General features: G+C 38.3%; 3 protein-coding genes and 1 long non-coding RNA gene across 9 annotated transcripts in view; 1 reads left to right on the top strand and 3 right to left on the bottom strand.

Moving 5' to 3' along the window:
• The window catches only part of LOC107780328 (DExH-box ATP-dependent RNA helicase DExH14), a 58,566-nt gene extending 11,077 nt beyond the window's left edge, over positions 1 to 47,489 (top strand). For 3 of the 6 annotated variants that reach the window (XM_075219034.1, XM_075219033.1, XM_075219037.1), the window contains exons 16-49: positions 3,739 to 3,813; positions 3,907 to 4,038; positions 4,127 to 4,192; positions 5,507 to 5,572; positions 5,678 to 5,800; positions 6,431 to 6,580; positions 7,453 to 7,665; positions 8,945 to 9,100; positions 9,184 to 9,408; positions 9,490 to 9,591; positions 9,668 to 9,748; positions 15,138 to 15,218; positions 16,905 to 17,108; positions 17,219 to 17,335; positions 17,426 to 17,548; positions 23,160 to 23,249; positions 23,332 to 23,457; positions 23,598 to 23,660; positions 25,199 to 25,287; positions 25,461 to 25,551; positions 25,671 to 25,820; positions 25,918 to 26,109; positions 26,204 to 26,269; positions 27,349 to 27,504; positions 27,637 to 27,780; positions 30,671 to 30,738; positions 30,818 to 30,983; positions 31,097 to 31,159; positions 31,464 to 31,559; positions 31,714 to 31,881; positions 44,370 to 44,540; positions 46,362 to 46,511; positions 46,579 to 46,710; positions 47,104 to 47,489. In XM_075219034.1, coding sequence (XP_075075135.1) covers positions 3,739 to 3,813; positions 3,907 to 4,038; positions 4,127 to 4,192; positions 5,507 to 5,572; positions 5,678 to 5,800; positions 6,431 to 6,580; positions 7,453 to 7,665; positions 8,945 to 9,100; positions 9,184 to 9,408; positions 9,490 to 9,591; positions 9,668 to 9,748; positions 15,138 to 15,218; positions 16,905 to 17,108; positions 17,219 to 17,335; positions 17,426 to 17,548; positions 23,160 to 23,249; positions 23,332 to 23,457; positions 23,598 to 23,660; positions 25,199 to 25,287; positions 25,461 to 25,551; positions 25,671 to 25,820; positions 25,918 to 26,109; positions 26,204 to 26,269; positions 27,349 to 27,504; positions 27,637 to 27,780; positions 30,671 to 30,738; positions 30,818 to 30,983; positions 31,097 to 31,159; positions 31,464 to 31,559; positions 31,714 to 31,881; positions 44,370 to 44,540; positions 46,362 to 46,511; positions 46,579 to 46,710; positions 47,104 to 47,178 — 4,170 coding nt within the window. In that variant the 3' untranslated portion in view covers positions 47,179 to 47,489. The remainder of the gene's footprint in view (positions 1 to 3,738; positions 3,814 to 3,906; positions 4,039 to 4,126; positions 4,193 to 5,506; positions 5,573 to 5,677; positions 5,801 to 6,430; positions 6,581 to 7,452; positions 7,666 to 8,944; positions 9,101 to 9,183; positions 9,409 to 9,489; positions 9,592 to 9,667; positions 9,749 to 15,137; positions 15,219 to 16,904; positions 17,109 to 17,218; positions 17,336 to 17,425; positions 17,549 to 23,159; positions 23,250 to 23,331; positions 23,458 to 23,597; positions 23,661 to 25,198; positions 25,288 to 25,460; positions 25,552 to 25,670; positions 25,821 to 25,917; positions 26,110 to 26,203; positions 26,270 to 27,348; positions 27,505 to 27,636; positions 27,781 to 30,670; positions 30,739 to 30,817; positions 30,984 to 31,096; positions 31,160 to 31,463; positions 31,560 to 31,713; positions 31,882 to 44,369; positions 44,541 to 46,361; positions 46,512 to 46,578; positions 46,711 to 47,103) is intronic. The other 3 variants (XM_075219036.1, XM_075219035.1, XR_012693888.1) reach the window with 2 other exon arrangements.
• Positions 47,490 to 51,866: 4,377 nt separating this feature from the next.
• LOC142163543 (uncharacterized) lies at positions 51,867 to 77,226 on the bottom strand. Its single transcript, XR_012694492.1, has 3 exons — positions 77,109 to 77,226; positions 52,666 to 52,724; positions 51,867 to 51,995 (listed from the first exon to the last, which is right to left on the bottom strand). It is a non-coding gene; the product is annotated as an uncharacterized LOC142163543 (long non-coding RNA).
• Positions 77,227 to 106,017: 28,791 nt separating this feature from the next.
• On the bottom strand, positions 106,018 to 110,928 carry LOC107767951 (protein CANDIDATE G-PROTEIN COUPLED RECEPTOR 2-like). The gene is made up of 6 exons (XM_075219032.1): positions 110,442 to 110,928; positions 108,226 to 108,417; positions 106,717 to 106,876; positions 106,525 to 106,627; positions 106,352 to 106,433; positions 106,018 to 106,263 (listed from the first exon to the last, which is right to left on the bottom strand). Exons 1-6 carry the CDS (start codon positions 110,724 to 110,726, stop codon positions 106,186 to 106,188), a joined length of 900 nt encoding a protein of 299 aa, XP_075075133.1. The 5' UTR covers positions 110,727 to 110,928; the 3' UTR covers positions 106,018 to 106,185.
• A 738-nt stretch (positions 110,929 to 111,666) lies between these two features.
• On the bottom strand, positions 111,667 to 116,565 carry LOC107767950 (chaperone protein ClpB1). Its single transcript, XM_016587056.2, has 7 exons — positions 116,209 to 116,565; positions 114,502 to 115,675; positions 113,718 to 113,899; positions 112,993 to 113,615; positions 112,624 to 112,903; positions 112,307 to 112,504; positions 111,667 to 112,222 (listed from the first exon to the last, which is right to left on the bottom strand). Exons 2-7 carry the CDS (start codon positions 115,652 to 115,654, stop codon positions 111,929 to 111,931), a joined length of 2,730 nt encoding a protein of 909 aa, XP_016442542.2. The 5' UTR covers positions 115,655 to 115,675; positions 116,209 to 116,565; the 3' UTR covers positions 111,667 to 111,928.
• Positions 116,566 to 144,179: the final 27,614 nt, after the last annotated feature.

Raw genomic sequence — 144,179 nt, 5'->3', positions numbered from 1 at the left:
AAGAATAGTCTTTTTTTGATCGCTTTTTGGTGTACTTATATAGCCCCTACTTGTATAGAAGATTGGACGTCATTTGTAGACGTCATGTTCTGATGTAAATTTTCTACTTTTTGGTATACTTCTTGTGAGTTTCTCCCTTTTGATTAATACAATTTACCTTAATAAAAAAAGATTAATTCAGTTAATAACTTCTGTAAGATATGCTCAATATATCCTTTATGATAGTGAAGGTTATGTTGGATGATTCCACAAGGAACATGGAGATTCAGCATTCAAGTGCTACTATGACTTTCTGTATTGTGAACTGTAACTTGCATAACTATAACTTCATGAAGGACACCTCTTTCACTCACTCACTCTTTCTACCTCTCTCATAAATTAGATTCGTCCCATATCACCAGTCAAATAAAGACAATAAAATTGCAACGAGTTGTAAGGGTCTATTTAAATGGGTTATCCTCAGCGAGGGGACCACTAGTCTCTCAGACTTGATAGAAGTTGGAAAAGTCTTTTTTTTTCTTTTGATAAGGTAAGATTTTATTAAAAACAGTTAGCTTGATACTGGGGAATCACAAAAAAGTTGGAAAAATCTCTTTATGGATGCTAGCAGCATCTTTGCCTAGTTCAAAGCAATATTATTCTTGTCAAAGTAATGATCTTTGCACTACAACATACAACTGCCACAAGGCCTTTTTAGATTCTTGTCGAGCCAACCTAGATTTTGAGTTAATCGATTCCATGTCTTAAAATTTCTTGGATGTTCTGAGAAATCCTTTTTGTGGTTCTGTGCTTGAGATAGGTGATGAATGTGGGGCTAAGCTCGGACTTGTAACTGCTTGCCTGTTGAAGGATGAGTATGCCATACATGGGTGGGTCCATTAAGGAGACCCTGGGAATGGCTTAAATATTTTTAAAGTTCTATGGATGACTAACCAGGCAGGATGCGCCGTTGAGAGACTTTAGTAACTATAGCATGTTGGCAACTGGGAGTGGTGGGCTCGGTAGTTAGAAACTATAAAGAATGATAAAAGAAGAGATGTTGTGAATGGATTGCTTGATTATTCCTTTAAGCATGTTGGGGTTTACATAGTGTTAAGTGTTTACAAGTAATCATGAAAAGGAAAAGAAAAAAAAGTATAGGAATGGATGAGGTACTTTGTTGTTGGACTGTGCTAAAGCCTTTGATTTGGTGATTGCCAACTCGTGTTTTCCGAAAAAGGAGGAGCACTTGGTTACATTCCGGAGTTCGTTGGCCAAGACTCAAAGGTAAGTTCTACAAGGTTGTAGTTAGACCGACTATGTTGTATAGAGCAGAATGTTGGCCGGTCAAGAACTTTCATATCTAGAAGCTAAAAGTAGCGGAGATGAGGATGTTGAGGTGGATGTGTGGGCATACCCGATTGGATAAGATTAGGAATGAAGTTATTCGGAAAAAGGTGGGAGTGACCCCTGTGGAGGATAAGATGCGGGAGGCGAGATTGAGATGGTTCGGACATGTTAAGAGGAGAAGTATAGAAGCCCCAGTTAGAAGGTACGAGCGGTTAGCCTCGGTGGGAAGTAGGAGGGATAGAGGTAGGCCTAAGAAGTCTTGGGCAGAGGTTATTAGGCAGGACATGACGCAGCTAGAGCTGACTGAGGACATGACCCTAGACAGGAGGGTGTGGAGGTCAAAGATTAGGGTAGAAAGTTCGTAGGTAGTCGAGCTATTCGCTTTGTCTTACTTAGTTCGCTAGCATTAGTGTTAGTATGATATCTTTAAATCATAGATGGCTATTACTACCTAGAGTTTGACTGCATTCTTGGATTCAATCTTATTTATCTTGCTGTTATTCCTACTTGTTGCAATTACCTTTTCTTTTTCAGTCGTTCTCTAGCCGAGGGTCTATTGGAAACAACCTCTCTGCCTTTCCAGGGGTAGGGGTAAGGCTGCGTACATCTTACCTCCCCAGGCCCACTTGTGGAAAACTATTGGGTTTGTTGTTAGTGAAAACCGTGTTCTTTATATCCATAGGTAGATGTTGTGCAGATTGATCCTTGCGGGTGGGGGAGGGATGGGTGTCCGACATGAATTCTTTGTGCCTTAGGTAGCTGAGGCGCCTCCCAATCTCATTATCAGAGGATTGGTTGGGAGATGGAAGGGCTTGGGAAACTGCAAGGTAGGTAGTTTGTCTTGAGCGCATGTAGCCTAAAGAAAACCACCCAGGTCAATAACTCCTTCCAACATGGGTCACTTGGCCTAGAAAAAAGGTCAAGTACAATCCCCTGTTCCATCAAAGGAAGCTGATCGCAACCTAGTATATTCCCGCAGGTGGGGCCTGGGGAGGGTAGTGTGTACGCAAGCCTTACCTCTACCTAGTGAAGTTAGAGAGGCTATTTCATTGCACTGGTCTTAATCTTTTCTTAAAAACCTGTCCATCTTTTATTTTGTTTGTAATCCTTGCAATTTGAGGCTCTTTTGTCATTGCATTGAGTAAAGCAAAATTGCTCGAACACGGGTGCAGGTGTCGGACACGGGTGCGGATCTAGACGTCGGATCCTTCGAGATGTAAATTCTAAGATTCGGGGATACAGATCCTAGTACGGATACGAATGCAGGATCCGGCTAAAAATAATTAAAAAAAATAAAAATATAAAAATATCTCATAATTGTGAAATACTTACGTATAGCTTGTAAAGTATAGATTTCTTTTTGTTTTCACAAGTTATAGATAAGTAAATGATTGATTTTCTAGATAAAGTGTGCTATTTCTTCAAATTTACCCTGGCTATGGCTCTAATTTCGGGAATCAAATCGTATCTCGTCTCCAATTTTTCCGTCCATCGTGGTCAAAGTACCCAAAATTATTTGATCAAATCCGGTACGGATTCCATACCTACACCCATACTAGTGTCGTGCCGACATGAGTGTGACGCCTAAACTGCCATGTTGGAGCAACTTAGGAGTAGAGGGTTGTAGCTCAAGCTTTATGTATCTCTCTCTATATTTTTGTATCAAGTAATAAAAATTTATTAACGTTTGAGCAAAAACTCCCGCACGCAAGAAGTAAAACCAAAAAGTAGAAAACCTACAAAAAAAATGATTTTCTACAAAATGATACCCAATCTTCTATACATAAACTCATAAAGGGATCTCATGGGTGCACCAGAAAAGAAATAAGGGATAAGAGGCTGCTCTTTAGTTGGACAAAATTCATCTCTATCCCTTCCATAGCTCTCCTAATTCTTTCTCCCCAAACAACCCACATAAGTGCTAGTGGAACCATAGTCTAAGCCTTGCTCCTATTTCGTCCACCACAATTCCGACGGAACATTATCTCTTTCATAGGGCTTGGCATCACCCAGAGGGTCCCGAACCATCCTCGAGTTTCCCACCATAACCTCGGAGCTACCCGGATATTGTAGGAGGAGATCGTCTACATGTTTCACCCGAGTCCTTACTCACGAAGCACCAACTGACATATTGAGCTTGCTCTTCCAAAGATTCTCGCTCGTCAAGATTATCCCTCTTGTTTCGAGCCTATGGATCCAAATTGATCTAGGTGGGAAGGCAACCTTCTTCATTATCAGCAACTTCTCATAATATGATTTAACAGAAACCTTCTCTCTCTATGTATGTGTATATTTATATATATCAAGCTGACTTGGAAATGCAGGTAGAAGTATATACTGTATTATAAAGTTAATACATTCCCTTAATATTGCCTCCATTTTACAAACATTTAATGCTCACATGAACAGGTTGAGTTGGCTGGTAAAAGTGCAGAGTCTGAGCTGTTCACAAATGATGAGCATCCTCAATATGAGATTTTAAAGGCAAGCAACCTCTATTTGTCTTTTAATTTAATTTTCTCTTGACATCCTTATTTATGGCATCTTTTTATTTGGTTATTAATTTATTCATTTCAGAGGGAAGTTTTCAAGTCCAGAAATAAGGAGGTTGTCCAACTGTTTGAACATGGGATTGGTATTCATCATGCTGGAATGTTACGTGCTGACAGAAACCTAACAGAAAGACTTTTCTCTCAGGGACTTTTGAAGGTATATTGTTCGCTTTTCCACTTATTCCCTTACATTTTTCAATCTTTTTGGGTTTCTTTTAATCTTTAAAAACCCTGGTCATTGTTAGGTCCTTGTTTGCACAGCAACTTTGGCATGGGGAGTCAATTTGCCTGCTCACACAGTTGTGATTAAGGTTTGTGAAATGCTTGTTCCTGACATATCTGTATCCTTTAAGAGGTTTTGGGTGTAATTTGATGAAGCATATTAAGAATAAACTTAGAGGATGCTTGCATTCCAGTTTTAATGCATGCTCTGCATTACTGTTTTATTTTGACTTGACTGCTATCTATCCAGCCTTAGATGACTATTTTGAGCTTGAGTTTGGTACCTGATTTGGGTTTAATTTAGATTGAGTTCAACTGGATCATTCTGCATTAAAGTTTGCTGTAGAATTAGTTAGCTCAAGTATGAAAAATCGTTTGTATCTTTATTTGCTATTCCAGCAATATAGGATGACTGTTTAAGCTGAGCTTCTAATATCTAGCACTATTGAAGAAGCGGAATTTTAACCATAAATACTAAAATAAATGTGCAGTTAAATAGGAGAATGAAAATCAACTTGCTTGACTTTGTTGTGATAATTTGAAACTTAGAATTCTATGTCCATTAAGATCTTTTGGTCCCTTATCTGGTTTTCAGTTTTGTTTTCATTTTCTCTTTGTGTATGTTTTTGTGCGTTTTATCACGGTTGAGCTTAGGCTTGAGAACTTGTTCAGTTTTTTTTGTTCAAACATCAAGGCCTTACCAGTTTAATTTGAAACTAGGAGATATATGCTTGACTTGATTGGATTGCATCGCTAACCTCCCATGTGGTTGTCCTTACTTCATTGCATGGTTCACTAAAATTAGTTGGATCTTGTATGTTGAAAAGACCACCTTCATCTGATTTCCTATCTTAACCATCAAATGAATTCCTATTCTTTTGATGGCGTATATTTTTTAAACAGTTTTTCAACTGATCAATTGAAAGTTATGGTTGTGTTCATATGTTGATGATTACAATATGATATTGGTATTATGCTAACTGAGCTCAACCATAATGTTAATATTTCCATTTGAATCATTTGTTATAATGTCTTGGACTTTGCATCTGATTAGAACTCAGCTCATGGAAGAAGCACAATGTAATATCCTGGATTAACTATGCACTCCATTGAGAGTGTTCTCCATTAGACCAAATGTTCCATTATGTTTTGGTCGCTAATTGTCTTAAATTTCACATAATATCTCTTGCTAACACAATTCATGGTGCTTGGTCCCTAGTTTCATCTGAAACATGTACAATATATGTAAATCATGTAGTAAACTTTGTTGAGTCAATTGTATTAATTGAAGCTTTTCACATTGTTTGTAAGTTAGTTTTGCAGCTTTTTTCAGTTGACATATTCTTTTGCGTGATAAACCCTGTGACGTTGTGAGTAAATACTTTAGCAATTCATCTCTCCAGGGAACTCAAATATATGATCCAAAGGCTGGTGGATGGCGAGATCTGGGTATGCTAGATGTTATGCAAGTAAGACTTAATTCTCCTTCTTCTTTGTGTTGCTATATCTTATTCGTTAGTAATGTTGATCGGCTCTCATTTATTGTGTTATTGTTTAATGTTCATCCCTGGTAGATCTTCGGACGTGCTGGAAGACCTCAATTTGATAAAAGTGGTGAAGGCATTATAATCACTTCACATGACAAGTTGGCCTATTATTTACGTCTATTGACAAGTCAACTTCCTATAGAAAGTCAGGTAAAGTTTTTATTCTATACCAATTCTAGACCTTTGTTGTCTATTTGTTTCCTATGTGCAGGCTGCAGATATTTGAATAATTCTCTGAATAATTCCCTCCTCTAACTGTTATAGACAATAACATGGTTATGTAAAAACTTGAAGCTTTTGTATCATCCTCAAGATTTCCTTAAAGCTCTCATATACCATAGTAGATGTTGCTTTTTTTACTTTTCCAGCAAAATAGTGAAAATAATTATCATGTTATCCATTTCCGTCTTTTGTAGATAGCTGTTTTGTTATTCATTTCCGTCTTTTGTAGATAGCTGTCATGTTAATCATTTCTGTCTTTTGTAAATATCTGTCAGTTTGAATGATAGGTCTAAAATATCGAAGTCCTTTCGGACAATATTTTAAGAGATTAGCTTCACTTGAAAAAAGTGGGTACTGGAGATTCCCAACTCTTTGCAATTTCTTATCTTCGTCAACACCAAAAACCATGCCTCAGTCCCAAACAAGTTGGTGTCAGCTATATGAATCCTTACTAACCATGTTTCTCCCATTAAAATTCATCTCAGGCAAGCATTGTTTATTTGACATTCTTTAAAGATTCGGTTCATTGACTCTTTTTCTGAACTTCTTATCTTGCAGTTTATCAATTCCTTGAAAGATAATCTAAATGCTGAGGTGGTACTGGGTACTGTAACAAATGTTAAGGAAGCTTGTGCTTGGCTTGGTTACACTTATCTTTTCATTAGGATGAAGATGAATCCTTTGGCCTATGGCATAGGATGGGATGAGGTATTTTTTTCATTTATTTTGGTTTGTAAATCATTGTAGACACATACTTTAGATTTATTTACATATTATCAGGGCATTTTAAACCCATGTATTCATCTATTCCAAAGTTGAAAAAGTACAAAAGCCCACAAGAATATGATAAGCTACCATGTCTTCAAAGTTGTCATGTACTTTTGGAAATCCTTTTGGAGTCTAGTACAATAGTTGTACACATAGTCATGCATTGTCCAGGTGCAGGGCGTTTAACTACATTCATCTTATTTTTGTGAACATAGAATAGTGTGAAATTTCTCTTTTTTTTTTATACTTCCTTTTCTTTTAGAAATGGAGGGTGATTGAAGTGTTGAATGCTTGAGAAATTAAATGTCCGTGTAGGTGAATTTAATGTACCGTATAAATATAAAGGAATTGATGGGTTATTAGACATGTGCATTAGTAATTGTGATTAAATGGGAGCATACTAATTTGATCTTTTAAATTGAAGAAATACTTCAGATGAACAAGTCTTGCTTGGCCCCCTAGGCTCTTCAGTAGAAAGCTTTTCCCAACTGCCCCCTGTGACTCATTTAGTAGTCAGAAGCTGGTTCAATAATACACGTCCAGCAGCACTGAACTGTATTGACTCTGAAGCCATATATTTGGTGATGCATAGTTGGATGTCAAGACTACTCCAGAGGTTTTTTCACGTTGGCTTTTCTTGAATACAGCTTCAATTGTCACTAAATGACATTTATAAGTGTGTAAATGAAATGTTGTTTGTATTTGAAGATAAAACCAATTTGAGCTACTTGTTTTTGCAAGAGGTTTGGGGAAGCAGTTAAATGATGTTGCTATCACTATTTTTAGCTGAAGCTATCTTTTCTCTTTGGCAGGTCATGGCAGATCCATCATTAAGCTTAAAGCAAAGAGATTTTATAAGTGATGCTGCTCGTGCTCTTGACAAAGCAAAAATGATGCGTTTTGATGAGAAAAGTGGGAACTTTTATTGCACTGAGCTTGGTCGTATTGCAAGCCACTTTTATATCCAGTATACTAGTGTTGAAACTTACAATGAAATGTTGACACGCCATATGAATGAAAGTGAGGTACTTTGTTTCATTTGCCATCTCATTCAGTTGATGGATCATGAAATTTGCTTCTTTCAGTTATGGTCCTTTGCTGGTGAGAATGGAGTTGTCAGCAGGGAAAACTACTATCTACAGCTTGTTCTTAAGGCCACTGCTTACTATTTGTTTGGGCAACGCGTTCTTATTACTTGAGAAGGGTTACATCTACATATAGTTGATTCCTTGTATCTACTGTAGTAAATGTGCTCCAAAATTGGAATAATGGTCTTTAAGATAGAAAAGGAGTCGAATACAAAACCTGAACATAATAATTGTCATTGAAACTGTCTTTTTTAATTGATATTTTCCTAGGGATATCAGAGTAATTTGATGTGCATGCAGTGCTATTTTGGGAGTGATAATGAAAATCATTCCCAAACAGATATGATAAAGGTCATTCCCAAACAGATATGATAAAGGAATCTACATATAGTTGATTCCTTGTATCTACTGTAGTAAATGTGCTCCAAAATTGGAATAATGGTCTTTAAGATAGAAAAGGAGTCGAATACAAAACCTGAACATAATAATTGTCATTGAAACTGTCTTTTTTAATTGATATTTTCCTAGGGATATCAGAGTAATTTGATGTGCAGGCAGATGCTATTTTGGGAGTGATAATGAAAATCATTCCCAAACAGATATGATAAAGGTCATTCCCAAACAGATATGATAAAGGTCGGCATATTTTAGGAAATTATTGTTCAAAAGATACAGAATTTGCTGCTTGTCAGATAGAAATGATCCTCTGTTTCGTTCTGTGTGACACGCTTTTCCTTTTTTGTTGGTTTCACATTATTTGGCACATTCGTTTTACTTGTGTAACCCATTTATCAGCACAATGTCCAGCTTAAATTCTTATGCAGTATCACATCTGATGATGTTATTTATGGAAGAAAATTCATAGTGAACTTGAACAAGTAGAAGAATTTTTGTTCTAGCAGCAATTGACCTTAAAAGTAAGTGAAGTTTCTTCTTAGTATAAACTAAACACTAACCCATGTCCTGTAAAATAGGAAGGAAGTGAGCGTTCATTTTTCTCTAGCTAAAGTATTACTTCAATTGTATGTGTATAACATTTATCTAGGTAAGTTGCTATCTGTTCAAGTTTTATATGGCCCTCTTTGTTATGTTTCTTAATTGTGTGCTTCACAAAATAATTTCATTTAACAGTGACGAATTCTATGTGCTAGGTTTTGCCTATCCGTTGTTTTTTATTGTGTTTCCTCTGACATCTATGTTCTCACTGGCTTGTTAGTTGATAAGTATGGTAGCTCATTCTTCGGAATTTGAAAATATTGTGGTCCGAGATGAGGAACAAAATGAGCTTGAGATGTTGGCTCGCACATATTGTCAATTGGAAGTCAAGGGTGGTCCATCTAACAAATATGGAAAAGTTTCAATTCTTATTCAGGTCTTGGTTTGCTCTTTGTCCATTAAAAACTGTGTCGCCTCTCAGCATATAGTTTTTTAATTATGTCGATCGTATTTTTGCAGCTGTACATCTCTCGAGGATCAATTGACACGTTTTCACTAATCTCTGATGCGGCTTATATAAGTGCAAGCTTGGCTCGTATCATGCGGGCTCTTTTTGAGATTTGCCTCCGTAGAGGATGGTGTGAGATGTCTGCTCTCATGTTAGACTACTGCAAGGCTGTGGATCGCCAAATATGGCCCCATCTACATCCTCTTAGACAGTTTGACAGAGATATTTCATCAGAAGTTTGTTATCTCTAAATAATTTTCTGCTAAATAAAATTTCGATTAGTTTCAATATGTTTTAATTAAGAACTGGTGTGTCAGATATTGAGGAAGCTTGAAGAAAGGGGAGCTGATTTGGATCGTTTACAAGAGATGCAAGAGAAAGATATTGGAGCTTTGATTCGTTATGCACCTGGAGGAAAGGTAAATCATCTTTTACAGGTTTTGGTTTGAGGCATACCCTATGACCTTCAGTTAAAAGAGTGTTTCACAATTCCAGGTTGTTAAGCAATTTCTGGGATATTTCCCATTAGTCCAGTTGTCTGCTACAGTCAGTCCAATCACTAGAACAGTTCTGAAGGTGAATACATTTCTGCACTTGCTTTTGTTCTCTTGTTCTTGCTGAATTTTACTCCCTTTTTCCCAATACTGTCCAATTTCCTTCCTGGATAATCGAAAAAAATGTGTCCACTTTACTAAAACAATCTTTTTCCTACCACATTTTAGTACTTATCAATAGCATATGAGCAATAGGGTAACATGGTATCATCCTATATACCTAAAAAGCAAATTAATCATTAGTTAATTACTGTCTCTACCTGTGGGGCCACTTCTTCTTATGCAACTATACAATTAACGCCCGACCACTGGCTGGTCAAAGAAGAAAAACTCAGAATGAGGAGAATGAGACGGAGGAAGCGTTTATCTATTTCTTCTATTTTTATCAAATGCAAAGAGAAAGATTGTCATGAAGCTCCTTTATTAGGTTGTTAGCGGAAACGTAAAAGAAAGAACACAAGATTTAACGTGGTTCGGATCAAAATAATCCTACGTCCACCAGAGAACAATTGTCCTTTTAATATTAACAAAGGAAGGGGAGATTTCCCAATTACACTTAAGAGAATTTCTCTCTTAACTCTCTACTTACTACAATGTATTGTATTATTTTGGGATGATTTCTACAAGTGAAGGAGTGCATCTATTTATAGAGGTAAAGACCTCCTCTTGATGTCATTGCTGACATCAAAGTACCTCCTCTTGATGTCATGGGTGACATCAAAGGGAGGAAGCTTCCTCCTAGCATCCACACCAACTCTTTCCACCAACTCTTCCAATTGGCATGCCATTGTTGACTAAACATAAACCAACATTTTCAGCATGCCATTGTTAACTAAACATAAACCAACATTTTCAATCTCCACCTTGGTTTGCGTTTCGAGCGTGTGAACAACTCTGGCCAAAACTTCTAAGCTTATTGGGCAACCCCGTTGTAAGAAACAAGAAGAATCAAACCATTGTTGAACATGCCACCTCCACCTAGCAACTGTTCTCTTCGGAGTTGCATCAGTTGATGCACACCCCCGCCAAGTCCTTGCAGTGTGCAAACTTAGCGAGCGGGACTATCTTGGTCAACATGTCTGCAGCATTATCATCTGTGATAACCTTCACGACCTTGATAGTTCCCTCATCAATAACATCTCGAATAAAATGAAATCTGACATCAATGTGTTTAGTGCGCTCATGAAATCTCTGATTTTTCATTAGATGAATAGCACTCTGACTATCACATCTAAGAGTTGATTCCAGCTGAACCAAACTTAATTCTGCTACTAAACTTTTCAACCAGATAGCTTCCTTTACCGCCTCCGCTGCTGCCATGTATTCTGCTTCTGTCGTAGACAAAGCGACAATCGACTGCAAAGTCGACTTCCAACTGACGGCACTGCCAACGAGGGTAAAGATGTATCCAGTTGTGGACCTTCTTCTGTCAAGATCTCCTGCATAGTCAGAATCCACATAACCGAGAATTGAAATACCTGTACCACTTTTTCGAAAGGTAAGACCAACACCAGAAGCTCCTTTGAAATATCTCAATATCCACTTGACAGCTTCCCAATGCCTCTTTCCTGGGTTGGACATGTATCTACTTACCACACTTACAGATTGAGCAATATCTGGACGTGTGCATACCATAGCATACATAATACTACCAACTGCACTGGCATAAGGAATCTTTGACATATGCTCCACCTCATCCTCGGACTGAGGCATTTGTGACTCTGAAAGTTTAAAATGAGGAGCTAATGGTGTACTTACAGGCTTGCACGTTTGCATATTGAATCTCTCGAGAACCCTTTCAATATACCTCTTCTGAGAAAGATGTACAACATCGTCTTCTCTTGAAATCTCCATACCAAGGATTTTCTTTGCAGCTCCTAAATCCTTCATGTCAAATTCCTTACTCAATAGTTTCTTCAAAGCATTTATCTCTGTAATGTTGTTAGCAGCAATAAGCATATCATCAACATACAACAGTAAATAAATCATTGAGTTACCAGACATCTTCTTGTGATACACACAACTATCAAATGCACTCCTTGAGAATTCATGTGTAGTCATGAATGCATCAAACCTCTTGTACCACTGTCTAGGGGATTGCTTCAAACCATACAAAGACTTCTTTAGTTGGCATACGTGATCTTCTTTTCCCTCAGCTAGGAAACCTTCAGGTTGATCCATATAGATTGTCTCTTCTAGATCACCGTGTAAGAAAGCAGTTTTGACATCAAGCTGTTGAAGCTCCAAGTCAAATTGTGCAACCAATGCTAGTAGCACGCGAATTGAGCTATGCTTCACGACCGGAGAGAAAATCTCATTGTAGTCAATTCCCTCCTTTTGGCTGAAACCTTTTGCAACCAATCTCGCCTTGAACCTAACATCTTCCACTTCAGAAATTCCCTCTTTCTTTCGGTAGACCCACTTGCATCCAACTGTCCTCTTCCCCTTTTGTCTTTTCACTAAGACCCATGTCTGATTCTTGTGAAGAGACTCCATCTCTTCAGTCATGGCTAACCGCCATTGTGCGGCATCCTTGCAAGAAGTTGCTTCAATATACGAGGAGGGCTCCAGATCTTTAATCTCTTCTTGTGCAGCTACGAACGCATATGCAATCAAGTTTGCTTGATTTATAAGGCGTTCCGGTTCTCGTGTTTGCCTCTTCTCCCTCCCCTTCGCAATTGTGTATGGTTCATTGACAGCAAGTTCTTCAACGCCTACATCTTCTGACTCATCTTTAACCTGAGTCTCTTGATCCTTTTCCTTGGCAAGCTCCACCGGAAGCTCCACCTGCTCGTTGTTCTTGTTTCCTGAAAACTCCACGGAAACTTTACGGGGATCAAGTATAGAGGATTCATCGAAGGTGACATCTCTACTAACTATAAATTTGAGTAAAGACAAACACCAAAGTTTGTACCCTTTTACTCCATCCACATACCCTACGAATATGGCCTTCTTAGCCCTTGGTTCAAGCTTTCCTTCATTAACGTGATAATAAGCTGGACACCCAAATACTCGTAAGTATGAATAGTTAGAGGGTTCACCTGACCATACCTCATTCGGAGTCTTAAAGTCAATTGCCGATGCTGGAGATCGATTGACAATATGAGCAGCAGTGTGAACTGCTTCAGCCCAAAATACTTTGGACATTTTGGCTTGTAGGAGCATACAACGAGCCTTTTCAAGAAGAGTTCTGTTCATTCTCTCGGCAACTCCATTCTGCTGTGGGGTATGCCTGACAGTCCTATGTCTTGAGATCCCATGAACCTTGCAGAATTCATTATACTCTTCATTGCAAAACTCCAAGCCATTGTCTGTGCGAAGATACTTGATTTTCCGCTCCATTTGATTTTCAATCAAAATCTTCCACTCTTTAAATGCTTCAAAAGCATCACTTTTTGCCTTCAAAAAATACACTCAAACCTTTCGTGAGAAATCATCAATAAAAATGAGAAGATACCTCCTTCCGCCCTTCGATGGAAGTTTAGAAGGACCCCATAAATCTGAATGGATGTAGTCTAGCACTCCTCTTGTCTTGTGTTTGCCAGTGCTGAAGCTGACCTTCTTCTGCTTCCCTAGAACGCAGTGCTCACAGAAGTCAAGCGTGCTGATCTTCTCACCTTCCAAAAGTTTACGATTGCTCAACATCTCCAGTCCACGTGCGCTCATATGACCCAGTCTCATGTGCCATAGTCTTGCCTTGTCATCATTAGATAACTGCACTGTAGATGCATTTGCAGAGTCAACAATGGTGCTTCCGGCCAATGTGTAAAGGCCATTCTCCAGCTTGCCTTTCAGCATGACTAAAGAACCTTTAGTCACCTTCATAGTTCCTGCTTCGCTCATGTACCTGTAGCCTTGTTCATCCAGAGTACCCAAGGAGATCAAATTCTTCTTCAGATCAGGAACATGACGGACTTGTGTAATAGTCCTCACGATTCCATCATGGCAGCGAACCCGAACTGAGCCAATGCCAACTATTGCACAAGTTGCATTATTGCCCATTACTACGGTTCCTCCACTTTTCTCGTAGCTGCTAAACCAGTCTTTTCGGAACGTCATATGCAGAGTACAAGCAGAGTCTAACACCCATTTGTTTTCATAACTACTATTATTATTACACGATGTTGTTAGTACATAATCATTATCAAAATTATGTACCTGTTCAACTGTAGATGCACTCGCCTTTTCCTTGGACTTTGACATTGGGCAATCCCGTTCAAAGTGCCCCTTCTTGCCACAACCCCAACACTCTGTATTCTTCTTGTTCACACGAGACTTTGATCTGTGCTTTGATTTGGTCTTTCCCTGTTGGCTAGTCCGGCCTCTTACAAAGAGGCCACTTGCCTGGTCATCTCTATCTCCTTCAATGTGCCTCCGCACATCACTAGAGTTAAGTGCCTGCCGCACTTGCTCAAGCTTGATAGGCTCCTTGCTATACATCATTGAATTCTCAATATCACGATATCCTGAAGTCAATGAAAATAGCAAAGCACATGCAAGCGTCTCCTCCTCCCTTTTAATTCCTGCAATCTGTAAGTCCATGACAAGTTTATTAAACGCATCTAAATGATCTTGTAACGAAGTACCTGGCCCCATCTTAAATGTGTGAAGACGCCGTTGTAACAACATTCTTGTTGTCACTGATCGGTCTTGGTATAGCCCTTCTAGCTTTTCCCACAACTGTTTGGCCGTCTCTTCGGTACCCGTACTCACTTCACAAAGCACGTTAGGTGCAAGGGATAGTTGGATTGCACTCAATGCATCCCCTTCAATCTTCTCCTTGTCGGGAGCTGATATATCCGTAGGATACTTTCTGTCAATAGCATGGATTGAACCTTCCCTCCGCAGTAACGCCATCATCTGGATCTTCCAGATATTGAAGTTGTTGCGTCCATTGAATCTATCAATTTCAAACTTCATGGAACTCATATTTGCTTGTTCTTCCTCCTTGGATCGTTAAAGGATCCTGTCGCTCTGATACCAATTGTTAGCGGAAACGTAAAAGAAAGAACACAAGATTTAACGTGGTTCGGATCAAAATAATCCTACGTCCACCAGAGAACAATTGTCCTTTTAATATTAACAAAGGAAGGGGAGATTTCCCAATTACACTTAAGAGAATTTCTCTCTTAACTCTCTACTTACTACAATGTATTGTATTATTTTGGGATGATTTCTACAAGTGAAGGAGTGCATCTATTTATAGAGGTAAAGACCTCCTCTTGATGTCATTGCTGACATCAAAGTACCTCCTCTTGATGTCATGGGTGACATCAAAGGAGGAAGCTTCCTCCTAGCATCCACACCAACTCTTTCCACCAACTCTTCCAATTGGCATGCCATTGTTGACTAAACATAAACCAACATTTTCAGCATGCCATTGTTAACTAAACATAAACCAACATTTTCAGGTGGATTTGGTTGTAGCTCCACAGTTTGTTTGGAAGGATCGATTTCATGGCACTGCACTGCGCTGGTGGATTTTGGTTGAGGTACCCACTTGTTGATTTATCTTTGTTTTGATGGATATAGGTCTTTATCAATTGATTTCTGAATTTTTTAAAGAATTTTGCCTTAGAATTTACGTGGTAATCAAAACCTAACATTGTAGATTTTTATTCTGTAGCTTCGAACATGCTTGTTTCTTGCATTATAAAAAAATCAAGCATCATATTGTGTATGTGGAATTGGGCCTATCCTGATTCACGAGGTGTCTTTTCTTGTTTACCTTTTTAGTTCTTTTGGTTTGACTTGTCTAGTATGTTGATCTTTCTTCTTAGTTCTATTGTTTCTCCGTACCGGTTTAACAGTAACGCATATAGCCGCAAGCAAAGCATAAAGGTGCTTTTGTTTGGGTAGTCCAGAAGGGAGATGATAGGTGATTATGCTGTGGCGAGATGATCTTGTATTTGCATTTGAGTTACCTATGTTTCTCTTTGGCAGTAAGGTGTTGAAAGTAGGTTGGATAAGAAGAAAGTCAGAAGCTTGGCGGAGGTAGGGTAATAGGATGCCAATAGCCATGCTGAGGCAAGGCCCAGTGTCTTAATAGTTTATCGTTTCAGCGGTGAAGTAAATATAAACTTTCTGGTGGTAAATGGATGCCATGGCATGAGCCATGAGGAGATTATTGTGGTCGAAGTTATTTGCAAAGTAACTTATGTGTAAGGAAGAGAAGACTACGGTAGAAACAGAGGAATTACGCTTCGTTCCACTGCCTAGTTGTTGCTTATTAAGGTGCTTAATTTTTTACATTACAATATGTGATTGGGTGAAACATTTAATTTGTCAGGAACTTGGGAAGATTGTTCTATGAATAGTAGTTCTGTGTTCATTGTGATGATGGATATTCGCTTCAGGACCAAAACCTCTAACAAAATGGACATAAACTTACAGAATATCTTCTTCTCGGGAAAAATTGTAACACATGAAAGAGATTAGTGAATGGGTTGATAAGGGGCTATAATGGAAATGATGTTATTTTAACTTTTAAGACTATTCTGGTGCTAGACAGAGTGCAGAGATAAAAAGTAAGACATGGAAGAATCCTTATAAAAAAAGGGTAAGAAATGGAGGAAGAATAGGAATGTGGAAGAAACATAAGAGTGAAGAATCATATAAAATTTATTATGCATAATAGTTGTCTGTTTAAACACAGGAGGATACATGGTTTCTAAAGTCGCAGAAGGATACTTATGATCTATTGATCAACAGGGGGAAAAACAAAGGATACATATGATATAGGGGAAATTTTAAATGATGCCATGTTGGAAACAGTATCTCACTGACAATTTTAGGGGTGTATTCAAGATATCGTGGGTGACTTTCAAGATTGCTTGCTGTCCATTCAACTATCTTTTACTGCCCATCTTGTGATTCATCTAAAAAATAAACTAAACAACTTCAAGGGATGACAGTGGCTGCCTTTGAAATTTGCCCTCCACTTGTAATATTTTTTCAAACCTTCATGATTACTGTTTGCATCACATCTAGTTGGCCCGTGTAAGTCTTGTTTTTTTCTTGAATATACGTCAAATGTTCCAATTGGAACTTAAGATTCATTTTGCATGGAGGAAGGAATTCTCAATTTGAGCCATTTTCATCTTATGACTTAGCTAGGAATTTATTGTTGATATTTTGCTAGTTTATCTTATTAACATATTTGTCTATAACTGCCTTAGGATTCTGAGAATGACCACATTTACCATTCCGAGCTCTTCACCCTCACAAAGAAGATGGCCAGAGCGGAACCACATAAACTATCTTTTACTGTGCCAATCTTTGAGCCACATCCTCCGCAGTACTACATTCGTGCTGTTTCTGACTCATGGCTACATGCAGACGCTTTGTACATCATAAATCTCCACAAACTTGCTCTTCCGGAGGTTGTTTTATCAACTTAAACTCATCTTTATATTGTTGAATATCTGCAATACTTCCCAAAGTTTGAATGTTGGGCGTTGGTTTTCTCTGACTTGAATTTATGTTTCTTCAGGTCCAAACATCCCACACTGAACTTCTAGATTTGAAACCCCTTCCTGTGACTGCACTTGGCAATGGAACTTTTGAGGCCTTGTATAAATTTTCTCACTTCAATCCTATACAAACACAGGTGGATATCTAGTTTTTTCATTTCCTTAAATTGCAATAAATGTCTGGTTCATTAGTCAATATCAGCAGTAGCTTAATACAATCCTGGCAGGCTTTTCATGTGCTGTATCACACCGACAAAAATATCCTCTTAGGAGCTCCGACTGGAAGTGGGAAGACTATATCAGCTGAGCTTGCTATGCTCCATTTATTCAATACACAGCCTGATATGAAGGTATTTTTTTGCAACTTGTTTTGCTAGATACTTCCATGTGAGTAGTCGGTGGTTTTATCAGTTTCTTTTTGTTAATATACATTTTTCTGTGTGAGATTCTCCTCTGCGATATAGATTTCACTTTCCAACCGACCTTGAATAGTCCTTTGACATTTTCTGTGAGAAGGCACGGGAGAAAATATGATATATTGATATTGTGTGTTCAATACAATACAAGAGGTCCTTATTTATAGATATACTATACAAGGACATACTACTCCTATTCCAATGTGGGACAAGACTACATTATGTACATATCTAACACTCCCCCTCAAGCCGGTGCATATATCATATGGACCGAGCTTGTTACACATGTAACTAATACGAGAACCAGTAAGAGACTTAGTGAAAATATCTGCTAGTTGATCATTCGACTTTATAAACTTTGTAACAATATCTCCTGAAAGTATTTTTTCTCTGACAAAGTGACAGTCGATCTCAATATGTTTAGTCCTCTCATGGAACACCATAGTCCTCTCATGGAACACCGGATTTGACGCAATATGAAGAGCAGCTTGGTTATCACACACTAGTTCCATCCTGCTGATTTCTCCGAACTTTAACTCCTTGAGCAACTGCTTGACCCAAACTAACTCACACGTTGCCATAGCCATGGCCCGATATTCTGCTTCGACGCTAGATCGAGCAACTACATTCTGTTTCTTGCTCTTCCACGAGACCAAACTACCTCCTACTAGAACACAATATCCAGATGTAGATCGTCTATCAAAAGGTGATCCTACCCAATCAGCATCTGTGTACCCAACAATCTGCTCGTGGCCTCGATCTTCGAATAGTAATCCTTTGCCTGGAGCTGACTTTATATACCGAAGAATACGAACAACTGCATCCCAATGACTATCACAGGGAAAATCCATAAACTGACTTACAACACTCACCGGAAAAGAAATGTCAGGTCTAGTCACTGTGAGGTAATTCAATTTTCCAACCAACCTCCTATATCTCGTAGGGTCTCTAAGAGGCTCCCCTGTCCAGGCAGAAGCTTAGCATTCGGATCCATAGAAGAGTCAATAGCTCTGCAACCCATCATTCCAGTCTCCTCAAGAATGTCTAAGGCATACTTCCGCTATGAAATAACAATACCTGAGCTAGACTGAGCAACCTCAATACCTAGAAAATACTTCAGACTGCCCAGATCCTTAGTTTGGAAGTGCTCAAAGAGATGTTTCTTCAGATTAGTAATACCATCCTGATCGTTGCCAGTAATAACAATATCATCAACATAAACCACCAGATAAATACATAGATTCGGAGCAGAATGCCGATAAAACACAGAGTGATCAGCCTCACTACGAGTCATGCCGAACTCCTGAATAATTGTGCTGAACTTACCAAACCAGGCTCGAGGGGACTGTTTCAAACCATATAATGACCTGCGCAATCTGCATACACAACCACTAAACTCCCCCTGAGCAACAAAACCAGGTGGTTGCTCCATATAAACTTCCTCGTCAAGATCACCGTGGAGAAAAGCATTCTTAATGTCTAACTGATAAAGAGGCCAATGACGTACAACAGCCATGGACAGAAAAGGATGAACAAATGCTACTTTAGCCACGGGAGAGAAAGTATCACTATAATTATGCCCAAAAATCTGAGTATATCCTTTTGCAACAAGACGAGCCTTAAACCGATCAACCTGGCCATCCGGATCGACTTTGACTGCATAAACCCAATGACAACGAACAGTAGACTTACCTGCAGGAAGAGGAACAAGCTCCCAAGTGCCACTCGCATGTAAAGCAGACATCTCGTCAATCATAGCATGTCGCCATCCAGGATAAGATAGTGCCTCACCTGTAGACTTAGGAATAGAAACAGTGAACAAAGAAGATATAAAAGCATAATGAGGTGACGACAAACGATGATAGCTTAGACCAACATAGTGAGGATTAGGATTAAGTGTGGACCGTACACCTTTGCAGAGTGCAATTGGTTGACTAAGAGGAGACAAGTCCGTAGTAGGTGCAGAATCTGATGCAGGACGTGAATCACCCGGGCCTGATGCTGGATGTGGACGACAATGATAAGTCAAGAGTGGCGGAGCTACAGAAGGTTGAACTGGATTATGTGGAGGAACTGGAACTATAGGTGATGGAACTGGAGCTATAGATGGTGGAACGGGAGCTATAGATGGTGGAGCTGGAGATGTAGAGGAAGATGGATGGGAGATAGTGACTGAATCTCCAAAAGAAGAGACCGGTAGTACCTCAGAAATATTTAAGCGATTACCTGGACCTGTGAAGTATGATTGGGTTTCAAAAAAGGTAACATCAACGGACATAAGGTACCGCTGGAGGTCAGGAGAATAACATCAATACCCATTTTGCGTTCTCGAGAAACCAAGAAATACGCACTTAAGAGCACGGGGAGCTAACTTATCTGTTCCTGGAGTAAGGTTATGGACAAAACAAGTGCTTCCAAGGACACAGGGTGGAAGAGAGAACAAAGGTAAGTGGGGAAACATGACAGAGAATGGAACTTGGTTCTGGATAGCTGAAGATGGCATACGATTAATAAGATAGCAAGATGTAAGAACTGCATCCCCCAAAAACGCAACTGAGCATGAGATTGTATGAGTAGGGTACGAGCAGTTTCAATAAGATGTCTATTCTTTCTTTCAGCTGCCCCATTTTGTTGAGATGTGTACGGACAAGATGTTTGATGAATAATCCCATGAGATTTCATTTACTGCTGAAATGGGGAAGACAAATACTCTGGGACATTATCACTACGAAATGTGCGAATAGAAACCTCAAATTGATTTTGAATTTCAGTGTGAAAGGTCTGGAAAATAGAAAACAACTCAGATCGATTTTTTATCAAAAATATCCAAGGTGCACCTAGAATAGTCGTCAATGAAACTGACAAAGTAGTGGAATCGTAATGTAGAACTGACCCGACTAGGACCCCAAACATCTGAATGGACTAAAGTAAAAGGTACCATTTTCTGAAGCTTTGACAAACTGGGATGTCCCAACCGTTTATGTAATAAAGCTGGTGAATCAGTAACAGGACAAGTTGGTGATGGAAGACAAGATGTGAGTCCATGTGATTTAGCAAAGATAAGGTAATAAAGTCCATTTGATTCACACCCGGTACCAATGATCCTTCCAGTACTGCGTTCCTGTATAAAAACATGATCATCAAGAAATAAAACGGCACATTTAAGTGATTTGGCTAGGCGACTAACAACTATGAGATTAAAAGGACTATTAGGGACATAAAGAACTAAATCTAAAGGTAAGGAAGGAATTGGGCTTGCTTGACCTATTGCAGTTGCCATGGTTTGAGACCCATTGGCCATTGTGACTCTTGGAAGAGATTGAGAATACGAAATAGTAGTAAAAAGAGATTTGTTACCAGAAATATGATCCGATGCACCTGAATCAATGACCCAAGACTCAGAGGATGAAGATTAAGAGACACAAGTCACGCTATCACCTGTTTGAACAACGGAAGCTATCTCAGAAGATGTCTGCTTACCTGCTTTGTACTGAAGAAACTCAAAATAATCCACTAAAGAAACCATCCGACTATTCGAAGTATCAGTTCCCATGTCGCTACAATTAATAGTAGTAGGGTTAACTTGAAATAGTGGAAATTAGTAACTCCTTTGGGAAAACTGAAGAGATCGCTAAGAAAACACTGTTTCTGCGCCGGAAACTTAACAATGTTCTGCGTGGAAAATACTGTTCACGCCAGAAATACTGTAGCAGCCAGAAAAATTCAAAGTGGTCGGAATGAAATAAAACTAGTAGGGGTAGGATCGGAATTACCAGACGACCCAACTATTCTGAAGAAACTTTTTCATAAAATGGCCAGCAGTCCACTTCTGAAATCACTGTTCACGTCGGAAAAATATAAAAGTGGTCGGAATTTGGTGTAACCTAGATGGGTAGGCTCGGAATTGCAAGGGGAACAATCTTTCCTGAAGAGTCATCGCCAAAAAATGGCCGCAAGGTGGCCCATGCGATGTCGGAACTTCGCCGGAAAAGTTTCTTCCAACAGCTACAGTACCGTCGGAGATTTTCACTGGGGTTTGGTTGCCGGACAGTGACTACTCTTGTGGTAGTGTTGGATTTTGCACAACACTGACCGATACAAAGCAGATGCAAAACAACTTTGAAAAATCGCCGGAAAAAAGGGTTTCGGTGACTGATTTCACTTCCCGGAATCGCTGGAATTTATGCACAACGATAAATCTCTCACGATAGCTCTGATACCATGTGAGAAGGCACGGGAGAAAATATAATATATTGATATTGTGTGTTCAATACAATACAAGAGGTCCTTATTTATAGCTATACTGTACAAGGACATACTACTCCTATTCCAATGTGGGACAAGACTACATTATGTACATATCTAACATTTTCAATTAGAAAGTGTAAGAAGCAATGGCACTTATCAAATTGTGTGACGATGTTTTAGTCCCTCCAGCTCAGTTTAAAGCTGAATTTATTGGTGGGAGGGATTTAATACTTACTATCAGACCTTCAAAATGATCACCCACGTGCTTGGCGTATGCTCGAGAATTTAATTTGACGTGGATGAGAGCTGGATTCCTGAACATGTCATCGGAGCTGGATTTTAGGTGTACTTTGTCTGTGCAAATTTGATGTCAGTATCTTATCTCGTTTCAGTATGCTTTTACTGTGATCTGCTTTGCAGATCGGCTCTTGGCATGTTTTAATGCCATGTGTTAAATCACATCAGCTCTTAGATGAGTTTTTCTTGTTAATTAAGCAATCAGAGTTGAGATAGTTCTGGGAAAACCCGTTCAGGGGTCTAAGAATAAGAAAAATCTTACATTTATTAATCGTAAGAACTTGAGTTGCGAGCCTATACTGCCCCATACTGTAGTGGTTAAGTGAGCTGTAAATACAGAAAAGAGAAGGATATTTCTCCACCTATCTCTAATTGTTATTTTAGTGGATGCTATGGTCTTTTACAAATTTTTGTCGTTGATAGTGGTTGATGATAATTAAGTGACCTGTTCAGCTAGAGCTCGTTTAACTGCTTGAATTTCTTAAGTAATTCCAGAGAGATTTCTCTCTCTTGCATCAGTAACTGCAACATAAAGTGTGGGACAACCTTATGCTCCTTGGTTAGGATGTACAGATACCAAATTGATCCCATAGGGGAGACTAGGTACTTATTAGCCCCTTGGGAGCAGTTGGGATTAAGTCTCCTGATTCTGACCAGTTAATGGCTGTATCTTTTTTTTGATAAGTAATTAAAGATATTATAAATTTATGCACTAAGCCAGTGCATGAGGCACCAAAAAGCTAACAAAAAAAATACATCTCTGTTTAAGGCTGTGAATGTTGCTCGATGTGCCTTCAAAAATTCTATTGTTTCTGTTGATGGCTATATCTTTCTGTTGAATCTTAAAAAATAAAAAGAAGACACTACTACATGCTGATTCAGATTGTTGGAAAATTACATATTTAATTTTGTCTATTTAAGATTTCCCATCATTATACGTGTATCTCAACTCTTCAACTTCATCATTGCCTATAATCTTTAAGTGATTTTCTACCTGCAGGTTATCTATATAGCACCTTTAAAGGCTATTGTTCGTGAGAGAATGACGGACTGGAGAAAGCGTCTTGTTTCCCAACTTGGAAAGAAGATGGTGCGTGAAGTTTCTTTTGTTTGGGCATTATTTTTATGACTCAGAGATGTACTATCACTGCTAACTCAAATATTTTAAGCAGGTTGAAATGACTGGTGACTACACCCCGGATCTAATGGCTCTCTTGTCAGCAGACATCATTATCTCCACTCCTGAAAAGTGGGACGGTATCAGTCGTAATTGGCACAGTCGAAGCTATGTCACTAAGGTGCAATATCTCATTCGTTTTTATACCTTTGTTTGTTTGTTTGTTAAGCTATTTATACGTAATATCAAAATCATAACATCAACATTCTCTTCATGAATGCTCTCTTGAACATAATCAAATGTTCAAACCTACATCAATAGGTTGGGCTTATGATTTTGGATGAGATTCATTTACTTGGAGCTGATCGAGGACCCATACTTGAGGTACGCAGCTGATTATCACTGAATGTCTCTCATACTTGTATTGCAATTGCTTTGACTTGTCATTCTTTTTTTTTTTTCTTTTTCTTTTTTCTTCTTCTTCGTCTTCATCTTCTTTTTTTTTTTTTTTTGTGATTGGCCAGTTAAAGTTATTCATATTCAAGCACTAAGTGAGTGCTGTGTTCAAAATATAGAAAAGGATAGTTCCCTTTTTAGATAGGTAGGGAGCTAACAAACTCCATCAAGTCATCTATATGATGCACAAAATTTAAATCTAACTATATTAGGTCTTATACTTCCTTCAGAGCATAAATTCCCTCCCTCTATGTAGCCCAAAGGACACAGAGAGAGAGAGCATTCCAGACTTTCCATCTACATAAAGTTTGTTTCAAATTCTTAGGCATCACCCATAACCCAAAAAAGATTAAAAAACGTGCACGACATCTCTTGTTTTTGCAAGAACAAATGATTAGCATTTACCAATTCACTCCCATGCATCAATTTGTTCGAATTGTATTGAATAAGGAGGCTCCCTTGACCTCGTTGAAGTTTACTTTTAACCTTTGCTATCAATATCCATGATACCATGTTTTGCCCTGAATGAGTTAATTTCTTGATATGACGGGAAACCCCTGCATACAAGCTTGTATACCAAAATCTGGAGAATTTTTTCAGGAAAGTACATAATGTTTGGTAGGATGTTAAGGAAACTGTTTTATTTCGAAATGGATGCTATTAAGAAACTCCATTGAGGTGTGAATTGGCTGGAAGGATGTAATGTTTGTTTTGTTCCACATTGGTGGAGAGATGGTTGTTATCTCCTTATATGGTGTCGGGAAATTCTTGCCTCATGAGCTAACTTTTGGGGTGGAGTTAGGCCCAAGGTCCATTTCTTATCATGGTATCAGTGACACTTCGCATGTAGCTTTGGGCGATGGTCGGCCAAACCTACTGTTCAACTGAATTTAAATCCTACATCTTTGTGATGATGGTGGGGCCAAACCTCAGCAAGGATGTTGAGTTCCTAAGGGCGAGTGTACCTAACACAATGGGCAAATACTACATCAGCATGCTAGGTATATAAAAGAAGCAAGCCTTAGACACTAATGACGCATTTTAAAGCCGTGGTGGGCCCAGGCCCAACACGAACAATATTACTAATTGGATGGTCTATTACATATGGTATATGTGCCAGGCCCATTCCTATTCTTAGTTTACCTAATGTTGGACTCATGTTATATTGTCCACGTTCCAGTTAACTAGGCCTTGGCGTGGGGGGTGTTAGATTATCGCACATTGGTGGAGGAAATGGTTGTATCCTTATATGGTTTTGGGAAATTTTCACCCCATGAGCAAGCTTTTGGGTTGAGTTAGGCTCAAAGTCCATTTGTTATCAGCAAGGAAAATAGCCTTTTTGGAAATCAGTGGATATTTTTCTCAGGATCTTGGTTGTGTCAGATCTGTTGCCCTCACGTGGTTTTGATTCATTGACTATATTGTAATCTCTTGATCATGTCTAATGCTGGATTTTCTGGGTCTAGGTTATTGTCTCAAGGATGAGATACATATCTTCTCAAACAGAGCGCTCAGTTCGGTTTGTTGGCCTGTCAACAGCATTAGCGAATGCACAGTATGTGTTTTATTGCTATATTTTTTACTCTTCTTTTTATGTACAAACGCGCTAATGGGTTTCATGGAGTTTTTGCTTTGTTGATTGTTCCGTTTTAGCAATAGATTGCTAGGTTACTACTTTTTATCTTGTTAACTCTTAAATGACATTCTTTCATGCTTTTTCAAACCCAGTAATTTGGCTGATTGGTTGGGTGTTGATGAAAATGGTCTCTTCAATTTCAAGCCAAGTGTGAGGCCCGTTCCTCTTGAAGTTCATATTCAGGCAAGTGGAGCTGTTGATTATAAGCTGCCCAAGGACCATCATCATCAAAGTAGACTTAAGTATATTTACCTACTATTATCATGCTTTAATAGTGATTTGTGAATCCTTTCCTTTAACAGGGATATCCTGGGAAGTTCTACTGCCCGAGGATGAATAGTATGAACAAGCCCGCATATGCTGCTATATGTACCCATTCACCAACAAAACCAGTTCTAATCTTTGTCTCATCTCGTCGCCAAACAAGGCTTACGGCACTGGACCTTATTCAGGTGAGATAACAAATCACGTTTGAACTGTATCTATCTAAATTTTTCTATCTCGTAGTAATGGTAACTAATCTGTTATGTTTTCTTTCTGAATTCAAAGTTTGCAGCTTCAGATGAGCACCCGAGGCAGTTCATAAACATGCCAGAAGATGCACTTCAGATGGTTCTTTCTCAAGTCACAGACCAGAACTTGAAGCACACCTTACAATTTGGAATTGGATTGCACCATGCTGGACTGAATGATAAAGACAGATCATTGGTCGAGGAATTATTTGCAAACAACAAGATTCAGGCAACTATATCATCTGAAAATTTTAGATCTGTAGGAGCAATAATATGCTGAAATTGAAGCTTATATTTGAGTCATTTTGGCTGCAAATTTCTAGGTGTTGGTCTGTACAAGTACGTTAGCATGGGGTGTAAACCTTCCTGCACATTTGGTTATTATTAAGGTACGTGTCTGTACGTAGTCTTAATCGCTTTCCAGAATTTGGTCAAAGTCAGGAATGCTATAATATCGTCTCCCTTTGCAATGCACGCTACCATGGGCTTATTGTCATTTTTTTCAGCTTTATTTGTTACATCGCATTCTTACAGATATGCTGTATACTGGATCACATTTCACTTTACTGGTTTTAAACTTACTTTAATCCATTTCTTACTAATAAATGGAGTTCCTTTCATGTAACTAAAATTTTGAAGGTTATTTGAAGTCCCTAAATTCTTTTTCTCCTTTATTTCTGTGGAATATTTTGGGTCTTTTTTTGTAAAGTTCAACTTTGATATACGTAATAGGACATCTCCTTTTTATCTGCTTGTTGCAATAGCCAAATTTTGAAGTCTTTTTCAATTCAATTTTTTTTTTTAAAGTCTTTCTTCTTTCTCTCTCTTAAAAAAATGCATCCTCCGTTTCAATTTAGATGAGGTACTTTCCGTATTAGTCCGTTCCAAAAAGAATGACACATTTATATATTTGGAAACAATTTAACTTTAAACTTTTCATTTTATCCATTTTGCCCTTAATGAGAAGTTTTTATAGCCACACAAATATCATGGCCCCACAAAGCTTTTACCGCTTAAGCTTTTAGGACCACAAGTTTCAAAAGTCTTCTTTTTCTTTCTTAAACTCCGTGCCGAGTCAAACTACTTAATCTAAATTAAAAGAAAGGGAGTAGATACATATATTTCTTCTCCTTGCATTCCTTCGATGAGTATAATCTGCTCGTCCTAACAGATAACTGTGTTTTTATGTTTTTTAATGACAGTCAAAGTTAGTTCTTCTCAAATGAAGTGTTTAGTTCTTTTCTATTTTTGGTGTAAAGGAAAGTATTTAGAAGATCATGAATCTTTGTTTGATGTTTTAGAATCCTTGTGCGAAGGAAAAGGATTTAGGAGTGTCTTCCTGCATTTCACATTGTAATTGTTAATATACAAATATATTACCTCTAAAAAAAAAGACAATCAAAGTTTTTCATGTGTCCTCAAGATGCACACCATCTTTGGTGTCTAAAATATATCGATCCTTCTGCAGGGAACAGAGTACTATGATGGGAAGGCAAAAAGATATGTTGATTTCCCAATCACTGATATATTACAAATGATGGGTCGAGCGGGTCGTCCACAATATGATCAACATGGAAAAGCTGTTATTCTTGTTCATGAACCCAAGAAGAGCTTCTATAAAAAGGTTATCCATATTTCTTTTCTTTGAATAATTTATCTTGACTATAATGTTGCTTTTTCTTTCTTTCAATTATTTAAGTGCCTAGTATATTGTGCATTTTCTTCCCAACACGTAGATAATGTGCTCTCTTTGCAGTTTCTGTATGAACCATTCCCAGTTGAAAGTAGCCTGAGAGAGCAATTGCATGACCACATCAATGCTGAGATCGTTACGGGAACAATCTGTCATAAAGAGGATGCAGTGCATTATCTCACTTGGACCTACTTATTCCGTAGATTGGTATGGTTTGATGGTCTTAGGGCAGGCAATTTAGCTTTTGTTGCTCCAAATTTTCCATCTTGCATCAATCTACTTGATGCATGTTTTTCTTTCTGCTAGTAATCATAAGTATGTTGTTTGATTGCAAATCTGATATGGGTTACTCATTAATGTAACATATTAATATGAATTTTCTAAATATGTAATGAACTAAGTTGTGTCTCCAGCAGTTAAGTGCCATATAAATGGAAGTCCAGTAAATGAAATGAGTCTTTTCAAATGAGGTAGACTTAATAGTAATACAAGAGCTTTAAGAGTGTGACCCTGTTGCCATTATCTGTTGTTTATGTTGTCTATTTCGGAAGGTAAGTGTTATTTGCTAACTTACCATTGCAAACATCTAACAATTGGAATTGGAAAAAATATGTGGTGGGTGAAGGATTTATTTCAATTGTATCAAGCGTATTGTTATTTGAACTAGTATGAGGATTTGTTTCGGACTGTGACCTTTAAGATCTATATTGTTGTAATCAACAAGCAGACAAAAAGGAACACACGTATTCAAGCAGCAGTTATAGTTGCACAAGAAAAGCACGTGCCTGTTTGATGTGCTTTACCGCTTACTGCTGATAGACTTGTGCCATCGAAGAGTTAAAAATAAGGAGCATCTGAGTTCTACTCCAGGTAGCCAAGTCTTGTCAAAGCTCAAGTTGAAACAGCTCGTGTCAAAAATTTATCAGTTCCTAAGGGACAGTAATAGCTAATCCGCAAATCTGTTTATTTTTTTTGATAAAGTAAGAGATTGTATTAAAGGCATCCAGAAGATGCAAATTACAATAGATGACAAAAGTGTACAGTGTCTAAGGAGACACTGAATTAGCTCCTGTACAATGTTTAAGCTAAGATGGAGCTAACAAAATCCAAAAAAATTATCCACACGATTAACAGGAGTATGGAAGTTCCAACTAAACAGGCTAACTAAACAGATACTCCCTCTGTTCCAGTTTATGTGAACCTATTTCCTTTTTGGTCCGTTCCAAAAAGAATGAACCCTTTCTAAATTTGGTAACAATTTAGCTTAAAGTTACAACTCTACCTTTAATGAGAAGCTTTTATAACCACACAAATACTCTGGGCCCCATTTGGACTTGTTTAGGACCACAAATTCCAAAAGTCTTCATTTTTTTCTTAAACTCCGTGCCCAGTCAAACAGGTTCACATAAATTGGAACGGAGGGAGTAGCTTTTAAAGAGTGTAATGGAGTTGAGATTCCATCAAAACATCTGCGGTTCCTTTCATTCCATAAGCACCAAAAAATTGTAGCTGGGATCATTCTCCAGATCCTCTTGGTGGCTTTATCAACTCTCCAAAAAATCCAACTTACATATGCATCTTTGATGTGGAAAGGCATCACCCATGCAAAGCCAAAAATAGAGTAGAAATTCCAGATGTCACCTGCTATTGGGCAATGAAGAAACAAATGGTTGACACTCTCTGAGTTTTGCTGGCATTGATAGCATCTGTTAGCTAGTACAATAAATTGTAGCTGGGATCATTCTCCAGATCCTCTTGGTGGCTTTATCAACTCTCCAAAAAATCCAACTTACATATGCATCTTTGATGTGGAAAGGCATCACCCATGCAAAGCCAAAAATAGAGTAGAAATTCCAGATGTCACCTGCTATTGGGCAATGAAGAAACAAATGGTTGACACTCTCTGAGTTTTGCTGGCATTGATAGCATCTGTTAGCTAGTACAATACCTCTTCTTCTTAGGTTATCTTGTGTTAAGCAAGCTTCTCTGAGAGCTAACCAGGTGAAGCAAGATACTTTGAGTGGTTGTCTAGTCCTCCAGACTTGTTTCCAAGGCCAGCCCTCAAGCATCCCATTCTGTGAACATAGAGGTTATAGCCTGACTGTGTACTTTCCTCCTATTGAGTTGCCCCAGATGAGTCTGTCAGGTTGATGCTCTTCAATTTTGCATTCTTCCAATGTGGATAATAGTAGAAGCAGATCATTAATTTCCCAGTCTTGGAGGTTTCTTCTGAATAGAGGATTCCAAGTGTTCCCCTCCCTGTTGTGAGCAACCAATGAATTCTGATGACTAGCTATCTGATACAACCCAGGATATGATTCTCTCAGTGTTGTGTTACCAATCCATCTGTCCTCCCAGAATTTTACATGAGAGCCATTGCCTACTCTGTATGTTATTTCCTGGAGAAAATCAGTATGAAGAGACCTGTTTATTAATTATTTAACTAGATAGACCTTGTGTTTTGGGCTGCGGCAAGTTTTATTAGTTTTTTACAAATGATAAGGTTATTTTAGAATCAAAACTAGAGTACTACTCATTGCATCCTTCCGCCTCTCCAGTTGGATGTTGCATGTGTAGTATGTTCCATCTCATGCAAAAGGACAAGAGAATAGTTACATTTCTGTATACTGCCTGTTTAGATGCCCTTTGCAGTGAACAGAAATTTACTTGATTTGTGGGGAGTCGCTGTGGGGCATAATCGGAATTTGGTTCAAAGTCTTACCCTAGTGAAGGCCCCCTCTATCTCCCACCATTAGATTTGTGGTTCGAGACACCAAGAGGGAACAGTAGGAGGGCACGATGGTCCCTGGGAAGGGAATGGGGGTAAAAAAAAAAGGATGTTACCAGAAAACAAAATAAAATAAAATAAAAGATAAAGGAGAGATGACATGACACTTAAATAAAATGAATGACAGGAAATTACATTTTCGCTTCAATCTACTAATGCATCACTATTGATAAATGATGTTTTTTTTTTTTGAGTAAGATGATGTTTTTAAGACTATCTTCTATGTTTGAAGAACTATAAAAAAAAATGATGTACTACTCTTTCCCTGCAAGTTATTATGTTTGCCAATCACAGAGTTTTTTATGGCAGATGGTTAACCCAGCTTATTATGGCTTAGAGGTTGCAGAACCTGGGATTCTAAATTCTTATTTGTCTAGGTAAAATGAAAGCACTACATACTCTTGAAATAGAATTTCTAGGATATTTCTGTTTGTACTCACCTTATTTTTTAAGCAGCTTGGTGCAAAGCACATTTGAGGATCTAGAAGATAGTGGATGCATCAAGATTACTGACGATAGTGTCGAACCACTGATGTTGGGCTCAATAGCATCTCAATATTATCTCAAGTACACCACTGTATCAATGTTTGGCTCAAAAATAGGACCTGATACATCTCTCGAGGTTCGTAGAACACCTAACGTGGATGTTCAAAGCTTATTTCTTTGTCTTAAATGATTTTACGCATACATAGATTAAATATATTTCTTGGTATTCCTGTTTATCTTTTACTTTAGGTTTTCCTACAAATACTATCTGGTGCTTCAGAATACGATGAGCTCCCCGTGAGGCATAATGAGGTAATTTTCTGAACATATATATTTGACGGAAGTTGTTTCTGAACAATTTGTTGCTTTTCAACTCATTCAATTGCTTTTATTGTTGCCTTACTTGTATATAACTTGCTTGTTTTGACAAGTAGGCTAAGAACATTGCTTGTCCTGTTTGTTGCTGACATTTGTAAATTATTTGATCTACAAACCAAAAGTAGTATGTACATTCTGTTAAGAAATGGCCCGTGGATTTGAAATTTCAAAACTATGCATCAACTGCTTCTTTACTGGTCTATTGTACTCATTGTCTGCTTATTTTTCCCTATACCAGGAAAACTACAATGAAAAATTATCAGAGAAAGTTCCATATGCTGTCGACCACAGTCGCCTAGATGACCCTCATGTGAAAGCAAATTTGCTCTTTCAGGTAGGGGTTCTGGCTTTTGGCTGCTAGTTTCTATTTAACATCAACAGGATGTTTTCTGTTCATTTCTCTCTCGTCACTGGGGTGGGGGTGTTATTTCCATGTGATAATAATAATTTTTTTGTTCTTTTTCCTTAAACATGTCACTGTTTTGCAGGCTCATTTTTCCCAATCAGAGCTACCAATCAGCGATTATGTCACAGACTTGAAGTCTGTGCTGGATCAAAGTATACGTGTTATTCAGGCCATGATAGATATTTGTGCTAATAGTGGATGGCTGTCAAGTACCATTACCTGTATGCATCTGTTGCAAATGGTCATGCAGGTCTTTCTACTGCTTGCAAAGCTTTCTTTATCTATTAACTGTAACATGGACTACTATTTATATACTCCATTTTAATTTAAATGAACTTATTTGACTGGGCAAGGAGTTTAAGAAAAAAGAAAAGACTTTGGAACTTGTGGTGTAAAATGAGGCACAAATACTTTGTGTGGCTATAAATCATTGCAAAGGTAAATTTTTTCCAAATAAGTAAATGGGTCATTATTTTTGGCACAGACTAAAAAGCAAATAGGTTCACATAAATTGAAACAAAAGGACATATATATATATATATATATATATATATATATATATAAGAGCCTCCCTGCTATTTTTCCTTTTTTATCTAATGAGTTCCCTTTTTGGGCATCTTCTCTCTAAACTCATCATAGATAGATAGAGAGAAATATACAAACTAAATTAATTATATTTAGTTTAATTAATTATAAAAACTAAAAACATACATTTTGTAAGAACATCATGAAATGCATGTTTGATAAAATAAATTAATATTTATAAATATAATGCCATAACATTATTCACATGTTTGACAAAACTGATCTATCAATTCTAACTAAAAAATGAACAACATGCAATGTGAAATAACAAGTCAACACTACTAAAACAAGTAAAATGGAACTGTGAGAAGGCACGGGAGAAAATATGATATATTGATATTGTGTGTTCAATACAATACAAGAGGTCCTTATTTATAGCTATACTATACAAGGACATACTACTCCTATTCCAATGTGGGACAAGACTACATTATGTACATATCTAACACTCCCCTCAAGCCGGTGCATACACATCATATGTACCGAGCTTGTTACACATGTAACTAATACGAGAACCAGTAAGAGACTTAGTGAAAATATCTGCTAGTTGATCATTCGATTTTACAAACTTTGTAACAATATCTCCTGAAAGTATTTTTTCTCTGACAAAGTGACAGTCGATCTCAATGTGTTTAGTCCTCTCATGGAACACTGGATTTGAGGCAATATGAAGAGTAGCTTGGTTATCACACACTAGTTCCATCCTGCTGATTTCTCCGAACTTTAACTCCTTGAGCAACTGCTTGACCCAAACTAACTCACACGTTGCCATAGCCATGGCCCGATATTCGGCTTCGGCGCTAGATCGAGCAACTACATTCTGTTTCTTGCTCTTCCACGAGACTAAATTTCCTCCTACTAGAACACAATATCCAGATGTAGATCGTCTATCAAAAGGTGATCCTGCCCAATCAGCATCTGTGTACCCAACAATCTGCTCGTGGCCTCGATCTTCGAATAGTAATCCTTTGCCTGGAGCTAACTTTATATACCAAAGAATACGAATAACTGCATCCCAGTGACTATCACAGGGAAAATCCATAAACTGACTTACAACACTCACCGAAAAAGAAATGTCAGGTCTAGTCATTGTGAGGTAATTCAATTTTCCAACCAACCTCCTATATCTCGTATGGTCTCTAAGAGGCTCCCCTTGTCCAGGCAGAAGCTTAGCATTCAGATCCATAAGAGAGTCAGTAGGTCTACAACCCATCATTCCAGTCTCCTCAAGAATGTCTAAGGCATACTTCCGCTGTGAAATAACAATACTTGAGCTAGACTGAGCAACCTCAATACCTAGAAAATACTTCAGACTGCCCAAATCCTTAGTTTGGAAGTGCTCAAAGAGATGTTTCTTCAGATTAGTAATACCATCCTGATCGTTGTCAGTAATAACAATATCATCAACATAAACCACCAGATAAATACACAGATTCAGAGCAGAATGCCGATAAAACACAGAGTGATCAGCATCATTACGAGTCATGCCGAACTCCTGAATAATTGTGTTGAACTTACCAAATCAGGCTCGAGGGGACTGTTTCAAACCATATAATGACCTGCGTAATTTGCATACACAACCACTAAAGTCCCCCTGAGCAACAAAACCAGGTAGTTGCTCCATATAAACTTCATCGTCAAGATCACCGTGGAGAAAAGTATTCTTAATGTCTAACTGATAAAGAGGCCAATGACGTACAACAACCATGGAAAAAAAAAAGACGAACATATGCTACTTTAGCCATGGGAGAGAAAGTATCACTATAATCAAGCCCAAAAATCTGAGTATATCCTTTTACAACAAGACGAGCCTTAAGCCGATCAACCTGGCCATCCAGACGGACTTTGACTGCATAAACCCAACGACAACCAACAATAGACTTACCTGCAGGAAGAGGAACAAGCTCCCAAGTGCCACTCGCATGTAAAACAGACATCTCGTCAATCATAGCCTGTCGCCATCCAGGATGAGATAGTGCCTCACCTGTAGACTTAGGAATAGAAACAATGGACAAAGAAGATATAAAAGCATAATGAGGTGACGACAAACGATGATAACTTAGACCAACATAGTGAGGATTAGGATTAAGTGTGGACCGTACACCTTTGCAGAGTGCAATTGGTTGCCTAAGAGGAGACAAGTCCGTAGTAGGTGCAGAATCTGATGCAGGACGTGAATCACCCGGGCCTGATGCTGGATGTGGACGACGATGATAAGTCAAGAGTGACGGAGCTGCAAAAGGTTGAACTGGATTATGTGGAGGAACGAGACCTATAGATAATGGAACTGGAGCTATAAATGGTGGAGCTGGAGATGTACAGGAAGGTGGATGGGAGATAGTGACTGAATCTCCAAAAAAAGAGACTGGTAGTACCTCAAAAATATCTAAGTGATTACCTGGACCTGTGAAGTATGATTGAGTTTTAAAAAAGGTAACATCAGCGGACATAAGGTACCGCTGGAGGTCAGGAGAATAGCATCGATACCCCTTTTGCGTTCTCGAGAAACCAAGAAATACGCACTTAAGAGCACGGGGAGCTAACTTATCTGTTCCTAGAGTAAGGTTATGGACAAAACAAGTGCTTCCAAAGACACGAGGTGGAAGAGAGACCAAAGGTAAGTGGGGAAACATGACAGAGAATGGAACTTGGTTCTGGATAGCTGAAGATGACATACGATTAATAAGATAGCAAGATGTAAGAACTGCATCCCCCCAAAAATGCAACGGAGCATGAGATTGTATAAGTAGGGTACGAGCAGTTTCAATAAGATGTCTATTCTTTCTTTCAGCTACCCCATTTTGTTGAGATGTGTACGGACAAGATGTTTGATGACTAATCCCATGAGATTTCATAAACTGCTGAAATGGGGAAGACAAATACTCTCGGGCATTATCACTACGAAATGTGCGAATAGAAACCCCAAATTGATTTTGAATTTTAGCGTGAAAGGTCTGGAAAATAGAAAACAACTTAGATCGATTTTTTATCAAAAATATCCAGGTGCACCTAGAATAGTCATCAATGAAACTGTTAGCGGAAACGTAAAAGAAAGAACACAAGATTTAACGTGGTTCGGATCAAAATAATCCTACGTCCACCAGAGAACAGTTGCCTTTTTAATATTAACAAAGGAAGGGGAGAGTTCCCAATTACACTTAAGAGAATTTCTCTCTTAACTCTCTACTCACTACAATGTGTTGTATTATTTTTGGGATGGTTTCTACAAATGAAGGAGTGCATCTATTTATAGAGGTAAAGACCTCCTCTTGATGTCATTGGTGACATCAAACTACCTCCTCTTGATGTCATGGGTGACATCAAAGGAGGAAGCTTCCTCCTAGCATCCACACCAACTCTTTCCACCAACTCTTCCAATTGGCATGCCATTGTTGACTAAACATAAACCAACACCTTCAATCTCCACCTTGGCTTGCGTTTCGAGCGTGCGTGTGAACAACTCTGGCCAAAACTTCTAAGCTTACTGGGCAACCCCGTTGTAAGAAACAAGAAGAATCAAACCATTGTTGAACATACCACCTCCACCTAACAACTGTTCTCTTCGGAGTTGCATCAGTTGATGCACACCCCCGCCAAGTCCTTGCAGTGTGCAAACTTAGCGAGTGGGACTATCTTGGTCAACATATCTACAGCATTATCGTTTGTGATAACCTTCGCGACCTTGATAGTTCCCTTTTCAACAACATCTCGAATAAAATGAAATCTGACATCAATGTGTTTAGTGCGCTCATGAAATCTCTGATTTTTCATTAGATGAATAGCACTCTGACTATCACATCTAAGAGTTGATTCCAGCTGAACCAAACTCAATTCCGCTACTAAACCTTTCAACCAGATAGCTTCCTTCACCGCCTCCGCTGCTGCCATGTATTCTGCTTCTGTCGTAGACAAAACGGCAATCGACTGCAGAGTCGACTTCCAACTAACGGCACTGCCAACGAGGGTAAAGATGTATCCAGTTGTGGACCTTCTTCTGTCAAGATCTCCTGCATAGTCAGAATCTACATAACCGAGAATTGAAATACCTCCACCACTTTTTCGAAAGGTCAGACCAACACCAGAAACTCCTTTGAGATATCTCAATATCCACTTGACAGCTTCCCAATGCCTCTTTCCTGGGCTGGACATGTATCTACTTACCACACTTACAGATTGAGCAATATCTGGACGTGTGCATACCATAACATACATAATGCTACCAACTGCATAAGGAATCTTTGACATATTCTCCACCTCATCCTCGAACTGAGGCATTTGTAACTCTGAAAGTTTAAAATGAGGAGCTAATGGTGTACTGACAGGCTTGCACATATGCATATTGAATCTCTTGAGAACCCTTTCAATATACCTCTTCTGAGAAAGATGTACAACACCGTCTTCTCTTGAAATCTCCATACCAAGGATTTTCTTTGCAGCTCCTAAATCCTTCATGTCAAATTCCTTACTCAACAGTTTCTTCAAAGCATTTATCTCTGTAATGTTGTTAGCAGCAATAAGCATATCATCAACATACAACAGTAAATAAATCATTGAGTTACCAGATGGCATACGTGATCTTCTTTCCCCTCAGCTAGGAAACCTTCAGGCTGATCCATATAGATTGTCTCTTCTAGATCACCGTGTAAGAAAGCAGTTTTGACATCAAGCTGTTGAAGCTCCAAGTCAAATTGAGCAACCAATGCTAGTAGCACGCGAATTGAGCTATGCTTCACGACTGGAGAGAAAATTTCATTGTAGTCAATTCCCTCCTTCTGACTGAATCCTTTTGCAACCAATCTCGCCTTGAACCTAACATCTTCCACTTCAGGAATTCCCTCTTTCTTTCGGTAGACCCACTTGCATCCAACTGTCCTCTTCCCCTTTTGTCTTTTCACTAAGACCCATGTCTGATTCTTGTGAAGAGACTCCATCTCTTCAGTCATGGCTAACCGCCATTGTACAGCATCCTTGCAAGAAGTTGCTTCAATATACGAGGAGGGCTCCAGATCCTTAATCTCTTCTTGTGCAGCTACGAACGCATATGCAATCAAGTTTGCTTGATCTATAAGGCGTTCCGGTTCTCGTGTCTGCCTCTTCTCCCTCCTCTTCGCAATTGTGTATGGTTCATTGACAGCAAGTTCTTCAAGGTCTACATCTTCTGACTCATCTTTAACCCGAGTCTCTTGATCCTTTTCCTTGGCAAGCTCCACCGGAAGCTCCACCTGCTCGTCGTTCTTGTTTCCTGAAAACTCCACGGAAACTTTACGGGGATTAAGTATAGAGGATTCATCAAAGGTGACATCTCTACTAACTATAAATTTGAGTAAATACAAACACCAAAGTTTGTACCCTTTTACTCCATCCACATACCCTACGAATATGGCCTTCTTAGCCCTTGGTTCAAGCTTTCCTTCATTAACGTGATAATAAGCTGGACACCCAAATACTCGTAAGTATGAATAGTTAGAGGGTTCACCTGACCATACCTCATTCGGAGTCTTAAAGTCAATTGTCGATGCTGGAGATCGATTGACAATATGAGCAGCAGTGTGAACTGCTTCAGCCCAAAATACTTTGGACATTTTGGCTTGTAGGAGCATACAACGAGCCTTTTCAAGAAGAGTTTTGTTCATTCTCTCGGCAACTCCATTCTGCTGTGGGGTATGCCTGACAGTCCTATGTCTTGAGATCCCATGAACCTTGCAGAATTCATTAAACTTTTCATTGCAAAACTCCAAGCCATTGTCTGTGCGAAGATACTTGATTTTCCGCTCCATTTGATTTTCAACCAAAATCTTCCACTCTTTAAATGCTTCAAAAGCATCACTTTTTGCCTTCAAAAAATGCACCCAAACCTTTCGTGAGAAATCATCAATAAAAGTGAGAAGATACCTCTTTTTGCCCTTCGATGGAAGTTAGAGGGACCCCATAAATCTGAATGGATGTAGTCTAGCACTCCTCTTGTCTTGTGTTTGCCAGTGCTGAAGCTGACCTTCTTTTGCTTCCCTAGAACGCAGTGCTCACAGAAGTCAAGTGTGCTGATCTTCTCACCTTCCAAAAGGTTACGATTGCTCAACATCTCCAGTCCACGTGCGCTCATATGACCCAGTCTCATGTGCCATAGTCTTGCCTTGTCATCATTAGATAACTGCACTGTAGATGCATTTGCAGAGCCAACAATGGTGCTTCCGGCCAATGTGTAAAGGTCGTTCTCCAGCTTGCCTTTCAGCATGACTAAAGAACCTTTAGTCACCTTTATAGTTCCTGCTTCGCTCATGTACCTGTAGCCTTGTTCATCCAGAGTACTCAGGGAGATCAAATTCTTCTTCAGATCAGGAACATGACGGACTTGTGTAATAGTCCTCACGACTCCATCATGGCAGCGAACCCGAACTGAGCCAATGCCAACTATTGCACAAGTTGCATTATTGCCCATTACTACGGTTCCTCCACTTTTCTCATAGCTGCTAAACCAGTCTTTTCGGAACGTCATATGCAGAGTGCAAGCAGAGTCTAACACCCATTTGTTTCCATAACTACTATTATTATTACACGATGTTGTTAGTACATAATCATTATCAAAATCATGTACCTGTTCAACTGTGGATGCACTCGCCTTTTTCTTGGACTTTGACATTGGGCAGTCTCGTTCAAAGTGCCCCTTCTTGCCACAACCCCAACACTCTGTATTCTTCTTGTTCACACGAGACTTTGATCTGTGCTTTGATTTGCTTTCCCTGTTGGCTAGTCCGGCCTCTCACAAAGAGCCACTTGCCTGGTCATCTCTATCTCCTTCAATGTGCCTCCGCACATCACTAGAGTTAAGTGCCTGCCGCACTTGCTCAAGCTTGATAGGCTCCTTGCTATACATCATTGAATTCTCAATATCACGATATCCTGAAGTCAATGAAAATAGCAAAGCACATGCAAGCGTCTCCTCCTCCTTTTTAATTCCTGCAATCTGTAAGTCCATGACAAGTTTATTGAACGCATCTAAATGATCTTGTAACGAAGTACCTGACCCCATCTTAAATGTGTGAAAACGCCGTTGTAACAACATCCTTGTTGTCACTGATCGGTCTTGGTATAGCCCTTCTAGCTTTTCCCATAACTGTTTGGCCGTCTCTTCGGTACCCGTACTCACTTCACAAAGCACGTTAGGTGCAAGGGATAGTTGGATTGCACTCAATGCATCCTCAATCTTCTCCTTGTCGGGAGCTGATATATCCTTAGGATACTTTCCGTCAATAGCATGGATTAAACCTTCCCTCCGCAGTAACGCCATCATCTGGATCTTCCAGATATTGAAGTTGTTGCGTCCACTAAATCTATCAATTTTAAACTTCATGGAACTCATCTTTGCTTGTTCTTCCTCTTTGGATCGTTAAAGAATCCTGTTGCTCTGATACCAATTGTTAGCGGAAACGTAAAAGAGAGAACACAAGATTTAACGTGGTTCGGATCAAAATAATCCTACGTCCACCAGAGAACAGTTGTCTTTTTAATATTAACAAAGGAAGGGGAGAGTTCCCAATTACACTTAAGAGAATTTCTCTCTTAACTCTCTACTCACTACAATGTGTTGTATTATTTTTGGGATGGTTTCTACAAATGAAGGAGTGCATCTATTTATAGAGGTAAAGACCTCCTCTTGATGTCATTGGTGACATCAAAGGAGGAAGCTTCCTCCTAGCATCCACACCAACTCTTTCCACCAACTCTTCCAATTGGCATGCCATTGTTGACTAAACATAAACCAACACCTTCAGAAACTGACAAAGTAGCGGAATCCTAATGTAGAACTGACCCGACCAGGACCCCAAACATCTGAATGGACTAAAGTAAAAGGTGACTCTGCTCGATTATCAATACGTCGAGGGAAATGAGAGCGAGTATGCTTACCGAGCTGACATGACTCACACTCTAGAGCTGACAAGTGAGATAAACCAGGTACTATTTTCTGAAGTTTTGACAAACTGGGATGTCCCAACCGTTTATGTAATAAAGCTGGTGAATCAGTAACAGGACAAGTTGGTGATGGAAGACAAGATGTGAGTCCATGTGATTTAAAAAGGATAAGGTAATAAAGTCCATTTGATTCACGCCCGGTACCAATGATCTTCCCTGTACTGCATTCCTGTATAAAAACATGATCATCAAGAAATAAAACGACACATCTAAGCGATTTGGCTAGGCGACTAACAGCTATGAGATTAAAAGGACTATTAGGGACATAAAGAACTGAATCTAAAGGTAAGGAAGGAATTGGGCTTGCTTGACCTATTGCAGTTGCCATGGTTTGAGACTCATTTGCCATTGTGACTCTTGGAAGAGATTGAGAATACGAAATAGTAGTGAATAAAACCATGATCATCAAGAAATAAAACGACACATTTAAGCGATTTGGCTAGGCGACTAACAACTATGAGATTAAAAGGACTATTAGGGACATAAAGAACTGAATCTAAAGGTAAGGAAGGAATTGGGCTTGCTTGACCTATTGCAGTTGCCATGGTTTGAGACCCATTGGCCATTGTGACTCTTGGAAGAGATTGAGAATACGAAATAGTAGTGAAAAGAGATGTGTTACCAAAAATATGATCCGATGCACCTGAATCAATGACCCAAGACTCAGAGGATGAAGATTAAGAGACACAAGTCACGCTATCACCTGTTTGAACAACGGAAGCTATCTCAGAAGATGTCTGCTTACCTGCTTTGTACTGAAGAAACTCAAAATAATCCGCTAAAGAAACCATCCGACTATTCGAAGTATCGGTTCCCATGTCGCTACAATTAATAGTAGTAGGGTTTAACTTGAAATAGTGGAAATTAGTAACTCCTTTGGAAAAACTGAAGAAATCGCTAAGAAAACACTGTTTCTGCGTGAAAAACACTGTTCATGCCAGAAATACTGTAGCAACCGGAAAAAATTCATAGTGGTCAGAATGAAATAAAAACAGTAAGGGTAGGATCGGAATTACCAGACGACCCAACTGTTCTGAAGAAACTTTTTCAAAAAATGGCCGGCAATCCACTTCTGAAATCACTGTTCACATCGGAAAAATATAAAAGTAGTCGGAATTTGGTGTAACCTGGATGGGTAGGCTCAGAATTGCAAGGGGAACAATTTGTCCTGAAGAGTCGTTACCAAACAATGGCCGCAAGGTGGCCCACGCGACGTCAGAACTTCGCCGGAAAAGTTTCTTCCGACAGCTATAGTACCGCCGGAGATTTTCACTGGGGTTTGGTCGCCGGACAGTGACTACTCTTGTGGTACTGTTGGATTTTGCACAACACTGACCGAGACAAAGCAGAAGCAAAACAACTTTGAAAAATCGCCGGAAAAAAGGGTTCCGGTGACTGATTTCACTTCCCGGAATCGCTGGAATTTATGCACAGTTATAAATCTCTCACGATAGCTCTGATACCATGTGAGAAGGCACGGGAGAAAATATGATATATTGATATTGTGTGTTTAATACAATACAAGAGGTCCTTATTTATAGCTATACTATACAAGGACATACTACTCCTATTCCAATGTGGGGCAAGACTACATTATGTACATATCTAACAGGAACCATAAATATAACACAATTTTAAAATCCAAAACAATAAAATAAAATTATATAACATATGTTAAATTCTAACATAATAAAATAAGTTCTAATACAAGTTAAGATTATGAAACATAAGTTTATAACCTCATTCAACAACGAAATTCTACTTTAAAGGCATCACTCATTATTTCTAATATTAGGAGGTGTTGTTTCAAAAACTAGAATAATAACGCAGTTACGCTAAATGAAGAATATAGAACAAATAAAAAATAAAATATACGAGCAATTACATGGAATCACAAAAAGTAAATGTAGAGAAATAGAAGATAAATAATGTACAAAGAAAAATATATTTTAAAATTAAAACATAAATTAAAATAATGGAAATAAAAAATTATGAAGAAATAAATTTAAAAAAGAAAAAGAAATTAAAAATTAACCTTGTAATTACACAATGTAATTACCACCAATTCTCACCTTTCCCTTGAGAATTGGAGGTGTAATTACACCTCTCCAATTACAACCAATTCCATGCAGCTCAAGTAATTACTTGGCGTGACAAACATGTCAAATTGTGTAATTACATCCAATGACACCAATATCCAACTCCTAGTTGGCTTTCCAAACAACTCCTTAATTTTACTGATAAAATACTCTTATAAGAGTAGCATCCTACTATCTACTGATGTTGTCTTAATGGATGTCTAGCATGTTTCTGTTTTATTGCATTCTGTAAATTATTTGAACGTGAAACATATGCTTATCACTATGTAGATGTTTGTATCCAGCTTATCACTAATTCTTATATCTAGATCAAGTGAAAGTACTGAAGTATCTGAATTGGAAATTTATTTGTGATCAGTATTACGCACCAAAATTTGGCCGTGCACAAACTTGCTAGTATTTCTTTTCTTTCCAACCATTTTGAAAATAAATTTCTAAAACAGTTGTGAGACTAATTATGATACATGGGAGTGAATGTTAGTCCTCTAGGTCCAATATCAACAAGATGAATGTAGTAGAAATGCGGATATTATCTAGTTGTCAATGAGGTCTCAAATTCAAATCCCATCGAAGACAAAAACAATACTAGGCGATTTCTTGGCATTTGCCTAAGCCTTGGTGGGTAAAGTTACCGGGTACCTATGCTGGTAGGAAGTAGCAAGCACCCCGTGATACAATAGAGATGCGTGCAAGCTGACTCGGGCACTCTGTCATCCAAAAAGTAAGAGAAATGAGGATAATAAGATGGATCTGTAGTCATACAAAACTGGAAAAGATTAGAAAACGATAAATCGAACCGATGGTCCAAGTAACACTGAAATGATTTTACTATGTCATGAGGGGTGTTCATGGTTCGATTTGGATCGGTTTTTTCCTAAAAAGAAACCAAACCAAGTAAGTCGATTTTTCAAATATTAGAACCAAACCAAACCAATTAAGTCGGTTTTTCTCGATTCGGTTTATGTCGGTTTTTCGGTTTTTTCGTTTTTTTCTTAAATATAAGACATACACTACCAAACACATATTCCGGCGACTACGTTTTCGATGTAACACTATCAAATCAATTACCCTTTTGAGAAATCTATTATGTACCAAAATATATTGATGATAATTGAATCAAATAGTGATGAATAATTTAAGGACTCAATATTTTTAACACGAAATGGATTCTTACACTAAACAAAGAAAACTACCAATCAAACTAGAATGTAAAGGTAAAGAACTATATTAAAAGTGCAAACTATTAACATTTACCATAAATTTTTTGAAACTTTGTATAACAATATACATATATATAGGTGTAATAATAAATTTGAAATAGCTACTCCTATAGTCGGTTTGGTTCGGTTTTTTTCTGATTAAAACCAAAACCAAACCAAATTTGATCGGTTTTTAAAATTCAAAACCAAAACCAAACCAAACCAAAAAGTATCGGTTTTTTGGTCGGTTTGGTTTGCTTTTCAGTTTGGTTCGGTTTTTCGGGTTTTTATGAACACCCCTCATGCTAAACCTCCATATGCATTAATTTCAAGAATAGCATAATTATGATGATTGATGGTGTGAAAAGGATATGAGGTAGGCAGAAATTACATAAAGAGAAAGTTGTCTCAAAAGAATTTTTTTTCTCGAACCCATGGAAAACTTAGATGTGAATAGGACGGAAGCAAATGATCTATATAGGTGAGATGCCAAATTGTTAGGATTAAAAGTTCATTGTTGTTACGCTTAGATCTGGTCTAGCATTTGCTAGGAGTTTTCTGTTCGGTTAAAGATTTGTTTTTGCACGTAGGAATAAGTTCAAGATTTGGAGAATCTTTATTTTAGAAAACCGTTATTCCATTTTAGAAGACAATCGATAAGTATTGAACGAAATGGGGCAGAATAGAGATGAAAAAGCTACAGATGATTTTATAACCAGTCCAACTAGTTTGGGATCAAGGGGTAGTTGATTGATTGGTCGCCTATAATATCTTCTGAATGGTGGTTTTAGACAGGTTCTTGGTATTCTTGCATAATTTTTCCCTTCATTATAAACTAGGTCATTAGCAACTGTACTGTGTCCTTGATGTCTTTGTTTAATCTGCAGGGATTGTGGTTTGACAGGGACTCTCCTTTTTGGATGTTACCATGCATGACTGATGATCTAGTCAGCTTATTGCATAAAAAAGGTATTGCTAGTATCCAGCAGCTGTTGGATTGTCCTTCAAAATCTTTGCCAGCTATCACTGGGAGTTCAGCTGCCTCGAGACTCTATCAGGTGCTCTAATTAGTTTTAGTAGTTCGTGGTGTTTTGCAAAAATCATCATTACTCTCTCACTGAAAAATTATTGATTTGCTTGTATCCTAAGAATGTTTGTTTTGAACATGCATCGATCATCTATGAGTAGAACTTAGTCCAGAGTGTTATAGAAGAAACATATAGAAGGCATGTTTCAGAAATTAATTTTAACACGTCTATTTGTATGGTTTTTCAGCCTTAGACTGCAGACATAGCTGCTTGATAGGTATAGGCATAACCTTGGGGAAAACTAGAAAGAAAAAGACCTTTTTTAAAAAAAATAATCTCACTGTTTTAGTGTTTTAAACATTATGGATTTACGTTTGGGGTATGTGTTGAAAAGACATGCTGAAGTTGGTCCAAAATGAGGTAGCAGGACAGTTTGGGGTATGTGTTGAAAAGACATGCTGAAATTGGTCCAAAATGAGGTACCAGGACAGTCCATACGCGTGATTTCTTCCGGAATTAAAAAAACAATGAAGCTTGAACTTTTAAACTGGGAAAAGGTTTCAAGCTTCATTAACCTATCCATTTTGATCATAGCAAACATTAACATATTTGGTTAACTGGAAAAACACTGGAACTCAGTATCTCATGATCATGATCCAAACTCTGATACATCCTTAATCATCAGAACTGTCGGGGAACATTTCTGATCCTACTGATTGAACCCCTTAACCTCCCCCCCCCCCCCCCCGGGTTTTTTTGATAAATCACTTAATCTATTTTGACTGGTAAACTAATTTTTCGAAGTTGAAAGAGGGGCTACCTGCATGTGAGTTGCTCTAATTCTTAGTCCATTTAATTCTTTGTAACTACAGTTTTCCTCTGTCAGGCTTCTTGGTTTAGTTCTTAGCTTAGTATGAATGTGTACCAGTAGCTTCCTATTTTGTCAGTCCTTAGCTATAGATCACATTGTGAATATGCATCTCTGTAAATGAGGCTGTATAGTGATATATGGGGAACATTGTCAAGCATATGGAAGGACATTGTTGAATATGTTACCATCTCATCTAATAGTTTAAACTATTAGAGGAAGTACACCTTTATTTACATAATTATGTCTTCGACGCGCTCCTCATGTGCGGGCGTAATTCTTTTTCATGGGTCCAGTACGTGAAAATCCTTTATTGATAATGGATGACGGTGAGATTTGAACCCGAACATCTACCTTCTCTGATACCATGTTGAATTGTGTGACCATCTCTTCTTAAAGCTTTAGCGGTTAGAGAGAGCACTCTTTTATTTACTTAGTTATGTCTTCAATGGAAATGATTGTCTTCAGCAGAACCTTGTTGAAGTAGTATTCTCCACTTGTTGTGCCAACTTGATGCTGAAAGACTTAATTTTGGAACAAAGCCAATTATGTCATTAGTAAAGCAGAAGTCAATGGGGATACTACTGTGAAGAAATTCAAATCTCGAGCTCGAGACTCAGCGCGGAGAAGGGGCCGGAACTGCACACTTTCGTTTTAGAGCTTTTCTTTAGACAGACTCTGTTTTTCCCTCTTGTTATGAGTTCCAAAATTTCCTTACTGCCTCTCACTCGATCCCTGAGAATAATTTCCATGTTTTTTGGGGCCCTCCTGTTGTTTCCTCTCAGGAAATCAAAGGATCTCTTAATTTATGCTAATGAAGTAGACTTTGTACCGATACTCTAATGGTTGCACGTCCTAATGTGTGTGTTTTATTTGTCATAAACTGCTCATGTACTGTGTATGGCGAGTACGGAAAATCTATGCTTGTGGTAACATGTATACTAATTGCAGATCTGATTCACATACTTGTACTGTTTGGACAGGATATGCAGCACTTCCCTCGGATTCAAGTTCGACTAAAGATTCAGAAGAAGGAATCTAATGGTGGCAAGATTTTTACCTTGAACATTAGATTGGAAGATGCGAACACTCAGCGAAGAACAGCAAAAGCTTTTACCCCACGATATCCAAAGGTATTGAGCTTCTGCTTGCTTTGTATCCTGGAGCATCCCAAAGACACTAACATTTTGGTCTTTTCAGGTAAAAGATGAAGCTTGGTGGTTAGTCCTTTGTAATACTTCGGCAAGTGAACTGTATGCTCTGAAGAGAATGTCTTTCTCTGGTCGTTTGCAGACAAACATGGATTTGCCATCCGTTCTGACCAATTTCCAGGTTCATATCCATTGATATAATAAACGTACTTGTTTTGATATTCACTAAACCTGCCAGCTTTCAGTACTCCTGTGAGCTGTTGCTTCCCCCTCTTCTAGTAGAATCGATGTCCCAGTAGCTTAGCAGTCACTTCCTTGTTATAATGGCCTTTGAGAAATTAAACACCTGCCCCATATCCCCCACACAAACCAAAAAGAAAAGTTGATAGCAGGTTAGCTATTAGGAGTTTGAGATGACCTGTTTGCCTTCTTTATTTTGGGAGTCAAGATACAATCCTCCCACCTGCCTACCCCCAGAAAAGGGAAAAATAAACATGTCCCTTTTCTGTCTCTGCTAATAATAGATATAATTCTTCCTCAGTTGAGACATAATATTGGGTATTTTCAATTTCAGGGGATAAAGCTCATTCTAGTATCGGATTGTTATCTTGGGTTTGAGCAAGAATACTCGATCGAAGGATTGGCATAATTTCGGACAAACTATAGCAACTCCATATGGGACCGAGGCACAGTTGTTGTTGCTGCTGCTGTTGTATAGAAACTCCAGATTGAAATGCAATGTTCCCATCAGTCATTAGAGGTATGCTAATGGCTTCTTTAGAAATGAAACATTGTTGAGTATTGCTTTGTAATACCTTTTGAGCAATGGATCCTCATCTTTCTTTCTTTTTTTTCTTTTTTTGGGTTTTGTTTTTTGGTAAACAAAATTTTCATTACCAAGTAAAAACTATGTACAGCTCAAAAAGTCAAAAGTAAAAAAAAAAAGCAGGATTGGAACTAGACTACTTCCCAGGTGCAGCTACTAGCCAACATTCTCCTAATCAGCTACTTCATTTTTGCTTTTCACGTAGATGCAGTTAAACAAATATGCATCAAGATACTGTTGGAAGTCATATGAATCCAACAACTTTTCCAGCACATCCTTTTGTTTTTTTCTAATTACTGTCTAAAATAGTTACTATTCAACAAAGTACACAAGCGAGTTTCAAGTACTGGATAACAGATCTATAGTAGGTCACAGAAGCCCTGGGGGAGTGTACATAAAATACTTGGCAAATACTACATCGGCAAATGACGGGAGAGATGCTGGATATATAAACGACAGAACTCGATATAAGCTGTTTTATTTCATGCGGATATCATATTAAGGTCGGACATCTCTATAACATCATATATATAAAATCATTCACTATAAAAGTTAGGTTTTTCTCGGATTTAATATAAACAATGGGACTCACTAGTTGTTTCCTCACCCACGAAAGTCATTGGTAATCTTCATGTACTTCATTTGTCAAACTCCACACGCTTAAGTGTGATAGTGTGAGACCTAGCTCTTTATTTTGGTATTAATTAACTTCATCAGATTGCAAATTTTAAAGTTTTAGTTCTTTCTGATAAAGCTTTACAGTTTATCAAACTATCAATATTTACTTAAAAGAAAGAAATATAAAATTTCAATGCTTATACTAGGTTGACAAAGCCAAGTTCATTTCATAAGGGAGATAAAACAAAGCCAAGTTCGTTTCATAAACAAGGTTGAGTCACGACTTTAATGGAGTTGATCGAATTAATATTTGTTTGTAGTTATTTATTTTTTGAAATTGAATAAGTCGTGATAATCGTTTTGTTAATATAACAATAAAATATCATCCAATTTAAGTAAATGACAATGCAATTTTTTTTTCTTAATTAACTACCTAATTTTCCTTCCATACATCACGAAAAACTTCGTTATGCGTTGTGCCAACCAAACCCTTCATATCCACCAGTGAGGTTCTTGACAAGTATCAACGTATTAAGGTCAAGTAATGAAAAAGTAACAAGTGCACGACATGAAGTTGAAGGTTTCGTGCTTGAAATATAAAAGTAGAAAAGAAAAAACACTTAGAATGTTTTTAATTGGAGCTCTCTTTAATTTTTCTTCCATACAGGTATACAACTTATAACTTAGAAAACACCTAAACGTTAGCAAGCGTGCCATACACACTGCATTATTGCTTCTTTTTGAACCTTCATTTATAAGGAAATGAATCTTCGATTTTGCAACTTCCGAGCCATTATTATGTCTTTTACAACTTTTGTATTGACTATTCCTATATGTCTATGATTATGCAAATTCTCACGGCATCCAGCTAGCTTGACTAGTGATGGATTTTGGAATTTTGGACAGATGACATACTGTGATCGCGAGTATAGTACATGAACGGAACTAAAAGGTTTGTAGCACACGAAAATCTGAGAATCGCCTTAAATTTCTATTTTATTGTCCTAAAACACCAAAAAACGAGTAACAATCATGGAGATGCATTGACTATTGTTAATTAAGTCGTGTTTTATAGGCCCTAGGAGATTTGGGGCTGGTCGCCAGAATTCATGGAGATCGCATGGACTTTAGCACATGAAAATCTGGGAATCGCCTTGAATTCCTGTTTTATGGCCCTAAAATGCAAAAAAATGAGGAACAATCGCGGTGAAGTGAAGACTATAACTAGGTCATTTTTTATATGCCCGCAAAATTTTAGGAGATTTGGAGTCAGTCGCGCGAATTCATGCCGATAGTGCGGACTATAGCACACGAAAATCTGAGAATCGTCCTAAACTCCTATTTTATGGCCTTAAAATGCCAAAAAACGAGAAATGGTCATGGCGAAGCAATGACTATCATTCTTTAGGTCGGTTTTATGGGTTAGCAAATTCGAGGCTAGTCGCCCGAATTCATACAAATGGCATGGACTAAGCACACGAAAATCTGAGAATCGTCCTAAATACCAATTTTATGGCCCTAAAATGCCAAAAAACAAGGAAAGTCATGGCGAAGCGATAACTACTGTTCATTAGGTTGTTTTTATGGGCCCGTGCAATTTTCGGAGATTGAGCACCGGTCGTTCAAATTCATGGAGATGGCATGGACTGTAGCACAAGAAAACCTGGGAATCGTCTTGAATTATTTTTTTATAGCCCTAAAATGCCAAAAATCGAGGAACGGTCATGGCGAAGTGATAGTTATTGCTCATTAGGTCGTTTTTATGGGCCCGCAAAATTTTAGGAGATTCGGGATCGGTCGCCCGACTTCAGCCAGGTAGTGTGGACTATAGCACACGAAAATTTGGGAATCGTTTTGCATTCCTGTTTTATGGCTCTAAAACACCAAAAACGAGGAACGGTCATGGCAAAATGATGAATATTATTCATTAGGTCGTTTTTATGGGACCGTAATATTTTAGGAGATTCAGGGTCCGCCGCGCGAATTCAAGCCGATAGTGGACTATGGCACACGCAAATTTGGAAATCGTAATGAATTCCTATTTCATGGCCCTAAAATGCCAAAAATGAGGAACGATCACGGCAAAGCGATGATTATTGTTCATCGGGTCATTTTTGAAGGGACCACAAAATTTTCGAAAATTTGGAGCATGTCGACTGAATTCATGCTGATAGTGTGGACTATAGCACACGCAAATCTGGAAATCATCCCGAATTCCTATTTTATGTCCCTAAAATGCAAAAAACCGATGAACTATCATGACAAAGAGATAACTACTAGCCATTAGGTCGTCCTTTATGGGCCTGCAAAATATTAGGAGATTCAGAGTTGTTCGATAGAATTCATACAGATGATGTGGCACACTAGAATATGGGAATCATCCCGAATCCGTATTTTATGGCGCTAAAATGCCAAAAATGAGGAACTATCATGGCGAAGCGATGACTATTGTTCATTATGTCATTTTTTATGGGATCGCAATATTTTAGGAGATTCGGGGCCAGTCGCCTGAATTCAAGCAGATGGCGTGGATCACACGAAAATCTAGATATCGTCTTGAATTCCTATTTTGTGGTCCTAAAACGCAAAAAAATAAGGAGCGGTCATGACAAAGAGATAATTATTTTTCATAACATCATTTTATATGAGACCGCAACATTTTAGGAGATGTTCGAAGATGGTCCCCCGAATCAGGCAAAGGTAGTGGACTATAGCACACGAAAATCTATGAATTGTCTTGAATTCCTGTTTTAGGGCCCTAAAATGCCCAAAAATGAGGAACGACCATAGCAAAGTGATTATTGTTGTCATTTATTGATGGGCCAACAACATTTTAGGAGATTCAAGGCCGGTCGACCGAATTTATGCAGATGGCGTGGACTGCAGCGCACGAAAATCTAGGAATCATCTCGAATTCCTGTTTTATGGCCCTAAAACGCCAAAAATAAGGAATGGTCATGACGAAGCGATGACTATATTTATTAGGTCATTTTTTATAGGCCCGTAAAATTTTAGGAGATTCAGAGCCGGTCGCCCGAATTCATGCAGATGGCGTGGACAATAGCACACAAAAAATTGGGAATCGTCCTGAAATCCTGTTTTATGGCCCTAAAACGCCAAAAATGAGGAACGGCCATAGCAAAACAATGACTATCGTTCATTAGGTCATTTTTTATTGACCTGCAAAATTTTAGGATATTCAAGGCCAGTCCCCCGAATTCAGACAGATAGCGTGGATTGTATATAGCACACGAAAACCTTGGAATTATCCCGAATTTCAGGTTTATGAAGCTAAAACGCCAAAAAACGAGGAACAATCATGGCGAAGCGCTGGCTATTTTCTATTAGGCCGTTTATTATGGGACTGCAATATTTTACAAGAGTCGATCGCCCGAGTTCAAGCAGCTGGAATGGATTATAGCACACGCAAATTTGGAAATCGTCTTGAATTCCTTTTTTCTGGCCCTAAAATGCCCAAAAATACGAAATGGTCAAGCAATGTTGTAACGACCTGACCGGTTATTTTGAGCATTTCCATCTCGTTCAGCTATTTGAAGTCTTGTGTCACGACCCAAACCGAAGGGCCACGACGGGCACCCGGTGCCTTACTCAACCGAGTACCAACATAACATATCTTTATTATTATACTATCTTGAGTAAATGAGCCAGAAACCCGTCATGAGATAACAAGAATAAAACATAAGGGAATACTCAACATATGACGACCCAACATGATATAAAAACTTATACATGTGACATACGGGCCTATAAGGCCGACATGACCATTTGTAAACTCAACACATAGGCCAACAAGGCCATACAAGTATTCATAAACCTGACATCTGTGTACAAGCCTCTAAGAGTACAAAAAATCATAAAGGTCGGGACAGGGCCCGTCATACCAATCAATACATATCCAAAACATACTGACCAAATAGGCAACTCCGGAGCAAGCGGAGTGTACCAACACCTCCGCTGAGCTGATAGCCTACTAGGAAGACTGTCAACCTATCAATCGGGACCTGCGGGCATGAAACGCAGCGTCCCCAGGCAAAAGGGACGTTAGTACAAATAAAGTACCGAGTATGTAAGGCAGGAAAGCATAAACAAGAACATTAATGTAAAGAGAGATAGAGGAGATACAACCTATAACATCTGAGTGCCTCTGGGGGATACTGACATGAAATGCATAATACATATATATACATAAACTTTTAAAAACATACGCCTCTGTGGGCACCATCATCATCATATCGTACCCGACCTCAAAGAGGAGTCAGTAAAAACGTACCCGACCATTATAAGGCTCGGTAGAATCGTACCCGACCACGTGGAGCTCGGTAAACCCAACTGATCAGTGGTTTCACAATAGGTGTCTTACCCGGCCTACTATACCGCGGCTCGGTAGAGTAAAATAGATGATATATATAATGCATGCTAGACTCATGGAATCACGTTCTAAACCTTTTGGAGTGACTTAAGGTCGTTGCACCTTCGATTAACATTATGGACATCATACCATCAATATGAGCTTCTATAGGATTCAAGGATCATACATACTTGCTTAAAATAACTTTATAAGGAAAGAACAACATGGACAACCTTAGTTTCTAGGAGTAGATCCGTTATGAAATAGCATATTCATTTCACTTTAGATCATGCCAAAAAAAAGAGGGAAGTGCCTTAACATACCTTAACCATGGTGAGTCCTTAATACCTCCCAAGCTACTCTTCAAACAACTCAACTCAATCTACCATTGCATAAGGAGATTCAAAATCAGTGTTGAATAAAGGCTAAGTCTGCAACTTAAACTTGTAGTTCGTTTATATAAATTCGGGCAGCATCTCCCCTAAAACAAGAGCCTCCTCCAATACCATATACCAACAACAATTACCAGAGAAATCCAGCAATACATAATTATTAATAACAAGACACCATAAAACAACAACACGTCATAACTATTTTACGACGAGCGACAAGCTCCAATTGGAATTTGTATACCCCATATCATCCTTTATAGACTTTTTACTTTAACTTAATAGTATCATTAACATGATAATGAAGTCATTCATCAATAATTCCAGCCTTATACCATATATCCATAACAAAGAAAATGATCCACAACTGTCGCACCTCCATTTTACCGCGCCCGCGGGGCGCGTGGGGAGTTTTCTCCAATCGAAGGACAGTCGCAACGGGATTTATTTAATTATTTAAGAGTCGCCACCTGGGAATTTTAAGGCGTCCCAAGTCACCAATTTCAATCCCTGAATCGAGGAGAATATGACTCTGTTTATTATTCTGCGAACCAGAAATCCTGAGTAAGGAATTCTGTTAATCCGGAAGAAGGTGTTAGGCATTTCCGAATTCCGTGGTTCTAGCACGGTCGCTTAACTGTTTTTATTATTGGCTTAATTATCTTGATTTTATTAAATATATTGATGTTATCTGATTTTACTACCGCTTATACTTATTGTGATTGAGAACCCTTCTTTGAATCGAATTACGCGTACGTATATTCGTGTTATAAATTAAAAAGATGCGGAATTGTGTCACGCGTACGTGTACACAATAACTTTTGATAATATATTTATTAAACAATCATTTTATATTTTTTTTTTAAAATGTGCCGGATCAAGAATATTTATTTTTTTTCTTAAATAGTGAACCATACACCTCGGGTTTTTATGAAATTGATTTAACGCTTTTGGAAAAATCCTTTTATTAAATATTCGCTCGAAATTGCGCGTACGCATAATCCGAATTTTGCTTTTAAAAATATAATCAGGGTACGCGAACGTATCCCTAATTGCGCGAAATATTTGCAATGATATTAGGGATTTTTCCATAAATTGTTTATTATATTATGAGAAATCTTCATTTAAGATATCCTTTAATTCTTGAAAAAGAATTCACAATTTATTGAATGTTGCCCGTTGATTATAATTTTCGCATATAACATGTTCATCCAAGACTATTCAAATTTTAGGAGTAAAATAAGCGAAGTATGAATAAAAATACCACTTTCTCGTAAATATGATATATATATATGTATATACCCAAAAGTGAATTACATGTGCAACTACACCAAAAAAATGTTTTATAAAGGGAAGGGATATTTTTAAAGAATTTTTCATTATTTATTTAATGAAAATTCTATTTCTACTTACCCTTGATATAAAATGTTGCGATTCATGCTTATACATCTCATATCATTCTCATACACTTGTTTTAATCTAATAGGCGAAATTAGATTAATTTATTTACGATGGTAAATAGGTATCAAATTGATAAGAAAGAGAATTATAAATCGATTAATAATATTGCCTTACATGCAACATAGTTGTATGTTTGAAACATTCCTAGCATTTTAACATCATAATGAGATACATCAACTCATCATCCATTAATGATTCTATATATACATGTTGTCATGCCATATATGAACGTACAACTCACATCATTCAATCCATAACTAAATTAGGTATTAGAATAAACTAGCAATATGGTTTTTGACATTTTTATACTACTCTTTATTCAACTAACAATATCTAACCTTAATCCATAACCAAACAATCGAAATACATTAACCATGCATTTTTTTTATATTTTAGAATACTCTATACCTGACTAACAACGTCATAGGATTTAACTAATAGCCAACTTTATGCCATGTTCCCTATCTTAACAATTCAATCTTAACTATAATGAAATTCTAGAATAGGTAATATTATTACAACACTTATATGAATTTCAAAAGAGAATGATTAACTGATAATTAACATGTCAAGCATACTTCTATATGAAACAACATGAAACAAAACTGAAATTTATAATAACAAACTTAGATAAATGGAAAAATAGAACTGCAATTCAAGCTTCATTGATTTATCATGCTGAATCTCTTTCCAACATAGAATTTAAGAGATAAGTACCTGAAAATGAAGGTAGAAGGAGTAAATTTCAGTAGTTGCAGCAGTAACAAAATTAGCAGAATATACCAATAACACAGCAAGTCTGAACAAGACCCGTTGACCCAGATGAACAGTGACAGAGACTTAAGAAAAATTTCAGATTTGGACTGAACAATATTCACAGGCAAACAACGGGATTCCAGAAAGAATACATTTCAGATTTCAGTTTCTTCCTGTTTCGGATTCCTTATTTCTGATTTTTCTGTTTCTGTTTTCTTTTATTTCTTCTTCCTTTTCAAATTTCTGTTTCTACTTGACTTCCCTCTCTCAAATTTATCTTTTTCCTTCTGTATATCTCTCTATGTTTATATCTGAGTATATTCCCTAATGCCTTGAAAACCAGATTTTTTCTCTCTCAATTTCCTCTTTTAATCTCCTAAAAATCTCTTAAAGTCTCTCCAACTCTCCTAAAAAACTCTCCTTCTGAAAACTGATTTCCCTCTCTCTGAAAAACTGATTCCTTTCTGTCTGTCCAGCTCCTGTATTTATACAGGGCTGGTTGCACCCTTTTAATGTTGGATGGACCCTTTATCCCTTTAAAAATTAGAAAGTTTCCATCAAAAACTACTTTTTAATACTTTATATGATCCTAACCTGATTTTCAGCAGCCCCATTATCCCTTGTTTCCCATTAGTATCTTAAACTATAGCCACTAACATTACATTATAATACACTAGCACTAACACCCTGTTTTTACTGTTTCATTCCCAGAAATGCCCCTGACCTACTGCAAAACAGATTCTAAAATCTGTATAAACTTAATTATCTTTCTGATTTACAGCTATAACCAATCCTATTAACCTCCTAACACAATTGTATTTGACCAACTTTTGTAAACTTGAATTCAAACTTGACATTACAACAATATTACACTGAATTCAGAACTAACATCATAACAACATATTACTGAAATTATCATAACAATTCAGACTGGACTTAACATTGAACCAAAATCAAACACACACAGGTTCATGGTCAATATACTGACAATGCCCTGTTCAGAAAACAATACATACATATCATACATTTGAATTTACTGGTTTATTAAACAAGAACTAACTGATTAACAATAACTAATTAACTAGTTATAGTAAAATAATCTATTCAAGACAGGCTGTCTCAGTCAACATTTTTAGAAGCAAGATTCACAATACAACTAATCGACGAACTTAATCGAGTCGATTACACACATTGTAATTAATCACAACCAACAGAAACAATTCACATTCGGATCAAGTAGATAGGTAGGAAACAGAAATGACAGAATTAATCAAAAAAAAATATAAAAAATTAACAAGCTATTAATACAGACAACAATACACGTAGAATACACAAAAGAAAAATAGGAAAAATACCTCTGAATCTTCAATCAGACTCGAACTCAACTCGGCTTCGGATTTTTGTTTGAAATCAAACAGACCTTAGTCGAGGTATTTTCCACTGAAAATACTTCGACTAAGGTCGATTAAACCTCAATCTTTACTTAATCGGAAAAATTCCAAGATTGGAAATTTTTTAGGGTTTCAAGTTCTTGGATATTAAATCCGAACATTTCCGGGCAGATTCGAAGAGAACCAAACATGATATAAGAGTGAGGGTAGCCTAGGGGTCATCTGGTGTCAGCTTAAAACAAATCTGAGTTTGTTCTTGTTTGGTCCGAATTTTCAAAAGAAGATTCGAGAGGCTCGGAACTGATTCGAGCCAAACAAACAACAGATCCATACTTAGGGTGGCTAGGGGAAGCTATGGTGTCGATTTGGGACTGTTAGGTTTAGATCAGGTTTTTAGGCCAACCTTCGATTTAAGATTCGAAGGGTTGGGGCCTGATTCGAAGGAATCTAAGGTCATATTCGTGTAGAGGACGTTCAGGGGATCTTAGGGTGTTATTTTGGTGACCGGCGGCGTTGATGCCGCCGGGTTTCAGGATTTGGGGTCTTAGGGCGGCTAGGGTTAGGTGGGAGGGTCTGAAGGAGATGGTGAACAGTGGAGAGGGGGGGGTTTAGTTGGGGGCCGGGGTAGGGCTTGGGACTTATATAGGGGTGGGGTGGATTGATATTGTCCGTTGGATTAGATAGAATGAAGGGCCAGGATCAACTCACTTAACCAAACGACGTCGTTTGGTTTAACGTTGGGGTCGGACTGAATCGGGTCAATGGGTCGGGTTACGGGTTACGGGTAAAGGTAGGGGATATCAGCCGTTGGTTGGATTTAATCCAACGGCCCTTGACGAGAGGTGACCAAACGTCGTCGTTTGGTTCTGGCTTTGAATTGGACCGGACAGGCTGTTTTGGATTGGGCTGTGGGGGGAATTAATTCATTTGGGCCTGGATTTCAACCCAGGTCCAATTACTATAATTAAAGCTTATTTTCTATTTCCTAATTTTATTTTTAATTAATTTTTTTTAAAAATCCTAATCAGAATTATAAAAACAAAAAATTATCATTACAAAAATACTAATTACCTTTCAATAACCATTAACACAAATAAAACATTAATCATACAGTGAAACATTAAAAACGGAACAAATGCATATTTTTTATGATTTTATTTTAAATTGACTCAATTATTAAATGCATAATTAAATCCTATATGCATGCAACATGTATTTTATTTTATTTTTCGTTTTATTATGACAACGTAAACATTTACGGATATAAGGCAAATATTTAACAAACACCACGCAAATTCAAAAATTGCACAGTAAAAGAAATTTATTTTATTTTTGATTTATTTTGGAGTAGTTTTCGTAAGGCAAAAATCACGTGCTCACAGCTGCCCTTCTTTGTGCGGAAACTCGAAGAGTTTTCGTGCAAAGATAAAGTGAGCGGATACGAGCGATTTTTGCCCGTTCGAATACTCCGTGGGAAGCATTTTTAGAAAGATTTGACCGAACTTCTGCTTCAAAGGTTTCCTACATATCCTTGGCTATAAAGGAATCAGGTCAGTGTAGTTCGGGAATTTTTGGGTAGCTGGGACTACCGTGGGACTGTGATGTTACTGCTGCTTCGTGCTGTTTTTACTGCTTGCTGACCTCCTTATTACACCTTACTTTAAAGGAAATACAAAAATTAAACTAGATTATGGTACAGGAATTATAAAAATCTTATCTAGATCATGCCCTTGCGTTTCTTGTTGTCTTGATATCTTGGTGACTCTTGGGCATTTGGCTTATTCCGTATTCTTTTTCATTATGTCCCGTATTTTCTTTTGGAACTCTTGTTGTTTCTTGCTGGGGATTTTGTTGGACTCCTCTGCTTTATTGATTCTAAATGTGCTCCTTTATCATATGAGCGGGCTTTGATTTCAACACTTCAATTGTTTTCCCTCGTTCTCCAGGTGGGTGCCTTGACTGCTTCTTTTCTTTCTTCATCCTCATTCTCCAGGTGGACGCCTGACTTCTTCAATTCTTCATCCTCATTCTCCAGGTGGACGCCTGACTTCTTTAATTTCTTTATCCTCATTCTCCAGGTGGACGCCTGACTTCTTTAATTATCATCCTCATTCTCCAGGTGGACGCCTGACTTCTTCTTTTCTCATCCTCATTCTCCAGGTGGACGACTGACTTCTTCTTTTCTTCATCCTCATTCTCCAGGTGGACGCCTGACTTCTTTAATTTCTTTTTCCTCATTCTGCAGGTGGACGCCTGACTTCTTTTTAACTTCTTCATCCTCGTTCTCCAGGTGGACGCCTGACTTCTTTTTAACTTCTTCATCCTCGTTCTCCAGGTGGACGCCTGATTTCTTTTTAACTTCTTCATCCTCATTCTCCAGGTGGACGCCTGACTTCTTTTTAACTTCTTCATCCTCGTTCTCCAGGTGGACGCCTGACTTCTTTAATTCTCATCCTCATTCTCCAGGTGGACGCCTGACTTCTTATTTTCTCATCCTCATTCTCCAGGTGGACGCCTGACTTCTTTAATTCTCATCCTCATTCTCCAGGTGGACGCCTGACTTCTTCTTATCTCATCCTCATTCTCCAGGTGGACGCCTGACTTCTTCTTTTCTTCATCCTCATTCTCCAGGTGGACGCCTGACTTCTTTAATTCTCTTCCTCATTCTCCAGGTGGACGCCTGACTTCTTCTTTTCTCATCCTCATTCTCCAGGTGGATGCCTGACTTTTTTAATTCTCATCCTCATTCTCCAGGTGGACGCCTGACTTCTTTAATTTCTTCATCCTCATTCTCCAGGTGGACGCCTGACTTCTTTAATTCTCATCCTCATTCTCCAGGTGGACGCCTGACTTCTTCTTTTCTCATCCTCATTCTCCAGGTGGACACCTGACTTCTTTAATTCTTCATCCTCATTCTCCAGGTGGACGCCTGACTTCTTTAATTTCTTTATCCTCATTCTCCAGGTGGACGCCTGACTTCTTTAATTCTCATCCTCATTCTCCAGGTGGACGCCTGACTTCTTTAATTCTCATCCTCATTCTCCAGGTGGACGCCTGACTTCTTTAATTTCTTTATCCTCATTCTCCAGGTGGACGCCTGACTTCTTTAATTCTCATCCTCATTCTCCAGGTGGACGCCTGACTTCTTCTTATCTTCATCCTCATTCTCCAGGTGGACGCCTGACTTCTTCTTTTCTTCATCCTCATTCTCCAGGTGGACGCCTGACTTCTTTAATTCTCATCCTCATTCTCCAGGTGGACGCCTGACTTCTTCTTTTCTCATCCTCATTCTCCAGGTGGACGCCTGACTTCTTTAATTCTCATCCTCATTCTCCAGGTGGACGCCTGACTTCTTTAATTCTCATCCTCATTCTCCAGGTGGACGCCTGACTTCTTTAATTCTCATCCTCATTCTCCAGGTGGACGCCTGACTTCTTCTTTTCTCATCCTCATTCTCCAGGTGGACGCCTGACTTCTTTAATTCTCATCCTCATTCTCCAGGTGGACACCTGACTTCTTTAATTTCTTCATCCTCATCCTCCAGGTGGACGCCTGACTTCTTTAATTCTCATCCTCATTCTCCAGGTGGACGCCTGACTTCTTCTTTTCTCATCCTCATTCTCCAGGTGGACGCCTGACTTTTTTAATTCTCATCCTCATTCTCCAGGTGGACGCCTGACTTCTTTAATTCTCATCATCATTCTCCAGGTGGACACCTGACTTCTTTAATTTCTTACCAGGTATTTCCTGACACAAATATTGTATTTGCCCCTGTTTTAAATCAAAGAAAGCTTCGTTAGTTTAAAGCAGGGTGATTGACTGGGGTATTTTTGCTGATGGTGAGACTTCTCTTCGTTTCTCTTTGTTGCCTTGGAATGGTTGAAAAGACTGTTTTGTCCTTGTAATTGATTCTTGACTATAGGATTCTCCTCTGTATGTTTTCCTTCGAACCCTTTTAACTGTAATCATATGTCCCTTCTGACTTTGCTGATCCACTTTTGATTTCACCTTTCTTACACCCATATCTTTTATCTCCCACCTTTCGTGGCCGTATTTTGTAACCTTGAATCTTGGTAGTATACCTTGACATCCCTTCTTATTTGTTTGGAATAAAACGTATTTCAAAGCTTTTAGAAAAGTAAGATTATTAGTGACGAAACACGTTGATTTCGACAATTATAGAATGAAAAGAAAAATCCAAGTTTGGATGACTATTGGAGAAAGAATAAAAACTTATCTGATTGGAGTTACTGGCACCAATGATCAGGATATGCATTTCGGATTAATCAACCCAGTCTTTTAATCAATCTCTTTTCAATTGTCTCATTTTTTGTTTTTCCAAAATTTCCATAACCCAACTTCATTTTTCATTTCACAGACCTGTTGGACTTGCAACGTCTCAAAGAGTTTTCACTGATAAACTTTCCTCATTTGTTCATTTCTCACTTCCTTTTCGCCTTAGGGTGCCTATGAAGGTTTTCACCAATAAGACTCTCTCCTTTTACTTTTCTCTCAACTTCCGTCGCCTTATGATGCCCGTATGGGTTTTCACCTATAAGACTCTCTCGTTTTTAATTTCTTTTCTTGTTTGTACCAGAGTATTATGAACCATCTTCATTTGCTTGTCTCAGCATTTTTCTAAGATTGGCCGAAAGGTCTTTCTGGTATGGGGTTAGAAATGGAAAAGCTAAACAATTTTGGTATGTGTTTAAAATACAACTCTTGGAATCTTTTTCTTATTCCCAATACAATTCTTGCCCCAGTTCTTTGATTGGGGTCGCTTGATGTTTCTTTTTGTGCACATTTTATGTATATTGTGCACCCTATGACCGAGCCGTGAAGCGCCTACGTATCCTTCTTTGAGGAATCAGGTCAAACGTAGTTCACCAAATAATAGTGATGATTTTTTTTACTAAATAATAGTGATGTTTTTTTTTTATTTCATACTTGATTTTCATTGATTCCAAGAGAGGGTAGGAAAGAAACAAGTATGGCTCAAAGGGGAAACAAAGGGTATAGTGTTTCGGATAGCAGAATAAATTGCCTTTGTCATTCCAATCTTCGAAATAATGCTAAATACAAACATTCAAAAATTCATGCATAATATCTCTTTACCGCGTCAGAATTGATCGCGATGTCTATGCACTTGCCTTCAATGTCTGTTAAGCATAGTGCACCATTCGATAATACTCTGGTCACAATGAATGGTCCTTGCCAATTCGGGGCAAATTTGCCTTTTGCTTCAACCTGATGTGGAAGAATACGTTTCAGCACATGCTGACCTACTTCAAATTTCCGGGGACGTACCTTTTTGTTGTATGCTCTTTCTATTCTTCTTTGATATAATTGACCATGGCATACTGCGGTCAATCGTTTTTCATCAATCAAGTTTAACTGTTCTAGACGGGTTTTGACCCATTCATCATCATCAATCTTTGCTTCGGCGATGATCCGAAGGGAAGGAATCTCAACTTCTGCAGGAATTACTACTTCGGTGCCATATACCAACAAATAAGGAGTGGCTCCTACTGAAGTGCGAACAGTAGTGCGATATCCCAATAATGCAAATGGTAATTTTTCATGCCATTGTTTTGATCCTTCTACCATTTTCCGAAGTATCTTCTTTATGTTTTTGTTGGCTGCTTCTACTGCTCCATTCGCCTTGGGCCGATATGGGGTAGAGTTACGATGTGTAATCTTAAACTGTTGACATACTTCCTTCATTAAATTGCTGTTAAGATTAGCACTGTTATTTGTGATGATCACCTTCGGGATTCCGAATCGACATATGATATTTGAGTGGACAAAATCGACCACAGCTTTCTTGGTCACTGATTTGAATGTCTTGGCCTCAACCCATTTGGTAAAATAATCAATAGCTACCAGAATGAACCTGTGCCCATTGGATGCTGCCGGCTCAATTGGTCCAATCACATTCATGCCCCAGGCAACGAAGGGACATGGTGCCGACATTGTGTGCAACTCGGATGGTGGAGAATGAATCAAATCTCCGTGTATTTGGCATTGATGACAATTGCGCACAAAACTGACACAATCTCGCTCCATGGTAAGCCAATAATAACCGGCTCGGAGGATTTTCTTTGACAACACATATCCACTCATGTGGGGTCCGCAAACTCGTGAATGTACTTCAGACATGACAGTTGTAGCTTGTCTGGCATCTATGCATCTTAATAATCCAAGATCTGGTGTTCTTTTATACAAAACTCCTCCGCTCAAGAAGAATCCATTTGCTAATCGCCTAATGGTCCTCTTTTGATCTCCTGTGGCTTGTGCAGGATATATCCCCATTCTGATATACTCCTTGATGTCGTGGAACCATGGTTCACCATCAAATTCTTCTTCAACCATATTGCAATAAACGTGCTGATCGTGGACTTGAATATGTATTGGATCTACATAAGCTTTGTCCAGATGGTGCAACATTGATGCTAGGGTAGCCAATGCATCGGCAACCTCATTATGGATTCTTGGAATATGTTGGAATTCCACTGATTGAAACCGTTGACAAAGATCATGTAGACATTGCCGGTATGGGATGAGCTTCAAGTCTCGGGTTTCCCATTCTCCTTGAATTTGATGTACCAAAAGATCCGAATCTCCCATGACTAAGATTTCTCGGATACCCATGTCTGCAGCTAGCCTTAACCCCAAAATGCAAGCTTCATATTCAGCCATATTATTGGTGCAATAAAATCACAATTGAGCCGTAACAGGATAGTGATTCCCTATTTCAGAAATGATTACAGCTCCTATTCCGACTCCTTTCATGTTAGCGGCTCCATCAAAGAAAAATTTCCAGCCAGGTTTTTCAATTTGTTCCACCTCGTCGATATGCATTGTTTCTTCATCAGGAAAATAAGTCTTCAACGGCTCATATTCCTCATCGACCGGGTTTTCGGCTAAATGATCGGCCAGTGCTTGAGCCTTCATTGCAGTTCTAGTCACATAGATGATGTCGAATTCCGTGAGCAATATCTGCCACTTTGCAAGTCTTCCCGTTGGCATAGGCTTTTGAAAAATGTATTTCAATGGATCCAACCGAGAAATGAGGTAAGTAGTGTAGGATGACAAATAGTGTTTCAATTTTTGAGCTACCCATGTTAGGGCGCAACATGTCTTTTCCAGATGAGTATACTTAACCTCATAAGCTGTGAACTTCTTGCTAAGGTAGTAGATGGCCTGTTCTTTTCGGCCAGTGAGGTCATGTTGCCCCAATACACAACCAAATGAATTTTCCAAAACCGTCAAGTAAAGAATCAAAGGTCTTCCTAGCTCTGGCAGGACCAACACGGGTGGGTTTGACAAGTACCCTTTTATTTTATCGAACGCTTCTTGACACTCATCGGTCCATTTGACCGCAGCATCCTTTTTTAACAATTTGAAAATTGGCTCACAGGTTGTCGTGAGCTGAGCAATAAACATGCTGATATAATTTAACCTCCCCAACAAACTCATTACTTCAGTTTTGTTTTTTGGAGGTGGCAGTTCTTGGATGGCTTTAATCTTTGACGGATCTAGCTCGATGCCTCGTCGACTGACTATGAATCCCAGCAACTTTCCGGATGGAACTCCAAATGCGCATTTGGCAGGGTTAAGCTTGAGGTTGTACCTGCGAAGTCTTAAGAAGAACTTCCTCAAATCCCCAACGTGGTTGGCCTGATGTTTTGATTTTATGATCACATCATCCACGTACACCTCAATTTCCTTGTGTATCATATCATGAAACACTGTGGTCATTGCTCTCATATAGGTTGCTCCGGCGTTCTTTAGACCGAATGGCATTACCCGGTAGCAATAAGTTCCCCATGGTGTGATGAATACCGTCTTTTCTGCATCTTCTTCATCCATTAGAATTTGATGATACCCGGCATAACAATCCACGAAAGACCCTATATCATGCTTGGCACAATTGTCGATCAAAATATGGATATTAGGTAATGGGAAATTATCCTTTGGACTTGCTTTGTTGAGATTGCGATAGTCGACGCATACTCTAATTTTGCCATCTTTCTTTGGTATAGGAACGACATTAGCCAACCAAACAGGATATCGAGTGACTCGAATGACCTTTGCTTCCAATTGTTTGGTGATTTCTTCCTTAATTCTCACACTCGTATCAGGCTTGAATTTTCTCAGCCTCTGCTTGACAGGAGGCACCGTTGGATCGGTGGGCAATTTGTGGACCACCAAATCAGTGCTCAGGCCCGGCATGTCGTCATACGACCATGCAAAAACATCTTTGAATTCTATGAGTGCTTTAATTAACTCTTCTCGGATCTTTGGTTCGAGATGGACACTTATTTTAGTTTCCCGAACATTACTCGTGTCCCCTATATTGACGTCCTCGGTATCACTCAAGTTAGGTTTGATTTTTTCCTCAAAGTGAATTAACTCTTTACTAATCTCTTCAAAAACCTCATCTTCATCATTTTCTGATTCATAATCACACAATATATTTCTTGAATTATTACTTCGGAACCAGATTGATTTTTAAGACTAGGCTGAGGGTTCCTCATGCATGCCATATCACTAGAGCCAGCGTAAAAGGAACTGTACAGGAAAGAAGAAAAAGAAAAGAAAACTATCAGGAATAAAAAGGAAACTGCTTTTTATTGGATGATGAAAGATAACAAGGTTTGCACACTTCAAACAAACTGTAAGATAAGCTTTGGGATTACAACCCTGAAGTAACCCAAACAAACTGAAAGAAAATCAAAATAAACTACCAAGACTCCTTTCGAATTGGGAGAGGAGTGGCTTTCCAATTATTGAGCTTTGTTTCTGGCCCAATGAATTGAACTTCTGCGTTGCTACACCCTTCTCCGCTTTCCAACATATTCACATCACTAAACAATTTCTCGAACCTTTCAATTAATTCCTTCTCAGGATTGACCCGGGATTTAGGAATTGTTGTTATCGGGCGATTTTTAGCGCCGGTCTTGACAAAAGACTTTGACAGATGTGGTACTGGTTTTGGAAGAACCCATGCTTGGTGTTTCAACTTCCTGGCCCTTATCACGTCGTTGGCGGTGGGTATGAACCCTAAACCGAATGTTCCCCAGTTCTCGGGGAGAGATACTGGTTGTACAATTCCTTGCAGAGATAAGCCCAGACCTTTGCCGAGTATAAAGCCATTCTTTAACATTTCATAAGCTACCATGACTGATGCAGAAGATATCTTTGGATTCGGAAGGTATTTCCCTTCTGGAATTTTCTCTATCGACACTGTGTCGGTCACTTGGTATACCCATGGTCCCTTGTCATTTTCTGTTCCCTCGACCGGTACAATGGTACCGCTGTGAGTATTTAAACTTTCTTCTCCATACACGACTACTTCTTGATGATCCCATTCAAACTTGACAGCCTGATGTAGTGTTGACGGGACTGCTTTAGCAGCATGGATCCATGGTCGACCCAATAACAAGTTATAAGAAACAGATATGTCCAACACTTGGAATTCCATTGTGAATTCAACTGGCCCTATAGTTAGTTCCAACACTATGTCGCCAAATGAATCTCTGCTTCCACCGTCAAACCCTCGTACGCAGATACTATTCTTCTGGATCCTTTCCTCTTTAATTTTTAATTTGTTTAAAGTGGAGAGAGGGCATATGTTTGCACTTGACCCATTGTCAACCAATACCCGGGTTACTACGGAGTTTTCACATTTCACGGTGAGGTAAAGAGCTCTGTTATGTTCGGTACCTTCCACAGGTAATTCATCATCAGCAAATGTAATTCTGTTTGTCTCAAAGATTCTGTTGGCTATTTTTCCCAAATGATTTACAGAGATCTTTTCAGGAACATGAGCTTCATTCAGGATTTTCATCAACGCCAGACGGTGCTCCTCTGAATGGATCAGTAATGACAACAATGAAATTTGAGCGGGGGTCTTCTTTAATTGATCTACAACAGAATAATCGTGGAGTTTCATTTTTCTTAAAAACTCCTCCGCCTCTTCTTCCGTCACAGCTTTCTTTGTTGGCATTGGATTGTTTTTAGTTTTTCTCAGCTCTCCGGGAGTAAAACATCTTCCCGAATGAGTCAAGCCTTGCACCTCACACACTTCTTCCTTGATTTCTTTTCCCTTGTACATTACAGTCACTCGTTCGTAGTTCCATGGGATAACTTTATTGTTGATGACCGGCAGCTGGATTACAGGTGCAATAATAACCCGATCTGTACGGGCTCCTTCCACGAATACAATGGGTTTGTTAGCAACCCCTGGTACTATCACTTTCGGCCTTTCTTGTTTTGCGGCAACTTTGCTCGATGATCCCTCATCGACTATCATAGATGGTTCATTACCATTTTTGTTCTGCTTAGACACCGGCTTCTCCTCTATTAACTGCTTATCTGGCTTGGTTTCATGAGATTTGATCATCATGACAGTTTGTGACGGCTTCTTTGTCTTCCCATCAGCTTGTATGATTTCTATCATATTAGCCTCTTGATGGGCTGGCATTGGATTTCTATTGATATTTGGGGCTTCGGGGTTTTGAACCTCGATTTTATTAGTATCAATCAGCTCTTGTATTGCATTTTTCAAATGCCAACATTTCTCCGTATCATGGCCTGGTGCACCGGAGCAATATTCACAGCTAATGGTGTAATCCAGATTCTTTGGAGGAGGATTGGGTAGCTTGGATTGTATTGGTTTCATCATGTCTAGCTGTCTCAGCCTGTGGAACAGACTAGTGTAAGACTCTCCCAATGGAGTGTAAGTTTTCTTTTTCTGTTCCCTTTCTCCCCTGAATGCTGGCCTAGGCCTGAAACCTGGTCCGGGATAGGCTCGTGGGTAAGTATTTGGTATGACAGGAGCACGCCAATTGGTGTGAACAGGTGGCTGATTGTATGCTTGAGCATGGTTAATGGAAAAATGAGGCTCTGAAGGGTGATAGTAGTGTTGGGATGAATCATGATGGTAAGCTGATTGGCGAGGTCGTGGTTGATTATAGTAAAGCGGTGAACCTCTGGGTCCCGACCAAATTCCTTGAATCAACTACGGCTGCTTCCTCCCTCTTTTTTCTTCCGATTCCTCATACCCCGCCTTGAATAGCTTGAGTAGTTGCCTTAATTGCTGAATAGCTCATGATTTTATTTGTCTTGAGGCCTTCTTCCACCATACCTCCCATCTTCACTACTTCGTTGAATGATTTCCCAACCGCTGAAACCAAATGGGCATAGTAAGTCGGTTCCAAAGCTTAGAGGAAGTAGTCTACCATTTTGCTCTCCTTCATAGGAGGATCCACTCTTGCAACCATACTCTCTGAAACTTTCATTGTGTTTCTTCTCAAATTTGGTCAAAGATAATCGATCTGGGATGATTTCCAGATTGTATTGGAAATGGTATGCGAATGCTTGTGCCAGGTCATCCCAGGTGTACCATCTTCCATGGTCCTGGCGTGTATACCACTCCAAAGCTGATCCGCTTAGACTTTGACTGAAGTAAGCCATCAATAATTCATCCTTCCCCCCAGCTCCTCGCATCTTGCTACAGAAACCCTTAAATGGGCTACTGGGTCGCCGTGCCCGCTGTATAGGTCAAATTTGGGCATCTTGAAGCCAACTGGCAATTGTATATTAGGGAATAAGCATAAATCTTTGTATGCTACACTGACTTGCCCACCTAATCCCCGCATGTCTCGGAACGATTGTTCTAGACTTTTGACCTTCCTGAACATCTCTTCTTGTTCAGCATTTTTGGCTGGCTTGTCAATTTCGGTTGGGAGATCAAACCGAGGAGCAGTTGAATTGATTTCGGAGGCTTTCAAGGTGGGCTCCGGGGGGTAATATTGGTTGTCTTGAGCCTGTAATGTAGGCTCACTAGGAGATTTGTGAAATGTAGCAGGGGGAGGTGCTACGAAAACAGGAGTCATAGGTGGAGGAAAGTACGGAACTGGCTTTGGAGGTGGAGACTGTGGTGTCTGAGAGGTGGTGCCTCGGTAGTGCTGATAAATGGGGAAACTTGGGGATAATTCAGTGGTGATATTATCCTGAGTTTGGGTCATTGATAGAGCAGGGTTATTTGGGTAAGATGGGGGTAACTGTCCTGTAGACCAAGCTTGGTACATCTCAGCCATTTGCTGCTTGAGCTTAAACATCTCTTCTTTCATTTTCCCAACATCCATCTCTTCTATCTCCATACCTGTGTCAACATTTGGGATAGACATACTTTCGGGTATTGGTCCTTTTGATCTTGTGTGATAGTGATAATATGCCAGTATACTCTTTAGCGAAACTAACTGCTTGAATTCTGAAAATGAGCAAATTTGTTAGTTTTGAGAGTTTAACACATATATAATCACACGTTGAGATGCAATGCTCCTAGACAAATAATTCCTTTCTATTATGCATTTGCTCGGCTGCTTGTGTCGTCCCAGCCTTCTTGAAATTTTTATTGTTATTCATTTTTATTTATTATATATATCTTTTATCGTGGTGGTCGAATCTGAGAGATTGCCTACGTATCATGCTCTTACATGAATCAGACCTTGCGTAGTTCGGACCAAAGGCAATCACTTTTATTCATTACACAAAGATGGAATTACATTTGAAAACTTTAAGAAAATGGCTTGAAAACACACACACTTAAATCAAAATAAAAGATACAATTCTTAACATCTCACAACGTGCCCCACTTTCCACTTTTGTTGTCAAATATTGGGTTATCTGTTCAATGTGGGGCTTGACCCGGATGGCCTCCCAGCGTTCGATACATCCTTTCCAACTCCATTGCTAGATGATGAGCAAAAGTGGGCGCATGCTCTGTAAACCTTTCATAATCCATTCCTTGGCAGTTTACATAACTTTGAGATGTGAAGACTGCCAGGTCGTGGATTTGTGCCCTGAAACCTTGGAGACGTTGGTCTTGGTCTTGCAATTGCTGCTGACGAGTGGTGGCTATATCTCTGACACGGTTCTAACGATCTAGAGCTGATTCTAACAAAGCTCGGAGTCTGGCCTGCTCTAATCTTGCTTGCGCTCTTTCCCTGTCGAGGTCTGCTTGTTGGTGTTCTCTGTTGCATCTTCTTGCCTCTTCTAGTTGTGCACGAAGCTGGTCTTCTGATCGTATCCAATAGTCTTTTTCCTTCTTGAATTGGGCCTTGTCTTTTTCGGATTGCCTATCTTGGCGTTCCTTGTTAGATCTGGCTTCTTCGTTTAATTGTTGGATCTTTTCTTTTGCTTTGCTCAATGCCCTTCCATTTTCCGCAAGAATGGAATCATAATCTTGCATTCTTTCAAAGAGATTGGCGATGGTTTTTTGATCCTTCCAGCTCCTCTTTGGCGTTTCAGAAACTCTTTTCATTTTTTGGAATCGAGCATGAAGATTTTCATTCTCACAAGCTAGACTCTTTTTCTCGCCTTCGGCTTCTTGTTCTTGCAAATCTTTCTCCAAACTGAGGCTTCTTAGATTTTCTTTTAGGGCATGGATAGTTGCTTTGTACCCTTTTTCTTTTTCTCCCCAGATCAACCGCTCTTGAATTTTATCATTGAAGTTTTGAACATGGGGTCTTTTTGTTGGCCTTTTTAGCTCAGGTTCTAGTACATCATCCACGCGAGACCGTTTTTCGAACCACCTTGCATATCCAGGATTTGTCTCACCCTTTGTAGCGTCTAGGACTTGAGTATCACTTTTCAAGTATCGGCACCCATTCCACATCTGTTGAAGTAGAGCTTCGGGAATAGTGGCTTCTGGGTGTAATTCGATTACTTGCATACTCAAATCTTCATCATCAGGAACTATTTGATATCTCCCTAGTTGCCTTAGGACTCTTAGTGGTGCATACGGCTGAATGCTTCTCAATCCCAATAGCAGTAGATAACTATTTGAGGTTGACATATGTATTGCTTCCCTCATCGGGATCCATCCCAGGGTCCATTCAATTTGATTGCCGTTAAAGCCTTTAGATGAGATACCCATGCTTCTATCCCTTCTGGAGCCTGATAATTTTTTGTCCTTTCCTCATAGCTCTCGATGTAATTATCATTGTTTGACCCATACTGTATGATCTTGGGCTGTTGTTGGAGATGTTCAATCACCCACATTTGCAACAAAATTTTGCATCCTTCGAAGACTTTTGCTCCTGATATGCATAAAGTCAAAGCCCGATAAATATCTGATAAAATGATGGGGACAAGGGTGTGATTTTCTTTAGTGGTGAGGATTTGCACAACTTTTGCGGTGCGAATATCAATTGTTCGCTCTTTATTTGGGAAGACCATGACTCCTAGAAAAGCCACCATGAAAGCAAATCGACGGTGAATCTGCCAAGTGTCTTTGTTTTGCTTATTAGTAAGGCCTTTCTCATGAATTTCAAACCCATCTGACTTTCCGAACCTTGAATACAAAAAGTTGAAGGAACAACATCCATTGATGACATTGCTTTTCCTGATTTGACTGCTGATGTTCAAAAGACCGAAGAATCGATGTACTGAAGGAGCCTTTGTGAATATCAAGCTTTGCTTTATTAAACTTCCGTCAAAACCAGTATATCCAGCTATCTCCTCTAATGTAGGAGTAAGCTCGAAGTCAGAGAAACGAAAAACATTGTGAGCAGGGTCCCAAAAAGTTACTAATGCCGCAATCAGATCATCACGGGGTTTAACTTTCATAATGTCCGTGAGATTTCTCAAATGCTTGACGACCCATTTTTGACCGTCTTCGTCTAAATCATACCACCACATTTGAAGCTGACATAGAAATTCTTCCGTACTTGTGGATGAGGGGCTTTGTGTGGTGCTCATTTTTTATCTGAAATTTAATTTTGATAAAGTCAAAATTCCTTTTTTTGAAAATTTATACTAAAAAAAATCATTTTCGATTTTTATTTTTATTTTTATTTTTTATTTATTAAATACCTTTATTGTAAAATTTAAAACTATTTTTTTTTCCAAATTTTTTTTTTTTTTAAAAAACAACTCATTTTATTCCTTTCTCCTTACCATGATTTTATTTAAACTGGTCAACAAGCATGTTCGAGGCAAATGAATGCACAAGTAACAAGTAGGATGCATCATGATGGTCTTTTTATTTCGGGTTCACCTGTCCTAGACAGACCCAACCCCTGTGTTGAGTCTCCAAGGCCAAATGCATATGATGCATATATTCGTTCCTACTAGGGATCTGGTACATGGCTGAGTTATTCTAAGTGTAAAACCTTAGGTTGATTGTTCTAAACCTGGCTTACCCAAACGGACAGTTTGAGCCGAAGCGGGAGTAACGTACCGGGAGCACGAAAGTTTGCCCGGCCTAGTTACTTGTCCCAACTCCGTCTTATTTGGTATGACTTTAACAGAAAGGTGGGTCACGCGCACGTGTACACCATAAATTCAGAAGACTCAGAAAGAAGGGGGTTTCGTAGCAGTTGTATATATTCACAATTCAAATAATATTAAAGCGGTGAAAAAGAAAATTAGCATATTAGCATGTAAACAATTGAAAATCATAAAGTAAATAAAGCCAATTAACACGGATATTTTAAGCTCGAATTCTTTAAATCCTGAACCAACGGTTCTGGGTTACAGTTTACTTTTATCCCCAGCAGAGTCGCCAGAGCTGTCGCACCTCCATTTTACCGCGCCCGCGGGGCGCGTGGGGAGTTTTCTCCAATCGAAGGACAGTCGAAACGGGATTTATTTAATTATTTAAGAGTCGCCACCTGGGAATTTTAAGGCGTCCCAAGTCACCAATTTCAATCCCTGAATCGAGGAGAATATGACTCTGTTTATTATTCTGCGAACCAGAAATCCTGAGTAAGGAATTCTGTTAATCCGGAAGAAGGTGTTAGGCATTTCCGAATTCCGTGGTTCTAGCACGGTCGCTTAACTGTTTTTATTATTGGCTTAATTATCTTGATTTTATTAAATATATTGATGTTATCTGATTTTACTACCGCTTATACTTATTGTGATTGAGAACCCTTCTTTGAATCGAATTACGCGTACGTATATTCGTGTTATAAATTAAAAAGATGCGGAATTGTGTCACGCGTACGTGTACACAATAACTTTTGATAATATATTTATTAAACAATCATTTTATATTTTTTTTTTAAAATGTGCCGGATCAAGAATATTTATTTTTTTTCTTAAATAGTGAACCATACACCTCAGGTTTTTATGAAATTGATTTAACGCTTTTGGAAAAATCCTTTTATTAAATATTCGCTCAAAATTGCGCGTACGCATAATCCGAATTTTGCTTTTAAAAATATAATCAGGGTACGCGAACGTATCCCTAATTGCGCAAAATATTTGCAATGATATTAGGGATTTTTCCATAAATTGTTTATTATATTATGAGAAATCTTCATTTAAGATATCCTTTAATTCTTGAAAAAGAATTCACAATTTATTGAATGTTGCCCGTTGATTATAATTTCCGCATATAACATGTTCATCCAAGACTATTCAAATTTTAGGAGTAAAATAAACGAAGTATGAATAAAAATACCACTTTCTCGTAAATATGATATATATATGTATATACCCAAAAATGAATTACATGTGCAACTACACCAAAAAAAATGTTTTATAAAGGGAAGGGATATTTTTAAAGAATTTTTCATTATTTATTTAATGAAAATTCTATTTCTACTTACCCTTGATATAAAATGTTGCGATTCATGCTTATACATCTCATCTCATTCTCATACACTTGTTTTAATCTAATAGGCGAAATTAGATTAATTTATTTACGATGGTAAATAGGTATCAAATTGATAAGAAAGGGAATTATAAATCAATTAATAATATTGCCTTACATGCAACATAGTTGTATGTCTGAAACATTCCTAGCATTTTAACATCATAATGAGATACATCAACTCATCATCCATTAATGATTCTATATATACCTGTTGTCATGCCATATATGAACGTACAACTCACATCATTCAATCCATAACTAAATTAGGTATTAGAATAAACTAGCAATATGGTTTTTGACATTTTTATACTACTCTTTATTCAACTAACAATATCTAACCTTAATACATAACCAAACAATCGAAATACATTAACCATGCATTTTTTTTATATTTTAGAATACTCTATACCTGACTAACAACGTCATAGGATTTAACTAATAGCCAACTTTATGCCATGTTCCCTATCTTAACAATTCAATCTTAACTATAATGAAATTCTAGAATAGGTAATATTATTACAACACTTATATGAATTTCAAAAGAGAATGATCAACTGATAATTAACATGTCAAGCATACTTCTATATGAAACAACATGAAACAAAACTGAAATTTATAATAACAAACTTAGATAAATGGAAAAATAGAACTGCAATTCAAGCTTCATTGATTTATCATGCTGAATCTCTTTCCAACATAGAATTTAAGAGATAAGTACCTGAAAATGAAGGTAGAAGGAGTAAATTTCAGCAGTTGCAGCAGTAACAAAATTAGCAGAATATACCAATAACACAGCAAGTCTGAACAAGACCCGTTGACCCAGATGAACAGTGACAGAGACTTAAGAAAAATTTCAGATTTGGACTGAACAATATTCACAGGCAAACAACGGGATTCCAGAAAGAATACATTTCAGATTTCAGTTTCTTCCTGTTTCGGATTCCTTATTTCTGATTTTTCTGTTTCTGTTTTCTTTTCTTTCTTCTTCCTTTTCAAATTTCTGTTTCTACTTGACTTCCCTCTCTCAAATTTATCTTTTTCCTTCTGTATATCTCTCTATGTTTATATCTGAGTATATTCCCTAATGCCTTGAAAACCAGATTTTTCTCTCTCAATTTCCTCTTTTAATCTCCTAAAAATCTCTTAAAGTCTCTCCAACTCTCCTAAAAAACTCTCCTTCTGAAAACTGATTTCCCTCTCTCTGAAAAACTGATTCCTTTCTGTCTGTCCAGCTCCTGTATTTATACAGGGCTGGTTGCACCCTTTTAATGCTGGATGGACCCTTTATCCCTTTAAAAATTAGAAAGTTTCCATTAAAAACTACTTTTTAATACTTTATATGATCCTAACCTGATTTTCAGCAGCCTCATTATCCCTTGTTTCCCATTAGTATCTTAAACTATAGCCACTAATATTACATTATAATACACTAGCACTAACACCCTGTTTTTACTGTTTCATTCCCATAAATGCCCCTGACCTACTGCAAAACAGATTCTAAAATCTGTATAAACTTAATTATCTTTCTGATTTACAGCTATAACCAATCCTATTAACCTCCTAACACAATTGTATTTGACCAACTTTTGTAAACTTGAATTCAAACTTGACATTACAGCAATATTACACTGAATTTAGAACTAACATCATAACAACATATTACTGAAATTATCATAACAATTCAGACTGGACTTAACATTGAACCAAAATCAAACACACACAGGTTCATGGTCAATATACTGACAATGCCCTGTTCAGAAAACAATACATACATATCATACATTTGAATTTACTGGTTTATTAAACAAGAACTAACTGATTAACAATAACTAATTAACTAGTTATAGTAAAATAATCTATTCAAGACAGGCTGTCTCAGTCAACATTTTCAGAAGCAAGATTCACAATACAACTAATCGACGAACTTAATCGAGTCGATTACACACATTGTAATTAATCACAACCAACAGAAACAATTCACATTCGGATCAAGTAGATAGGTAGGAAACAGAAATGACAGAATTAATCAAAAAAAAATATAAAAAATTAACAAGCTATTAATACAGACAACAATACACGTAGAATACACAAAAGAAAAATAGGAAAAATACCTCTGAATCTTCAATCAGACTCGAACTCAACTCGGCTTCGGATTTTTGTTTGAAATCAAACAGACCTTAGTCGAGATATTTTCCACTGAAAATACTTCGACTAAGGTCGATTAAACCTCAATCTTTACTTAATCGGAAAAATTCCAAGATTGGAAATTTTTTAGGGTTTCAAGTTCTTGGATCTTAAATCCGAACATTTCCGGGCAGATTCAAAGAGAACCAAACATGATATAAGGGTGAGGGTAGCCTAGGGGTCATCTGGTGTCAGCTTAAAACAAATCTGAGTTTGTTCTTGTTTGGTCCGAATTTTCAAAAGAAGATTCGAGAGGCTCAGAACTGATTCGAGCCAAACAAACAACAGATCCATACTTAGGGTGGCTAGGGGAAGCTATGGTGTCGATTTGGGACTGTTAGGTTTAGATCAGGTTTTCAGGCCAACCTTCGATTTAAGATTCGAAGGGTTGGGGCCTGATTCGAAGGAATCTAAGGTCATATTCGTGTAGAGGACGTTCAGGGGATCTTAGGGTGTTATTTTGGTGACCGGCGGCGTTTATGCCGCCGGGTTTCAGGCTTTGGGGTCTTAGGGCGGCTAGGGTTAGGAGTGGGGGTTTGGGGGACGATGATGAACAGTGTAGGAGGGGGGGTGCTTAGTTTGGGGCCGGGGTAGGGCTTGGGACTTATATAGGGGTGGGGTGGATTGATATTGTCCGTTGGATTAGATAGAATGAAGGGCCAGGATCAACTCACTTAACCAAACGACGTCGTTTGGTTTAACGTTGGGGTCGGACTGAATCGGGTCAATGGGTCGGGTTACGGGTTACGGGTAAGGGTAGGGGATATCAGCCGTTGGTTGGATTTAATCCAACGGCCCTTGACGAGAGGTGACCAAACGTCGTCATTTGGTTCTGGCTTTGAATTGGACCGGACAGGCTGTTTTGGATTGGGCTGTGGGGGGAATTAATTCATTTGGGCCTGGATTTCAACCCAGGTCCAATTACTATAATTAAAGCTTATTTTCTATTTCCTAATTTTATTTTTAATTAATTTTTTTTAAAAATCCTAATCAGAATTATAAAAACAAAAAATTATCATTACAAAAATACTAATTACCTTTCAATAACCATTAACACAGATAAAACATTAATCATACAGTGAAACATTAAAAACGGAACAAATGCATATTTTTTATGATTTTATTTTAAATTGACTCAATTATTAAATGCATAATTAAATCCTATATGCATGCAACATGTATTTTATTTTATTTTTCGTTTTATTATGACAACGTAAACATTTACGGATATAAGGCAAATATTTAACAAACACCACGCAAATTCAAAAATTGCACAGTAAAAGAAATTTATTTTATTTTTGATTTATTTTGGAGTAGTTTTCGTAAGGCAAAAATCACGTGCTCACAACAACTCCATTTATTCTTAATTAGCAACTTTATTCACTAGTTCATGTCTAGTTCATCCATTTAACTTAACCAATGCCAAGATAACCTTAAGCGCCTGTAGGAACACAATATAATTACCCCATACAGTGGATGCAAGTCTAAATCCATGTTATATTTAGATTACAACAGCCCAACACACCCCAATCAATTCATACCAAAAACGACGACTATAGTAGTGTCCAACACCCCGAAAATATTACAAAGAATGACTAATCCATCATTTCGCCATTAAGTGGTGTTTCTCCACACCATTTATCTTCCAAAAACTCCATTAAATAGCAGCAAAATATACAGACCAAAAGCTACACGAAACAGCCCACAAAACAGTCAATTACAAATCAAATAACTCGAACTCACGGCTTCCGATCACCGTCCCGTGAGTTCTAACTATTATGAAATAAATTAATCAATCTTCCTTGATGTTTAAGAGCTTGAAACCAGAAATTAGGAATTTTTATTAACCTCAAAATACCTTCCAAAACTCAAACTACAAAGAAAAAGAGAGGTTATATAGCGATACTTACGTCGTGGGGATCGTTCTAGTGTTATTGCTTCGTGATTTCGTGCCTCGGACGATAATATTGTTGGATAACCTTGTGGACAGCTTAAGGGTGAGGTTAGGGGTATTATTTGGTCGACCTCTCTGGAATTATGAAGAAAGAGACGACATAGGAAGATAAATATCCATTTTGGTTGAAAAGTCAAAAGGTGCTACTTGGCACCATCTCATTGGCCCTTTTTCAAATACTTATATCTTTTTATCCGGATGTCGTATGAGAAAACGGTTAAGAGCATTGGAAACCACATTCCAAGACCTTCAATTTGGTATATAATATGTCTCAAAAGACCTCATATAGCACACGAAATTTATTACTCAATAAGCTCCATTACAAGGCAAATCCTTAGTCGGTTTTTTCGTAACTTAAATCCGATTTTTCTCAAACTTTATACTTCATATACAAACATCATATATAGTCATATCATGGCTTTAAACTCATTTAAATCATGGTTAACAAGTTTCATATTCATCTTAACTTACTTAACACTTCGGCAAACCTTTCTTATCCTTGTAGAAAGATTTCATCCTTTTTGAGTTTACATTAGATAATCCTATAATGATAGTAACATCTAAAGTACGGGGTGTAACAACATGTACCCTTATAAACATTTATCCTTGAATATTAACTCTCAAAGTCTTGAAAAAAAATATGGGACGTAAAATCACTTTATATACTTTCCAAGAGGATCTCATTTCTGAGCTTACATCAACGGACTTACGACGTACTTTCACGTACAAAAACATGGGTTGTAACATCTTGAGTAGCATCATTTTATGTATAATGACTTGTGTGAATCGTCGGTTTTGGTATTCAGGTTATTCGGGATTGATATGGAAGAATGATTCTCAACTAGAAAGCTTTAAATTGGAAGAGTTGACCCAGTCCGGATTGTGATTTGGAGGTCTGTAGTTGAATTTGGCTTGAAATGACGAAAGCTGGATTTTTGGAAAGTTTGACCGAGAGTGGACTTTTTGATATCGGATTCAAATTGTGATTCCGGAAATTGGAATAGCTTTGTTTTTTCATTCGGGACTTGTATGCAAAATTTCGGTTCACTCCGGGTTGATTTGCTATGTTTCGGCGCGAGTTTTGGAAATTTAAAGTTCAAAATTCATAGATTTCGATTTGAGGTGTGATTTGTCGTTTTGATGTTATGTGTGATTTGAGGCCTTGAGTAGGTCCGTGTTGTATTATGGGACTTGTTGGTATGTTCGGACAGGGTCCCAAGGGGCTCGGGTGAATTTCGGACATAGTTCGAATTATTTCAAATGGCATTGCATTTACTGGTTTTTCTGCTGTTACCTGTTGCTTCTGGTGTTCTTCACGATCGCGAAGGTGTAGCCGTGATCGCGAAAGGTGTTTTGGTCAGTGGAGCTATTTTTTCTTCGCGTTCGCGCTTTTGAGGTCATGTTCGCACTAGGTTGAAGATTTTTTGTCTTTGTGTCCGCGTCCATTACCATGCGTTCGTGTAGTGTTGAGGTTTGACAACAGGGAGTTGGAGAATTCTTCAACGCGATCGCGAAATGTGAGTCTCGTTCGCGAAGCTTTGGCATCAGTGGTCATCGCATTCGCATGGGGTGTATCGCGAATGCGTAGAGTCTTTTATTGGCAGTGTGATCTTTGTTCATAAAGAACACGACGAATTTCCCGCATTCGCATAAGAGGAATGCCTGGGCAGATTATAAAGTACTCTATTTCGAGGATTTCGGCCATTATTACATTTTTGGAGCTATGGAGCTCGGATTGAGGCGATTCTTCAAGCAATTTTCACCATATGAATTGGGCTAAGTGTTCTCTACTCGGTTTTGTTTATATTTCGTGAATCTATCTCCGTTTTTGGTAAATGGATGGTAAACTTTATAGAGGAAATTGGGGGTTTTAGCCTAAAGTTTCATAATGTGAATTTTTGATTTTTTAACGTCGATTCGGAGACGAATTTGAGTGAAATTAGTATGGTTGGACTTGTAATTGAATGAGTTGTCGTATTTTTGTAAGTTTTGTCGGGTTCCAAGGCGTGGGTCTGGATGTTACTTTTTGCCGGTTATGATTAAGGATTCGATCTTTTATCATTTGGAATTGTTCTCTTGGGCTTTATTTGATGTATTTGAGTTACTTTTGGCTAGCTTCGAGCCGTTCGGAGGTCGGTACGCGCGAAATGGCATTCTTGGAGAATCCCTTGGCTTGCTCGGTATTGGAATTTTCTTGTTAGAGGTAAGTAACATTTCTAAACTTAGTGTTGAGGATACGAAACCCCAAATTACATGTTATGTGATTAGTGTTGAGGTGACGCACATGCTAGGTGACGGGCGTGTGGGCGTGCAACGTATAAGTTGTGACTCCGTAGTTCCTGGGGTACTATGTAGTTACCTGATATTACTTGTAACCATGAAATTCCTACATACTTGAGCTACTGAGCTGTGATACATGTTAGAAACCATGCCTAGGCTACATGTTTATCCTGTTAGGATCCACTGAGGTCATTTTTGTTGTTGAGCTATTTGCTTTCATTGTTTTATACTCAGTCATAAGCATTCATATGCATATCATATCTCAGTCTCTGTTATCATTTATTGATACATCATATCATCATTTTGGGCTAGTTTCATGGCATTGTGAGCCCGAGAGACTAGAGAGTTTGATGACTGAGTGAGAGTGATATTATAGGATCGGGTTGCACGCCGCAACATGTTATATTGATTACATATTATGGGATTGGGCTGCACACTACATCATGTTATATTGGTTATATTTTATAGGATTGGGTTGCATGTCGCAACGATATAGCGCTTGGGCTGAAGGAGCCCTTCCAGAGTCTGCACACACCCCCAGTGAGAGCAGTTATATTATGTGTGTGTGTGTGTATATATATATATATATATATATATGGATTGGATTGCACGCCGCAATAAGCCTTATAGCTATACGTGGATCGGACTTGCACGCCGCAACGAGTATTGTACAGTGCTGAGTGATTGAGTATGCTGAGTATTGAGCACGGTAAGAGAGAAATATGAGATAGTGAGATTGGGTACTCTGAGAGTGTGAGTACATGAGTTCATCACTGAGAGGCATTGCATTTGACATGCGTACTTGAGATACATGCATAGAGATGCATTTCTTTCTGTTGTCCGATTTTGGTGACATTCATGATTTTACCTGTATCTTGACATGTAGGCATAGAAATATACTTTCGTCATGCTATTTGAAAATGAAACATTTTGGGAAAAATTTAAGTTTTCAAACTTACTCATATTTTCGACAATTTCGGTAAAAGATTTGAGTTTTCACTGATATACTTGAAAGGCGGAACTATTTTCGGGAATTATGAATAAGCTGAGCATTTTAAATTCCAAGTTACTTCTTTAATTACTTGTTTTACGTTGTTATGAACTGTTGTTGGCTTTTGGGATTGGACCCAAGCTTGTTCCAGCTCGTCACTACTTTCAACCTAATGTTAAGTTCGTTACTTATTGAGTACATGGGATCGACTATACTCATACTACACTTCTGCACCTTGCATTTAGATGTTGACTGCTGATGTTGTTGTGTTCGACGGGAGCTAGATTTAAAGATGTACCTGTGTTCCGGTTGTACCTGCCTCTTATTTATGGTAGCCTTACATTCATACAACTCTATTTATGTACTTTTCAAACATATGACGTATTTACTTCATATAAACTTTGTAAACTCTATTCTTAGAAGCTCATGATTTGTGCTATTAGTCCTTAATTGTTAAATTGGCTTATCTAGCGAATTGGGTTAGGTACCATCACAACTAGTTGGATTTTGGGTCGTAACAGAAGTGTTGAGTATTGTTTTTTTTTTTTTTTGAGAAGGTAACATTTGTGTATATTGATATATAACAGTACATAGGTTATATTGAAAACATATTTATAGTGTGCAAAAGGATAGACTACTGAGCTACAATCCTAGCAGTATTCTAGGACTTCTAGGATCGATACAGTATCTTCTGGCCACTTTTGTTTACACCAAAAATAAAAAAGTAGGACACAATTCATTTTGATCTTCTGTATTGAATTGCTACTATCCTCAAAACATCTAGAGTTTCTCTCCTTCCATATTGTCCACCATATACATGCGGGGACAGTCCTCCATCTATCTCTTCTTAATAGCTCCAGTTCCAGCTTCATCCCAACTAGTGAGCACTTCAGTAATCTTAGAGGGCATTGTCCATGAAATACCTCTGAGGTTAATGAATATCTTCCATAGTTGATCTGTGATCCTGCAGTGTAGAAATAGATGGCTAACTATCTCAACTATTTCCCCACATAAAAAACACCTAGAGTACAGTGGGATCCCTCTCTTCATAAGATTATCCTGGGTCAAGACTGCCTCCTTTGCAAGTAACCAGGTGAAACAATATACCTTGTAAGGTATCTTAACTTTCTAGATGTGTTTCCATGGCCAGTTAGTAATCTGTACATTAGTATGATTAAGCATCTTGTAAGCCTCATTCACCTTGTAGATTCCTCTGTTGTGGCCCTTCCACCATAGTGCATCCCTACCATTCTGAAGGCCTTTGAATGTTTCCAGTTGCTTGTAAAGTTCAGTCAACCTCGTCAGCTCCCAGTCATTCAGCCTTCTTCTCAGTATCAGATTCCAACCTTGAGGGGTCCACATTTCAGCTATTGTCTTTTGTTGGTATTGAGCTAAACCATACATATCTGGAAATAGTTCCATCAAGCTTCTAGATCCCATCCAATTATCCTTCCAGAAAGATGTTTTGGTACCACTCTTCACTCTGATGCAGGATTGGCTCTTCACTATAGGCCAGAGTGTTCTGATGGATCTCCATAAACTAACCCCATATGTTGTATTGACTTCCTTTGAAACCTAGTTGTTTTCCTCTCCATACTTAGATTTGATGACATTACACCATAGGGATTGAGGTTCTTGAGAGAATCTCCATAACCACTTCATCTTAAGAGCCTTGTTTTGATTTTTAAAGTTCCTGATGCCTAGCCCACCTTTGTTTTTGCCAATCATCAGAAATTTCCATTTCCCTAGATGATACCCCTTCTTTTCTTTGTTTCCTTGCCAAAGGAAAGATCTTCTGAGTCTATCTAGTCTCTGAATAACACTTACAGGGATGGGAAAGAGTGACAACATGTATGTAGGAAGTGAGTCAAGTACTGAATTGATCAGAATCAATCTTCCTCCCATAGAAAGGTACTGAGCTTTCCATTTGGATAACTTCTTCTCACATTTCTCAATGATTGTATTCCATATCTCCTTGGACTTGGACTTAGCACCTAAAGGCATGCCCAAATAGATAGCAGGAAGAGATCATACTGCACCTCTCAAACTCAGTGATAATTGCTCCATCTCAGGCACATCATTGATTGGATACAGATGACTCTTTTTCCAATTAATATGCAATCCTGAGATACCTTCAAATAAGAGCAGGATAATTATCAAATACCTCAACTGTTCTTCTTTTGCATCACAAAAAATGAGAGTATCGTCAGCATATTGGAGATGTGTAATCTCCAGATTGTTGTTGCCCCTACTTGCTACCTCGAACCCTTTGATCCATCCATTGATTTTTGCAGTTTTGATCATATTGTTCTGCCCCTCCATAGCAATTATGAAGAGAAAAGGAGATAGGGGATCTCCTTGTCTGAGCCCTCTATGTGCAGGGAAGAAACCTTCTGGGATCCATTAATGAGAATAGAGAATTTAACTGAAGATATGCAAGCTCTCATCCAGGTAATCCATTTCTTCCCAAAACCCATTGGTTCCAGCATTTTCAACAAGAACCTCCAATTCACATGATCATATGCCTTCTCAATGTCTAGTTTGCACAAAATTCCTGGTTTTTTTAGTTTGTTTCTTGAGTCTACTGCTTCATTGGCTATTAGAACAACATCCATTATTTGTCTTCCTTTGATAAAAGCCATCTGATGTGCATCCACCAATTTGTTAATCACCCTTTTGAGTCTCTCTGTTAGAATCTTCGAAAGCAACTTATAAAAGATGCCTATTAAGCTTATAGGCCTGAAATCCCTGAGTTCCTTGGCTCCAATCTTCTTAGGAATCAAGGTTATGTATGTTGCATTGAAGCTTATTTCAAACAGTTCCTGAGAATGGAAATTATGGAGAGCCTCCATTATATCTTGTTCCAAAATGTCCCAACATTTGATGAAGAAACCCATAGTGTATCCATCCGGCCCTGGAGTCTTATTTACTACATATATCTTCAAACAAGATAGCACTTCTTGTTCTTCAAAGTTGCTTTGTAATCTTTTTCTTCTTCTGATATTGTGGGGTAGTTGTCGAAATTGACTTCAGGTCTCCATTCCATAGCTTCTGAATAAAGATTCTTGTAGAATTCAATGATCTAAGCTTGATTCTCCTTGGTTCCTCAATTGTTTCATCATTCACGACTAGTTGATCGATGTTGTTGCATTTATTACGCGCATTAACAGTTTGGTGAAAAAACTTAGTGTTCCTGTCTCCTTCCTTAAGCCACGGAGCCCTAGATCTTTGCCTTCATGCAGCTTCTTCATTTTTCAGATGTTCCTCATTTCCATGAGGGTAGAAGCCTTCCGCACAGATTCCTCCTCAGTCAATGCTCTTGTTTCTTGAATGGCATCAAAGACTGCCAAATGTTTTAAAAGCTCGGTTCTTTGAACCCCCCAGGTTTCCTTGGCTACTTTTGCTCCATTCTTTGAGTTTACTATTTAAGGCTTTGAGTTTGCATGTTAACACATAATCTGGCCTCTCGTGAAATTCAAAAAAGGTCCACCATTCTCTGATCATGTCTACAAAACCTTCAGTATTCAACCACCAATTATCAAACTTAAAGTAGGATTTGGTTCGCTCCCAGGACCCACACTGTAGTGAGATAGAAACGTGGTCTGATATCAGCCTTTGTAGGACTACTTGTTTTATGTTCCTGAATCTATCATCCCAATCTGCTGAAATTAAGATTTTGTCAATTCTGGATGCTATGATCTGATTATCTCCTTTGAAACAAGTATAAATTCCCCCTTTTTATTGGAGATCAATAAGTTCCATGTCTTCGATAAAATCTGAGAACTCCACCATAGCTCTAGACCTTCTGTTGCAATTACTTTTTTCCGAAGGAAATCTATTGACATTGAAGTCACCACAAACATCCCATGGCCCTTCCATCAATCCTCTTACTGCCGCTATCCCCCCCCCAATACAACTTTCCTCTCAATGTCACAATTAGGAGCATATACTCTTGTGATATGACATGCAAAATTTTGCAAAAGATCCTTGAATTTACATGTCAGAGTATACTCTCCTATTTATAACACATCTCCTTCCCAAACTCTACAATCCCATAACATTGCGATACCTTCTCTAGTACCACTGGCTTCTAGACATGCATACCTCACCCATCTCCCTCCCCAAACCTGACTAATAACCTCCTTTATATCCCCCTCTAATTTTGTTTCCTGAAAGCATATAATATCTGTCTTCCACTCCCTCACCAAACTTTTTATAATCCTTCTCTTAGCCAAATCGTTCAAACCCCTGACATTCCATGATACTAAATTAATCAGCATAATTCAATAATTGGCAGAATGTTCCCCCTACTTCTTTTTCCATTACTTTGAACTTGACATCAAAAGAAACTGGATCTTTCAGCTCTTTCTTACCTTTAAATCTATTCTTTTTGATTTCTGAATATGATTCCATCCTTCTACTTTGTCTACAACTGTCGATTTGCAGTAGAAGCTCCAACGCTTTTTCTTCGTGCCCCTGAAAATCCACCCCAAACATCTTACTCAATCTGATTAAATTCTGATGTACCCAAAGTGTTGCATTCATCTCTTTTTCTGGAAAAGAATTGTGATGCTGAATAGAGATAGGAGTAGCTTCTTCGACTCCCCAATCTTCACCATTGATCCCTGAATTGAGTTGGCTTAATTGTAGTTGCTGCTCAGATTCTACTTTTGATTGGTCTTCTCCCACAGTGATAATGGCCATAGCATCTACTACATTATCTCCATGTAACCCTGCTCCAGTTTCTTCTTCTGTCACCATGCATGTAATTGAATTTTCAGTATAGCTTGCCATTCTTTCAGAGTGCTCGCCAGTTGATGGTTGATTTTTTAGAGAGGGGGGTTGGTTTACGTTAGATACAATCTTCAGTTCTTCTAAGCAACAGTCATAAGTTAAGTCTTCTGAGAGGCTTTGTTGAAAGTCATTAAAAATGACTTGGGCTGAAAAATCAGGCCTAAATATTGATACTGGCCCAACCCTAGAAGAGCCCAACAAGTTTCTTTCCCTACCCTATCTGCATGCCTGGCACGTGCCTCCACAATAAATTCAAAGCATCTTTTACTGCTTCCAATGTTCACAGCCAGTTGGTTGTCCTTCCCATTAATTACGCAGGGGGTTTTTACCCTTAGGTCTTTCAATGGTTTCGACCCATTGAATATTTCAGTAGCCTTCAGAGACTCCGGCGACTCTTCCTTTTCTGGCATGCTTAACTCAAATCGAGTTTGCTTTTCCGCCCAAATTGGAATAAAAAATTTAACCCCTTCTCTTTCTATGATAACCTCTGATGGAATATTCCGACCCTCTCTAGCAATTTCGATCCTAGCCCATCTTGAGCTATGTCTCTTCCTCGATAGCTATCCACCCACCATAAAGTTCACCTATTTCTTTGAAAATCATTTGTGACCACATGTGCATAGGTACTCTCATGGCTCTGATCCAAGTAGTTTTAACTAGGGGTTGGCGTTCGGTATTTCGGTTCGGTATTTAAGAATTTCGATATTCGGTTTATCAATTGTGTATACCAAATACCGTACCAAAATATTTCGGTATGGTTCGGTATTTATTATTTTGGTTCGGTACGGTTTCGGTTTAATATTATGGCTTCTAGCCTACAATTTTTTTCTGTCAGAATTGTATCTGCTTAAAAATGTGTAATTACCTCACTGATAAAAAAATAAAACTGTACAATCAAGCGGATGGCAGCATAGCACTGAATAAATGTGGAACTTGAAAAGGCAAGCTCAATGGTAGAAATGCCAGTGGTGGTGACTAGCAAATATTTTTGGCATTAAAGACTTGTCCAAATGGATAATGTAAGTAGATCTCTCTGCTACAGTTATTAAACAGAATAAATGAGCAAAAAGAAATCAAGGTAACAAGAGAAGAGGTGGGAAACTAGTCATTTGCATTGTTATCTATGTAATTTGTATCTTCCTACTACACATGAGCCTCCTTTCTATAATACAGAGGCTCAAAGAAACCATCGGCCCTTGACCATTCTTTTAAGTAGATAATATAATTTGAGCACATGGTGCAGTAGTCTTTTTCAATATAAAATCATGTCAAAATGGAACTCGCCGCAAGGCCTTCGACTTAATAATATGCAGCAGGAGCTGAACCAACAGTCATTTAAGATCATCAAATTACATGGAATTTGATCTCCTCTCTTTCTTGAAAATGCTAGATGAACATAATGATAAATAAACTAAACAAATAAACATAGCAAAGGACTTAGAAAAAAGAATCCAAGAACATAATACAAACCACATAGACTAGCAAACAGTGTCATAAAAATGAGTCACTCGTAGTCACAGCACAAGTAGAGCAGAGAAGTATCAGTTCCAGAACAAATTAGTGCAAAAAAATAAAGATTGAAGAATGAAAAATTGAAAAGTTATGAACCTGTTGAAGTCTTGATTTGAAGAGTTGATAGCCGATCTCAGTTCTCACAGGCCACAGCCGATCTAGCGATCTCACAGGCGACAGCGGACAACCGATCTCTGAGTTTTTCGTAAGGAGTCGTTCGTTCTTACTTCTTAGGTTTCTCAGTCGTTCGTAGGTTTCTCAGGATGTTAGGGTAAACTAGGGTCAGGGGGTAAGAAAAGAGGGTAAGAAAGTGAAAGACTTTTGGGTTATTGGGTTATTCATTATTGGGTTGGGCTCCAAAAATTAAAATTTTGGCTTTTGGGTTGGGCTCAACCGCTGGGCACTGGGCAGTCTACTCCTAGTCTCCTACATGATTTTTTAAATTTTTGATATTTCGGTATACCGAATTGTCAAGATCCTAATACCGAGTACCGAACCGTTATACCGAAATATCAAAAATTTAGTACCGAATTGAACCGAAATACCGAACCAAAATACCGAATTAATTTGGGCCGGTTCGAAATTCGATTTTTCGGATTTTATACCCTCCCCTAATTTTAACTGGAAGAGAGTTGGGAATACAACCAGCAATGAGGTTCCACCATTCTAGAAAAAGCCTTTGATTTTTCCATGTACATTCTCCTTGAATGATTTGTTTAGCCATGTGTTTGGGAACTCGAAGAGATACAAGTCCCCAGCCATGTCGTACATATTCACCCCAAAAGTTTTGCTCCATGCAACAGAAACCCATCTTCTGATATCTGCTAGGGTGGGTCTCTCTTTGACTTCCTTCCCAAAGTATCCAATGACGCATCTTTTTAGAAGCCCATTATCCTTCACTCCAGGTATTTTTGCAATCTTTATAGTTCCATTTAAAGTGTTGCCCTGAACTTCATGAGGAATGTTAGGTTGCCATTTACTCTCTTTAACTGCTTTGGCATATGGATAGTTTGCTTCAGTGATTCTGGGTGGGGCTGAGATAATTAATTGAGCTTCACATTTAATGAAACTTTCTATCTTAAATGCTACATCCTTCCATCCTACATTTATGACTGACTCGGGAATAATAATAACTGATCTAGCGACCCCTTGTAATGACAAGATGCTCATATATCTCCCATATTCATTGTACTTCCTGGTACAGAAGTATTCTAAAATTCTGTCCTTTGTTTTTCATCTCCTTATTATATTCTTTTGGTCTTTTGAAGCCTCTTTGAGTACAAAACATATCCATTCCATAATCTTTTTGCTCATTGTTGATCGTCTCATCATGTTTCGACTTCTTTCCACCTAGTCAAACCATGTGTCTTTGTTGGAGTACCATCTGGTAATGTCAAAAGATTTAAAACCAGCATTGAAGTAGATTCTTTCCCCCATTTCAAGTATTGTTTTCCTGCTATGAAGTCAAAGAAAAGTAACGGTTTTATAGTCTTCACATTGGGTGAAAACTAGTATAGGAGGAATTTTAGGAAGAAAGGGATGTTTTCCGGCAACTAAATCCACCGGAAAAGGTTGTTCTACAATCCTAGAAAGTAGGAGAAAGAAGGATCTCGGGAACCGTATCTAGGAGCATTTTTACCTTGGCTACATTATTTTAAGCCAAATAAAATTTTTTAGCCTAAATAATAAGCGTTGAGTATTGTTTATTAGGTCATTTTTTATAAGCCCGCAAAATTTTAGAAAATTCAGGTTCAGTCGCCCGAATTCATAGAGATGGTGTGGACTATAGCATACAAAAATTTAGGAATCGTCCTAAATTCCTATTTTATGGCCCTAAAATACCAAAAAACAAGGAACGATCATGGATAACCGATGATTGTTGTTCATTAGGTTGTTGTTTATGGGTTCGTAAAATTTTAGGAGATTCGAGCCGGTCGTCTGAATTCATACAGATGATGTGGACTATAGCACACTAAATTCTGGGAATCATCTTAAATTCCTGTTATATGGCCCTAAAACTTTAAGAAACGAGGAATGGTCATGGCGAAGCGATGACTCTTGTTCATTAGGTCTTTTTGATAGGCACACAAAATTTTAGGAGATTCGGGAACGGTCGTCCGAATTCATGCAAATGGCGTGGACTATAGCACACGAAAATCTAGGAATCGTCTTTAATTCCTTTTTTATGGCGCTAAAACGCCCAAAAACGAGGAACGTTCTTGGTGATGCGAAGACTATTATTCATTAGGTCAATTTTTATGGGCCTGCAAAATTTTAGGAAATTCAGTTTCGATCGTCCAAATTCATGGAGATTGCGCGGACTGTAGCACAAGAAAATCTAAAAATCGTCCTGAATTTCTATTTTATGGACCTAAAATGCCAAAAAATGAGAAACGAGAGTTCATTAGGTTGTTTTTTATGCGCCCGCAAACTTTTAGGAAATTTGGGGTCGCTCACCCGAATTTATCTAGATGGCGTAGACCATCACATGCGAAAATCTAAGAATCGTCCTGAATTCATATTTTACAGCCCTAAAACGCCAAAAAATGAGTGGCGAAGCGATGACTATTATTCTTGATATAAGAAAATATTTACTTCGTATATTTACTTTACGTGACCACGCGAAGCGCAAGCATTTTCACTATTTTGAAATATATGAGAGTAGTTATTAAAAAGATAATAATGTATATACACGAGGAGAAATGGAGGGGAAAATAGATTCTTTTTACGGTGCATGCTACTCCTTTAGAAATTGGAAATTTGGGGGCATTTTCATAGGGTCACTATTGAAGTTATACTTACATTCATTTTAGCCCGAAAAGCAAGGATTCCTTCATTTGCGTCTGTTGCTATTTATGTGTCTACTCCTTAACCCAGCTTTTAAGGTGAGAACAACGAATTTAATATAATAGTTGTGGATTCGATTTATATTCTTATGACCAATGGGGCGGGTGTCGAGAGCGAGGATCCATTTTCTGCATCTCGAATGGTTTACTAACCCAGGATGAATATAGGCCTGACCTCTCGCTCGGATGTAAGACTTCCCCGGCAGACAGATGTCCCATACCACCTTTCATGAACAGCTATGCCCGAGAATGAATTGTACTCAATGTCACACCTCCTTTTTCCGTACCCGAGAGGGGGCAGGGGAGTTTTTCCAATTAAAGGACAATCGAAACGGGATTTATTTATTTATTTCAGAGTCGCCACTTGGGAGATTTAGGGTGTCCCAAGTCACCAATTTTAATCCCGAATCGAGGAAAATAATGACTCTATATTATAGTCTGCGTACCAGAAATCCGGAGAAGGAATTCTGTTAACCCGGGAGAAGGTGTTAGGCATTCCTGAGTTCCGTGGTTCTAGCACGGTCGCTCAACTGTTATATTTGGCATACTTATCTGATTTTTAATACAATATGAACTTATGTGCAAATTTATCTTTTAACCGCTTTACTATTATTGTTTTTAAAAGAAATGTGAACATCATTTAAAACACGTCTTTGGACTACGTCACATGAAATGCACCCATAATCCGGAACGCATTTTATTTGATGTTTTGAGATCGGATTTGGGTCGCATGAAATGCACACCCGAGCTTAAGAAAGTAAATTATTAAACACGCGCCTAAAGAGACTATCGCGTTATTATTTTGGGAAGGCCACGAAATTCACTAAGCGGCCCTCCTGAATTCTAAGTAATTTAAAACAAGTATTTACTGAGGGCCCCGTAATTTGTATTTTTATTCGGCGAGGCTCATCTCATTCTTATTTTTTTTTTTTAAAAGGAATTTGCACCGTCGTGGAAATGCATCTCGGGCCACGCCACAATCAATGTGCCCGTGACTAGAGACACATTTCGACTCCGTTGAGATTTGGATTTGGGTCACATAAATGTGCACCCGAGTTTAGGGAGATAACATTATTAAAGGCGCGCCTAAAGCAACTAGCGCATTATTATTTTTGGGGAGGGCCGTGAAATTTGTTAAACGGCCCATCCCGGAATCTAAGTATTTAATACATATATTTTGTGAGGGCCCCGCAATTTGTCCATTTTATTCGGCGAGGCTCGTCTCATTTTATTCTTTATTATTACTATTATATTTTTTATTTTTTTATATTTTTTAAAAGGATGCCATTTTTATGTCTTTAACAATACTGAAACTTACGGCCTCTTTACAACTAAAATCCCATGACTTGTTAAAAGTTTAATAAAAGGAGTTTAGTAAATGAGTGTTTCGGTAGTAGTAACAACATGCACTAATACTATTTTTTCGAATGACCTGACCGAAGGAAAGGACGAACAGATTAACGTCAAACTTGTGTCATAGAACGACTAATCAAACTTAATTAAACGACATCAAAGAAACAAGAATAACATAACATGAAAATGAACCAAAATGCAGACAATGAAACATAGGCAGAAAATTTCCATACCAATTTTTATATTGCATCTCAAACATTCAACGTAAGTTTATTTATCTAATACATCGAGGTTTAATAACCTTTGCACCTCGACAAACTCAGAGCGACAAACACGATTCCGACGGAACTTAAGTCGGACCTTTCTGAACGAAGAACAACGACGGAACCTCGGACAGCGCCTCGACGTACCGGACCTCGACTCAACCTTTAGACCTTGGACTGGAACTCGACCTCAACACAAGGTCGAGCAGCTCACCTCCATGAACTCCGGCTCAACTAGTGGCGTGAAGCTGATGGACTGTTTAGTCGACGATTGTGGGGGTCGACGGGCAGTGTTTAATAGTGATGGGGTGATGGTTGTCGACTGGAAAATGACGAGGGCGTTAGTTGCGACAGTAGGGTGGGTTGTTTGAGCAGTGGTTAATGGCTGGAGCTCGGACGTGAGAGAGTGGAGGTTATGGCGTTGTGGGGTGTTCGTCACTGGTGGTGGTCTCAAGGTGGGTTTGGACGTGGTGGTTCCGGCGTCGTTGGGTCGTGACTGGTTTTTTACGAGTGAAGCAGCGAGGGTTATGGGGTTTCTGGGAAGGTGAGGATGGTGGTCTGTCGATGATGGTGGAGCTGGAGGAGGGGCTGTTTGGTCGTTAATGGAGGTGCGTGGAGGTGCGACTGGTTGTTTGGTCGTCGGGCAGTGGTCGACGGACTGGTTGCGAGACGACGAGGGAGATGGTGTCGTCGGAGCAGGTGGGTTGGTTGAAGGTTTTGGATGTGAGGGTGCCGGCGTTAATGGAGGTGGTGAGACGGAGGGTTTGGACGACAGTGGGTCGACGGAGAAGCTGGAGAGAGTTGGGTTGCGACGGAGTTTGGGAGGAGACGGGCTCGTTTGGTGGTGGTTTTCGCTGGGGGACGTGGGGTTTGGTCGTGGGTTTTGGTAGGGTTTTCTGGGTGTTTGCTTCTTCTTCTTCTTGAAGAAGAAGATTCAACAGTGGTCGTCCCGTAGCCTAAGAAGATATACAGTACTTCCCCCTTCAAAAATCCTAAAAGTCCTCCTTTAAAAATGTGTTTTGTCCGTATTTTTGTAATACAATGCCCATGAAAATGAGCCCCACGCGTGGTGGGGTTCGAGGCATATGTCCTCCACGTGTGGTGGGGTTCCCCACGTGTCCTGGACACGGTTTATTATGGGCTAGATCCGAAAATTAGGCCTAAAACCGGGTAGTTTAAACCCGAATATTATTCTTTTGCCCGGACCCGAGAAATAGGAACACGTTGCTTAACTAGTCCTATGTAAGCAAAATAACTACCAAAAATAAGACTAGTATTTAAACAAAACTATATCTTTTTAAATATTTTTCAAGGTTTAAAATAGCTACAAAATATTAATGAAACTATTTTTTTTTTGTAATTTTCGTTTTAAATATTAAGATAAAATATGAGGTAATATTTTTTGTATTTTTCAAAGTTAAAATGACTATAGGATATTAATAAAACTACTTTTTTGTAATTTTCGTTCTTTAATAAAGTTAAAAATATGAAGTAATATTTTTGTATTTTTCAAAATTATAATGACTGCAAACATTAATAGAACTATATTTTTTTTTGTAATTTTTGAATTTATATAAAGTACCAAAATAAAGTACAATTTTTTGTATTTTTCAAGTTTATGAGAGATACATAAACTAAAATTTATATATATATTTTTGAAATTTTCTTTTGCAACGAAATAAAGTCAAAATAGTTAAAATAGCTATATTGGACCCAATTTCACATATTCATGCTAAAAATGTGAAAATTCTAGGGGAGGGTCAAAAATCACGTGCTTACAGCTGCCCCTCTTTGATTGGAAACACGAAGAGTTTTCCGACAAAGAACGACTAGACGTGTTTTTGACCCGACCATTACTTGGACGGACTACACTTAAGGAAAGGGAGGGAATGTGACCGAGCCCTGGTATCTGAGCTGCCTACATATCCTTGGTTATACAGGAACCAGGCCACGTGTAGTTCGGGAATGAGAGAGATGGTAGAGTGTACCGAGGTGAAGAGCCGATCGAGGTGCCGTTCCGTTGAGGTTCCGGTCCGCGGTCCTGTCATTACAACAAAAATGAAAACTGAAAAAGACTAATTAAGCCTATCAGCTACTAGTTACAAGGATTCCTATCTTTAAGTCTTCTGAAACTTGGTCTTGAGTCTTGAATGGTGCTTCATACAGACTTTGGATTTGAACCTTGATACTTGCTAGTTGTAGGCGCTAGTTCTTGAGCAGATCACATTTGTTCTCCTCATCCGTGCTTCGGATTCATTCATTTTTCTCTTTTTTTCTTTTTCTTCTTTTTTTTTTCTTTTTGTTTTTGTGACTAGCTTTTGTTGACCCTCTCAGACTGTTGACTCGCATTCTTGGGGCGAGATTCTTGTTGCTTCTCTTTTTTGTTGTGGCTTTCTGCCTTCCAATGGGTTACGGCCTGACTTTGAACGATCCCGCTGTTCTACAGGCGGACCCCTAACTTCTTCAATCTTTGACATATAACAATCTTCTGCTCTACAGGCAGGCCCCTGACAATCAAAACAAACAAAACAAACAAAATTTCCTAACCCAGTTTGTACTGGGAAGGTTTGTGAGTCGTTAGCAAAATCGTAGCCCACTGATACTACTGATGCAGTGCTGAGAGTGAACTAAACACTAGATTAGGATGTATTCCCTTGTTATACAGGTGGGCGCCTAACTTCAATGCTTGAAATGTAAGGACTGAAATGTATTCCTCTGTTATTATGGGCGGGCTCCCAATTTCAACACTTGAAAGTAAAGACTGAAATGTATTCCTCTCGTTATACAGGTGCGTTTCTTTTTTTTTTAATTTTTATTAATTTTTGTTTTTATTGTTTTTTTTTAGCATCTTAGGAGAAAGATTCATCAGACTAAGATTTTGATCCTAGGAGAAGGTTCGTCAGACTAGGTCTCTATCTTAGGAGAAAAATTCATCGGACTAAGATTTTGATCCTAGGAGAAAGTTCATCGGACTAGGTCATTTTTGTTTTTGGTATCTTAGGAGAAAGATTCATCAGACTAAGATTTTGATCCTAGGAGAAAGTTCATCAGACTAGGTCATTTTTGTTTTGGTATCTTAGGAGAAAGATTCATCAGACTAAGATTTTGATCCTAGGAGAAGGTTCATCAGACTAGGTCTTTTCTTCTTTTTTTTTCTTCAAACAACTTAGGAGGAAATGCATCTCCTATGGGTAAAACTTAACTTTGAGGAAGTGCGTCTCCTGTGGGTACAATAAACTTAGGAAGTGCGTCTCCTATTGGGGATAACTGTTTTTTAGGAAGTGCGTCTCCTACTGGGTGAAACTAAACTTTAAGAAGTGCGTCTCCTATTGGTGAACTATTCTTAGGAAATGCGTCTCCTACTGGTAAAAGCATTGCTTAGGAAGTGCGTCTCCTATTGGGTGCAATAAACTTAGGAAGTGCGTCTCCTATTGGTAGAACTGAACTTAGGAGGAAATGCATCTCCTATGGGTGAAACTGAAACAAACCTAGGAGGAAATGCGTCTCCTATGGGTGAAACTGAAACAAACCTAGGAGGAAATGCATCTCCTATGGGTAAAATTAAACAAACCTAGGAGGAAATGCGTCTCCTATGGGTGAAACTAAACAAACCTAGGAGGAAATGCATCTCCTATGGGTAAAACTAAACAAACCTAGGAGGAAATGCGTCTCCTATGGGTAAAACTAAACAAACCTAGGAGGAAATGCATCTCCTATGGGTAAAACTAAACAAACCTAGGAGGAAATGCGTCTCCTATGGGTAAAACTAAACAAACCTAAGAGGAAATACATCTCCTATGGGTAAAGACGTGGAATGTATTCCCTTATTATACAGGTGGGCGCCTAATGGTAAAGACACAAAATGTATTCCCTTGTTATACAGGTGGGTGCCTAGAATATGGAATGCACATACAAAAGTATTCCTCCCGTTATTCAGGTGGGCGCCTGTTTAAACTAAGACATAAAAGTATTCCTCTCGTTATACAGATGGGCGCCTGGAAAAGACATGAAAAATGATACGCCCGCATTATACTGGTGGGTGACCTTGAACAGAAATGAAAAGACAGAAAATGTATTCCTCTTGTTATTCAGGTGGGCGCCTGTCAAGAAATGTAAAGACTGAAACCAACATATCCTATTTGAGGGCGGATGAACCCAACATATCCTATTTGAGGGCGGATGAACCCAACAGATCCTATTTGAGGGCGGATGAACCCGACATATCCTATTTGAGGGCGGATGAACCCAATATATCCTATTTGAGGGCGGATGAACCCGACAGATCCTATTTGAGGGCGGATGAACCCAACATATCCTATTTGAGGGCAGATGAACCCGACAGATCCTATTTGAGGGCGGATGAACCCAAAATATCTTTAAGACTTGAAAATGTCTTACCTCGAATACTTGCTGGGGATTGGGATGAACTTTTCCTTTTCTCCTTCCCCATTTTTATTATTATTCCCTTTTTTTTATTATTTATTATTATTATTATTATTAGCTTCCTCCTTTGAAGTCTAACCGCTGAGGATACCGACTTTCCAACCTTGTGTTGGACCCCTCGCAACTGCTAGGGATAACACTGTTGAGGAATTATTTACTTACCTGTTGGGGGTAAAATGTTATCAGCTGGGGGTACCTGACTTCCAGAAAATTTTCTAAATGGAAGGAAAATTTTCTGCCCCAGTTTGATAATATCCCTTGTGGCATGCGTTTCTGCATCAATGCCATTTCCCTTACCTGTTTCAAATTAAACAAAATTGTTAGTTTAAAACGCGGTGGTTGGTTGTGATACTCCTGCTGGGATGGTTTTCCCTTCCTCCCTCCTTGCTCTGTGTTCCACCACTTGTTGGGGATGATGTTATGTGCTGGGGATAATCCCTTCCTGCTGGGGATATCCCTCTTCTTTTGTGGCATAGCTTGGAAACTGGCATTTTCCCGACCTTTTAGTCTAGTATGGATTTCGCCGAATCATGCTCACTGCTCTCCTTGCTCTGTTCATGGGCCTTGGCCTTTGAGGTTTATGACCTTGGTTTTGGCAAGGATATCTCTCTTGACGCTCGTCAATCCTTTTGTCAATTCCCTTTGCTGGGGATATCTTTTTTGACACTGGCCTCGCGCTTGTTCCCTGCTGACTATACCACTTGGATATACTAGTCAGATCCCATTTTGGAAAGCTGATGGCCTATTTTGAAGTCAATTCACACTTGTTCTGACCGGACAGACTCTATTGGGGAATTTTTCTATGAAAGGAGAAAGATAAAAGAGACAAAATAAAAGACAAAGGAAAAGATGACTCTTTAACAAAAGAAACTATAAATAAAAATCTATCAAACGCAGATACCGACTCTAATGGCCATGACATGCGTATGTGGCCTATCCTTTACCGTCAATCATCTTTCAAGATCTTCAATTGGCGATTCCCCATCTGCTTCTTGATCTTATTCGACTTGCAGTTCCCGAAGGGTTTTCACTATCAAGTCTCTCTCATTTTTGGCTTTTCTCTCAGCTTTCATCGCCTTATGGTGCCTGTGAAGGTTTTCACCGATAAGACTCTCTCATTTGTATCACTTTCCAGCTAGGGATTTGGAGTGTTGCCGGTATGACACTTTCTGTTGGAGATTAGAGTCCTTTCTGCTGTGGAATAGAATGTTATGTTCGCCGGTAAGACTCTTCATTTGTCTGACTTGGCAACTTTTGAAGACTGATCGGAAGGTCTTTCTTTGGACCGTAATGGGGGTTTTGGACAGGCTAGAAAGAAAGGGTATAAAAGGCTCAAAAATACATTAATTTTTTGGGTTATTAGTTACAACCTTCGGAATTAGATTTATTTACAACGACCGCAACCTCTGCCCCAGTTTCTTGCTTGGGGATATCTTAATTGTTTTTTTTTCATTTTTCAAAACTATGACCGAGCCGTGAAGCGCCTACGTATCCTCTTTGAGGAATCAGGTCAAACGTAGTTCCCAATTCCTCTATTTTCATTTGATTTTCTTTTTTTTTTCTTTTTCTTTTTTTTTGTTATCAATTTTCTTTTCTTTTCTGTTCCTTTTTTCTTTTTTTTTTTCGTTGTTGTTTTCTTTCTTTCTCTTTTTTTTCGTTGTTACTGATTCCGAACGAGGGGTATGAAAGAAAAATAAATAAGGCTCAAAAGGGGTAACGAAGGATAAAGTGTTTAGGTAGCAGAACAAAATGCCTTCGTCATTTCAGTCTTCAAAACATGCCAAGTGCAAACAACACACTTTAAGTTTGTAGTCTCTTCTGATGGTGCTGGACTTGACAATTATGTTAAACGTTTTATTTTTCCTTTGTCATTTCTAAAGCACCGTTGGGCGACACTCTCATTATCATTATTATGGACGACCCTCATGCCAATTTAGGCGAATCTTTCTTTAACGGTTTTCTTTGTGCTTAACTTGCCCCAGTTCCACATGACTCGAGCTCTGAATAATTTCAAACCGTCCTTATTTTCTTTAAATGGTCTGATCGCCTTTCCGGGGTTTTATGATCAACTTTAGAGATTAGGCCCAAACTGGGTGCGCATGTCATGTCCCTAGAATCGGCATTGAACGAAATGATAAAAGGACTAAACAAAAGACGACTGGAACTAACAAAAGACCGGATTTTGCCTTAGACCGGTGAAATGGTTTGAATAACAAAACAAACAAACAAACCAGAACAAAATCCTAAACAAACTGCTATGACCAAATGGAAAGATAAGAAGGTTTGACACAGGACAAAATCCGAATTACAAATCTAATAATCCGAACAAAAGAAATGACAACAAAATAAGCCACCAAATGCCTCTTTCTTGTTAACCAAGGAACGGAGCGTCCTCCCACTTTATCAAAACTGGCATCTTAGCCACTTGAGCTTCGCATCAATACTGCCAAGACTATTACCAGCTTTAATATCATCGTCCTCTGTCAGCAAATTCCCAATAGGATTTGAGTGCTTCCGTCATTAGGCCTGATCCCCGCAGAGTGTGCATCAGGAGGTGCAAGTAAAGGATTCTGGGTGTCATTGCCCGGCTTACCACAAACCAACCACCTTAACTTATCTTCAAAACAAACAGGTTAGAATGGACTCAGTCGGTCCTCATTATTGACAACATCTTTTTTTCTTTTTCTTTTTCGATGTTTTTTTCCCTTTTTTTTCTTTTCTTTTTTTTTTCATTTTGCTCTTTTCATTTTTTTCTTTTTCTTTTTCATTCTCTTTTTTCTTTTCATTTTTTCATTTCATTTTTCATTGTTTTTTCTTTTCATTTTTTCATTTTCATTGTGGTCGAATCTTATGGAGATTGCCTACGTATCATGACCCCGCATGAATCAGACCTTGCGTAGTTCGGACCAATAAAAGATAAACAATAATGAACATTTTTTCAATTTTCATATTGAAACAAACTGGGTTTCAAAGGTTTATAGATGACCTGCAAACTTGAAAATCAAACAACCCGCCTATTTTAATCAAAAGGTTTACAAACTTCACAAACAAAAGGCTAGCTCCCTTTCTCTGTTCGACAAATGCGCAACCAAACGGTTATTTTTTGCAAATGTGGCCCCTTCCAAATTTCACATGAATTTTGAGGCCGGGGAGGATTATTTCGACACTTTACAAACTTGTCCATTCTTTTACGAAAATAACCTTTCGACAACTGAAAGATACTCTAAGGTTATTTCGGCAAGAACGGTTTAAGATGCGGCCGAAGCTGGCTCGGCTTATTATGACAAAAGATGGTATTCACATGACCGCTGACTCTTTGATTTTTTTCTTTTCAAATTACAATAAAAGACTTGGCGTTGTAAACACGGCCCTTCAGCGCCTCGGGGACGAAGATTTATAAGGCTGTGTGGGTCAACTTGGACCAAAAATTCTAAGCATGACCCGAAGGTGGCTATTTATGCAAAGTCAACCTTTCGGCGTCCCTTTCGGGAACATTCGGTTATCTATGACAAAACAGCATCACCTGACTTATTTATAACTTTTTTTTTCATCGTTTTTCAAATTAGAAAAGTCAATATTGCAAACACGGCCTTTCAACGTCTCGGGGACGAAGATTTTTAAGGTTGTGGGGGTCAACTGGACCAAGTCTTAAAAATGACCCAAAAGTGGCTGTTTATGCAAAGTCAGCCTTCCGGCGTCCCTTTCGGGAACATTCGGCTATGTCTTGATAAAGCAGCGTCACCCGACTTCTTTATGAACTTTGACATATATATTTTTGCTATTATTATTATTTATTTTTTTGTAAAAGGGGAAGTTGGACATCACCCGACTTATTTATGAATAAAAACTTGACATGTTTTTTTTATTATTATTATTTGTTTTTGGCTTTTTAGCAAAAAAGGTGGGGTTGGACCCGATGAGGGTTGCCTACGTATCTCACATCCGGTGAGAATCAAACCCGCGTAGTTCGGGCAAATAAGAATAAGTAGGCAAATAATAATAAGCAGATGAACTAACTTTTTTTTGAATTTTCGTTTAAAGGAACTACTTTAAAAGAAGCAAGGAAATATTATTTTTTGATTGATTTTCTTTTTAAAAGAAAGACTAATATTTTTTGAATTTTCGTTTTTTTTTATTCTAAAGAAAAGAAGAAAATATTTTTCGGAATTTTACCTTTAATATAAGAAATGCTTCTAAAAATGTTTTTTTTTTGAATTTTGAATTTTCTTTTCAATTTTTGAAAGAAGAATCAAAATATTTTCGGATTTGTTTTTTTGTTTTTTTTATATATATATTTTTTATTTTTTTTTTATTTTTTTAAAGAAACAACTAGAAAGACTTTCTAAAGAAGTCAATAATGGAAAATATTTTGGGATTATTTGTTTTGAAAATTGGGATTCTAAAAACTTTTGGTAAGACAAATGTTCTTGCAACAGATAAAGATATATATATACATATTTTGGAAATAAGGAAAAACTAAGACAAATGTTCTTGCAACAGATAAAGATATATATATATATATATATTTGCAACAAATAGTAAAACTACTTTCAACGCCCAACTCTTTTTATTTTATTATTTTTATTTTTATTTTGACATTTTCATAAACAGATAAATAAATAAAAACCCATTTTAAAACAAAACCTTTTTTTTTTCTTTTCATTTTTATGGCAAAACAAACTATTTTCTTTTCTATATTTTTTAAAAACAAGACAGAACAATGATGATTTTTTCTCTATTTTTCCTTTGCTTTTAATATAACAAACTAATAAGACATTCATTTTCATTTTCTCAAAATTTCGGCAGAGTTTTGATACTACTCGGACATTGATTTTTCTCTAAAAATAAGTAGTTACATCTCTACACTGTCATTTTTTCTCCTCTTTTTCACGATTTTTTTTAATCTGTGGAAAATAATGAAAACATACAAAATCTTTTTGAATTTTCATGCTTTGTTTTATTTGTAATTTTATTTTTTATATTTATTATTTCTTTCAAAAATGTGGCGTGGGAGACATAACGATTTCCAAGACTTCTTGGATTCCGCAAATGCTCCCCATGCGCTTTTCCCAACATATGAAGCGTGGGGGACATATGGGAATTCCAAGACTTCTTGGATTCCACAAATGTTCCCCATGTGCTTTCCCAAAAAGCAAGCGTGGGGGACATAGGGAATTCCAAGGCTTCTTAGATTCCACAAATATTCCCCATGCTTTGATTAAAATAACATCATGCTGGAAATGACCAAATGACCCATACGCCCTTGACTAAATACAACATGTAGCACATGGGATGCCGAAAGATTGTCTATTATTTTCAGGTTGCTTGTCCTAGACGGACCCAACCCCTATGTTGAGTCCCCTAAGTCAAATGCACATGATGCAAATAAACGTTCCTACTAGGGATCCGGCATGTGGCTTTGTTATACTAGGTTCAAAAAACTGGGTCGGTGTTCTAGACAGTGTACCCGAGCGGACAACTCGAGCTGAGTAAGGAGCTCCTTTCCGGGAACCAAAAGGCCAGCCGGCTTAGAAACTTTCCGAGCCTCTTTTATTTAGGGTATGACACTAATAGAATAGGGAGTCTCAACCAGTAAACACATCCCCGGAGGTAAGAAGAGAAAGGTTTCGGCACAATTTATATATAGTTCAAATAATATCAAAGCGGTAAAAGCAGCATTTAGCACATTAGGCTCAAAACATGTAATAATTAGATAATAAATAAAGCCAAATAATAACAATTATTCTAAGCTCGAATTCTTAACCCTGAACCAGTGGTTCTGGGTGTATCTTCCCCAGCAGAGTCGCCAGAGCTGTCACACCTCCTTTTTCCGTACCCGAGAGGGGGCAGGGGAGTTTTTCCAATTAAAGGACAATCGAAACGGGATTTATTTATTTATTTCAGAGTCGCCACTTGGGAGATTTAGGGTGTCCCAAGTCACCAATTTTAATCCTGAATCGAGGAAAATAATGACTCTATATTATAGTCTGCGTACCAGAAATCCGGAGAAGGAATTCTGTTAACCCGGGAGAAGGTGTTAGGCATTCCCGAGTTCCGTGGTTCTAGCACGGTCGCTCAACTGTTATATTTGGCTTATTTATCTGATTTTTAATACAATATGAACTTATGTGCAAATTTATCTTTTAACCGCTTTACTATTATTGTTTTTAAAAGAAATGTGAACATCATTTAAAACACGTCTTTGGACTACGTCACATGAAATGCACTCATAACCTGGAACGCATTTTATTTGATGTTTTGAGATCGGATTTGGGTCGCATGAAATGCACACCCGAGCTTAAGAAAGTAAATTATTAAACACGCGCTTAAAGAGACTATCGCGTTATTATTTTGGGAAGGCCACGAAATTCACTAAGCGGCCCTCCTGAATTCTAAGTAATTTAAAACAAGTATTTACTGAGGGCCCCGCAATTTGTATTTTTATTCGGCGAGGCTCATCTCATTCTTATTTTTATTTTTTATTTTTTAAAAGGAATTTGCACCGTCGTGGAAATGCATCTCGGGCCACGCCACAATCAATGTGCCCGTGACTAGAGACACATTTCGACTCCGTTGAGATTTGGATTTGGGTCACATAAATGTGCACCCGAGTTTAGGGAGATAACATTATTAAAGGCGCGCCTAAAGCAACTAGCGCATTATTATTTTTGGGGAGGGCCGTGAAATTTGTTAAACGGCTCATCCCGGAATCTAAGTATTTAATACATATATTTTGTGAGGGCCCCGCAATTTGTCCCTTTTATTCGGCGAGGCTCGTCTCATTTTATTCTTTATTATTACTATTATATTTTTTATTTTTTTATATTTTTTAAAAGGATGCCATTTTTATGTCTTTAACAATACTGAAACTTACGGCCTCTTTACAACTAAAATCCCATGACTTGTTAAAAGTTTAATAAAAGGAGTTTAGTAAATGAGTGTTTCGGTAGTAGTAACAACATGCACTAATACTATTTTTTCGAATGACCTGACCGAAGGAAAGGACGAACAGATTAACGTCAAACTTGTGTCATAGAACGACTAATCCAACTTAATTAAACGACATCAAAGAAACAAGAATAACATAACATGAAAATGAACCAAAATGCAGACAATGAAACATAGGCAGAAAATTTCCATACCAATTTTTATATTGCATCTCAAACATTCAACGTAAGTTTATTTATCTAATACATCGAGGTTTACTAACCTTTGCACCTCGACAAACTCAGAGCGACAAACACGATTCCGACGGAACTTAAGCCGGACCTTTCTGAACGAAGAACAACGACGGAACCTCGGACAGCGCCTCGACGTACCGGACCTCGACTCAACCTTTGGACCTTGGACTGGAACTCGACCTCAACACAAGGTCGAGCAGCTCACCTCCATGAACTCCGGCTCAACTAGTGGCGTGAAGCTGACGGACTGTTTAGTCGACGATTGTGGTGGTCGACGGGCAGTGTTTAATAGTGACGGGGTGATGGTTGTCGACTGGAAAATGACGAGGGCGTTAGTTGCGACAGTAGGGTGGGTTGTTTGAGCAGTGGTTAATGGCTGGAGCTCGGACGTGAGAGAGTGGAGGTTATGGCGTTGTGGGGTGTTCGTCACTGGTGGTGGTCTCAAGGTGGGTTTGGACGTGGTGGTTCCGGCGTCGTTGGGTCGTGACTGGTTTTTGACGAGTGAAGCAGCGAGGGTTATGGGGTTTCTGGGAAGGTGAGGATGGTGGTCTGTCGATGATGGTGGAGCTGGAGGAGGGGCTATTTGGTCGTTGATGGAGGTGCGTGGAGGTGCGACTGGTTGTTTGGTCGTCGGGCAGTGGTCGACGGACTGGTTGCGAGACGACGAGGGAGATGGTGTCGTCGGAGCAGGTGGGTTGGTTGAAGGTTTTGGATGTGAGGGTGCCGGCGTTAATGGAGGTGGTGAGACGGAGGGTTTGGACGACAGTGGGTCGACGGAGAAGCTGGAGGGAGTTGGGTTGCGACGGAGTTTGGGAGGAGACGGGCTCGTTTGGTGGTGGTTTTCGCTGGGGGGCGTGGGGTTTGGTCGTGGATTTTGGTAGGGTTTTCTGGGTGTTTGCTTCTTCTTCTTCTTGAAGAAGAAGATTCAACAGTGGTCGTCCCGTAGCCTAAGAAGATATACAGTACTTCCCCCTTCAAAAATCCCAAAAGTCCTCCTTTAAAAATGTGTTTTGTCCGTATTTTTGTAATACAATGCCCATGAAAATGAGCCCCACGCGTGGTGGGGTTCGAGGCATATGTCCCCCACGCGTGGTGGGGTTCCCCACGTGTCCTGGACACGGTTTATTATGGGCTAGATCCAAAAATTAGGCCTAAAACCGGGTAGTTTAAACCCGAATATTATTCTTTTACCCGGACCCGAGAAATAGGAACACGTTGCTTAACTAGTCCCATGTAAGCAAAATAACTACCAAAAATAAGACTAGTATTTAAACAAAACTATATCTTTTTAAATATTTTTCAAGGTTTAAAATAGCTACAAAATATTAATGAAACTATTTTTTTTTTGTAATTTTCGTTTTAAATATTAAGATAAAATATGAGGTAATATTTTTTGTATTTTTTAAAGTTAAAATGACTATAGGATATTAATAAAACTACTTTTTTTGTAATTTTCGTTCTTTAATAAAGGTAAAAATATGAAGTAATATTTTTGTATTTTTCAAAATTATAATGACTGCAAACATTAATAGAACTATATTTTTTTTTTGTAATTTTCGAATTTATATAAAGTACCAAAATAAAGTACAATTTTTGTATTTTTCAAGTTTATGAGAGATACATAAACTAAAATTTATATATATATTTTTGAAATTTTCTTTTGCAACGAAATAAAGTAAAAATAGTTAAAATAGCTATATTGGACCCAATTTCACATATTCATGCTAAAAATGTGAAAATTCTAGGGGAGGGTCAAAAATCACGTGCTTACACTCAACGTACTTTTTTTCTTGTTGCAGCATAGGTTTTCGTCGGGCTTTCATCCCTTTAGAAATCTGCACATATAGGATCACTTACTTGGTCACCTGATGCTATGGAGGGTCCCACTCAAGTATCCGTTTTGATTCATGCAGCTACTATGGCAACAACTAGCGTTTTCATGATAGCAAGGTGCTCCTCTTTATTTGAATACCCACCTACGGCTTTGATTATTATTATTTTTGCAGGAGCTATGACGTCATTCCTTGCGGCAACCATTGAAATATTACAGAATGATCCCGATCCATGCCATTCTTCGTAGTATACCTGACTGGTGGGATCTACAGATGTAGTGGCTGGTGAACCACTTCTTCTTCTTCCACGAAGATTCAGACAAAACCGAGCTTGGATCGAACTAAACAAGATTTGGCAAACGAATACAAAGGTCAAAGGCTTTATTATTCAGAAAGTAAAAGGAGGTTGATTCTATTCTTTAGGATGCGCTCTGCATTCATCAAGCTCGTATACTCCCATCGACTCTTTTTGAGTAAGATCAGTAGGCGATAAGCTCACATCCGGCTCCATAGAAGGAAAATTATGTTCCTATTGTTAAAACATACGATTAATGGGGAGATAAAGAAATAAAATTTTACAAAGTGTAACGCTCAGATCTAAAGTACTTCAATATTTTCAATACAACTTTAGAAATTAAATCTGAAAGAGTTCAATCTCTTCAATACAACTTCATAAATTCGATTTTGAAGTAGTTCAATCTCTTCAATGCAACTTCAGACATCAAATCTGAAGTTCTTCTATCTTCCAAATGCAACTTCAGATTTTAAATCTTAAGTTTTTCTTCGAATTTCAAACAATTCAATGCTCAAATCTACTCCAAATAACCTCAAATTTGAAACATAACTTTCATCATAAAGAACAAATCACAATCATCAAATTGTCAAAACAACAACAAATTTAACAAACTCGTTTTCAACTAAGAAGAAGAAGAAACTTTAAGCACAAAGAAGAAGAAAACAAAAATGTATGTATTTGAAGTTATCCAAAAATTGGGTATCAGTTAAACTTTTTTTTTAAAAGTGGATACAAATTCAATGAGTAGCACAAAATTGGGTGCCACATGAAAATCTGCAAGCATTGGAACTTTTTCATCGGGTGAGATCCATAACCGAAAGATGTCTATCAAAGAGTTAGAGGGACTGACTAAGAGCCCGTTTAGATTGGCTTAAAAAAGTAGCTTTTCAGCAGAAATAACTTTTAAGCCAAAAAGCAGTACGTTGGGGTTGCCGAACTTATTGCTTTTAGCTTGTTTTAAGCATTTTTAAACTTATTTTAAGCATTTTTTGCCTTTGCCAAACACTGAAAAAAGCTAAAAGGAGCTTAAAAGCTAATTTGACCAACTTAAAAGCCAATCCAAACACCCTCTAAATTACAAAACAGTTAATTTCGTGTATTCACTAATGTTCATGTCTTTGCAAAGAGCAGATTATTCACTAGTGACTTAAATTAAACATTGGTTTTGTTTGTTGCAATACCTTCCAGTTAATATTTACAGTTACACAGTGGAATAACTTATTTGTCTACCAGTTTTACAAGCTTACTCCCAGTCAGCATCAAAAAATCCTGCATCTTTCATCTCTGAGTAGTAAGCGCTGTCCAGAAGCCAATCTTCCTCCTGCAATTGTGACGACAGAAATGAGAGAACGCTTGCAATTGCGCCCAACAAATAATTAATTAGTCAAAGACCTAACTTGGGTAATTACCTTGAAAAAATCAGCTAGGAACGTTACATAAAGAAAAGGAAGATAAAGGGAGTGATAGCAAACTACTGCCAAATTATACAACCTGCAAAGTCAAACGATTTGCAAATGTCAATTGAGTTGAAAAGACTATTAATTTGGAAGAGTATAGGTGTTGGAAACAAATTTGTCTCTACCAAAGTCCAAAGTCAGCCTTAATGCCTGCAAGCCCACAGGCAAATAACACTACAGCAGTTGTTGCAAACATGACAATGACATAATTGTAAAAGGCTGGTCGTGCTGCATATAATGGAAAACACTGTATGTTAATACGAGGTGTTGGACAGGGAAAATGGAATAGGAGAAGAGGAATAAAACATCTGACTTACGAGGCAGCTTATCTCTCCACTTTGAGAAATGCACAAATAATATGTAGCCATACGCTCCAGTAAGAAGAAGTTTGTGGGTGAACCAGACACCCCACTTCCCCCTATGAGCTATTTCCACGTCATGGAAAAGTGGAACTCCAAATCCAAACATAAAAACTACCTGACGAAATGAAAAGAAAGGCATATAAGAGCTTCCACATATATTAATGAACGTGGTTCTGTCGCATCTTTAAAAAAAACGAATGTGGTTCTGAAAAAGTAGCAACAACTCTGGGTCACGAACGTTTTTCACTTCTTGCTTCCTATTAAACAGAACCAGGTTTTTTATGGGTAAACAATATACCCATGTCCCAGTGCTTATTAGCAAACAATATACTCAGTAATCTCGACAAATATCCAAGTTGGGCACGCATTAATTACTGATCCCACCCCTTCTCTCCCAGCTGCATTATTTAGTGGGGTAAGTTTTGCTACCATGTCCCATGTCCCAAAAGCACAACAACATTAATGTGTATCCTACCTTTAACAATCATGATGGGCTAAAAATTCTCTGTTCCTGGATGGATGTCGCTGTTCATATACACTTACCTTTTGAAGACTGATTTCTCTTGTTTCAAGAGAAGCTTTGCAACAACAGACAAAATGAGGCATCCCTTAAATTCAGGGAATCGAACAAGGAGCGGAACACATCACATTGAGATAAATCATTTTAGTGTGTCGTTGGAGCACCAAAGGCTTCCAATGAAATGCAATTACATGTTTAGCATGGCTTGTTAAAGCACAAGATCTTGATCCTGTCCTGGTTGCAAGTGTAAGAAACTCAAACCAACCAATCAAGCTCTACAAGATATACAAGGCAACAGACTCAGCAATCTTCTCGCTACAATATAAGAGCATTCTCCCTCAGTATTCTTTTACCATGTAATATACCACCATTTAATTTGCGTTCTCACTATTGGCCATTTGGAATTTAAAACGGGACACTATAGCGCCCAATATTTACTTTTTGAATCGGTACTATAGCGCCCAACATTGTGAGGGTTTGTCCACATTCTTTTCAATTAAGCTTAAGATGAAAACAAGGACAGCAACTGATGGGAAACTACGCGATTTCTGCAACACTATCATTTGCTTCATCTATGCTCCCGTACAAAAGGAAAATTCATGGAAATTCAGTCAAGAAGGAGAAACATTATAGCAAGAAAGTGAATATTTGAATGGAAATAAATAGACCTATGCGCCAAAGTTTCACCAGAATTACACTTCAATAAATTTAACCACATAGCCGGTGCTGAATACTGGGTCTTTCTTCTGTGTAGATTCCACTTATCGGCAAACTTAGTTTAATGGGTTCCTTTAATTCGTTGGATAGGGGCCAATTTGTGATAAAGTTTATGCTCAGGCTGGAAAACAGGTTTTCTGTTACTGGGTTGCAATCATCGGTGCATTCACCAAGTAAACTGTCTTTGTTAGTCAGAAGACAAAGAAACAAAATGAAGAAATCTTTACCTTTAACAATAAATCTGCCCCGACAAAAAGGCCTGAAACCATGAACGTACGTGCTAAAGTTTCCAAACAGCTCGCGTAATTGTCCTGAAGTAAGAATGCCACTATGCTAATCTCCAGAAATAGCATTGCTGACGTCGCAAACAATGACAGAAGATTCCAAGCCACCTGCTTTCCTGGAGTGCACTGCCACACCTGCTTTGGCAGAATTTGGATGGGTGAAGCAATAACACTTAAGGACAGCAGTGTGGATAAAGGTTATTGTTTAAGACTACAATAATATACATAGACCATAACAGCACTAACACAGAAGGTAAGATAGGTTCCAGAACACAGACCCCTTTCCTTCAAGTAATTTTTACAGCAAACAAGCCCACATAACCACTCAAGAAACGACAAACTTTCAATCACATTCCATAACAAACTCAAGAAAAGATTGACCATAATAATCAAGCACAATTCTTTTAAGCATATGATGCTAATCAGAGTTCATTAAATATTATTTTCTAGTCTTTTACTACAACAATAGCACAAAGATCAGATTAAGTCATGCTTTGATCACCCTGTTTATCTAGATATCCATATTCCCTCTTAATTTTCATTTCTACTCTATCTTCAGCAACCACAATGGTAATAATACTCTATTTGCAAGCCAAGAGCATCATTTTCTTTTATAACGATGGTGTCCATCCAACTTGTGCACACCTTGACTATTCACCATGTACTAGCATCCTTCCGCCAATGCAGTTACCAGGCAAATCTTCCCACCAAGGAAACATTTTTGCCTCGACTGGGATTGAAACTCCGACCTTCCATGGTCTTCATTCCAACTACTGATATGCTACACCCTTGAGGTGCAAATCGGTAGCATCATAAGAATTGATGAGTCAAAAATCTAGAGTCAATGTGTACAGGGGCGGCTCAATAAGTTTGGTGGCCTAAAGCCAAACTTTAATGTGAGGCCCTTTTAAAAAAATCATATATATTTTTAGTTGAAGTATATTTTTCTAGCTTTTTGAGAATAAAATTACTTAAAAATTTTCGCATAAACCATTTAATCTCTCATGTGCAATATTATCTTAAGTAATAGAACATGATTCAAGAAGTTGATAACTTTGTATAAAAAGAATTTTTTGATGTTTCAATATACTTGTTGCAATGATGAAAACCTGAGGGAAAAAATAGAGTTTAAAAGTGTATTACATATTTTCTAATGATTAATGTAATCCTTTTTTTTATATAAAATATTTTACTTGTCTACTTTGAAATACTTAATATTTTCTTCAAAAGATTTGGGGTCTCACGAGAAGAGTTGTGGTGGGATGGATAGCATATCTCCTTCTTTCATCAGAAGTATTCGGTTTCAGTATTGGGAACGAAAAAGATCCCTTATAAGGAACAGTTCCCACTTTAATGGATTTTACACGGTACAAATTTGAATTAATCAATGTCCCAAATTAAATATCGGACATCAAATAAGATTTGGAAAACAAAAATTGGGCCCCCCAAAATTCCGCGGCCTAAAGCCACCGCTTTAGTGGCTTTACCCTCTAGCCGCCCTTGCCCTCTATATATTAAATTTTGAACCCCCTTAATTAACACAATCCAAAAGTGTAGTTTAGTGGTCAAGGGGGTTCAAAACCTTCATAAGACCACCACCAAAAAAAAAAAATAATAATAATCATGGAGTGACTGCATTCTGGTAATCTCTTCCTCAATTTGCTTCAAACCTACAATCCGCTGAAGGCAAACCAGAAAAAAGATCAATCGCGATAAGAAAACATAATGTTTATCAACAAGAAACCTATCAAAAAGGAAAATCTCCCTCCTTTCCATAAAGAATAAAGGGTTCCAAATACTCAGTCATCCCAAGCACCCTCCGCCAGCCAACCAATAACAATAGCAAGGGATCCCAGCTTATGGAGCTACTCCTCTCCCTCAGCTCTCCTTAATGGCTCGAGCTGGACAAGCAATGCCAACTTTTGCAGTATCACCGTAGAGAAGGTTAAAGTATCTAATTTTAGGTCTCAATTCCAACATGATACAATGAGTTAACAGTTTTCAGGAAATAAGATGTACGTATCTGTAAACTACATAAAAGTACAACTCCACAGGACCACAAGTCATTAAAATATCTCGAAATTGAATAAATTAAGAAGAGTAATATAACATGGAAATATTTACCGTCAAGCTAACGGAAGTGAAAATGATAAAATTACCTGAAGAAAGCACCAAGCTAGATTTAAAAGAGCAGCAAACCACAGAAGTCCATAGTATCCGATCATAATAGACGATCGACGGTGATTGAGCTTCTTAAGGTTGCTCCTAGCATGAAACCCTAAGTACACTATGAACAAAGCCGAGGGTAATACCAGCGCCGTATCGTGCCAGAATCCATGGCACGCAGTTGTGGAGCTGGAAAACCGGAATATGAAGTGATCTAAACCGGTGGCTCGGACCGGACCGGCTTTAGTGATGGAGTATGTTCCGCTAAGATTCGACATTAGAAGTGAAAAAACAGAGAATTTAAGGCATTTTGAGAAGTTGAAGATGAGATTGAATCGAAATTCGAAAACCTAGAGTTGACGTGAAATGGAAGCAATCGCGGGAGAGGAGATCGATGGGTTGTTGTGTTGATGATGGAGGAAGAATTAGGAAATTGAAAGCTTGGTACTTATTTGGACGGGAAATAAATTAATGTGGAGTGAGGAAAAGACAAAAGAATGCCGTGTACATATATATATAGCCACTTGGCAGAATCAGTGGAGTTTGCATTCACGTGCTTTTAGTGGAACTAGTAGGACTTCCCATTCAGAATCTATCGTATGCTTTTGCTTTCTGTAACTAATTTAGGAAACTTTCCTAAAACGTGATGATTTTCAATTCAGGTCTGAAATATTTCACACTATTAATATAATTTAATATGTTACTATAACAAATTATTTGTTATTTATTCTAGATTTCTACTCTTATCAAATAAAAATTACTGATAATTACCCTTCTAATAAAGCTTACAAATTTCGTGATATAGTAGTTTCACATATATCATAATGTCACCAAAATTATACGAAAAGGATGAGAAGTTATAACACTCTACAAAACTTCTTAAAACCAAAAATAATAATCCCGGAGTCGAAATAGTGCGCTTGACTATTGATGTTTCATTTTATTTTATTTACTTTTTTGAAAACGAATTCATTGCTGTCTAACATCTCCAGATCCTTTAGAAAAGGATGTGTGTCATGCTATGGACGGCTAAACTAGCCGAAAGTTCACTAGCTAAGACTTTAGCTATAAGCTTTACCCATTTAGCCTATGTCCATTTGTATATTAGCAGTCTTTCCACGCAAAATCTTATTAATTTCTTGCTGTCAAATTACACAATCAGCACTAAGAATATGGTCTACAAAGTCGAATTTGGCAGTTGACCGATGACAAACCAGATTATCGCAAAAGTAATTCTATTATTTATTAACTTGCCAACCATAGTACATTTTTCACCGAAGTGAGTACATTAAGAAAGACCACAACTAAAAAATTTGCAATTACATGATAGCAGCGGAGGATAAAACCCTGTTTCAGACCCTGTAAGACAACAAAAATACGTTCCTAAAATCAACACATACACAAGTAGTATCCTCAAAGTTGAAGCTATTGCAATGTTAGTAGTCTCTGTTTCATCTTTTTTGATGAATTTTCAACTTCTTCAATCTTCCATTTCGTCTTCTTCAATTTCTTCAATCCTCATTTTCTTGACTGCTTGGACAGCATCACTCCTGGGACCATTAGGAAGCTGAATCAATATATCAGATTTTTGCCCGGTGGCAGCATTCACAAGACCTCCATTCTTCTCCACCCTGTAGGTTAGATCTTTCCTGCCGACACCAGCATCTATGTAAACCGTTGAGTTCTCATCAATCTCCTCCTTCACAAGCATCTTGGATAGCTCGGTCACCACCTTCCTCTCCAACCATCTCCTAATAGGTCTTGCACCATAAACCTGAATGCCATGATCACCACAATAAGTACAAGTTCGCAAAATAATCCTAAAATATTGGACTAGATTACAAGATATAACACTTACCGGGTCATAACTCTCTGAGAGTATGACATCTAGAGCTGCCTCAGTAACACCCAATGCAATACCCCTCTCAGCCAGCCGTAGTGCAACGTCTTTCATCTGGTAGCGGCATACTTGCCTCAACTGCTCGTGGGACAGGGGATCAAACACAACAATCTCATCCAGCCGATTCAGGAGCTCGGGCTTAAACTGCTTTCGCACCTATCACAAAGCATACACACATGTAAACAGTTGTCATTCTAGCTAATAAGGTAAACTATTTCACTGTATTCTTCCAGTTTTATCAGCAAAGGGGAAGTTACTAGTTTGAGACTATTTACCTCCTGCATTACCATTTCACGAGCCGTCTCCATCGTACATTTTCCCATTAATCCAGACAACAGATACTCTGCTCCCAAGTTTGAAGTCATAATAATCACGGTGTTGGTGAAATCAACTGTGCGGCCTTGACCATCTGTTAACCTTCCATCATCCAAAACTTGAAGCAATGTATTAAACACCGTAGGATGGGCTTTCTCAACTTCATCAAAGAGCACAACACTGTAAGGCCGCCTCCTAACAGCTTCAGTAAGTTGTCCTCCCTCATCGTGCCCAACATAACTGCAGATGTGGAACACATGAGAATCTGTGATTGAATACTGTAATAATATGACATGACATTAAAAGAAAAGAATTAGATTCAAACTTACCCTGGTGGAGCACCAATCAGCCGGGCAACAGAGTGTTGTTCCATGTACTCGGACATGTCTATTCTGATCATCAGTTTATCATCATCAAAGAGCTGCTCTGCAAGAGCTTTAGCGAGCTCCGTCTTTCCAACACCAGTTGGCCCCAAGAAAAGGAATGAACCAGTTGGTTGCTGTGGCCTTCCTAAACCAGCTCTAGATCTTAACACGGCTTCAGCAACAGCTCTAACTGCATGATCTTGCCCGACCACTCTTTGGTGCAACCTATCGCCAAGACCAATCAGTTTCTCTTTCTCATTCTGCCCAAGCCTTGAGACCGGAATACCAGTCCAGCGACTCACAACTTCGGCAATCTGATCAGGACCCACAGTCTCTGTTAGCATTGTACTCTCAGCTGAGGTACTCTCAAGATTTGCTATTGCAGTTTCCACTTCTTGAATTGCCCCATATCTCAGATCTGCTGCCCTAGCCAGATCATATCTCCTTTCAGCTTCTTGTAAAGCATAAATGAGCTCATCGCGCTTTTGCTTGAGCCTGCGAAGCTCATCTATCCTTTCCTTCTCTTTTTTGTACCTCATCATCAAGGGCTGGAGTTTGTCTCTCAAATCATCAAGTTCTTTCCTCACCTGGACCAGTGTCAGTATAATTCGAGTCAGTATAATTCTTAACATATCTTTTAGAAAATAGAGCAATTACCAGTAAAAGCATTGGTAGTATATAATACTTACTTCTACTAGACGTGCTTTGCTAGCTTTGTCTTTTTCCTTCTCGAGAGCGTGAAGTTCAACTTCTAGCTGAATTCTCTTCCTTTCGAGATTGTCAATTTCCTCAGGTTGACTATCAAGCTGAACTCTAACATTTGCACAAGCTTCATCAACTAGGTCAATAGCCTTATCTGGCAGATGTCGACCTGAAAATACAAAGAGGTTAGTGATTTTTGCACCTGAAATGTGCAGCAAAGACAATTTGCATGCCAAACTGCCAAAATTTAACTGGCTGACTGCTTAATTTGTCACGACACAGACATAAAAAGCATTTTGCAAAAACTGACAGTGGAAAACGAGCTACGGATTTGATTTGAGCAATTTTTAATTATCCTCAAGAAGTTTTAGTACACTTCTGACAATCATATAAGTCTTAATCCACCATTATCCAGATGGGGAGCAGCTTGTAACACAAAAACAACTCATACACTGGTAAAGGTCCAGAAGGAAGTGCAGACAATGATATGCTAATTAAGTCTCATGCCCTACCTGCTTAAATGAATCAAAATTCTGGCTACTGCTTCAAGAAGTCATTTTAGTACCAGACAAATATACATCTATAGCTCCGACACCATAACATTTTAGGTTAAAATTCACCTTCATTCGCTTAACCGAATCTAAGTCCCATTCTGATTTATAGAGTTAATGAAATGCACGAGGAAAAAGTAGTGCATATACATGCTTAGTTATTGACGGAGAAAAGACATCAAAACAAGGTGCTATGTAAAAATAGCAAAAGTATAGATACCTGTAATGTACCGAGATGAGAGCTGGGCAGCCACCACAAGAGCTCTGTCCTGAATTTTAACACCATGATGCCCTTCATACCTCTCCTTCAACCCGCGGAGAATACTAATAGTGTCAGTAACACTAGGCTCAGCCACATACACCTGCTGGAAACGCCTCTCGAATGCAGCATCCTTCTCAACATACTTCCTGTACTCTTCAAGTGTAGTTGCACCAATACACCGTAATTGACCTCTGGCTAGCATTGGCTTAAACAGATTAGCAGCATCCATAGACCCTTCTGTCCGACCAGCACCAAGGACTAAATGTATCTCGTCAATGAAAAGTATCACTTTCCCTTCTGCTTCTTCAACTTCTTTCAGCACAGCCTTCAGCCTCTCTTCAAATTCACCTCTGTACTTAGCTCCAGCAACTAGCGCTCCCATATCCAATGCTATAAGCCTAACATCAGCTAAATTACTTGGAACATCACCACGTACAATCCTCTGTGCTAGCCCTTCAACAACTGCTGTTTTACCCACACCAGGCTCTCCAATAAGAACCGGGTTGTTCTTCGTCCTCCTTGATAAAATCCGAACGACTCTTCTAATTTCTTCATCCCTACCAATCACGGGATCAAGCTTTCCTGCTTGTTCCACAAGATCACGGCCATAAGTCTTGAGTGCTTGGAATGTGGTATCCCCTGAAGCACTTTCCACTTTTCTTCCTTCCTTTCCTCTAAGTTTCTCTACCTCTGATTTCACTCTTGATGCACTCACCCCAGCTTCTTTCAAAAGATCTCCGATTTGAGAGTCTTCTAGCAGTCCTAAAATCAACTGATCCACTGCTAAATGGCTGTCACCACAAGACTTCTGCGACGATTGTGCTCGTCGTAACACCTTGATAAGGGAAGTGCTAGGTGGGATTTCGTCTGGAGCCGGTGTCTGAGAAGGTAGCTTCTTCATCGCTTGATTCAATACCCGCTCCACTGAATTACCTACTTCTTCATTCCCACCAGCATTGACAATCGCTTGTCGAAAAATACCATTGTGATCAGATATTAAGGCCACAGCCATATGCAGAGGCGTAAATTGAGCATGCCCTGCGGATAGTGCTAGCTCGTGTGCCCCAGCAAGGGCCTCGTTAGTCTTGTGGGTGAATTTTTCAGGATTCATAATGAGTCACCTATAGACAATCTGCAACAAAAGCACACACATTCCAAATAATCGGTTAAGTAATACTCCTATTTTCCAAATTAAGTGCACTGTACACCATAAGATCAATTAAGATGGAAAACTAGCTAGAATAGCAACTTTACAGTTCTAGATGTAACTATTGCAAATCCGCACCAGAATAATAATGGAGTTAATCGGGAAAAAAAAAGAAAAAAAAAACAGGATCACTAATTAATTGAACTTTCTGTAACTTATCAAACAAGTAATGCAAAATAACCAAACTAGTAGTTTGTGACTTAAGGCGTGGTTAATACATCCGACAACTACTAGTTTGTGATTTAAGGCGTGGTTAATACATGATTGAATGAATGATCAACTGGAACACGTATTAAGAAGTGAATTCAATCAAACACATGCTATCCAAAACAATGCCCGCAGCGGCGATGCCGGCGAATCAACAAATATTACAGCACGAGAAAGAAAATGCAGAATATGGAAATGAAACAGAGCTAACCAATTATCAAATGCCAGACATGCAAGTGAAGCAAGCATACCTTACGTCAATAAACGAATAGTAAACCAGAAAATTTGCAATTCCTTCAATGTGATTCGGCGAAATTCGAGTGCTTGGTGTCGATTTGTGTACGTTTCAGGGAGATTTCACAAGTAATTCTTTGAGTTCGAAGAAGAGTGGAGAGGGGGAGAGGTCCTTTTGTTAAGCAAGAGCGAAGAGTCGGGAAAGTTCGATGGTGAGCCCAGAAACTACTAGATTGTTTTCTGGAACCGCGACGTGGATATGAAGGAGTCAAGTGTGGGCCTAGTTTTATTGTGTCTCTGGTCTTTACTGGATTGACCGAGATATGTCAGTTCACCACCCTCGTTTTAGCATATTTCACTATCAGTCCCGCTCTGTAATAAGAATAAAAATCCCTTTTCCTTTTCATTTTAATACGAGTATTTCTTTTAGTCATTGCTCTCGTATTCACGATAAATGGCCTATCTATATTTGGAGTTATGTTTAAAATAGTCCCTTAAATATACCGTTAAGCAATTTTAGTCCTTTAATTTTATAAATATTTAATGATATTTTGGTTGTTAGATTTAGAGGAAATTATAAAAAAATAATTAGCGATAACTAACATTTAGAGGTGCATTCTTTGATTTCTGTTATTTTTGTTTTAGTATCTTACGCAAATTTTTTGAGGAACAATTTCTGTTATTTTTTATTTGTTTTTGTGTCTTGGGGATTTTATGATTGATAGGTTCTTCCTAGTGTTTCTAGTTAAATCTTCTTTTTTCTACAACTCAATTAAATCTAGCAACTAAAGTTTATTAAATATTACAAAAATCAAAAGATTCACTATGACAAATTTGAAGGATAATTTTTTAATCAAAAGTGCATTTAAACTATTTTGACTTGCACATGCATAAGATACCCTTTTTTACATTTTTTTTTACATGGTAAAATCACTGTAACATCAGAATATCTAGTTCAATTCTCCATGAACCAAAAGTTCATCAGAATATATGAAACGAGTACATAACCAGTATTTTCTAAAAAAGTGAGCACCGGTGATTTACATGATTATATAGATGTTTGAAATCCTTTTTTTAGATTCGTAATTTAATATGTTTATTAGTGAAAATACATTGCATTTTCTGAAAAAGGCGTAATTCACTATTTAAACGATATATCTATTCTTTATGAAAAACGTGATGCAACCATTAAATAGTACTTTTACTCGTGGAAATGCACGTTAATTGCTTCTTTTATTTTTGGAGAACTTTATTTACTTGTTCACTCTCTATAAATACTTGTCCCATTACATAAAATCAAGACTTGATTTTTGTTATCAGTTGGCTCTTTCTCATTTCACATCATTTCAAAGTGCATGTTAAAGATTCTTAATGATTTGTCATATGCTGAGAGTAGTATGCCATTTGTTATATATAGGCAACAACAAAATTCTATACTGAAGACAACATGTTTCATAGCATGCATTGCCTCAAATTGATTTTTCACATCCAAAATTCAATCTTAGCTTTATACTTTCACTCAAATGTGTGTTATATATTCCATTCCCAATATTTTAAAGGCAACTTGTTTTGAATTTAAAGTTAATGTTGCCTCTGATTCATGAAATGAGCGTTCAACTTTTTTTATTTATTTGTTATTATCATGGCCAGTTGTTGCAATTTATAATTCAATGGTATGATTAATTGTTAAATGTGTGTGTAAGATAGTTATTCTTGGCATTCGTGAGACTTAATGCTTTTTACATTCCTTATACTTCTATCAATTGACTCAATTTTTAACTAGTAAGATATTAATCACGTCCAACTATGCCTTATAAAAAAGATTAAGCGATTGTTCCAAATATAATTCGGTTTACAACTTACAAGCCTATGGTGACGCCTGCTCTAACGCGAGCAGTGAACCTCGCGTTGCCTGGTGCTTTACTGCTTCGTTTCTCGTTAAGTCGTTAATTTGATTTGCTGCCTCATTTCAATTCTTTCACCTTTTTCTTTTGTCTTCATTGTTTCAATTCTTCTTTTGTCCTCTTTTGTCTTCTTTTAATTTCTTTTATCTTCTTTTGATTTTTTCTTGTCCCCTAATTAAATAATCACAACTTCATTTTTGTAGTGTATAAAATATATATAAAATCTTTACTTTGCTTCCATTTCGTCTTCAATGTACCTACACATAAAATAAACTCAATTAAGTATAAATATAATATAGTTTAGCATTAAAGCACCTAAATGTAAGGTAAGTAATGCATTAAAAATATATAATTATAGTCAAACATCACTACCCCACACTCAAACGTTGCTCGTCCTCGAGTCAACTAACAATTCATACTATCCTTGAGCACTTTGTTTTTACACAATTGAGGCACACTACACTAATGACCATGGTTGATAGCAACAAATAGCAACAATTAAACCTTAGCATATGCAATCACATACACTTCTCTTTTCTTGTGCCATACTTCAAAAATATGGAAACAAATACAACATTCTCATAACAATCCTAGCCTCAAAAACCAACTCAATTTCACAATGCACTCATGGCTTGAACACTCAACATCATAGAGAGAAGTCTAATAACGTTACTTATCCCTCGTGAAATCATGTGCCCTCATAACAAGAAGAGTAAGTTGAATCCACACACTTAAATCAAATGTTCATATATATATCAAAGAAAATCTCTCATTCTCGCAAAAGAAGTCACATGCATGCAATTGGCACCATAGGCTTGCCCTTAATGTAAATCTCTATTAATGTAAGCTCGCTCAATCTAAAATTAATTAGGACTTTTCATGGTTGTAATGTGGGCTAAGGGACGGGAAGAATATATTTAGGAATAGTGGCTAACCCTCTTAAGCACTTTAACACACCATATAATAATCTTTAAGTGCAAATTCTTCAATTTCACAAACAAGATCACACCCCAAAAATATTCCCTTCTTCTTTAAGCTGTCACGCCCCAACCTTGGGAGGCGTGGCTGGCACTCGGTGCTGCACTGGCCTGAGCGAACCACTTTGTACCTCATTTATTCCTTTTTTATTATTCCTTTTGTAACTATCATAGGCCAACATGGCCACAACTCATAATGTACAACTATAAGTGAGAAAATACTGTATCATTGAACCATTTTTCTTAAAAGATGAATATATTTGGGCCGTCAAGGCCTCTGACATTCTATACAAAATGAACCTCTGTCTAAAAAACATCTAAGATTATTTGACATCAAATCGGACAGGGTACCGGCCTATCCATAAGTCTATAGAAAGCTTCTGACACAATGACTCATAAACTCAGTTGCACTCCGAATGAGGTGGAGTCTTACCGATCCTTCGCTGAAGCCAATCTCATCTTATATGATAGCTCGTCAAACTGACTATCTATACCTGTACGCATGAATGCAGCATCCCCAACAAAAGGACGTCAGTACGAATAATGTACCGAGTATATAAAGCAAACAAACTAACGTTTTCTTTTTCTTTTCTTTTTTTTTTCCTTTCTTTTTTACCTTAATGACTACTCTGATGAGAAAAGAGAAATAAAAGAAGCAAATCCTTTTTTTTTTTTTGGAATTTTCTAGACTTAATGTTCTATAACCTATTCTAAACTCAAGCTTAACGAGCATATATTTTTTTTCTTTATGAAACAAACACTCTATGGGAAATTATTAAGGAAAAACCCCTACAAGAGAAAAATATTATTTTTGATTCTTTTAGGAAGGAAATCTAAAGAATAAACCAAAAAAAATATTTTGAATTTTCATTTGATATCCCTGAAGAAAGATTTCGAAACGAGAAATGAACAAGATAAAAAATATTTTTGGATTTCAGTTTTTGATTACCTAAGGAAGAAACTTTAAAGATAAATAAAAGATAAAGTATATTTTTTTTCTTCTATGTACAGTATCCTAAAGTTCTAGTGAAAATAAAAAGAATTTTTTTTTTCATTTTTCATTAATTTCACAAAGAAGAACCTCAAAAGAAAATCTTTTTTCGATTTTTGGAATTAATATCTTAAAAGAAAACTTTTAAAGAGGTACTAAAAGAAAATTCTCTTCTTCTTTTTTTTGAATTTTAGTCTTAATATACCAAAGGAAATATAAAAGCATTTTTTATTTTAAGTTCTAGATATTAACTTCCTAAGGAAAACCACCTCAAAAGAATTTTTTTTATTTATTTCTAGAAGTGGTATTCTAAAGAAAACTTATAACGGAAATATAAAAACGTAAAATCTCTTTTTTTTATTTTTGATTTATAACACAATTTTTTAAAATACAAAATAGGAAATACATTAACAAAAGACTCAACAAACTTAACTAGCATATGACATACTCTAATATCACCTAAAAGACTTGGCATTATTGTACAAAACTAAAAGGTAAAACGCGACATAAAAAGAAAAACAGACTCAAAACATATAAAAATAAAAAATCTCATTGATCCACTCCTGAATGAGCGATCCTGACTAGATGGTCCTGGGGCGTCTACCATGCTCAAACTTCAATAAATAGATCCACACTTGTATGAGAAAATTAAGACCAAATAAAGTTAAAGACCTAGAACAATATGTGAGATAATAACACTTCATGTTGGACAACATGCAAGACATGATTTAGGCTATTTTTGCAAAATGGCTTATGCGGCCTAAAGATGGCTAGAAGTGCAAAATTTGGCTAAGACCCCGCAAAGCCTAGAACCTAAAATTTACTAGGAAGACCGGGCCCTATGTGGGTTGCCTACGTATCACGCCCCGAAAGACGAGAATCAGGTATGCGTAGTTCGGGAGAATGGATACGGGCGAGAATTAAAAAAACTAATTTAGAGAAAATATGTTTTTTGTCTTTTTTTTGAAAAATGATGAAACATGTATACTCTTTTTGAATTTTCTTTTCCCCTTTTTTTTGATTTTTTGATTTTCGGAAAATGATGAAAAAGTGCAATTTTTTTTTTGAATTTTCCATGCTTTTTTTGTCTTTTTCTTAACAAAACGTGACAGAAAACATAATTGGGCCCTACTTGCTATATTTTCACACTTCACCATCTTTTATTCTTTTTTTCTTTTTTCATTTGCTCTCAACTATCATTGGTCTGCCAAGTGACCCTTTTACCCTTGAAGATTGCAACATGTAGCACATAGGATGCATCAGGATGGTCTTTTATTTTTGGGTACACCTGTCCTAGACGGACCCAACCCCTGTGTTGAGTCCCCAAAGTTAAATGCACATGATGCAAACAAACGTGCCTACTAGGGATCCGGCATGAGGTTATGTTATTCTAAGTTTAAACCTGGGGTTGTGTTCTTGATCTGGCTTACCCGAGCGGACAACTCGAGCCGAAGAGGGGACAACGTACCGGGAGCACGAAAGTCTACCTGGCCTTGTTGATGGTCCAACCTTGTTCAATTTGGTATAACTTCTAACAGAAAAAGTGGGTCACGCGAATGTGTGCACCATTTTTAGAAGACTCAGAGGGGTGGCGTAAGAAGACAATTAAATACAATGCAAATACTATAAAAGTGGTAAATAAACAGCAATTAGCACATTAGGTCCACAAAATATAGTAATATCAACAATAAATAAAGCCAAGTAAAATCACATTAACAAGCTCGAATCTTGAACCCTGAACCAGAAGTTCTGGGTTCTTGTCCCCAACAGAGTCGCTAGAGCTGTAACACCTCCTTTTTACCACCCCCGGAAGGGCGTATAAGGGAGTTTTTTCTAATTTAAGTGACAATCGAAACGTGATTATTTTATTTAAAATTCAGAGTCGCCACTTGGGATAATTTATGGTGTCCCAAGTCACCGGTTTAAAATCCCGAATTGAGGAAAATTAATTCTTATTTATGGTCTGCGAACACAAAAATCTGGATAAGGAATTCTGTTAATCCGGGAGAAGGTATTAGGCATTCCCGAGTTTCGTGGTTCTAGCACGGTCGCTTTGATCATACTACTCATTTTTAGAACCTATGTGCTTTTGCCTCTTTTAATTAAGAAATTATCTTAAAACAGGTCACGCGCACGAGTATCCATTTGTTTGGCGCGTCAAAATCCATGTCACGCGAACGTGTCCACAATTAATGACACTTTGTTATTATTAAGAAAGTTTAGTCGAGGTTGCGCGAACGCATACTCCAATTTTGTTTTTAAGATCGTAATTATGTCACGCGAACGTGTACACAATCACAATGATAGATTAATTGAGAGCACCTATAGCATATTATCGATGTTAATTCTTACTATATTTGGGGTTCATTGTTGGGCCAAAAGATTATGAAGATATAAAATTGTGGAAAGACATGTAAGACCTAACTATCTAAAATCATAAGTAATTAACGGTCTAAAAGGCTTTTTGGAGTAATTAACAGCTAAGGATAAAACGGCGACCAGGACCCACGTTAATCTTGTAAGACTCAGCATTGGCCCATAAACGTGATATTGATTCTTCATTCCCTAATTCTAATAAAATCTTATTCAATTGAGCTATTTAGCAAATAACTTAAAACAAACGAGCAATCACTAAGTCGCAATTGTTACTACTAAATTGCAGTTGCAATGCTAACAAGAGAAACTGAAAATCAGCATCACAACAACTCTCAAATTAAGAACGAATCACCACATAAACATATAAACAGTACACAAGTAACATAAACTCAGCAACATTATACATCAAGCAATGCACAAAATAAAGATTTGAAGTAGAAATGGACCTGAGTGAAGCAATATCAAACTTGTAATATATAAATATCCTTTATAAAAGTTGAATAACAGCTACTACAACATGTGATAGATCCGCGATGGAAGACCTCGTCGGAAACCTCGACGCACCTAATCGTCAATTTGAACAGAATTAATGACTAATGAATATACCTCAAATCAACTCTGCCGAGGCGTAAAACGGGGACCAGTCATATCCGCAACTATTCCGGCGAACAAACGAGACCACATCTCAAAATAACTTTAAAGCTGAAATAACAGTTTGAACTTCAGGGGGCTATGTGATAATTACTGGCGAGCCTTGGTAGTGGCTGCTGGAGACAGGTCTGGCCGGAGGGTGGTTAGTGACCGGTGGCTCTAAGGTGATTAGGTTCTTAGGTTGAAGAAAATATGCTCATGTTCTCTTCGTTTGTCTTTGTTGAAGGTTGAAAAAGATGAAGCCATGGTTGAAATCTCTTGGGCGTTCTAGGTCTGAAGCTCGCCGGAGATGGTAGATTTTGAGAGGAGGGAGTGGGGAGGGGCTGGAATGGGGTCGTTCATTTGGCGGATGGCAGGGGATTTTGGGGTGGTCGTTTGGCTGTGTGTCTGTATGTTGATGGAGCAGAAAGGGCAGGTTCCGATGGGGGGGCGTGTGTTTGTCTGCTGATACGTGTGCTCCTGTTGGTGTTTGGGGGGGTTCTTCTTTGCTCAAAACGGCGTCTCTCTTGTCTAGGGGTCTAGGTTAGAATGCCTTTTTTAGATCTTGTTTTTTGTGTATATCTCATTTTTAAGAAGATGAAGGGTACTCCCCTTGTAAAAAACGGCTTAAGGGTCTCTAGGGGTCTAGGTTAGTTTTGTAGGGTTTTTTAGGTTAAGGGGTATGAGCTTAGGAATTATGGGCTTGAGAATTATGGGCTAGGTCCGAAAATTAGGCTTAAAAATGAGTTATTTGAGCCTAAATTTTATTCTTTCTCTGTGAACAAGACTAAAAATATGACCTCATTTACCAATTAATCCTACTTAAGTAAAATAACTATTAAGATAAGACTAATCGTTAAAACAAACCCCTTTTTGGTATTTTCAAATATCATATTAAAATAAAATTAAGGTACTATTTTTTTGTATTTTTTTTAATTTTACGAAAGGTATATAAATTAACAGCAACAAAAAAGAAGAAATATTTTTGTAATTTTTATTTTTTTGATAAAATAAAGTAAAAGAGTCAAAACTAATTGAAATATCAATATTAGGCCTAAACTAAATATTTTATGCTAAAATGGGTGAAATTTCGAGGAGGGTCAAAAATCACATGTCTACAACTACCCCTCTTTGACTAGAAACACGAAGTATTTTCAGACAAAGAACGACTAGACAGGTATTTTGACCCGACTCTTATTTGGGGAGACCAAAACTAAGAGAAAGGAGAATGTGACCGAGCCCTGATATCTGAGCTGTCTATATATCCTTGGCTATAAAGGAATCAGGTCACGTGTAGTTCAGAAGTGAGTGAGATGATGGAGTATACCGAGGTAGAGAGCCGATCGAGATGTCGTTCCGTCAAGGTTCCGATCTGCGGTCCTGATGTTACATCAAAATCAAAAAAAAGTGAAAAAGACTAACTAAGCCTGTCAACTATGAGTTACAAGATTCATATCTATCAGTCTTCTGAAGCTTGATCTTGAGTCTTTGTGGCTCTGTGGTGCATCTTGAGCTGTTGACTTGTACTTTCTAGGTGAGCTTCCTTTGTTGCTGACTTGAATTGCATTTTGAAGTGAATTCCCTTGTTTTCCAGGTGGGCGCTTGATTGCCAAAACTTGAACTGTCTTCCTTTGAAACTTCGAGTGCTTTCCTTTGAAACTTGAACTGTTTTCCCTTGTTCTCCAGGTGGGCGCCTAATTGCTGAAGCTTGAACTGTCTTCCTTTGAAACTGGAACTGCTTTCCCTTGAAACTTGAACTGTTTTTCCTTGTTCTCCAGGTGGGCACCTGGTTGCTGAAACTTTCTGTGTTCCATTGTTTTCCATGTGGGTGCCTGCAATCAAAACAAACGAAATTTTCTACCCTAGTTTGCACTAGAAAGATTTGTGAGTTGTTAGCAATATTGTAAACCACTTATACTATTGATGCAATGATGAGAGTAAACTAAAGACTAGACTAGGATGTGCGTCTCCTATGAGTAAAACCAAAAAACGTTGACTAGCAAATGCATCTGCTAAAAATAAAATCTGAATGAACCAAACTAGGAAGTACGTCTCCTATGGGTGAAACTTGAATGAACCAAACTAGGAAGTGCGTCTCCTAGGGCCGAACTTAAATGACCCAAACTAGGAAGTGCATCTCCTAGGGGTGAAATCTCAATTTAGGAAGTGTGTCTTCTGAAAGCGCATCCTGAAAGATCCAGACTAGGAGGTGTGTCTCCTAGGGATGAAACTTGAATGAACTAAACTAGGAAGTGTGTCTCCTAGGGCCGAACTTAAATGACTCAAACTAGGAAGTGCGTCTCCTAGGGGTGAAATCTCAATTTAGGAAGTGTGTCTGCTAAAATAAAATATAACTTGAAAAACCCAGACTAGGAAGTGCGTCTCCTAGGAGCGAAACTTCAATGACTCAAACTAGAAAGTGCGTCTCCTATGAGTGAACTCTCAATTTAGGAAGTGCGTCTCCTAAAACGAAAATATAACCTGAAAACCCCAGACTAGGAAGTGCGTCTCCTAGGGTGAAACTTCAATGACTCAAGCTAGGAAGTGCGTCTCCTATGAATGAACTCTCAATTTAGGAAGTGCGTCTCCTAAAAGTATATCCTGAAAAACCCAGACTAGGAAGTGCGTCTCCTAGGGGTGAAACTTCAATGACTCAAACTAGGAAGTGCGTCTCCTAAAACAAAAGTATAACTTTAAAGACCCAGACTAGGAAGTGTGTCTCCTATAGGTAAAATCTCAATAGTGTTTCTCCTAGGATGAAACTTCAATGACTCAAACTAGGAAATGTGTCTCCTATGAATGAACTTAAATAACCCAAACTAGGAAGTGCATCTCCTAGGTGTAAAATCTCAATTTAGGAAGTGTGTCTCCTAAAAAAATAACTTGAAAGACCCAGATTAGGAAGTGCGTCTCCTAGGGGTGGAACATCAATGATTCAAGCTAGGAAGTGCGTCTCCTAGGAATGAACTTAAATGAACCAATTAGGAAGTGCATCTCCTAGTGGTAAAATCTCAATTTAGGAAGTGTGTCTCCTAAAACAAAATATAACTTGAAAGACCCAGACTAGGAAGTGCGTCTCCTATGGATGAAACATCAATGACTCAAACTAGAAAGTGCGTCTCCTAGGAATGAACCTAAGTTAACCAATTAGGAAGTGCGTCTCCTAGTGGTAAAATCTCAATTTAGGAAGTGTGTCTCCTATGAATGAACTCTCAATTTAGGAAGTGCGTCTCCTATGGGTGCAACTTCAATAATTCAAACTAGGAAGTGCGTCTCCTATGAATGAACTCTCAATTTAGGAAGTGTGTCTCCTAAAAGTATATCCTGAAAGACCCAGACTAGGAAGTGCATCTCCTAGGGGTAAAACTTCAATGAACCAAACTAGGAATTGCGTCTCCTAGGAGTGAAATCTCAATTTAGGAAGTATGTCTCCTGAAAGTATATCCTGGAAGACCTAGACTAGGAAGTGCGTCTCCTAGGGGTGAAATCTCAATTTAGGAAGTGTGTCTCCTGAAAATGTATCCTGAAAGACCCAGGCTAGGAAGTGCATCTCCTAGGGGTGAAACTCAATTTAGGAAATGTGCTTCCTAAAACAATATATAACCTGAAAGACCCAGACTAGGAAGTGCGTCTCCTAGGGGTGGAACTTCAATGACTTAAACTAGGAAGTGTGTCTCCTATGAATGAACTTAAATGACCCAAACTAGGAAGTGCGTCTCCTAGGGGTAAAATCTCAATTTAGGAAGTGCGTCTCCTAAAAAAATAACTTGAAAGACCCAGACTAGGAAGTGCGTCTCCTAGGGGTGGAACTTCAATGACTCAAACTAGGAAGTGCGTCTCCTAGGAATGAACTTAAATGACCCAAAACTAGGAAGTGCGTCTCCTAGGGGTAAACTTCTTAATTTAGGAAGTGTGTCTCGTAAAACAAAACTATAACTTAAAAGACCCTTACTAGGAAGTGCGTCTCCTAGGGCCGACCTTAAATGACCTAAACTAGGAAGTACGTCTCCTAGGGATGACCTTAAATGGCCCAACACTAGGAAGTGCGTCTCCTAGGGATAAAATCTCAATTTAGGAAGTGTGTCTCCTAAAAGTATATCCTGAAGAACCTAGACTAGGAAGTGCGTCTCCTAGGGGAGAATCTCAATTTAGGAAGTGCGTCTCCTGAAACAAAATATAACCTGAAAGACCCAGACTAGGAAGTGTGTCTCCTAGGGGTAAAATCTCAATTTAGGAAGTGCATCTCCTGAAACAAAATATAACCTGAAAGACCCAGACTAGGAAGTGCATCTCCTAGGGGTGAAACTTCAATGACTCAAACTAGGAAGTGCGTCTCCTAGATGAAACTTAAATAACACAAACTAGGAAGTGCATCTCCTAGGGGTAAACTCTTAATTTAGGAAGTGCGTCTCCTACAACAAAATATAACTTCAAAACCCAGACTAGGAAGTGTTTCTCCTAGGGGTGATATGTGATCTTCTCAATAGCCTTTGCGTAGGCAGAATTGGGGCATTACACCTGAAAAATTCAAGCTTCCAAGCTTTGATATGAACAAAGCTTTCATCCCTGTTTCAAATTAAAAAAAAACTTGTGAGTTTAAACACGGTGGTTGATTTGTGGCCTTGACATTGAGGGTGATTGCTCCTTCACTTGCCATGATAACTTTGATTTCCATTTGGAAGACCTTGCTTGTTATTGGTTAACCACTTTTTCTATCAACCTTATCATAGAAAATACCTTTGATCCGTTAAAACTCAATACCTTCTATCTATTGCATTGTTCATGAATTGATATTTACCGAACCTTTTTTTCACATGAATCTCAAAGCACGTTGATTGTTACCGACTTAGTGCACTTACTGTTCTTTTCCTGACTTAAGCCATTTTGATGTACTAGCCAGACTCTGCTTTGTGCAGTTGGAAAGCTAATAGCAAATTTTGAAGTCATTTCTCATTTGTTCTGACCAAACAGACTCAAGAAAAGGAAGTAAACAAAACAAAAGGAACAAAGTAAGGGACAATGGAAAGAGATGATACCTAACAAGAAAATTGCAAAGTAAAAACTTATCAGATGTGGACACCAACTCTAATGACCATGACATGCACTTTTGAATTAAGTGGCCTAATTTGTCAAGCAAGTTTATTATTCAACTCTTGTTGTACCTTTGAGTCGTGAAACTGAGCTTCAATGCTCCGATTATCCTATTTGATTCACGATCCTTATTCGACTTGTAGTGCCCGGAGGGTTTTCACCATCAAGCCTCTCTCATTTTGTTCTTTCTCTCAACTTACCGTCACCTTATGGTGCCTGTGAAGGTTTTCATCAATAAGACTCTCTCATTTTTGTTTCCTTTGTGTAAAACGGAGTGTATCCCTTGATGTGAATCATATCTCTAACTCGCTTGACTTGGCAGTACTCAAAGATTGATCGGAAGGTCTTTCTTTGGACCATAATGTAGGCTTTTGGATATGATTAGAAAGAAAGGGTATCATAAAGGCTTAAAAACAGCTTAAAGGGGTTCAAAATTACAACTCTTAAAATCAGAGCTCTTACAACAACCACAACTTCTGCCCCGGTTTCTTTACTTGAGGACTTTTGAATTTTTATTTTGATAGGACTGAACCGTAAGGCTGCCTACATATCCTTAAAAGGAATCAGGTCAAACGTAGTTCGCGACATAGGGATTGCTTTGTTTTTGTAATTTTCTCTCTTTTTTTCTTTTTCTCTTTTTTCTTTTCTTTACTCTTTTCCCATTTTTTCTTTCTCTTTTTCTCTTCTTTTTTCCTCTTTTCTCTCCCCTTTTTTTATTATGTATCGTATTTCTAAACTCTGCTTCTGATTCCAAAAGAGGGATATGAAAGAAAATAAATAAGGCTCAAAGGGGTAACAAAAGATAAAGCGTTTAGATAGCAGAATAAAATGCCTTCGTCATTCCAATCTTCAAAGCATGCCAAATACAAACAACACAATTAAACAAACTAAAGAAATCATACATGATATCTTTTGACTGCATCAGAATTTATAACCATATCCACACATTTGCCTTCTACATCTGTTAAATACAAAGCACCATTGGACAACACTCTCGTTACCACGAACGGTCCCTGCCAATTTGGGGCAAACTTGCCTTTAGCTTCAACCTGATGCGGCAAGATGCATTTCAATAGTGTTTCTTTATGTTCTATCTGCCCCAGTTTCACACAATTCGGGCTTGAAGTGATCTCAAAATGCCTTTACTTATTTCCCTCAAATGTCCATATCATCTTCAAAATTGTTTCATTGCTTCATGTCTAAACTAACTTTTAAGACCAGGCTGAGAATTACGCATGCATGTCATGTCACTAGAGTCAGCAGGAAAAGAACTATAAAATGGAAAGAGAACTAAACAAATAATGACTAGAAATAACAGAAAATAGGAACTTGCAATAGACAGATGGTGAAAGGGTTTGAACAATAAAACAAGTAAAATAAGTTGGGGTTACAACCCTGGAACAAAATCAGATAACACTAAACGAGCTACTACGACTAAACAAACTAGGCAAAATAAAAGGATAGAAAGGTTTGAGTCACAAGACAATATCCGGATTACAACCCTGAAATAACCCGGACAACAAAAATGACAACAAAATAAACCACCAAGACTCCTCCCCAGCTAGCCAAGAGATGGAACGTCTTCCCAATTACCAAGCATGATATCTTAGCCACCGGGTTGCACATCAATATTGCCAATACTATTACCAACTTCAATATTATTAACTTTAGTCAGCAAGTTCCTAAGAGGATTTGCATGCTCCCTATCACTGTCCTTGACCACAATTATCCCTTCTTGAATCATTCTTTCTATTTCCATTTTCAAAGCACGACAATCTTCAATGATATGCCCTTGGACGTTAGAGTGGTACATGTATCGTACAGTAGGATCAAAACCTCTTGCATATGGGTCTGGAGTATAGCCAAGGAGCGGCTCAATCAGGCCAGAATGCTTTAAATTTTCAAACAAGCTTGTGTAGAACTCCCCGATTGGCGTAAAACTATTTCTTTGCCTTTGTTCCCCTCCCTGCCCCTATTTTCGAGGGGCAGCTGTTGATACCCAATTTTTTCCTAGATATTTTTAATATGCAAAATAACTTCAAAATGGCATATATATGCATATATAAGTATTCCCAAATGTTTTATTATTTTTTCATAATTTTTAAAGGTTTTTAAATCAATTTATTTCCCTCTTTTATCCATAAAAACCCAATAATTATTTCCAAAATTATTATATTGGGAATTAATTTATTGGATTTTTATATTTATTCTAAAATATATCTAAGGTAATTTTTTCATATTTTTACAAATTTGTTTAGTTTTTTACGCTAAATTGCATATAATTACAACATTAGCCTTTTTAAGATTTAATTGTGTTTTATATTCATAAAATTAAGCCCTGTATTTTTAAATTGTTAACTATATATTATAAATCATTTTAGTGCTTTCAATTTATTTCCAGAAATTTATTTACTATTTTTTATAATTTAAAAAGTGGGAAATTGGCTATTTAAATAATAGCCCATTGGTAATTAAATTCTAGCCTAAATCTGACCCCAAATTAAACCTAATTTGCCCAGCCCAATTCCCATTCAAACCCAACCCCTAACCCAATTAAACGACCCAACCCAGATTCCCCACCTACCCTTTTGAATCCAGGCCGTTGATCACTCAGATCAACGACCACCATTCGTTCTTCCATAATTGAACCCAAAAGACCCCTTACCCTACTTCATTCTTCACAAAATGCCGCCTCTGAATCCCCTCTTCTCTTAATTCTCTCTGAAACCTCACATGAACTCTAGTCGCCGCCATCTCATCCCACCCTAATCCGCCTTAACTCCTGCCTAATCCATGGCCCATTTGATATGTGTATCAGCTTCCTATGGCTCCTGGGTGTTTGTTTCTGTGGTTTCATGGCCAGACCTCAAAGGGATCTGGTCCAGTCCTTGCTCGACTTCTATTCATGGCCTTTCTCCGGCCATCCATGACCTTTCTCCGGCCATTCATGGCCTTTCAAGGCAGGTCCTTGACTTTCCTGTTTAGATCGGTAACTTTCAAGGTCTTTCTCACCTTTTCTGGGTTTTTGCGAAACCCTAATCTTTAAGGTCTTTTAATTTTCTTTCAGATATACCTTAGATCTGTACTTACTATGAATTTCTTAAGTGCTTTCTCGATGGTTCTTCAAACTTTTCTTCCGATTAGGGTTTCTCTTAACCTCTCTTTTAAAGATCTCCTCTCTGATTTTGGTGTTGTTTCATGATTTTGCTATATTACCTATTTATGCTTTCCTTCTACTTGAGTAAGCATGTTTAAAACCCTAGTTCCTTTTAGTCTTATCTGAGTTCTGAAATTATTTGCTTAAATGTGTGCTTATCTTAAGTTCTTCATTTATGACTCTCTTTTCTTTGTTCGACTTGTCTGATTTGAGTTCTTTTCATCTTTTAAACTCGACTACCGTCGAAGCCTTAATTTCTTAAAAGGGGTTTTCTTTTCACTTATTACTACTGTGAGACCTTTACTTGTTTCTGATTCTCTTTACCTATTGCTAAGTTTCTTCACTGTTGATTCTATGCGACTACTTGACCTATGCGACTACTGTGCTCCGAATATTTTTCTTATTGTTGAATCCTAGCTTACCTTGTTGCTAGTGTATGACTGTGTTATATCTTTTGCTAATGTGTTTGGCCTCGTATGTCTGATGCTTCTGTTCACTCTGTTTATATACTGAAGTGCAGAATCATGTTTCTTCCTTGATTGATCGTGATCTTGTGACTGATTGCAAAAGTTTTTCTTTTATGAACACTAATTTCACTTGCTTGTTTAAATTAATTGATTCCCTTCCTTTACTTTGATGTTTTGCCTTGTTGAACCCTTTCCCAAAATAAGCATATTTTGTACTTAGACTTGATTATTTACTTTATGCTTTTACTGCCCCTGATATGGCAATAATCAATCTATCCCCAAACTGATTTCTTTCCTTAATCAAGCCTGCTATTGCCCATTAAACAGTGATTCCGTAATTAAAGGAAATCACTTGTGTTAATTGATTCTGATTGTGATTATTTCCATGTTTGTGTTTAAGACTTTACCTCTTCTTCACTCGTTTTTCAAAACTATAAATACACACCCCTATTCTTTCAAAGACACGAAAAAGATGAACAATTGAGTTCAAGAACACACACTTACACTCAAAACTTTCTCTCTTTTCTCTACTACTACTTGTGTTACTGCTTCGTCTAGCCGCTGAAAGCCAAAGCTAGACTATGGAATCTTGCTTATTTCTTTCTTTCTGCACTTTGCTTCTTTACTGGTATGTCCTAGTTAATCTTCAAGTATCAACAACAACATGTTTCTTTAGCTGTTTCAGTTTCCTTCACTCTTTGCTGCTTCTGCTTATGTTTATGCAATTAAGTTACATTACTAAGCATGTTGTAATTTGCTCCCTCCCTTCTAAATTAATGTTTTCTTATGTATGTACTCTGTCAGTCACTTGTTATGTGATTTGCTAACTTATGAATCCCAAACCCCCATATCCCCTATGTGTTTGTGTTCTCTAGCTGGTTTGTGGGCATGCCAGCATCATCTATTACTGTACATGACCAAATCTGACCCTTTCTGGGGTCATATGCTTCATGCAATGTAATCTCAAAACCCTTGACCCCTTTGTGTAACTGCTAATTCTATGTAGTTTGAGTTTTATTACTAGTGTTTTCAAAACACCCTTACCACTTGCTATTTTCAACCCAGTTTTAAATAATCTCTATACTCTGCACTTCCACTATATTCTTAGAACCTAGGTTCTACCCCTCTTGTGTGAGCCTTGCCTTGGGACCCTTGAGCTCCCTCTGAACTTGGACACATAAGGGCTGGCCCTTCCACACTGCACCCATCTCTATCTGGTTATGCAAACCTGGGTGTAAGCACTGCCCGGGGTCCCTTGAGACTCTTAGGGAACTTTGACATACCCAGGTCTGAGAAAGGCTTTGAAACAAGTGCATTTGAGGTGGTTTATTCCATAACTCAGAGATGAAGTAGGCTTTCTATGGTTGCAACTTCTTATTTTACACTTTTTTGATGTAATTCAGTATTTGGTCTGTAATAATTTGTAACAAATATTGGGGGTTGGCTAGTGAAAAGAGATGGGGTAATTATGCATGTTTTAGCTATTAGAAGGGTAGAGAACATGCCTATAAGATCTATTCTATTTTAATTCAAGTTCTGCATTCTTTATTTTCACGCAGATAGAGATCATGCCTATAGAAATTTTGCTTTAATCAAATAAATCCTGCCGACTTCACTGCATATTCTATGCTTATAGGATCAAAATCAATAACAGTTAGATACCATGCCTATAGGAATTGAAACCAGCTATAATAGATATCATGCCTATAGGATCTAAAACTAGTATAATTAAAATTAGTTTGTCTCGTACTATTCTGAATCAGTTTAAACAGCCTACTCCTTTTATTAATACGGTCTAGAAAGCATGCCTATAGGATCCAAATCGCCTGTTTAAATTAACCACTGCTCTGTTGCATTCTTAATCAGTGATAGATATCATGCTTATAGGACATCACCAATATACACTTAGGCAAGTCTTATGTAATTGCTTAATTAAACTGGATTCACCTTTGTTTAATTAGCAACTGCTACAACCAGCAGGCAGGCCTAATTCGGACTTCTTATCTGAGTTATGTAATAAATATAGTACTTTAAATTCTGACCCTAACTGTGTTTAAGTCATGCCATTTATGTGCATTGTCTGTGGAGGTATATATGAGCCTCTTATTTGTTTATATGTTTCCCCTAATATGCAGCCCTACGTGTTTTGTATGTCGCTTTAGCCTTTTTACCTTTAAAACCCAAGAGTCAGCCTAAAACCCTCCCTCTTATAGGAATAGTCGTCCTAAATTCCTCCGGGACTGATAGGAATGGGACTGATAGGACTACTATTCCTATAAGAGGGAGGGTTTTAGGCTGACTCTTGGGTTTTAAAGGTAAAAAGGCTAAGGCGACATACAAACATGTAGGACTGCATATTAGGGGAAACATATAAACAAATAAGAGGCTCATATATACCTCCGCAGACAATGCACATAAATGGCATGACTTAAACATAGTTAGGGTCAGAATTTAAAGTACTAAGGCAGTGTTTTAATTGTTGAAGCAGACCATATTTATTACATAACTCAGATAAGAAGTCTGAATCAAGTATGGCTGCTGGTTGTAGTAGTTGGTAATTAAACAAAGGCGAATCCAGTTTTATTAAGCAATTACCTAAGACTTGCCTAAGTGTGTATTGGTGATGTCCTATAAGCATGATATCTATCACTGATTAAGAATACAGCAGAGCAGTGGTTAATTTAAACAGGCGATTTGGATTCTATAGGCATGCTTTCTAGATCGTATTAATAAAATGAGTAGGTTGTTTAAATTGATTCAGAACAGTATGAGTCAAACGGATTTTAACTATACTGGATTTAGATCCTATAAGCATGATCTCTATTATAGCTGATTTCAATTCCTATAGGCATGGTATCTAAGTGTTAACGACTGATTTTGATCCTATAAGCATGGAACATGCAGTGAAGTAGGTAGGATTTATTTGATTAAAGTGAAATTCCTATAGGCATGATCTCTATCTACGTGAAAATAAAGCATGCAGAACTTGAATTAAAACAGAACAGATCCTACAGGCATGTTCTCTACCCTTCTAATAGCTAAAACAGGCATAATACCCCATCCCTTTTCACTAGCCAGCCCCCAATATTTGTTACAAATTATTACAGACCAAATACTGAATTACATCAGAAAAAGTGTAATATAAGAAGTTACAACCATAGGAAGCTTGATTCTGACTTCCTCCCTGAATTATGGAATAAACCACCTCAAATGCCACTTGTTTCAAAGCCTTTCTCAGACCTGGGTGTGTCAAAGTTCCCTAAGGGTCTCAAGGGACCCCGGGCAAAGCTTACACCCAGGTTTGCATAACCAGATAGAGATGAGTGCAGTATGAAAGGGTCAGCCCTTATGTGTCCAAGTTCAGAGGGAGCTCAAGGGTCCCAAGGCAAGGCTCACACAAGAGGGGTAGAACCTAGGTTTTAAGAATATAGTGGAAGTGCAGAGTATAGAGATTATCTAAAACTGGGTTGAAAATAGTAAGTGATAAGGGTGATTTGAAAACAGTAGTAATAAAACTCAAACTACACAGAATCTGCAGTTACACAAAGGGGTCAGGGGTTTTGGGATTACATTGCATGAAGCATATGACCCCAGAAAGGGTCAGGTTTGGTCATGTACAGCAATAGATGATACTGGCATGCCCACAAACCAGCTAGTGAACATAAACACATAGGGGGATATGGGGGTTTGGGATTCATAAGTCAGGAAATCACATAACAAGTGACTGACAGAGTACATACATAAGGGAAAACATTAATTTAGAAGGGGAGGGAGTAGATTACAGCATGCTTAGTAATGTAACTTGATTGCATAAACATAAGCAGAAGCATGCAAGTGTGAAGGAAATTGAAACAGCTAAAGAAACATGTTGTTGTTGATGCTTGAAGATTAACTAGGACATACCAGTAGAGAAGCGAAGTGCAGAAAGAAAGAAATAAGCAAGATTCCACAGTCTAGCTTTGGATTTCAGTAGGCTAGACAAAGCAGTAGCACAAGTAGTAGTAGAGAAAAAAGAGAAAGTTTTGAGTGTAAGTGTATATTTTTGAACTCAATTGTTCATCTTTTTTTGTGTCTTTGAAAGAAGAGGGGTGGGTATTTATAGTTTTGAAAAACGAGTGAAGAAGAGGTAAAGTTTAAACACACACATGAAAATAATCACAATCGAAATCAATTAACACAAGTGATTTCCTTTAATTAAGGAATCATTGTTTAACGGGTAGTAGCAGGTTTGATTAAAAAAAGAAATCAGTTTGGGGACATATTGATTATTGCCATATAAGGGGGCAGTAAAAGCATGAAGTAAATAATCAAGTCTAAGTACAAAATAGGCTTATTTTGGGAAAGGGTTTAGCAAGGCAAAAAATCAGAGTAAAGGAAAGGAATCAATTAATTTAAACAAGCGAGTGAAATTAGGGTTCATAAAAGAAAAGATTTTGCAATCAATCACAAGATCAAGATCAATCAAGGAAGAAACATGATTCTGCACTTCAGTATATAAATAGAGTGAACAGAAGCATCAGACATGCGAGGCCAAACACATTAGCAAAAGATATAACACAGGCATACAGTAGCAACAGGGTAAGCTAGGATTCAGCAGTAAGAAAAATATTCGGAGCACAGTAGTCGCGTAGGTCAAGTAGTCACATAGAATCAACAGTGAAGATACATAGCAACAGGTAAAGAGAATCAGAAACAAGTAAAGGTCTCACAGTAGTAATAAGTGAAAAAAAAACCCTTTTAAGAAATTAGGGCTTCGACGATAGTCGAGTTTAAAAGATGAAAAGAACTCAAATCAGACAAGTCGAACAAAGAAAAGAGAGTCATAAACGAAGAACTTAAGATAAGCACACATTTAAGCAAATAATTTCATAACTCGGATAAGACTAAAAGGAACTAGGGTTTTAAACATGCTGACTCAAGTAGAAGGAAAGCATAAATATGTAACATAGCAAAATCATGAAACAGCACCAAAATCAGAGAGGAGATCTTTAAAAGAAAGGTTAAAAGAAACCTAATCGGAAGAAAAGTTTGAAGAACCATCGAGAAAGCACTTAAAAATTCATAGTAAGTACAAATTTAAGGTAGATCTGAAAGAAAATTGAAAGACCTTAAAGATTAGGGTTTCGGAAAAACCCAGAAAATGTGAGAAATACCTTGAAAGTTACCGATCTAACCAGGAAAGTAAAGGACCTGCCTTGAAAGGCCATGAATGGCCGGAGAAAGGTCATGGATGGTCAGAGAAAGGCCATGAACAAAAGTCAAGCAAGGACTGGACCAGATCCCTTCGAGGTCTGGCCATGAAACCACAGAAACAAACACCTGGGAGCCATAAGAGACTGATACATATCTCCAATGGCCACGAGAGGCCATGGATTAGACAGGGGTTAAGGCAGATCAGGGTGGGATGAGATGGTGACGGCTAGGGTTCATGTGAGTTTTCAAAGAGAATTGAGAGAAGAGGGGATTCAGAGGCAGCGTTTGGTGAAGAATGAAGTAGGGAAAGGGGTCTTTTGGGTTTAATTATGGAAGGGCGAATGGTGGTCGTTGATCTGAGTGATCAACGGCCTGGATTCAAAAGGGTAGGTGGGGAATCCAGGTTGGGTCATTTAATTAGGTTAGGGATCTGGTTTGAATGGGAATTGGGCCGGGGAAATTGGGTTTAATTTGGGGTCAGATTTAGGCTATAATTTAAATACCAATGGGCTATTATTTAAATAGCTAATTTTTCACCTTTTTAAATTATAAAAAATAGTGAATAAATTTCTGAAAATAAATTCAAAGCACTAAAATGATTTATAGTATACAATTAACAATTTAAAAATGCAGTGCTTAATTTTATGAATATAAAACACAATTAATTCTTAAAAGGGCTAATGTTGCAATTATATGCAATTTAGCTTAAAAATACGAAACAAATTTGTAAAAATATGGAAAAAAATTACATTATCTATATTTTAGCATAAATATAAAAATAAAATAAATGAATTACCAAGAATAATAATTTTGGAAATAATTATTGGGTTTTTATGGATAAAAGAGTGAAATAAATTGATTTTAAAACCTTTAAAAATTATGGAAAATAATAAAACATTTGGACATACTTATATATGCTATTTTGATGTTATTTTGCATATTAAAAATATCTAGGAAAAAATTGGGTATCAACAGCTGCCCCTCTTTACCCGGGAAGAATGAAAGAGTTGTCGGGTAAAGATATGATGGCCAATTTTGACCGAGCGAAATGGTTTGAAGAGGTTTAGGCCACACCCTAGCTTTTGAGCTGCCTACATATCCCTGGTTTTAAAGGAATCAGGCCATATGTAGTTCAGGGTCCTTTGGCGGAGTATGCCGATGGAGGCTTTTCAAGAACGGATGCAATATCTAGGGCCGGGTGAGTGAAAGGTTTACGGGAATGGTTAGGTTTGATGTGGCTTCGGGAACTGGAGCGGGATTGCTCCTGCCGGAATAGTTGTTGCTCGCCAGTTTACCTGCAATTAGAAATAATACAAGCGTATATCGCGCATAAATTTAAACATGATGCAAATTCCCGTCGGACCATGAATGTTGTCTTCGGACAGTTAGGATGACGTCCTGAGACCATAATGTCCTGGGCCATGGAGCGTACAATAAAGGATTCGCAGGCCTTAAAATGATGCTCTCGGGCTATGAGGATGGTGCCTCCGAACCATGATGCCTTTGAATAATGATATGCAAAAGATTAAAAGGGATCCTCAGGCCATGACATGGTGTTCTCGGGCTATGAAGATGATGCCTTCGAACGATGACGCCTTTGGATAATTTGGCGATCTTTCAGCCCATGAGATGCAGTATGAGGCGATCTTTCAGCCCATGAGATGCAGTATGAGGCGATTTTTTCAACCCCTGAGATGTAAAAGTATGATGCGGATAAGACAGAGCTTAGTCTTGCGAATTGAGGGGCAGAGCTTAGCCCGTAAGAGAAACAAAATAAACGATGTTTTAGATAGTGCTTAGTTTCGAAGAAAATTGGAGGCAGAGGAGCTTAGCCTCAGAAGGCAGAATGATAGCCTTATGCAAAGATGCAAATGCGGAGAGAGGCAAAGCTTAGCCTCGGAAGGAAGGATGGTAGCCTTATGCAGGAGTGAAGATGGAGACATCGTTTAGTCTCGAAAGGCAGAATGGTAGCCTTATGCAAGTTGGAAGGCAGAATAGTAGCCTTATGCAATGCAAATGCAAATAGAGGTAGAGCTTAACCTCGGAAGGCATAATGGTAGCCTTATACAAGAATACAGATGGAGACATCGTTTAATCTCGGAAGGCAGAATGGTATCCTTATGCAAGTTGGAAGGCAGAATAGTAGCCTTATGCAATGCAAATGCAGATGGAGGTAGAGCTTAACCTTGGAAGGCAGAATGGTAGCCTTATGCAGGAGTGCAGATGGAGACATCGTTTAGTCTCGGAAGGCATAATGGTAGCCTTATGCAAAACAAAATAACAAATGATAGTAGAGTTTTGTTAGCTGATAGCAGATTGCGATGTCGTGATTATTAAGAGCATTATTATGGACAGAACATTACTGGTGTATGTTGATAGCAAATGTTTGCAAGTGTAACGGTTCGGAGAGTTGTGTTGCTGAATAATAGAGTATGTTTAATGATTTTGCAATCCTGGTGCCTTCATCCAAAGAAAAATCGTGAGTTTTGTAGAGGGGGAGGTTACCTCGTATCCCTTCTGGCTTTGCTTGTCCTACTCTGCTTTGATCTGGTGATACTATACGTATTATTGGGGTACCGTTGCTAAACAAAGCAATTTCAGTAATAAACATGCATGGTTTCGTAAAGATATGACATAAGTGTATAATTAAGAAATAGCTTTTAGATGAACCGATGACTGTGACATGGCTCGGGACATTGCAACCTCTCTAGCTATGGAATTTTGAGGGTCCCCTTCAAAATTCTGCTCCAGTTTGATGAGTTGACATTTCTAACTGCTGCTCGCGGCAATTGGCTGAAATTACTTCAGAATTTTGAGGGTCCTCCTCAAAATTCTGCCCCAGTTTCCAATTGTGAGGGAAATGAAATTTTTTATTGCATTGTGACCGAACTCACAGGGCTGCCTATGTATCCCCTCTTAAACGGGAATCAGGTCAGGCGTAGTTCAATTTATATCATATAAGGGAAGCATAAAGATTACACATAGTAACGCTTGACTGCATCTGAGTTAATTGGCTTTGGCCAGACTTCTCCGTCCATCTTTGCAAGTATGAGGGCTCCTCATGTCAGAACCCGGTGAACCATGTATGGACCCTGCCAATTGGGAGAGAATTTCCCCTTGGCTTCATCTTGATGCAGAAAAATTTTCTTTAACACCAGCTACCCCGGTGTGAACTGTCTTGGCTTGACTCTTTTGTTGAAGGCTCTAGACATTCTGTTCTGATAGAGTTGACCATGGCAAACTGCATTCATTCTCTTTCCGTCTATAAGGGCTAGTTGTTCATAACGACTTTTTACCCACTCTGCATTGTCGAGCACAGCTTCTTGTAAAATCCTTAGGGAAGGAATTTCTACTTCAACGGGACTGACAGCCTCCGTACCGTAAACCAGCATATAGGGGGTTGCCCCGGTTGATGTGCGGACTGTGGTGCAATACCCCAATAGAGCAAATGATAACTTCTCGTGCCACTATTTATGCTTCTCTATCATTTTCCTCAATATCTTCTTGATATTCTTGTTGGCGGCCTCTACAGCTTCATTCATCTGAAGCCTATAGGCTGTGGAATTCTTGTGTTGGATCCTAAAGGTTTCACACATAGCTTCCATCAAGTCACTATTAAGGTTAGAACCATTATCAGTAATGATCAACTCTGGAATCCCGAATCGACCAACAATGAGGTCGCGGACAAAGTCTGCCACGACTTTCTTAGTTACTGCTCTGTAAGATGCTACTACGACCAATTTGGTAAAATAGTCGATTGCTACTAGGAAAACCTGTACCCGTTTGAAGCGGCAATCTCGATTGGTTCGATAACATCCATTCCCCAAACGGCGAATGGCCATGGCGAGCTCGTTGCATTGAGCTCATTTGGAGGTACCTTTATCATGTCTGCATATATCTGACAGCGGTGGCATTTTCGAACATATTGGATGCAGTCCGTCTCCATAGTCATCCAAAAGTAACCGGCTCAGAGTATCTTCTTTGCTAAGACAAAACCGTTCATATATGGACTGCAGGTCCCAGTATGAATTTCCTCTAGTAGCCTGGATGCTTCCTTTGCGTCAACACACCTTAATAGTCCCAAATCAGGAGTCCTCCTATACAGGATTCCTCCGCTGTGAAAGAAATTGTTGGACAATCTCCGAAGTGTGCATTTCTGAGTAGGATTTTCAAGCTCTAGGTACTCTCCTTTTGCCAAATATTCCTTGATATCATGAAACCAAGGCTTTCCGTCTGCTTCTTCTTCAACATGGGCACAGTAAGTTGGCTTATCATGGATCTTTACTGGAATGGGATCAATGAAATTTTTGTCTGGATGTTGTATCATAGCTGACACGGTAGCCAATGTATCAGCGAACTCATTCTGCACTTTGGGAACATGTTGGAACTCCGTCTTCGTGAACCTTTTCCTCAGTTCCTATACATGATGCAGATACGGGAGTATCTTGGAGTTCTTGGTTGCCCATTCTTCACGCACCTGATTTATGAGTAGGTCTAAATCATGTCAATGATTAGCAATTCTTGAATGTTCATGTCAATGGTCATCCTGAGCCCTAAGATGCAGGCTTCGTACACGGCCATATTTTTGGTGCACGGGAACCTGAGTTTGGCGGACACTGGATAATGCTGACCGGTTTCTGATACTAGGAATACTCCTATGCCAACTCCTTTGAAATTTGATGATCTATCGAAGAACATTCTCCAACTATCATAGGATTCTACAATATCTTCTCCTATGAATGATACCTCTTTGTTAGGAAAATACGTTTTCAGGGGTTCTTATTCTCCATCCACGGGATTCTCAGCAAGGTGGTCTGCTAGTGCTTGTCCCTTGACCGCTTTCTGAGTTACGTAAACAATGTCGAACTCACTTAACAGAATTTGCCACTTGGCTAGCTTGCTAGTGGGCATGGGCTTCTGAAAGATGTACTTCAAGGGGTCCATCCTTGATATGAGATATTTAGTATAGACACAAAAGTAATGCCTCAGCTTCTGAGCTACCCAAGTCAAAGCACAACAGGTGCGCTCTAATAGAGAATACCGGGCCTCGTGTGGGGTGAACTTCTTACTGAGATAATAAATGGCCTGTTCTTTCCTCCCCGTTCCATTATGTTGCCCCAGAACGCAACCGAAAGTTCCATCCAATACTGTAAGGTAGAGTAATCGAGGTCTACCTGGCTCGAGCGGGACTAAAACTGGCGGTGTTGACAGGTACTTGATTCTGTCGAAGGAATTTTGGCAGTCATCGGTTCATTTGGCGACGTCCTTCTTCAATATTTTAAAGATTGGTTCACAAATAACTGTAGACTGTGCTATGAATCGGCTGATGTAGTTGATCTTTCCCAAGAAACTCATCACATCCTTCTTGTTCTTTGGCGGTGGCAGTTCTTGAATGGCTTTAACTTTTGATGGATCCAGTTCTATCCCTCGGCGACTCACAATAAACCCAAGCAATTTCCTAGCAGAAACCCCAAATGCGCACTTCACGAGGTTTAGTTTCAGGTTGTACCTCCGCAATCTATTGAAGAACTTCCTCAAATCTTCTATGTGGTCAGTGGCCTTCTTGGACTTGATGATAACATCATCTACATATACCTCTATCTCCTTGTGTATCATATCATGGAAAATGGTAGTCATTGCCCTCATGTAGGTGGCCCCCGCATTCTTTAGGCTGAACTGCATCATCTTGTAATAGTACATTCCCCATGGCGTAATGAAAGCCATTTTCTAGCATTTTCTTCATCCATCCAGATCTGATGATAACCAGCGAAGCAATCTACAAATGACTGCAGATCATGCTTGGCGCAATTATCAATTAAGATGTGTATGTTTTGCAAAGGGAAGTCGTCTTTTGGACTAGCCCGGTTGAGATCCCGGTAGTCAACATAGACTCTGACCTTCCCGTCCTTCTTTGGCACTGGTACGATGTTGGCTAACTATGTCGGGTATTCTACTACCCTGAGAACCTTAGTTTTGACCTGCTTAGTGACTTTTTCCTTGATATTCAAACTCATGTTAGGCTTGAACTTTCTGAGCTTTTGCTTTACCGGCGGAAATGTTGGATCAGTTGGCAGTTTATGCACCATAATGGACGTACTCAGACCAGTCATGTCATCATATGACCAGGCGAATATGTCCTCATATACCTTTAGAAATTCCGTGTATTCTTTCTTTTCTAACGGCGATAGGTGAACGTTGATTCGTGTTTCCTTGATATTTTTTCCATCTCCCATGTTAACAATTTCGGTCTCGTCCAGGTTGGACTTAGGTCTGTTCTCAAAATTCTCAACTTCTTTGACAATCTCGTCAGGTATGTCATCTTCCTCTAAATCAATGTCCGTTTGTTGCGTTGGCTCATTGCATGTCACAATCATTGGTTCATCAAGATAAGTAATAGTAATGTTGTATATGTAAAGTAATGAGAGAAAAATAATAATGAGTGTTGATTCATAAGAAAAGTCAAAATGCTTTAATAAATTGCATAATCGTTTTAAACATTGGAGATCTTATTGCGGGAACTGAGAAATGCAAAAAGAAAATCATTTAGTAAATAACAACAGTGCATGATGCTTGTTTCAGCCTTGCTACCTCGAGGCTCGTCGGGCTCTGGTTGTCCTGATGGTCCAGTTATTGAGGCGTGCCCCTCTGCTCACAGCCTGTATGGAAGGGCCTTTCTCTCCCTCCTCCTTGAGAACAACACAACAGTCCATGTCATTGTCTTCTAGGAATAAATTCTTCACCGCTGCAAGTGCTTCTTCTTTGTCTGACCCATAAACAATGTTGACCTACTGGAAAGTCTTCTCCAGATGCGGTATTGGCTTCTCCAGGGGATAGTAAGGACCACGCCATGGTGGCGACCAGTTGTTGAATTCTTCCTAGGTGTAGTCATATCCCATACCGAAGGTAGTGCCATGCTTCTTGAGTTTTATAGGCTTAGCGATTCCTTGGAGGTTCTTGCCGAGCCCCTTGCCAGGTTCGTACCCACTCCAACTCTCAATTTTGTTATCCCACCATTTGTCTTTGTCAACAGCATTTACCCGTTCAATATGGTGGTAAGTCTCTCCACCTAGCTTCCTTCTTCCTTCGATTGTCGGAATGGTATGACGACTGTATATAGGGTTGCTACCGTCACCGTGAATGATCACTTCTTGGTGATTCCATTCGAATTTTACTATCTGATGCAGTGTTGATGCTACGACCCC

The sequence above is a fragment of the Nicotiana tabacum genome, chromosome 8 (genome assembly GCF_000715075.1).
Source record: "Nicotiana tabacum cultivar K326 chromosome 8, ASM71507v2, whole genome shotgun sequence".
Lineage (NCBI taxonomy): Eukaryota > Viridiplantae > Streptophyta > Magnoliopsida > Solanales > Solanaceae > Nicotiana > Nicotiana tabacum.
The sequence above is the reverse complement of the archived record's forward strand: the minus strand, read 5'-3'. Positions and strand labels throughout refer to the sequence as shown.

What these genes read in the sequence shown, in the direction of transcription:
- LOC107767951 (XM_075219032.1), bottom strand. Translation starts at nt 110,726, where the DNA reads ATGTCGAATCTTAGCGGAACATACTCCATCACTAAAGCCGGTCCGGTC. An exon ending in TAGCTTGGTGCTTTCTTCAG is followed by an intron (nt 108,418 to 110,441) that starts GTAATTTTATCA and finishes CTGCCAAAGCAG; the next exon opens with GTGTGGCAGTGCACTCCAGG. An exon ending in TCCTAGCTGATTTTTTCAAG is followed by an intron (nt 106,264 to 106,351) that starts GTAATTACCCAA and finishes TCACAATTGCAG; the next exon opens with GAGGAAGATTGGCTTCTGGA.
- LOC107767950 (XM_016587056.2), bottom strand. Translation starts at nt 115,654, where the DNA reads ATGAATCCTGAAAAATTCACCCACAAGACTAACGAGGCCCTTGCTGGG. An exon ending in GTGAAATGGTAATGCAGGAG is followed by an intron (nt 112,505 to 112,623) that starts GTAAATAGTCTC and finishes GCTTTGTGATAG; the next exon opens with GTGCGAAAGCAGTTTAAGCC. An exon ending in TCTCAGAGAGTTATGACCCG is followed by an intron (nt 112,223 to 112,306) that starts GTAAGTGTTATA and finishes CATGGCATTCAG; the next exon opens with GTTTATGGTGCAAGACCTAT.